This window comes from Sciurus vulgaris, assembly GCF_902686455.1.
Source record: "Sciurus vulgaris genome assembly, chromosome: 11".
Lineage (NCBI taxonomy): Eukaryota > Metazoa > Chordata > Mammalia > Rodentia > Sciuridae > Sciurus > Sciurus vulgaris.
This window is the reverse complement of record NC_136472.1, coordinates 26,039,204-26,164,022: the sequence shown is the minus strand read 5'-3', so window position 1 is coordinate 26,164,022 and position 124,819 is coordinate 26,039,204. Positions and strand designations below refer to the sequence as shown.

Below are 124,819 nucleotides of genomic sequence, written 5' to 3'. Positions count from 1 at the left end.
TTTTTCCCACCACACTGATGGGTCACATATGTCTGGATCCTTGAGTTGTATAGTTCCTGCATTTATTGGCTGTTGCCCAGGATTATAATTTTGGAACTAAGGAAAGCCATGTGACTTATATAGAGATCAAATCCATTCCTCAGACGCAGTAATGTCTTGTAATAAATTAGCCAACTTGGCAGTTGACTCCTTTTCTTTGATAGCTGCAGTACCTCTGTAGGAACTGTGCTGGTTGAAATAAAAATAATTTCTATTGAAAGGATAATAAATAGGGCAAGCTGTGGGAGTGTGGCTTCCATGTCTCCTTCCTGTGGAGTCAGGGCGTGTCACCCTCCCAGCACATCAATGTGTTCACCAAGTCAAAAGCTAGACTTTGGTGTCCAGAGTTTTTAACGGGACATTATTGCATATGCGTGATTGATTTCATTGGTTACAAGACTGGACTCAACCCCCAGCTCTCCTGTCTTCTCAGAGGCTGGCCTAGCCCAAAGTTGCAGCCCTTTAATCTTGTGGTTGGTCTTTAAGGGACCGGCCCCAATTTTCAAGCTAGTTAGGGGCTCACCAAGAGTCACCTTATTAGCATAACAGATTCCCATCATTCAGGAAATTCCAAAGGTTTTTTAAATTCTATGCCAGGAACCAGTGACAAAGACCAGATTTATTATACCACATTACTTGACCTTGTGTGTTTTATGGACATTCATTTAAACCATGAAGCCTGATATACTGAAAGAAATACCTATTTTTAGTCCATAAGTTATTTGAAGAATCAATTGACCTTTAGCTGGAACTCTGTGTACACATAAAAAGGGATTAATGAGTTACTTATATTAAGGTCTCTCCTTAATTTGATTTAAAAGGAATAATGTGTGTCTGTTTAGGTATTATGGGTATAATTGGAAAGAACTGTGAAGCTTAAAGGAAACTAGTTGGGTGTGGGAGTGCACACCTGTAATCCCACTGACTCAGGAGGCTAAGGCAAGAGATCAAGTTCAAGGCTAGACTCAGCAATTTAGTAATTTAGGGAGACCCTGCCTCAAAAAAAATTTTTTTTAAATGAAAAGGGCTGGGGATGTACCTCAGTGATTGAGTGCCTTTGAGTTTAATCTCTAGTACCACAAAGGAGGCATAAAAAAGAATAAATGATACATTGCAACATCCTATAACATAAACTATGTCCTCGTGATAAAAATGTTTCAGAGTGTGGTAAATCAGCTTAACTCTGTTCTCTAGAATGTGTTACTGATAGACTTGATCTTCCGTTTGCTGAGTATTAAAATATAAGTCCCATTTACTTTTCAAGTAGTGACAGGAATGTGGTATCTGCCATAGGCTGGGACCTAAGGAGGGACGGGCCAATAGCGGGATCAACCTGTAGCCAGTATTTTTTTTTTCCCCAGAGCTGGTGATTATAGCCAGGTTTTAAGATTTTGTTCTGTTTAAAGAGATTTAAAAGAGATTGTTAGTTTGGACTAAGCATAGTAGGCCCACAGGAAGACCAAATCAAAATGGAGTTATCCAACCTAATGTTCCAGTTACCAACCTGAAATGAAGTTGTTTATCTGACGTTAGGGGAAATCTAGAGAATGAGATAATAGCCAAAACCAGAAACAGACATTTTAGTTGGAATAAAGAGATTCACTTTTTTTTTTTCAATCATTAATTTTTTTGGTACCAGGGATGGAACATAGGGGCAATTTAATAGAGTTACATTCCAAGCCCACCCCCCTTTTTTTGAGACAGGTTCTCACTAAATTGCTTAGGGCTTCACCAAGTTGCTGAAGCTGGCCTCTTTTTTTCTGTGGTGGTGGGTGGTACCAGGGATACTTAACCACTGAGCCAAATCCCTAGCACTTTTTGAGACACTGTCTTGCTAAATTGCTGAACATGTTGTAAGGCCCCCAAAAAGGAAACCCCAACTCTGTCCCATGGATCTACGGCAACCCCAGTCAACCACAGGAGGCGTCACTTGATGCAAACCGCAAGAGGTGTTTATTCCAGCGCGCTAGGACCCAACTCGAGGAGTCCGAGTCCCTAGCAGAAAATCTTGTAGGTTTATAAAGGCAGAAACCACACATCGGGAGGGGTCACACATGAAAGGGAAAAGGGGGACAAAGCTGCCGGGAAATTTCAAAGGGGGTCTGGATTTGCTGATAACATACAACATGTTTCACAATGTTTTACAACAGGGCGTAGATTCTGGTCAATAGTTTCTGGTAATCCTACTGTTTGAGCACTATCTGGCTATCTAGCTCAATTTACCCTTTCATTCTCTGTTTGGGGCTGTTTCTTGGAACAGCTTTAAGGGCTTTGTTCCCATTACTGGGAGGGTGACCACAGACAGCTTAAAAAATGTCCATTCTTTCATTTCCCCATTTTCTTTTCTGGTAAGTTCTAATCATGGAACTTCTGTCTCTATATACTCTTCTCCAAAGCTATTTCCTTGGCAGAGGGACTGGTATTATTGCCTGAGCATTAGTACCTGTACAGCACTTATTCTTTCCCTGATGAAGGTGACTAGACGATTTCAGGCAGGCAAGAGCCCAGGGGGCACCAATTAGCAGCCCCTTGTTTGCAGTCCTTGACAAACAGTCCTTGATAAAGGCAGGTAAATTTGGTAATCAATGGCCTCCGGAAATCCTTGACATTCCATTCTTCCAGGGGCAGTCTCCAACTTGCAGAGGCAGATGACCTCATGGCTTCATTTCCTCGATTTGACCCGATCCCCTATTTCTACACTAACTACCTATTCCCAATTCTGGCTTCAGTCCCCACTTTAGCTTTAGGAACCCATAACTGCTTGTTAAGGAAATGAAAAGGGGCATCGGTCATTCTGGCTGCTTTGAAGCTGAATGGGGGCAGCGAGGGGCAAGCAGTTTGGGAGTTCCTTCTTTTTAAAAAATCGGGTCAATCGAGGGGTCCCAGGAAGAAGCCTGGTTGGGGAAGAGCAGGTTGTAAAGTCATCTGGGGGTGGGTGCTTCTATGATAGAAGAACAAAAAGACATGAGTACTGAAATGAGATTAGTACAAAGTAAATGTTGCAGCATCTGAAACATGCCACTGAGTATCATGAAAATGACAGAAGTTAATCTCTCACCAGGAGGTGGAAGAACTGAGAAATTGTTCCCATAACTAGGCCTAGCAAAGGCTGGAGAGGACAAGGCCTTTATTTGGGGACTTTAACATTGTCCAGGTTATCAGGAATGTAAACACAACATTTAACTCTTAATGTCATAGATGTCCCCAGAAAATATAGTTAAGCTACTTAATGTCATCTGATTTTATAAAATATCCCTTTATTGGTATAACCTGTGTTTAGTAGAGATCTCTATACTTCTGTTACTTAGGAATAGATAATCATACTAGCAAACATAGATTAAGTCTACCTGTGTAGCTTAGGAAGGTCTGCAGGCCTTAAACTGACTAAAAACTTCTGACTCTGGCAGTTTCTCTTGATAGTTATCAGGCACATTTGCTGAAGAATCTTTCTTTCATTTGTAGCTTCCAGCCTTTATTCTAGTGGGCTAATACAAGTGTACATCTTAAGTTACATTTAACTATTATTTCCTTTAAATGCCCAAGAATGGCTATGCTTTGGTTTTAACTGTTTTGCTGGGCATCTAAGATCAAGCTGGTCAAATTGACCTGGTTCCTGTCTTGTTAAAGAGTCAGCTGAGTTCCCACAGGGGTCACTCATACAGAACTTAAGAGCGGCTCCTTAGCTCCATCAGTGACTTTGATTAGGCAGAGTCTCTTGATGAGGTGACTTCCTTTAGCAAGGGATGTTTCCCTTTTTCCATGACCCTCCTCTGCAGCAGATGCACTGGGTGATTTTTCATCCTCTAGTCTCAACAGTCTCCTTGATCAGGAGGTTGTGTGACCCAGAGTTGCAACGCTCCTTAGAGAAGTTCTCTTATTCCCTGGGTTCAGGCTGACGTTGAGGGCAAGACCCAAATATGGACTTTTCTTGACCTCTGTATTTAACTCCAATTTCTAAGTTTGATCTTAATTATCCAGCAAGCCAGTCTCACCAGTCATAAAGTAAGAGTACTGGGCTTTAACTTTAATGTCCATAACTTTACAGTTATTTACCTTTTTATCTAACTGGAGTCTGCATTAGTACTGGAAGTTACCACTATCTATTCTATAGGTGATGGCTTATTATCACAAGTTACCTAGGTTGTGTGTTCTTGGAGCAGCTACTTCTGCAAAACATTAACAGGTAACAGTTTTACAAAATGAAATTAGCAAGAGTAAAAATATATTCAGCTTGTATAACAGCTATCTTGAATTTCGATTGAGAACTACATTCTATCCCCTATTTGAGATCACAGTACTTTTACAACAAGAACCAATCTCTTGACTATAACTTTAAATAAGCTGAAGTCTGACTTATTTTGGAGTCACTCTAACATGCAGTAAGGTGGGAGGCAGAGCCTTATCTCAGGTAAGGCAGGGCTCTTTACAGATCTTAAGTGTTCTAATTCTGATGTTGATCTTTGCTTCTTCTTTAAATATCATTAAGTAGTTTACATATACTGTTTCCTGAGTCTATATAAACTTTATAATTAACACAATTTAACATAGTATCTAAAACATGAATCAAAGAAAGGCTGAGAGAGCTTTTAACTTTCCTTTTGTGATTAAGTGGCAAAATGTTTTCATGTTTCACAATATTAACCTTTAAACAAATCAGACTCTAATGTTTAGAAATACATTTACATTTGAAATTCTTTATCCCAGTGTAAAAAGTAACAAATTTTACACATACCCTATTGATAGCAGGTCCTATAATAGAACATTAAATGATAGAAATAAATCCCCAATAAAATTTACTCTTTATAAGTTTAAGATTACCATTACAGACAAGTTTAATCTGAAGGATAGCAGAGCTTAATAAATTCCTTGCTTTAAAAACTTGTGGTCCTGAAAAATATGAACACATTTAATATACAATGAGTGACCATTTCACAAATACCTTGACACTTTTATCTTACCAAATTGAGTTTTTAAAGAGAAATGTAGACTCTGTAACAAAGTACGATACTCTATAATAGTTGTTTAACCATAATTGTATACACCCCAATTTTTAAGACTAATTGTTCTAAAGAATCAAACTTAATAGACACAAAGTTAAGAGTAAATTAGTGTTTCAAATCCTTGTCATTTTACCATGTCATTCTACCATATAGATTAAACTTTGGTTTATATCAGAACATTAGTATTTCACCTTAGGAAAAACCTTCAATAGTTTTAGCTGTCTCACATACATATAACCAACTTAGTTACACACAAACTTGTTGAAACTTGTCCTTTACTTACACAGACTTTCTTAGCACTTACTTAGACCCTCATGTATTTCATCACACAAGCACTTTCTTACCCAGAAACATTTCCTTTTTCCTTTTACTAAATATATTTCCATACCCAGAACCTTTTATTTTCTCTTTCCTATTCGTTGACCCCTTTTTGTTCACATTCTGAAACAACTCTTATGAAATTTCTGAATTTAGATAAATTACTCTATTTTAATAAGATTAAATATTCTGTTGTTTATAGTACTCTAATTGAAACACAGTTGAAACTTTTGGGACCCTTTGTATATAGAAGTGCACTTGTTAGGACATAACTCTTAGTAACCTTGTTTTTAGGTTAGTGATGACACAAAGCAAGTTTAAACCCTTTTATTTACCAACCTATGAAAACACCAATAATGTTTAAGTATGATACCCCATGGAATTTAAAGAGTTAAAAGTACTCGATGTTATTTAACAATTAGCATTTTAACTTTGTAAATTAATCAGATGTCTCTACAAACACATTAGAGTAATCCCATACATGTTAACTCTAATTCACTTATTCTGTAAAAACCAAGATATCAGACAAGTGTTCTGTACAGTATTTGCTGTCTCTTTCCTGTTGAAGAAAAGTCCTAGAAACAATTGATATTAGACACTTTATTAACATCAATATTTTATTAGCTTGACCACCTAGAGACTTGTGAGTTATTTTCAAAGACATTTTGCTTTTATTAGTTTACCCAATTTGAACCTTTTTAAATCACGTGAATCAAAAGTATCTGGATCCATTTTTAAATTTTAATTTTAGGAGCGCTCAGTTTCGATACAGACAAAACATGACATCAGACAGCACAACATACAAATAACACAAAATCAAGGCCTTCTAACTTTATAGGTGTATCTCCATTGCAACGTAACAGATGTTCAAAAACTCTAGTTGAATAAAAAATAGAACTGATAAAAAAATCATGAGCTCAAAAAACATATAATTAAAAAAAACCAAGAGTCCTGGAAAAAATCATACGGCCGTTAATTACTTTATTAAAGTACCATAAAATTTACTTTGCTGGAGTTTTAAAGACTCTTTTTACCTTTTCTTTCCCTGGGTTTGAGACCGGTCTCCTACTGAGCCTTTAGGCTTCTTTTATTTATATTTCAGTGTAAGCCTTGACTGAGATCTGGAAGGATCTAACAGGTTTTAACAGAAACTTTGTGTCTAAGGCATTTTAGCCATCTCATCCGGACAGGTTGGATGTTAAAATTATGAGACCTTATTTTTCATTACTTTTGAGACTGAAGCTACTTTGCTAAGTTACCCTTCAGGGCTGTCGGGAGGGGGAGTCCAGAGAAGGAACCTTTGGGGTCCACCCGAGAGTAGCCCGGGCCGAGAACCCCGCAGTTGTTCCAACCCTTCCTCCACCTCCGCCACAAACACACAACAGAACCAGATACAGACGGGCGCCAATCTCTGATCCACCAATTGAACCCCATCAGCGCCCTTACCGAGGGAGACTACCAGGCGTCCCTGGCTCCCCTCCACCCTTAGGGCATCCCCCAGGGCTGCAACCTGTGGCCCCCCAGGCACGTCTGCCGGCCACTGTTCAGCCACTCTCACGAGTCACCGAACGGCTGCCACCGAAACCGAAAGCGCGCTCACAGAACCAGACCAACTAACAAAACACAAGACAAAGACAGACAACTTCGGGGTACCCCTTCTTACCTCCAAGGTCGACTCCGTGGCTGAGGGGGGGCCGTCTTATCCCGGATGAGCCCCCAAATGTAAGGCATCCAAAAAGGAAACCCCAACTCTGTCCCATGGATGGACGGCAACCCCAATCAACCGCAGGAGGCGTCACTTGATGCAAACCGCAAGAGGTGTTTATTCCAGCGCGCTAGGACCCAACTCAAGGAGTCCGAGTCCCTAGCAGAAAATCTTGTAGGTTTATAAAGGCAGAAACCACACATCGGGAGGGGTCGCACATGAAAGGGAAAAGGGGGACAAAGCTGCCGGGAAATTTCAAAGGGGGTCTGGGTTTGCTGATAACATACATGTTTCACAATGTTTTACAACAGGGCGTAGATTCTGGTCAATAGTTTCTGGTAATCCTACTGTTTGAGCACTATCTGGCTATCTGGCTCAATTTACCCTTTCATTCTCTGTTTGGGGCTGTTTCTTGGAACAGCTTTAGGGGCTTTGTTCCCATTACTGGGAGGGTGACCACAGACAGCTTAAAAAAATGTCCATTCTTTCATTGTGATCCTCTTGCTTCAGTTTCCCAAGCCACTGGGATTACAGATGTACACCACCATACCCAGTGAGGTTCCCTCTTTTTTTGATGGCCTACAAGGAAAGTAACTGAAATGAGCAATTCATTTTTTTCCGAGAGAAAAAGAAAAAGATGGTTTATTGCTTTGCAAATTGCTTAGCAAAAAAATTGCTTAGCAAAGGAGAAACACAGGGACTCCCATTCCAAAAGCTGTGATTCTGCCCATCATAGGGAACAGGGGGTTTTTAAGAGGCGATACAGAAAAAGTGAGTTTAGGAGGAGAGATCAGGGAGAAGGTCAGGGAAAAGGTTAGGAAAAAGAAAAAAAAATGTAAGTTTCAAAGCAACAGGGGATATAGTCAAAGCATCAAGTGAACCCGTTACATTTCCCCACTGTCAATTTCTAGCTTCCATTTCTATGGAAAGTGGGTGACAACATCTCCAAGCTGCTTCCTGTTGAAAGGGGGTGATGCTGGGGAAGTAACCCAAAGTCAGGGTCTCACTAAGTTGCTAGGTCTTAAGTTGCTGAGACTGGATTTGAACTGCCAATCCTCCTGCCTCAGCCTGCTGGGATTACGGGCATGTGCCACTGTGCTTGGTCCTGAGGGAACATTTTTAATAACACTTTGTAATCAGAAAGTTGTCAGAGTTGTGGCTGGGCATCAGAAAATTGGAATGGAGGTTGCATGCACACTGTGCTCTGGAACAAATGGAGAAAGATGGCAGAAAAACAGAAAAGCTGGACTGGCTCAAGTGTGGGGTTTAGGCCTTAAACAAAAAACAAACAAACAAAAAATTAGGACAAGAAAAGTTGGTCCGGGTCTCATGAACTGCCTCCAAGGAGGCCATGCTTTGATCAGCAACCCACTAGACAGGTTTCTGGAGCAGCCAAGTCTCTCACTACTTGAAGCTCTCCAGAGATGCTACAACAGGGTCCAATGTTTTTCAGACCATGGGTTAACTATGTACATGTAGTCAAAAGTGTCCTACTGTGGTTGAAAGTCCCAAGTTTAGAAAGCTGGGAGTTTAAGGGCTCTCTCACTCCCTAATTGCACTAAATGCCTCAAATTAATCATGATAGAAGTAAAATGAAAAAAAGAAACATACCTTAATATCTACCAACAACCGTACCATGTAAAAACTCACAATTTAAGTATACAGTTGGGTGTGATGGTGCACATCTATAATCCCAGCAATTCAGGAGGCTAAGGCAGGAGGATCACAAGTTCAAGGTCAGCCTGGGCAATTCAGACCCTGTCTTAAAATAAAAAAATAGAAAAAGGACCGAGGATGTAGCTCAGTGGTAAAGTGCCCCTGTGTTCAATCCCCAGTACAAAAAGGGAAGGTGAGAAAGAAGAAAGGAAGCAAAGAAGGATTAAAAGCTTATGAGAAGTCAAGAAAAGTCTAAGGGGCATTTTATCTTGTAGTATACAGATCATTTCCTTGAAAGATAGATTGTAATATATAGGATAAAATCCAAGCTCTCTCTGCTTCCTGATGATGTGAGCTGCTTCCCTCTGCCATGCTCTTCTGCCATGATGTTCTGCCTCACCTTGCACTCGGAAGAATGAAGCCAACCTTCTATGGACTAAGACCTCTAAAACCGTGAGCCCTCAATTTGTTTTAGGAAAAACTGAGGTGCGAAATAGCCAACTGTTCGAGGTTTACATCTATAACTTGTGCAGATAAAAATACCATTGTCAGAGATCCAAGATGGCGGACTAGAGGGTGACTGCATCTCCCGTCACTCCAGAACCCAGGATTCAAGAAGGGGAGGTACTGAGAGACTCGGACCAACATAGAGCCGCGTGGTGAGTCTCTCCCACCGGGTGAAGCTCAGCCCAGGCGGCAGACCCAGACAGGGCAGCTTCTCGGAGCAGGGCAGGGCAGTGAGAGTCTTCCCCAAGCAGCCCTGCTCTCTCCAGTGGCAGGCTCGATCCACAGCCAGCTTCTAGGAGCAGGCCGCCCAGTGAGAGCTTTTCCACACAGAGCCAACCCCAAGCCGCGGACCCAGCAGCGGGCCCGGCCCCCAGGCGGCTTCTGGGACCAGGGCAGGGCAGCGAGAGACTTCCCCAAGCAGCCCTGCTATCTCCTGCGGCAGGTGGGGTCCACAGCCACCTTCTTGGAATAGGACCGCCCAGTGAGAGCTTTTCCGTACAGAGCCAACCCCAAGCCCTGAACCCAGCGGTGGGCCCCGGCCTGCAGGTGGCTTCTGGGACCAAGGCAGGTCAGGGAGAGGCTTTCCCCGAGCAGCCTGGCTCCCTCAGGAGGGGGCAGGCCCTATCTATAGCCAGCTTCTAGGAGCAGGACCGCCCAGTGAGAGGATTTCCACGCAGAACCAGTCCCCAGCCCTGGAACTGGTAGCGGGCTAGGGGCAGCTTTCTTTGGAAGCACTGCATTATCAAGTTCCTCCAAGACTTCAGGCTACTGAAGCCTGGGAGATGATATACTGGAAATCTACAGGGACACTATAAGCCAATAGAGGAAATCTGCAATATCTCAGAGTCCCACTGATATCTGACCAATATGAGAAAACAAGGGAAGAAAATGTCCCAAACAAACCTAGATACTATATCAATAAACCCCAATGACAGCACAGCAGAAGAAATGTCAGAAAGGGAGTTCAGAATGTACATAATTAAAATAATCAGGGAAGCAAACGAGGAGATGAAAGAGCAAATGCAGGCCTTGGAGGATGAGATGAAAGGGCAAATGCAGGCATTGAATGATCGCACAAATCAACAGTTAAAAGAGCAAATATGGGAAGCAAGAGAACATTTCAATAAAGAGTTAGAGATACTGAAAAAAAAAAAAAACAAAAAAAAAAACCAGAAATCCTTGAAATGACAGAAACAATAAACCAAGTTAAAAACTCCATAGAAAACATAACCAATAGGATAGAACACCTGGAAGACAGAACCTCAGACATTGAAGACAAAATATTTAATCTTGAAAACAAAGTTGACCAAACAGAGAAGATGGTAAGAAATCATGAACAGAATCTACAAGAATTATGGGATATCATGAAAAGGCCAAATTTAAGAATTATTGGGATTGAGGAAGGCTTAGAGAAACAAACCAAAGGAATGAACAATCTATTCAATGAAATAATATCAGAAAATTTCCCAAATCTGAAGAATGAAATGGAAAACCCAGTACAAGAGGCTTATAGGACTCCAAATATACAAAATTACAACAGACCCAAACCAAGGCACATTATTATGAAAATACCTAACATACAAAATAAAGACAGAATTTTAAAGGCTATGAGAGAAAAGAATCAAATTACATTCAGGGGGGAAACCAATAAGAATATCAGCAGATTTTTCAATCCAGACCCTAAAAGCTAGAAGGGCCTAGAACAACATTTACCAAGCCCTGAAAGAAAATGGATGCCAACCAAGAATCTTATACCCAGCAAACCTTACTTTCAGATTTGACGATGAAATAAAATCCTTCCATGATAAACAAAAGCTAAAAAATTTACAAAACATTCTCAGCAAAATATTCCATGAGGAAGAGATGAAAAACAACGATGCAAATCAGCAACGGGAGGAACTAGCCTAAAGGAATAGCCAAATAAAGGAGAAACCAAATCATGTCAAAAAACAAATATGAGTCAAATGACTGGGAATACAAATCATATCACAATAATAACCCTGAATGTTAATGGCCTGAACTCATCAATCAAAAGACACAGACTGGCAGATTGGATTAAAAAGAAAAATCCAACAATATGCTGCCTGCAAGAGACTCATCTCATAGAAAGAGATACCCACAGACTAAAGGTGAAAGGATGGGAAAAACATACCATGCACAGGAACACAGCAAAAAAGCTGGAGTATCCATCCTCATTTCAGATAATGTGGACTTCAAGCCAAAACTAGTCAGAAGGGATAAAGAAGGACATTACATACTGCTTAAGGGAAGCATAAATCAGCAAGACATAACAATCATAAATATCTATGCCCCGAACATTGGCTCATCCATGGACGTCAAACAAATCCTTCTCAATTCCAGAAAACAAATAGACCACAACACAATAATACTAGGCGATTTTAACACACCTCTCACCCCACTGGATAGATCTTCCAAATAAAAATTGAATAAAGAAACCACAGATCTCAATAACACAATCAACAATTTAGACTTAATGGACATATATAGAATATACCATCCAACAAAGAACGAATACACTTTCTTCTCAGCAGCACATGGATCCTTCTCTAAAATAGACCATATTTTATGCCACAAAGCTACTGTTAGCAAATACAAGAAGATAGAGATACTACCTTGTATTCTATCAGATCATAATGGATTGAAATTAGAAATAAATGACAGAATAAAAAACAGAAACTTCTCCAATACCTGGAGATTAAATAATACGTATTATATGATGAATGGATAACAGAAGACATCAGGAGGTAAATAAAAAAATTCCTAGAAGTAAATGAGAACAAAGACACATCATATCAAAATCTCCGGGACACTATGAAAATAGTATTTAGAGGAAGATTTATTTCATGTAGTGCATTCAACAAAAGAAGTAAAAATCAACAAATAAACGACTTAACACTACAGCTCAAAGCCCTAGAAAAAGAAGAGCAGACCAACACCAAAAGTAGTAGAAGACAGGAAATAGTTAAAATCAGAGCTGAAATCAACGAAATTGAAACAAAAGAAACAATCAGAAAAATTAACAAAATAAAGAGTTGGTTCTTTGAAAAAATAAAAAAAATTGATAAACCCTTAGGCACACTAACAAAAAGAGAGAAAACTCAAATTACTAAAATTCGGAATGAACAAGGAAATATCACTACAGACATGAGTGAAATACAAAACATAATTAGAAGCTATTTTGAAAATCTATTCTCCAACAAAACAGAAAACCTTGAAGACATTAACAAGTTTTTAAAGACATATGAATTACCTAAACTGAACGAGGAGGATATACACAACTTAAATAAATCAATGTCAAGCAATGAAATAGAAAAGGTCATCAAAAGCCTACCAACAAAGAAAAGTCCGGGACCAGATGGGTTCTCAGCCGAGTTCTACAAAACCTTTAAAGAAGAGCTCATTCCAATACTCCTCAAAGTATTCCATGAAATAGATGAAGAGGGAACCCTCCCAAACTCATTCTATGAAGCCAATATCACCCTGATCCCTAAACCAGACAGAGACACATCGAGGAAAGAAAATTTCAGAACAATAACCTTAATGAACATCGACGCAAAAATTCTCAACAAAATTTTAGCAAATCGCATACAAAAATTATTAAAAAGATAGTGCACCACGATCAAGTGGGTTTTATCCCAGGGATGCAAGGTTGGTTCAACATCAGGAAATCAATAAACGTAATTCACCACATTAATAGACTTAAAGTCAAGAATCACATGATTATTTCAATAGATGCAGAAAAAGCATTTGATAAAATACAGCACCCCTTCATGCTCAAAACACTAGAAAAAATAGGGATAGTGGGAACATTCCTTAACATTGTAAAGGTCATCTACGCTAAGCCCATGGCCAATATCATTCTAAATGGTGAAAAACTGAAAGCATTCCCCCTAAAAACTGGAACAAGGCAGGGATGCCCTCTTTCACCACTTCTATTCAACGTCATCCTTGAAACTCTAGCCAGAGCAATTAGACAAACCACAGAAATTAAAGAGATAAGAATAGGAAAAGAAGAACTCAAACTATCCCTGTTCGCTGATGACATGATTATATATTTAGAGGAACCTGGAAATAGCACCAGAAAACTTTTAGAACTCATAAGTGAATTCAGTAAAGTAGCAGGTTACAAGATCAATGCTCATAAATCCAATGCAGTTTTATACATACGTGATGAATCTTCAGAAAGAGAAGTTAGGAAAATTACCCCATTCACAATAGCCTCGAAAAAAGTAAAATCCTTGGGAATCAATCTAACAAAAGAGGTGAAAGACCTCTACAATGAGAACTACAGAACACTAAAGAAAGAAATTAAAGAAAACCTTAGAAGATGGAAAGATCTTCCATGTTCTTGGATAGGCAGAATTAATATTGTCAAAATGGTCATACTACCAAAAGTGCTATACAGATTCAATGCAATTCCAATTAAAATCCCTTATAGAAATAGAGCAAGCAATCATGAAATTCATCTGGAAGAATAAGAAACCCAGAATAGCTAAAGCAATCCTTAGCAGGAAGAATGAAGCAGGGGGTATCGCAATACCAGAACTTCAACTCTACTACAAAGCAATAGTAACAAAAACGGCATGGTACTGGCACCAAAATAGACAGGTAGATCAATGGTACAGAATAGAGGACATGGACACAAACCCAAATAAATACAATTTTCTCATACTAGATAAAGGTGCCAAAAATATGCAATGGAGAAAAGATAGCCTCTTCCTGCACAAAAATCAACTCACAATGGATCAAGGACCTCGGAATCAGACCAGAGACCCTGCAAATTATAGAAGAAAAAGTAGGTCCAAATCTTCACCTTGTTGGCTTAGGATCAGACTTCTTTAACAGGACTCCCATAAGCACAAGAAATAAAAGCAAGAATCAACAACTGGGATAGATTCAAAATAGACAAAAGTTGTAGGCATAAAAGCTTCTGAATCCAATATATTCCAGTCCAATTGATGAATGGATAAAGAAACTGTGGTATATATATATACAATGGAATATTACTCTGCCATAAATGAAAAATTATGGCATTTGCAGGGAAATGGATGAAATTGGAGAATATCATGCTAAGTGAGATAAGCCAATCTCAAAAAACCAAAGGAAGAATGATCTCACTGATAAGCGGATGATGACACATAATGGGGGGTGGGAGGGGTTAGTGTTAGGGTTAGGTTTAGGGTTAGGGAGGGTGGCAAGAATGGAGGAAGGAAGGACTGTATAGAGGGAAAAGAGGGGTGGGAGGGGTGGGGGTGAAGGGAAAAAAATAACAGAATGAATCAAACAACATTACCCTATGTAAATTTATGATTACACAAATGGTATGCCTTTACGCCATGTACAGAGAAACATGTATAAAAAAAAAAAAAACCAAAATTATTTTGTTATTTTTTTACTTTCACAAAAGCTGTAGGCATGAAAGCTTCTGAATCCAATATATTCCAGTCCAAAACATTATGAGACTCTACTATATGATCAAGCCTGGTTAATTATTATAAATCATAGAAATTAATAGAATTTACTTAAAAAATATATTGCTTTTTAGATGGTGGATTTCCATGTTTTTCTTAGCTAAATGTCTAGCCAACTTTAGCTTAGAACATGATTCAAAATACAATATTTTCTTTTTTTGCAGTATTGGGGATGGAACCAGGGACATAGCACTGAGCTACATTCTCAGCCCTCCCTCCCTTCCTTTTTCTTCTTTCTTTATTGCAGTCTAGGGATTGAATTCAGGGGCAGTTTACCACTGAGCTACGTTCTGTTCCAGCCCTCTTTATTTATTTTGATAGAGGGTCTTGCTGGACTCCAACTTGCAATCTTCCTGCCTCTGAGCCTCCCCAGTTGCTGGGATTGCAGTTGTGCACCACCATACCCGATTCAAAATAGCATACCTTTTTTTTAAAACAGATGGTCATAATTTTAGGCTTACCTAGGCAAATTATTTAATACTTTATTGAAGATCATACAAAAACTCCACAATAAATAATGAAAAGAGTACACAAAGTCATTAGCCTGTTTGCAATACAGAAAATACATGTCAGTTCTGGACCAAAATAATTCCATTAAAATACAAAAAGTGATAGGGAAGAATTAAAATATTTGCAGTGACTGCTTTTGGTGGTCAGTTAGACCATCAACCATCAGTTATTTCAGAAAGTGAGGGTAGGTTTCAATTTGCAGATAAAGAATGTCTTCGGTAGTTTAAAAAAATATAAACTCTAAAAAAGCTGTGAATCATATACAAAAGCAGCTGTTTGAGACCAAGGTTGAAAACGAGAAATTGTGTTAGCACCACCAGCAAGCACAGGTCCTCTGACTCTTCTGCCCTCCTATTTTGTGCAGGATGCAGATTTGAGTGTTGTACACATCATTTACAGTTATAAAAATCGGCCTTGAGTACAGGGTTCCTGGTAGAGTAGTCTTAAGCCCTAAGAGGCACCAAGTGGTTACAAAGGCTAGTAACAATCCTGATCACAAGTTCCGGCGGTATAATAAATCACGTGTTGCCTTATCAACTTTTTGCTGGTAGTCTTCTAATTTGTCAAGTATTTTCTGGGACAGCTGTAAGGGAAAAGAAGGAAATCATATTCTAAGTATGTAAATCATACCAGTTTTTTTTTTCCTTTTGTGGGGTTCAGGGATTGAAGTCAGGGGCACCCAACCACTGAGCTACACCCCCAGCCCTATTTTGTATTTTATTTAGAGACAAGGTCTCACTGAGTTGCTTAGTGCCTCACTTTTGCCAAGACTGGCTTTGAACTCGCGATCCTCCTGCCTCAGCCTTGAGAACCGCTGGGATTACAGGCGTGTGCCCGGCTCATACCAGTTTTCTAATAAGAGCATTACTAGTTCTTTTTTTTTTTTTTTTTTTTTTTTTTTAAAAACCACAGAGGCTGTATCTGATTTAATTAGTCATTAGTTCCCAAATGAGGTACAGGACTAGTCTTATTTATTTTTAGCACTGGGATTGAACACAGAGGCACTTTACCATGTCACATCCCCAGCCCTTTTTATTTTTTATTTTGAGACAGGGTCTTGATACTGTGCTAAGGCTGGCCTCAACTTGTGACCCTCCTGCCTCAGTTGCCCAAGTTGCTGGGATTTTAGGTGTGTGCTGGGCAAGAGTTAATATTTTAGATAGTTTTTTTTATTATTTTATTTATCCTAAATTTGTAGACCCAATTGATAGGAATGAGTTTTGGGTGGGACTATCTTCCTTTTTTACCTAACCCCTTTTTTGGGGGCTGATATTGGGGATTGAACCCAGGGTCATTCTACCACTAAGCTACATTTCCAGCCCTTCTTATTTTGAGAAAGGGTCTAAGTAGCTGAGGATGGCCTTGAACTTGACCCTTCTGCCTCAGTCTCCCTTGTAGTGATCCTCTCGTCTTGGCCTCCCCAGAAGAAAAAACTATAGGTATGCACCACTGTGCCTGGTTCAAGGAATAGTTTAAAATCATACTGTGAGCTCTTTCTACAGGTTTAAGAGACACGTGCTCTAAGTAGTAAATAAGCCATCACTACGACTCTCTTTAGGCAAAGAAAACTCTACCATTTCTTTTCTTTTAAGGCAAGCAATAGCTAATACACAAGTTTGGGAAAATGCTGCTGTATATGCCAAGTTTATGCAGGACAGTAATAATTTATATTGTATTTCAAGTATCTGTTTACCCTGTAGGATCTGTCCAGCTAAATTTAAAACTTAAAAATGGACTGCAAGCTGTTTGTCTCTGTGTAATTAATGCGCAAATAGTTTCTCATTAGTATTTTTGGGAAAAATTGCTTAGATCCTTGACCCTATTTATAAAGGGACTGGAACAGCATTGTTAACCGTGATAAATATTTGGCTGTTGCTTTCTCTCTAGTCCTTAGGAACTGAAGATCAAGCTGTTAAGTACAGCTTGCTAGTGCAGGAGCTTACAGAAGATGATTCATGAAAGAGTTTACATACTGCGATGTTGTGACTGTTGGCACTGTTCTCTCCCAGAGCCTGAAGAAGCTGATCAATAGAGGAGTATGGGAGCCACACCATTGGGGCTGTTGCAGAGAGTGGAAACTGTAAGGGAAATATTATTTGAAAAAAATCTGAAAAGCACACTGTTTCTTCTGAATGACAGTTTTCACAGGACTCTATAACATAAAATACTTAATTCATTTTACCAGGTAAGATCCTTCCTTTCTTTTCAACTGGAGATTTTGTCCTTTTCTCAGTTAAATCAAATATATTTAAAAACTTATGTCAACTCCAATCTTAAAGGAACCCTAAGGTCTATTAAGGATAAACACACTTTACTAAAACTCCAAATTGCTGAGGTTGGCTTTGAATTCATGATCCTCTTGCCTCAGCCTCCTGAGTCACTGGGATTACAGGTGTGTGCCACCATGCCCAGCTCCCCACCTCTTTTGATTTTTTATTTTGAGACAGGGTCTTGCTAAATTGTCCAGGCTGGCCTGAACTTGGGATCTCCTGCGTCAGTTTCCACAGTTGCTGGGATTACAGGTGTGCACAACTGTGCCAGGCTCCTCAGAGATCTAAGGAAAAAAGGATTAAAACAGTCTCTTATAAGGCTGTTTTAAGAATTAAATAAGAAAACCTTGTAGAGTTGGGTATGTTGATGCATGCCTGTAATTCCAGGCAGGACCAGCCTTAGCAATTTAGTGAGACCCTAAGCAACTTAGTGAGACCCTGACTCAAAATAAATTAAAAAAAGGTATGGGGATGTGGCTCAGTGGTTAAGCATCCTGGGTTCATTCCCCAGTACCAGAGAAAAGAAAACCCTGTAGAGATGGCATAATCCCTCCATACAAAATACCAAATATTAACTAAAGCCACATTCTTTTTTATTCCCCACTACTTCTGTGTTGTTGGAAATTGAACCCAGGGCTTTGTGCATGCTAGGCAAATACTCTGAGCTACACTCTTTTCTCTTTTACATTCTTTTGATGGACTAAAAGGAAATGTATCCCCATTTTATAAACAGGAAATTAGAAATATCTACAGTGCCAATATTTATTTAACTGAAAATAATAAAGGTTAGATACACTAATATACATTGAATATACTTTCACATCTTTATCTTACTTGGTGTAATAATACACAATTAAAAAGAAACATTTATATATACCTACCTCAATCCCAAAGTACTGATGTCCTTTTCCTAATACAGCATCTACATACTCAGAGACCAAATCCACAGCTTCTTCTAAAAGGTCATAGTTCAAGTATAGACGAAGCAACTCAGCAGCATCAACTTTCTGTAAAAGGCCAGTGATTATTTTCCCCCGAGAATTGGGAAATGAACTCAAAGGTACTTTACCACTGAGTTGCATCCACAAACCTTTTTATTTTTTATTTTCAGACAAGGTCTTGCTAAGTTGCCAAAGCTAGCCTCAAACTTGTGATCCTCTTGTCTCAGCCTCTTGAGTTGCTGGGATTACAGGCATATACCACCAGCCCAGCTAAAAAGTCAGTGATTAAGAATGTATACCAGTCAGGTGTGGTGGCGCATGCCTGTAATCTCAGGGGTTTGGGAGGCTGAGACAGCAGGATCATGAGTTCAAAGTTAGCCTCAGCAAAAGCAAGGTGCTAAGCAAGATCAGTGAGATCCTGTTTTGAAATAAGATACAAAATAGGGGCTGGTATGTAGCTCAGTGGTTGAGGGCACTGAGTTCAATCTCTGGTACCATAAAAACCAAAACAAAAAACAAAAACAAAAAACCCCCCAAGCCCCGCCCCGCCAAAAACCAAACCAAACCAAACCAAACCTAACCCCGTATACCTCCTTTCACTCTACCCAAGCACAGACCAAGGGATGCCAAGTGTCTGATTTCTGGCACTTTTTTTTTTTTGTCCTGCAGATTGAACCCAGGTGCTTTTACCACTGAGACACATTAGACAGGAAGACACAGCAAATTTGAGGCTAACCTCAGCAACTTAGCAGGACACTGTCTCAAAAAAAAAAAAATAAGAGGATATGTAGCTCTGTGGTAAAGTGCCCCTCTGAGAACAATTCCCAGGACTACAAGAAAAAATATACATATATATTAATGACAAATGCAAAAGAAGTTCAAAGAATCACTAGTTTTAAATTTGTATCTAATTTGTATTTAACACTGAGAGAAGAATGAATATAGTCGCAGTTTGGAAGAGAATTATGTTAAACGTTTTCTGTGTTCTGAATGGATCACAATCATACTTTTATCATCTTAGCTATGTTCTCTATTTTTTAACTTAAGATCAACTTTCCTTATTTTAACCTTTAGATTCTCTTTTAAAAAAATCTTTCAACCTTAGGTTCTCTTTCCTTATTCTACTTGAGGTGGTTCAGATACAGTAGTTCTCAAACTTAAGCTGCATCAAATTAGGAGCTTGGTACAATGTACATTCCTGGTTCCTTCTCCCAGATACTTCAATTCTTTAAGTTTGCTTCCTGTCTGGTGATGTGATTGTTGGCTCCCAAGTGTTCACACCATGCCACAATGTGACACTGCCCAAAAGGGCACTCATGGTAGGTAGCCAAATAGATGGCACTACCTATTCTTGGATTTTCAGCACCCTAAACTGTGAGCTAGACAAAATTCTATCTTTATAAAGTTAGCCTTCCTCAAGTTTTTCTTTTTTTTCTTTTGCAGTGCTGGGGATGGTGCTGCTAGGTAAGCACTCTACCATGGAAGTGCATCCCCAGCCCTAAGGTTATTATTATTATTATTATTTTTGTACTTGGGATTGAACCCAGGGGCACTTTACCACTGAGCTACATCCCCAGTTCTTTTTCTTTTGGGACAGGGTCTTGCTAAATTGCTGAGTCTGACTTTGAACTTGCAATCCTCCTGCCTCAGCCTCCTGAGCCACTGGGATTACAGGAGTGTGCCACTGCAGCTGGTAAGGTTATTTCTTTATGGTAATGAAAAACAGACTCAGACATGATCCTGAACTCAATTTTGACAACACCAATTTAAAGAAACACTGCTGTGGGGCTGGGGAGATAGCTCAGTCGGTAGAGTGCTTGCCTTGTAAGCACAAGGCCCGGGTTCGATCCCCAGCACCCAAAAAAAAAAAAAAAAAAAAAAAAAAAAAAACACTGCTGCATTTAAAATACTCCACATACTGACATGAATGTTTTGAGTAACAGACAGTAGAACCTATGTCCTGAATAGGTTCTCTAAACATGCTCATTATTCATTCAGCATATAAACAGGCATTTATCTAATTACTAATCTATGGAACTTTAAATACTATGTATGGTATGGCATTGTTCTTAATGATTTCAGCTATGATTGAGAAACTGCCCACAGTATATAATTCAGTATATTCCCATAAATTTTCATTCTTTTTCTTTTTAACTATCTTATGAAATTATTTAGAATGATAAAGAACAGATTCTTAATCTTGACAAGTTAAGACACTACATACCTTGTAACTGTTTATAAGCCAATTAGGCAGAGGCACTCCATGGGATAAGAGCTTATTGATTACACAGTGGTGATACAAGTTATTCTGGACTTTGTACCTGTCTAGGTAAGTAGACAATAGTCGCCATGCTTCATCTGTAGCACTTGAAAACAGCAAAAAGGACAAACAAGTTTCAGGTTTTTTTAAAAAATCGCAGGGCTGGGGATGTGGCTCAGTTGGTAGAGTGCCTGCCTCACAAGCAAAAGGCCCTGGGTTCAATCCCCAGCACAGGAAAAAAAAATAAATTAAAAAAAAAAAAAATTGCAGTCTGTCCCTCACTGGTGAAGAATTTCAGATTTTTTAATTTTTGGTACCCAGAATTAAATCCAGGTGCCCTCTACCAGTGCTATAACCCAACCCTTTTATTTTTTATTTTTATTTACATTCCCAGCCCTTTTCTGTTTTGCAACAGGGTTTTGCTAACTTCCTAAACTGGCCTGGCACTTACAATCCTCTTGCCTTAGCCTCTCAATTTGTTAAGATCAGAAGCATGCACCACTGTGCTGGGCTTTATTTATTTATTTAAATTTTTTTTTTTTTTTTTTTTTTTCCAGTGCTGGGGATTGAACTCAGGGCACTGTACTTTCAAGGCAAGCACTCTACCAACTGAGCTACATCCCCAGCCCCCAGACCGCATTCTGACTCATTATACACAAATGGGGTCTAAATTGCCCAGGCTGGCCTTGAACTTGTAATCATCCTGCCACAGCCTCCCGAGTCATTGGGATAACATGTACTACTGAGCCTGGCAAGAGTTTCAGATTCTTTTTTTTTTTTTTAATTTTGATGGACCCTTATTTTATTCATTTATTTATATGTGGTGCTGAGAATTGAACCCAGTGCCCCACACATGTAAGGCAAGTGCTCTACCACTGAGCCACAGTCCCAGCCCCAAGAGTTTCAGATTCTTAATAGTGATTTACAGTACTATTAACAGTATGTATCTTTAGAAAAATCTTAGAAGCTCACGGCTCAATCAGTAATATACCTAAAGGGTAACTAATATGATTAGGTTCAATATGACTTGGAATAGTACTAGAAACTAGATGACTTAGATTCAGTTTTTGTTTTTCTCCCAATAAACCACATATTAATTTGACTATGCAAATAATATAGTCAAATTATAATTTAATTTGTTTAAGGATATTAGCAGGGGGAGGGGTAAGGAAAAATGGCTTAGTTTCTTTTTTTTTTTTTTACTGGTTCCCAAACTTGAATGAACATTAGAATCATGTAGAAGTTCTGACTGAGAAGAATAGGGTGTTAGTTATCTCATAATCTGTTTTTTTTTTTTTTTTTCCTTTTGGATACCAAGGATTGAACTCAGGGGCACTCAATCACTGAGCCCCAGCTCCAGTCCTATTTTGTATTTCATTTAGAGGCAGGCACTGAGTTGCTTAGGACCTCACTGTGGCTAAGGTTATCTCTTAACTCCTGGTCCTCCTTCCTCAACCTTGGGAGCCACTGGGATTCAGACGTTGCCACCTTGCCTGGCTTCATAATCTGTTTTAATAAGCAATTCTGATGTGCTAATTTAGGGACTGAAAACTAATATCAGGAGAACTGTTGCTAAGGATCGAACAAGTTCATGTGTTGGGAACTCAACCCCCAATGTGATTTTATTGGGAGGTGGGGCCTAACAAGAGGCTTTGTCCTCATGAACGAAAAGGATTAATGTTCTTAATGTGGATGTGGGTTAGTTATTGTGAGTGTAGATTTGTTGGAAAGTTAAACTTGGCCCTCTCTTGTCCTTTCACCTTCTGCTGTGGGATGATGAAGGAAGGAGGCCCTGACCAGATGCTGGCACCTTGATGTTGAACTTCCTAGCCTCCAGAACTGCAAGCCAAATAAAATTCTAATGTTATATATGCCCAGTCTCAGATATTCTGTTAAAGCAGCAGAAGTTAAGACAACTTCCATATCTCCACCATTCTAAATTGTGAAGGTGCATAATACAAGTGTAAATGCATTTCAGAAAAGAAAGTTTACTGAGGGTTAGGATTATTTGAGCATTGTGAAGAAGAAACTGATATATATTCAGGTAGATAGTTACTGGGTGCACTGGGAAAGTAAACAGAGAGAAGATATGAAGAAGGTATGATAGATAATGGGGTTGCTAAAGATTAGCCAGAAACAAGTTAAAAGGGGACACAGTGATGACAATAATGCAGTGTTAGCTGAATGGAAGGAATGCGAAAAAAGGAACACCATGTTCTAAAGCCAAGTAAATATGGAATTTTGCCTTGAGGAGTACTTTTTCTTGTTTGAGATGGGTCCTTGCTATGTTGCCCAGGCTGGTCTCTAATTTGTGAGCTCAAATGATTCTCTGCCTCAGCCTTCCTAGTGGTTGGGACTACAGGTATGTGCTACCTTGCCTGGCTAAAAGTACCTTTTCTTTTCTTTTTTTTGTGGTACTAGGAATTGAACCCAGGGTCTTCTGCATGCTAGGCAAACACTGTACTGCTGAGCTATACCCCAGCTAAGAGTACCTTTTCTTGATGACATAATACATCCACCAAGTCTTTGAGAAAGGGGAGGTGGAGAAGGAATGTGGTTTGAACAATAAATATCATGATGTCACCCTAATTATAAACTCTCCAGCTTCTACAAAAACTTAGACAAAAGAGAAAGAAAAAATTGAAATGTTATATGTAGAACAACTTAATCAAAGAAAGAGAGCTACAGCTTTGAGATAAGTAAACCCAGCCAGAGCCGGAAGAACACTAGGGATGTACCTAGATTCCTTAGTAGTGATGACGGAGGACAGCTGATTGGCGGCCAGCCAGGCCCAGGCTTCTGCTTGTGCTGCCTCTCCTCCAAACTGTAACTTGATGCATCTGCAATGAAAATGGTTTCTCAATGGTAAACTAATTGCTGAAGTGAACCACTTTATCTTGTTACTAAAACTAGAGGAAAGAAGACAACTTTAGCTCTAGTATATCACTGAATTTATTACTGGAGTATTGGCTCTTCGTTCTCAAAGCCACATAATTGGATGACCCACAAGGGGCCGCTGATTAAGAGAATTTACTTGCAGGATAAAATTAATGATGAAAAATTCTGAATGTTTATGAATATTTCTAATTCACAAACCATTTGACTAATATGTATAAGGTGACTTAAGTAAGAAATTCTCTTTTATTTTTGGGATGCTATGGCTAGAACTCAGGTCCTTAAACAAGTTAGGCAAGCAATCCTATCATTGAGTTACACCTCAGCCCACAAATACTGTATTTTACTTTATAATCACCACATTGTATGCCTATTTTTTTTCCGCACAAAAATGGGGTGCAACCATTATGTGAAGCTTTTTTAATTGTTCTAGTATGCTTAAAATTCATTTATTACTAAACTGACTTTGTTACAAGATTAGGATGTACAGTATACTCATAAATGTACCTTAATGCTGTGGCAACAATTATGTGGTGAAATATGGTACTTTTTAATACTAAGGGTCAACAGATGTCCTAAAGGACTGAAGAGAACATATGCCTTATCTACAGTGGACACCATTACCTGACTCATGCTTGTCTGCTCTTCTGACTTTTTAAGAGATGCTATAAATCGAAATTGCTTTTTTAAAGTAAAATCAAAAGCTGCTAAAATTTTTTTTAAGTCACTGCAAAAACTCGTTGCATAGATTTAAAAAAAAAAAAAAAAACTCACTTGTTTTAAACATAAATGGCTTAAAGCACCAATCAAATTAACTAACAAAATGGCTTACAGGCTACTGGTTTGTGACCACTGCTTCACATTAAGCAATAAGACACTATCTTTGCATTAGAAAATCAAAACTGTTAAAAGATAATTTTTTTACATACTTGAAAGCAAGTCCCTCAAAGACTGGTGTTAAGGGAAGCTTAAAAGTCTGACAGAGTGATATGGCAGTGTCAAAGAGGCCAGCCTGAACCAAGAGAGTGACCATCTCCTCTGCTGATGAACTTCCTGTGGAAATGGAAAATGGCTAGTTAGTGCACCCAAGGGTATATGCTTTGCTTTGTTGATAAGTATCTCAGAGTTCACAATCCTTCACTCTGTACCCATCTAGCATACTGCCTAGCCCTAAAGTGTGCTATTGATCACTCACAAGTCAGAGGTTCTAAATTCTTACCCGCAACTGCAACTGCTGATGGATCATGCTGAGCCAGAGTGAGACGAATGCGAGCCAAGGAACACTCTTTCTCCAGATCTTCTAGTTCTAAGATTTCAATTTGCCGATTGGCTAGAAATCAAAGAAAATTACTTTCAATTCCCAAAGTACAAAGGAAGAGTCTATTAGATTAAGGTACTGTGTCATTTTCCCCTAAACATTAAGTAAACATTCAACTGGGACTCAGTAAAAACTAACTTAAAAAATTAAGCAACATCCCTGCTTTACATGTACTGCTGAGTCAAATCAAAGCACTCTAATCACTAGCTGTGGTGGATGAGTTATTTACATGTAACTCCATTTAAGTCTAAACTTAACTGTAAAATACTGCCACCTCTACTAATAAGAAAGGAACATGTCCAAGGTGAGAGAGGCAGAATTAAAACCAGGTGCATCCAAATTTAGAGCATAGGCTCTATATGAAAGACATCATGTCTCCCTGGTAATATCAAAGGAAACTGAGGAAAAAATGTTTGGTAGTAAGCTGATTTAAATACAACAGGCAACAAAAACACTCTCTTTTAAACATTTTCATTTCTCATAGCACCATACAGCATTTCCAAAGGGCTTCCAGATAACCTTTAGCAGATTAAAATGCTGAAAAACTAAAAAGAAGGATTTTACCAAATTTTAACATCAGTATTATAACATTTATAGTATATAACAATGTAAGCACATACAGTTGTGACTGTCTATTTGATGTACAACCACTGTAACATAAGGATCTTCATCTATAGGTCTACTGACAATATAATTACTGTTCAGCCAAGAGCAGCATGAGACTGACTCACTTGGGGCCGCTGTGCACTCTCCATCATGATTCCTTTTAGGGGATGCTCCAGGGCGATCATACTGATAAGACAAAACAAGGATTTAACTGGAAAATTGGTATTTTTATTTTGATATCATTAACTTTGATGTAGAGATTTCATGCTTAAATCCTTTCAATAGAAATTATTTTTATTTCAAACAGCACAGCTCCTTACAGAAGTACTGCAGCTATCAAAGAAATGGAGTCATCTGCCAAGTTGACTCACTTTACTACAATCATTACTGAATCTGAGGAATGGATTTGATCTCCATATAAGTCACATGGCTTTCCTTAGTTCCAAAGTTATAATCCCTACTGAAAATCCTGGGCAACAGCCAATAAATGCAGGAACTATACACAAGTTGCCAGGCATATGTGACCCATCAGTGTGCCGGAAAAAACTCAAAAAGTTTGTGTTCTTTAAAACAACTGCAGACTGAATTAACAAACATGTTTGAAATAAATTATTTCTTAAGCCCTTTTTGTGAGCCAGACACTGTCACTGTTTTAAGCAATGTACTTAAAGTTATCTCCTTTAATACCCACATAATCCTTTACAAGGTAGATACTATCAACCCTACTTTATGCAAGAGGTTAACCAAATAGCAAAAGATTAAAGAACTTGTCTGAAGTTAGTCAAAGTTAACTCCAAAGCCACTCTGTAACAATTCTTTCTATAAAAATTGTGAACTTGGGAATTAAAGGGACAGTACTCTATTATAGTTGAATTGCTGCAAAAAAGTTTACAAGTACCTCAGTAGAAATTTTATTTTATTTTTTTTCAGCAGAAATTTTAAATGAAATGAAGCAAAATAAGAATAGTTTTAAAAGGACAAAACCAAAGAGATTAAATGATTCCCAAATTTCAAAATGGAAAGTTTTCATACCACTGCACCAGATGCTGGCTGCACAATCCATGCATATTCTGGACGAATAAGCCGTAAACAATTAATAGCAGCCAGATAACAGTTGCCTTGCTTCTCAAGTCCCCGGAGAGTTCGAACCTCTCTGCCAAGACGCATTCCATATTCAAACATCACTGTGCCAGCTATGAGGCAATAATGAATTATACATAAGAATTTAGAAAATGTGTTTCTTTAGAGATACACACACAGACGGCCCAGGTGTGGTGGTATACACATGTGAGTGCATGCACACACACAGACACACACACAAAAGGTTAAGATAACAATTTTATGCTATGTGCATTTCAACACAATCTGAAACACATGGTAAATGTTACTGTTGATCTTTATTTTTTAAATTTTCACATTTTAAAGTTTTATTTTTAACTGATAATATTTATGGGGTACAATATGATGTTTTAATACATGCAAACATCATGGAATGCACACATCAGGCAAATTACCATATGTGTCACCTCAAGAATTTATCATTTCTTTGTGATGAATTTTTGGCTTTTAGATATATTCTTATACCAAATGTAGACTAGCTTTTTTGGGGGGGCAGGGCAGAACTAGAGACTGAACTCAGGATCTCACATATACTTACTAGGTAAGCATTGAACTATAATCCCATATCTTTTTTTTTTTTAAAGATGGAATTTTTAATAACTTATTTTATTTATTTTTATGTGGTGCTGAGGATCGAACCCAGTGCCTCACATGTGTTAGGCAAGTGTTCTACCACTAAGCCTCAACCCCAGCCCACATCCCATGTCTTTTCAAAAAAATTTAGTTTGTGATAGTCTTGTTAAGTTGCTCAGACTGGCCTCATACTTGGGATCTTCCTGCCTCAGCCTCCAAGTAGCTAGAATTATGGGTGTGTGCCACCACACCTGGAAGCAAAATAGCCTGGAGAGCAAGTCTCAGCCATACTGTTACTTATCCCTGCCCAGGATTTTGAGGCTAAGAATATCTTGTTATTCTGCTCAAGAACAATGACTCTTACTTTTAATTAGCTTTTTTTTTTAATTTTTAATTTTTTTGGTGCTGGGGATTAAACCCAAGGCCTTGCACTCTACCACCGAGCTACAATGCCAGGCCCCTCTTATTTTTATAAAACTTTAATTAGGCTGAATGAGATATCAAAAAAACACATTATTCTAAGATAGCATGGGACTCTAGAAACTCACAAATCATCTGTTTTCATAATTTAAAAAAAATACAAAAAATAAAAAATTGCACTTTTTAAATAAAAATTTTTTGCAACGAATATGTTTTGAGTGCCTGTAATACATAAGACACTGTGTTAGAAGTACAGTCTCATTTCAGAAGACCTGAACGTTAGTTCACCTTGCTAATTTGGTCTTAACAGGTTGATATGATGGATGTTACTATGAAATCAGATAATGAGAGATCTTTAATTATTATTTCTCTTCCTGAATGATCAAAGAATCTAAAGAATATGCAGTTGGGTGCAGTAGTACATGCTTATAATCCCAGTACTCAGGAGGCAGAGATGCAGGAGAATTTTAAGTTTGAGTTTGGTCTGGGCAGTTAGCAAGATCCTATCTCAAAAATAAAGAATAAAAAGGGCTGGAGATGTAGTGCAGGAATAAAGTACTGGTTTGAGTCCCAGTACCACTAAAAAAACAAAAACAAATAAACAAAACCAAATTAAATTAGTCACATTTCCTTAATTTGATGATTGTATCAAGGTTATATAAAAGAATACCTTTAGGAGAAATATCTGAAATATTTATGTCTCAAAGTGACAAGCAAAAAATAAGTAGAGAAAATGTGAGAAAGGTAGGAAGAGAGGGAAGATGTGGCAACATATTAATTGTTGAATTTAGGTGAAGGATATAGGTTGGTGATCACTATTCTGATATTGAGTTTTTCTGTAGACTTAACCTAACAAGTTGAGGGGTTGCAGTTATAGCTCAGTGTAGAGTATAAATTAAGTGTGTATGAGTCCCTGGATTCAATCCCCAGCCAAAAACAAAGTGAAACAAAAAACAAAAAACAAACAAAAAAACCCAAGAATTCACTAGGATAGCATTTAAAAAAGAGAAAAGAAAACAAGAATGTAGAATATCACTTAGTTAAAAAAAAAAAAAATTACTAGGACATCATTCAATAACCTCTAAATGTGAAATTTACAACTCTAAGGATTTTGCATAAGATTGAAGGGATGTGACAATACAATCATATAAAATGAGGAATATTATATTTAGATGACCTAAGAAGCAGAATTTTACTCCAACAACTGAAATAAAGAGAGGAAGCCACGGGTGAAATAACTCAGACATGCAAAACTAGTTACAAAACTTTAAGTGACCTTTAGTGGAAAAGCTATTTCCTTTATAACTGGAGAAAAAATGCATATGGAATGCTGTCTCACTGGAAATGATCTGAGAATGTTTAAAATGTTGTTAAGTATATATATACATCTTCAAAGCTAATAGGTAATTTCAAAAGGGTGAAGTGAATCTTGTACTTAAACACAACTAAAACTTAGTAAGTCCCACATACATTTTTGTAAAATATTATTAAAATAATAAGGTAGCCTCCAATACCAAGGGTCTGCTTCAGTTGCTCACCTTTGCGGTAATTGTGGCGATAGATATGAAAGGCATAGAGAAGTTCATAGTAATTATGAGTCATAAGGTCCACAGCTCTAGCACGTGATTCAATTATTGCCACAACCTAATGCAGGGAAAGCAATGAGGCATCAAAGTTAGTAGCAATCCTGACAACCACAAGAGTTGTTTGTAGACATCAGTGGATAAATAAAATTACCTCATTATGGAGATTCACATAGGGAAACTCCACAAGATCCTGTAGCTGTGAGCGTTCACAGAGAACTACCACCAATTGCCGTAAACAATCTAACTGCCTAGAAGGAAAAGAAAGGAATATAAACATGAACTGTTTTAGTGGCTAAACAGGGCTGATAAATTGCCTTGTCTAAGAAAGTCTGTAGGATTACCTGCTGGAGTCAGGAATTTGGGTTAAGGCCTCATATGCTTGGCTATTGTGACCCAAATCCAAATGATGTTTGAAAATGCATGTCCTTAAAGTAGCCTAAATATCAAATTTAGATCAAATATCAAAAAGGGCAATGATAATTAAAATACTACATCCAGAACAACCTTCAAGGAAAACAAACCAAATTACAGTTAGTTCTTACCTGACTTTTCCAGTCATCACCTGCTTCAGTTATTGCTGATGTAGCCAACTGAATAACCAGCTCAGGTAACCCAACAACATCTAAAAGACGTAAAACCTAAGGAGAAATACAAGAAATTTTCATTAAAATTAATATGGTACTTGTACTCCAAATTGAATTATGGTTCTAAAGTAACTAGAAATATTATTAGATAAGTAAAGATTAAGTAAAAAATGCTGACTAGGGGACTTAGTGGTAGAGCACTTGCCTAGCATGCTTGAGGCCCTGGGTTCCATCCCTAGAATGGGGGAAGGTGCTAATAAGATGGACAGGATTATTTGGTTAATAATTCAGATTTTTCTTTAGATTCTACTGTTATATACAGGTTTGTTATAAAACCTATTTGTTTTTCCAGATAATACCATTGGAATAATGGCTCTCTATTTACAGATACTTTTGATTGTTAGTGTTAGAACAGAGAAAGGTAAAGTTAAGAGAGATAATCTTAACATGTTCTCTACAGAATAAATGAAGACCTATTAATGAATAATAGAGGGATTAAATACTGGGCTTTTTATTTTTGTATCAGAGATTGAACTCAGGGGTGCTTTTTGCTACTGATCCACATCCTCAGTGTTTTTTTCTTTTTTTTTTTAATTTTTATTTTGAGACAGGGTCATGCTAAACTGCTTAGGGCCTCACTAAGTTGCTGAGGCTGGCCTTGAGCTTATGAACCTCCCAAGTCCCTGAGATTAGGGGTGTACACAACTACACCTGACTTGGGCCTTTTTTTTTTTTTTTTTTTTTTTTTTTAAAAGAGATGGGTGTCTCATTATGTCACTCAGGCTGGCCCTGAACTCCAGAGCTCAAGCAATCTTCTTGGATATACCTGTAATCCTAGAGAATCAGGAGGCTGAAGTTCAAGGCCAGTCTTATCAGTGAGGCCCTAAGCAGTTTAGCAAGACCCTGTCTCAAAATAAAAAATTTAAAAGAGCTAGGAATGTAGCTCAGTGGGTAAACCCAGGGGCACCTTATCACTGAGTTACATCCCTAGTCACTTTTTTTTTCTTTAAATGTTTTGTTTTTAGTTATAGGTGGACATAATACCTTTATTTTATTTTTATGTGGTGCTGAGGATCAAACCTAGGGCCTCATGCATGCTAGGTGAGTGCTCTAACACTAAGCCACAACTCCATCCCCCTTAGTCATTTTTATTTTTTATTTTGACACAGGGTTTTGCTAAATTGCTGAGGCTGGCCTTGAACTTGCAATCCTCCTGTTTCAGCCTCCTGAGTTGCTGGGATTATAGTCATGTGCTACCATGCGTGGTAGGTTTCCTAGGCAAATCCATTTTATTTTCACTTAGAAGTTCTGGGGACAATTAAGTTTTTCAGTATTTAAAAAAATATATCAAAATAATGTATTGTAGATGCATTTCTATACAGGTTATATAAGAGCCAAATAATAACATTGTACCTTATCATAATACTGCAGCCTTGGGGAAGTCACAATGTCCCCATCTTCTGAGTGGATCAAGCGATCTAAGAATTCCTCTTTGCCCACTTCAGATGCTGCCTGACAGAAACATTCCAGAGCCTGAAAAATTTAAAAAATACAAAGTGACCTACAATCAATAATACTAATTCTAGTGGTATAAATCAGGTTCATGTGCTATGTAGAGCCAAAAGAGAAACAAAAGTATTTAAGACCGTATACCACTACCCACATTTTCTGCCACATATAAATTGATGCATCATTTACTATTTCTTCAAATTTTCTCACTTTTTATTTGAATGCTATTAATGAAAACAGTAAACTTTAACAAGAAGATTGATGGATAATAAAGCAAACTGTAGCAGCACGTAAACAACTACAGAATTTGAGTGGTGGCTATGACTGTTCACCATGAAAGTCTTCAAACTTTTCTGCATGTTTAAAATCTACAAAATAGGATGTCAGGGGAAAAAATTAAAAACACAAGGCTGGGGATATATCTCAGTTGGTAGAGTGCTTGCCTCGCGTGCACAAAGCCCTGGGTTCAATCCCCAGCACCACAAAAGAAAAAAAAAAGTAAATGATCTGAGCTGGAGTTGTGACTCAGTGGCAGAGTGCTTGCCTAGCATGTGTGAGGCATTGGGTTCAATTCTCAGCACCACATAAATAAATAAAGGCATTGTGTCCATCTAGAACTACAAAAAAAATTTTTTTTAAAAAGTAAATGATTATCTTGACAAAAGGTGAAAAAGAAAAAAATGACAATGCAACTAATGAATAAATTTGATTTTGCTTTGGGGCAGAAAGGTCTTAATGTTTTGTCTTATTTTCCTAAGTCCTACTAAACCATAGAATATAAGAAGCTAACCAGACCTGACATTATGCCCTTCACTGGTACTACTACAGTGTTCTTTACCCTTTTCTAGATCACTCTGTGCCTCCCACCCCTAAAATCTAGCTGGAAACTAAAATATCCTCCTTGCACCAAAGTTTATTCACCACTCAAATGCAGTTTACCTTTTGTCCTTCCCCCGTAACTAGGTAACACCGGCCCAGCATAAATCGACAGGAACCAACATTGACTTGACACCAGGGATGTAGCAGTTGAATATAATCCTAAAAGGTATAAAAGATACTTTTTGATTAGAAAATAAACACTACTCGGAGATATTCTTTCCAGAGAAGACACTGTTTCATCGGTACACAAGTTTTATTTCTGGAAATAATCTGGAGACTAAAGCCTAACCCTGTTAATGCATTCTTATATCAGGCTGGACACCTTAAGAAAGCAAATAGGTGGGCATGGTGGTGTACAACCGTAACTCCACTGATTTAGGGCATCCTAAGTTTGAGGCCGGCCTGGGCAACTTAGTGAGGATTCTATCTCAAGATAAAATATAAAAAGGAACGGAGAAGTAGCTTAGTTGTTAAAGTGACCCTAGGCTCAATCTTCAGCACCATACACACACATAAAAGAAACCTAACAGAGCTGAGTGTGGTGGCACATGCCTGTCGTCCTAGCTACTTAGGAGGCTGAGACAGAAGGATTACTTGAGCCCAGGAAGTTTCAGAGCAACCTGGGAACAAAGCAAGTCTCTGTCTCAAACAAAAGAAAACAACAACAAAAAATCCCCCCCCCCCCCCAAAAAGCAAACAGGAGTCCAGTAATACCCATACATAAATATATACATGCTTCACATCTCAGCAATTTTCCAATTTTTGGTATTTACTGGTTCAATGACTACAGTCCAATAAAGGAATTCTATGAAGACAGAAGTATGATTGTTTTACAAAAAGAAAACCTAACAAAGAAAATTTAAGAAAACCAAACATACATGAGAAAAAATTATATTACCAATAATACTACCAAGAGAGAAGTAGAGAAAATCATTTGGGGGTAAGTCTTAGTACACTCAAATTTCATTTTTGTTGGGTGCAGTGGCACATGCCTATAATCCCAGCAATCTGGGAGGCTGAGGCAGGAGGATCCCAAGTTTGAGGCCAGACTTATCAACTTAGAGAGACCCTAAGAAACTTAGTAAGACCCTGCCTCAAAAAAATGAAAAGAACTGGTATGTAGCTCAGTCTTAGCCCTGAATTCAATTCCTAGTACCAAAAAAAAATTTTTTTTTGAATTTTTGCTGGGTATGTTGGTGCCCAGAACCTGCATTTCAGGAAGCTAAAGCAGGTGGATCCCAAGTTGAGGCCAGCTTTAGCAACTTAGCCAGATTCTGTCTCAAAATAAAAAATAAAGAGTGCTGGGGATATAGTTCAGTGGTAGAGCACCCCTAAGTTCAATCCCCTGTACTGCAAAAAAAAAAAAAAAGTCTAACTTTTGTAGTTCTTTTGTATCCAATTAAAATGCATATAACATTCACAAAGGAAAAAAAAATCCATCAATCCCATTCTTCACAAGAGTGATTAAACCTGAAATGTTAAATTGAACTCACCTGCAATTGTACATACTGACAATTCCCCATCAAACATTCTAAAAAGAGACAACCAGGATTGCTTGGCCATCTAGTCACTGGATAAGGAGGTTTTTTTTTTACTTTTCTAGTAAAACAACTATATATTTGGTATCAAAAGTCATAAAAGTTCATGAAATAGTGTAATTTTTTAAAAAAACAAAACCTAGGGGGTGTAATTTAGTTGTATGGTGCTTGCTTAGGATATATAAGGCCATGGATTTGATCCCTAGCACCATAATACAAAAAAAAGGAATGAAGGAATTTTTTTCCTACATTACCATATACTTAACATTAGAAAAACATGAAGAAAAGGTTATAAATAGCCATGCAAAGAAGATATCTTAGGGCTGGGGATGTAGCTCAGTTGGTAGAATGCTTGCCTTCCAAGCACAAGGCCCTGGGTTCAATCCCCAGCATCTCAAAAAAAAAAAAAAAAAAAAAAAAAAAAAAAAAAAAAAAAAAAAAATAAAATAAAATAAAAAAAGATATCTTGATCAGGTCAATGACAGACCACATATGAGGGTGGTCCCATAAGATTTTTATCATCTAGAGTCATATGTAGCTTTCTGAGTTTTTCTAAGTACAAACTATGATATTTATACAATGATGAAATTATGTAATAATAATGCCTTTCTCAGGACATACCCACTGTGAAGCAATACATGACTGTATAATATAAGTCTTGTCACCAGCTTAGAACTCAATTTATTATATGGTAAGGAATGCACTGTGGTTTATCCCTGAATGATCAGCCCCAATTCCAGTTGGTATACAGCAGACACATACCATTGGTACCTGTGGACACTCAGCACCTAAGATTGTACCTGGCAAATGTAGTCACTCAATAAATATTTGCCCAAATCAATGTCTTAAAAGGGATCTAGGTATGAAATGCATGTGCACTAATAAAATCTAGCTCAACTCCTGAGCAAAAACATACAATAAAAATTGGCATATCTCAAAATAAATATTATCATCTTGTGCTACCAGGGTAAGTACTCAACCTCATTAAAATTATCATTCCAGGGAGGGGGATGTAGCTCAGTAGTAGTGCCTGGCTAGCATGCAAAAGGCCTTGCGGCGCTGGGGTTATGACTCACTGGTACAGCACTTGCCTAGCAGTGTGAGGCACTGGGTTTGATCCTCAGCACCACATAAAAATAAACAAAATACAGGCATGTTGTCCTTCTACAACTACCAAAAAAAAAAAAAAAAAAGGGCCTTGGGTTCAATCACCAGTACTGTGACCCCTACTTCTGCCCCCCAATAAAACAAAACAAAAAAACTTGATGCTGGGCTGGGGATGTAGTTCAGTGGTAGAGCTCTTCCTTAGCGTAAGGCCCTGAGTTCAATCCCCAGCACTGCAAAAACTCCCAACATCAAAAAACTTCATTACACAGTCAGAAAAAGAGCCTTAACTAGATAGAAGAAAACCTTGAGCTTTTAAAGAAAAGGATACAAAAGCTGCAATAAATAATTGGTAATTGTAGTAATCATTTCAGACCAATTCAATCCAGTTTGGCTCAGAGGTGCCTTTGGTTGAGAGAAGAGATGAGATATAATCTGCTTTCTTGCAACTTCTTGGAAGAATAACTCCACAATTGTCTGAGGGCTAGATACTTGAAAAGAAAATGTTACAATCATAAACTTGTAATGGTAATATAAACTTACAATTAAGATAAGTCTATGAATTCATTTTATATTGGTAACACAGAATGTTTATCATTTCAAAACAAAACGCATCATGGGTGTCATCAGTAGCAATATAAACAAAAATAATTCGTAAACTGAGGTATTCAACAAATGCAATGACAATGCCACTTAAATCAACATCGTAAATTTTCATAGATCTCACCACCCAGAACTGCCTTCCCCCTAGGACCTACATATAATAAATAAAATCAGTCCCAAGATTTTGAGTTTTATTCCAAAACAGTACAAAATAAATTCTCTAGAATAACAGCTTTCAAGCCTGAGAGGACTCCTTTTAAGTATCTGTTAACTAAGACAAGAATATAAAAGTTACCATGAACTTAATAAATTTTTAAATGATTTTGTTCACTTAATCACTGGAGCATCAGGGCTGGGGATGTAGCTCAGTTGGTAGAGTGCTTGCCTCGCAAGCACAAGGCCATGGGTTCAATTCCCAGTACCCCACCCCCCCAAAAAAATAATAAAAAAATTAAAAAATCACTGGAGCATCAAAATGCAATGGAGAAGCAGCAAAACATATTATAATATTTGTCATGGAATGGTAATAAGCAGTTCATAAACTGGCACCAGTCCACTGACCACATTTTTAATTGGGCTGTCTTATAAGATATATAGAATTAACAACTAGATAAGAGAAAAAAATGCAGGGGTAAAAAGCATGCATGAAAGTGTATGTGTGTGTGTGTGTGTGTGTGTGTGTATATGTATGTATATGTGTTTACACACATACGCACATACACACACACACACACACACACACACAAATAAATAAATTAATTAATGGCTAATGCCAAGTGACAGACCCTCAGGACAAGAGATCTTAAATTACCTTACTAAAATTTTTTCTTATTTTTATCATGTCTATCTATGTACAACAGTTAATTTATAACTGGTCTGGGATCATAGCTTCATAGACTCTGCCACAGCTTCTCATGCCCTCGAGTGAAAGCAAACAGCATGGCCAACATTTCCACAGCAAAGATGGCAAAAGAGCACTTTAATACATATGCAATAAACCTCTAAATCAAGATCAAATGTGTGCACAGTCCTTACCAAACTTGTTTGTCATTAAAGTACCAGAGTCAGTTAGTTCCAGTACTGACAAGTGTTGGAGATTAGATTCCCTGTGAGAAAAGAAAAAAAGGACAGCTTAATAAATTCTCCCATGCTAAACATTATGCCCACAAGTTATCCTAAAAGGAACACTGTGAATTGCACATAAAAGCGCCTTTGAAAGCACATAGAAAAAGTCAAAAAACCAAAGAATTTAGATTACTGTCTATCATAGTATTCAACGATGAGCCACAGCAAGCAGGATGGTTCATCTTACCAAAAAACTGAATCTTGGGCTGGGGATGTAGCTCTGTGGTAGAGTGCTTGCTTGGCATGCCCAGGGCCCTGGGTTCAATACCCCATACCACAGCATTGAGTGTGGAGAGGTCCAAAACAAAAGTGAATCCTGTAATTTTTAGATTTTTTTTTTCTGCTTTGGTTACAAAGAAGTTCAGCCTACTTCTAATAATCAGCACAGTTTCCATGTATGATCTAACTTTCTCTCTAGCTTCATTTCATTACTTTGCCTTCAACATGATTTATCTGTATGTTACACACACACACACATATAATACACATATATATAATAATGATGTACATTTATTATTTTAATCTTTTAAGTTGCTTTCAACCTTTAGAAAATGAAGCATCTCAAAATCCTCTGAGTTGGGCATGGTGGTGCATGCCTACAATCCCAGCTAACCAAGAATATTTGGGAGGCAAGGCAGGAGGATTGCAAGTCTGAGGCCAGTCTGGACAACTTAGTGAAAGCCTGTCTCAAAACAAAAGTAAAAGGGCTGGCTGGAGATGTGCCTCAGTGGTAGAACATTCCTGGGTGCAATTCCCAATACTGCAAAACTAAAAGTGAAAATTATCTTCAAGGCAAATTACTTTGCAACATGTTAAAAAAAAAAAAAGTTAGCAATTGTTTGGTTGGGGATGTAGATCAGTTGTAGAGTATTTGCATAGCATGCACTAGGCTTTGGATTTGATCCCCACCACCACCAAAGAAAAACAACAAAATAAACAAAACAATAAAAAACAGGAAAAATAATTAAACTCACAATTTATTTTAAAAATAATTAGAAAAATGAAACTCACAGTGTGTCAACTGGAACATCAGTTGCCAAGCACTGACTTCCCCACTTAATGAGATAGTAAGATAAGAGCAGGGGAGCGGTTCGATGCAGCAGGTCTTGTTGAGCTTGAAAGAGCTGGCCAGCTCCCAAAATCACCTAAACATAATGGGTGAGATGGTAACAACACAATTAGTAATGGTAACTCTCAAGTTTCAGGTGAAGTAAAATAAAATAGCAAACATATAGCTACAAAAGGCACAAAATTTTACCTATTACCTTTTGGGATAATAACTGGAAAAACATCTTCCCAGATATAAACAGCCCCCAAATAACAATAAAAAACCAGATTTCCAAGTTATGGGAGCTGACGATGAAAAGAAACTTTGATTAAATCTCTGGGCTCAGAATTGCAGGGAATAGGGAAATCTCAATCTTCTCATGTGATGCTGGTGTTGGGTGAAAACAGGTCTCATCAGTACAGGCAGATTTGGAAAAATTGCTAAAAACCTAAAACTGTGCATAGACTCTGACCAATCAATTCTAGTTCTTAGAATTCAATCTAGAGATAAAACCAAAGATGTACAGAAAGTTATAGCTATCAGGGGAAAACTGGCAGTAGCTGTAAAGAGGAATGGTTGAGTACATTAAAATTGCACTAGGTATATACTGAAAATAATGTTGTAGAGGAATACTTCATAATGTGGGAAAACATTGATGAGACTTACAAAATGGAAGAATGAAAACAATCAGATCACAATAAATATTAAGCTGCGTATTCTAATTGCACAAATAAAACCAAAAAACTATTTGCATAGAAAAAAGGAGTATATATAAAAATGTAAATAGTAATTATTACTGGGTAGAAGACACAGATGAACTTTTATTTTTAGTTACATGTATTTTATAGGAAAAGGCTACTATTTTTTCTTGCTTTAAATTGTTTCTTTTTTAATTATTGGTTTTTAGTTATATATAACATTATGATTCTTTTTTTTTTTGGTACTGGGGATTGAACTCAGGGGCTCTCATCCAGTGAGTCACATCCCCAGTATTTCATTTAGAGATAGGGTCTCAATGAGTTGCTTGGCACCTCATTTTTGCTGATGCTGGCTTTGAACTCGTGATCTTCCTGCTTCAGCCTCCTAAGCTGCTGGGATTACAGGCATGTGACACCATGCCCAGCTGCATTCTGACACAATCATAAAGGCATGGAACATAATTTGTTCTATTTCAGTTCCTAGTACTTTCCCTCTCCTCCTCCCTTCCTCTGGTTCCTTTCCTTCTACCTCTACTGATCTGTTACTTATAGTTCTTTTTTTAAACTACTGTCTTAAGGATGTACATGATGGTGAGATGCATTGGACATATTCATATATGTACATAAGAAAGTTAGGTTAGATTCATTCCATCTTTCCCTATCCTATTCTTTCTCCCTTACCTTTATTCCTCTTTATCTACTTCACAGATGGTTCTTCTATTTATTTTTATTCTCTCCACCCCCTGCTTATTTTGGATCAGCTTTCTATATATCAGAGAAAACATTTCATCTTTGACTTTTTGGGATTGGCTTATTTCACTTAGCAAGATAGTTGCCAGTTCCATTCATTTACCCGCAAATGCCATAATTTCATTCTTCTTTATGGCTGAGTAATAGTCCATGATGTATATATACCACTTTTTTCTTTTAATCCATTAATCTGCTGAAGGGTACGTAAGTTGGCTCCAGAGCTGTGAATTGTGCTGCTCTGAACATTGATGTGGCTTGTTACTGTAGTATAATTTTAAATCTTTTGGATATATACTGAGGAAAGGGATAGTTGAAGGCTATTATTTAAAACAAAACACACACAAACACATAAAACCCCTGAAGAAATGTGAGTATTTAGCTGGGCACAGTGGTACACGCCTGTTATCCTAGTGGCTTGGGAGGCTGAGACAGGAGGATTGAGAGTTCAAAGGCAGCCTCAGAAATGGTGAGGCACTAAGCATCTCAGTGAGACCCTGTCTCTAAATAAAATACAAAATAGGGCTGGGGACATGGCTCAGTGGTCAAGTGCCCCTGAGTTCAATCCCTGGCACCACCCCTCCAAAAAAAGGAAAGAAATGAGAGTATTTACACAGATCAAAAAGAACTTAATAAGGGCTCAACCAAGTGACAGACTCTCAGAACAGGATCCTTTTTCTCCTTGGTGTTCTTAAATTATCTTTCTAAAAGTTTGTTCTTATTTTTGGGGGGAGGGATACTGGGGATTGAACTTAGGGGTACTCAACCACTGAGCCACATCCCCAGTCCTTTTTGTATTTTATTTAGAGACAGGGTCTCACTGAGTTGCTTCGTGCCTCACTGTTGCTGAGACTGGGATTATAGGCATGCGCCACTATACCCGGCTAAAAGTTTGTCCTTACTTTTGCCTGAAATTTTATTATTAGCAGTGTATCTGAGTTAATGAATTCTGATTTAAAAGTACAGTTTCTTCTGGGACCCCTATGTAGGCCTTTTGGCTCTTTATACATTACATGGATAGATAGGTTTTTAGTAAGATTGCTTCTTTGCCAGGCTCAAATGAGATTACTGACTCAGAAACAAATGGAATGTGAGGTCCTGGGTTGGCTCCTCAGCATTGGGGTGGGTGGTGGGGACAAATATAATTTACTGTGGGCAGAAAGGTAATTTTTAGCATGGAACATCCAGTAGGTGGAGCAATCAGGATTTGTGATGGCACTGAAGTCTGGTGGTCTGAGAAGAGTAGGATGGAAAAGGAGGCACAGAATGGAGTTGGGAGGACCACAGAGGCAAACTTTATAATCTTGAAATTGTATTAGGGCTGGGGTTGTGGCTCAGTGGTAGAGTGCTTGCCTAGCATATGTGAGGCACTGGGTTTGATTCTCAGCACCACATAAAAATAAATACATAAAATAAAGGTCTATCAACATCTAAAACAATATTTAAAAAAACAATTGTGTTTAGAGTAAGCCCTGGCCCACAGAAAGAGAAAAGTTCTTCCTCTTCTTCTCTCCTCCACACTAAAGGGTATTCTGTTATCACGTCCAGGGTAATATTTACAATACCAACTTTTAGGACAGCGAACCTGAGAAAATTTTGCATTACTATATATTCAAAGGTTAATAATAAAGTATGTTTCATATATATTCCTATTCTACAACCTTAGATTATGATGTTTATTCATACTTAAGTCAACGAGTATTTACAGAGCACCTAGGAAGGTCAAGCACGGGGGTTAAAGCAGTGAAGAAAGACAAGTCTCTGCTCTTCAAGCTCAACGGCCTGCTGTGTGATTGCAAGTCTCTCTCAGGTTTTAGATTTTGTAAGTATTCCCTCAAATAGTACTTACTGCATCTCCTAGCCTCATCAGTAGCTGCTGTAAGATCAAGAGGTCTCGGCAGATCAGGAAGCGAGTACTAGCAATTCTACACACGCTTCTGCACACAATACACCCTGCTGCACTACTACCATAGAGCTGGGAAAGGTTCATTCGAACACTCAAAGGCTGGGCTGTAATAATAAGAAAAATGGAATTAAATGTATCACTGTTTCTTCTAAATCAAGAGACACATTTGTTGTTTTGTCAGTTACCTGGATTGAATCCTTTTTCCATTTCCCCTTCTGTTTCATAATCCATTTCCCGTATAATAAGTCCAATGGCATGGACTGGGTTCCTAATCTCTTGAAGTTTACCACAGATATCTTCCATCACATTTTCTCTATAAGGACAATTAGAAAATTCCTATTACTACCCGAGAAGACATAAGACCTACACTCTGTAAGTGTTGTAAACTAAATGCTCTATGAAAAAGGAAAACCAGCCCCATAATAAAGGAGTGGAGATCATCATTCTGGCATACAATACACTTCCACCCCATGTAATAAGTTTCTCTTCACCTTTCTGCAAAACACAGACAAAATGAACATGAGGAAAATACTTTCATTTTTAAGAATATGTAGCTCACTTAACAGGTGTATCATATTTAATGAGTCTGTTTCTAGGCCTGAAGTCATACGCTAGATTTTCTATTTACAGAAGCTGAAACAGGGGGCTGCAGTTATGGCTCAGTGGTAGAGCGCTTGCCTAGCATGTGTGAGGGACATTCATAAAAATGAATAAATAAAATAAAGGTATTGTGTCTATCTACAAAAAAAAGAAGAAGCTGGAACAGGGGCTGTGGATATAAGTCAGTGGTAGAGCACTTGCCTAGCATGCTCAAGGTCTTGGGTCAAACCCCAGCACTGCAAGGGGAAAAAAAGCTGAAATACCTGTTTAGAATCAAGGATAATCACTAACTTCAAGCCACTACTTTGTAGACACTTGAACATACATCAAAAACCTCACGATGGCACTAAAAATTGCTGAATTTCCATTAGGAAATGCACTTTACCCTAAATTCTCCTTACACATCATTAGTGATCAAATCTTCCAAAATCTGTTCTGCAGCCTTTTCTGGAGACTGTAGGTTGTAACAACTCATTTCCATCATAACTGACATATCCATAGTTACACATTCTCCAATCAGTCGGAGGCATTTTATAAGACATATGACATCCCGAGCAATATCCACATCTATGAAGAAGAGAAAGTTAATATTCATGTCTTAAGCCAAAGAACTATCAACTAATATGTTAAAATCAGTATTAGCATTAGATGCCAAGGTATCTGCGGTTCAGAGATGCCTTGACTCCTTCAGTTTAAATCTACTATGAGGTAAACTGACCAAGACAAGTCACGATAGCAATCAATTTTTGCATGCATTGAAATAAAGGATATTCATGTATGAATGGATTAAATATAGACAATTATTATTACCATCAGATATGGTTGTCTCATCCTCTGTCAAAAGGTTCTCATCAGGCAGGAGATATAGATGATCCACTAAGGAGGATGGCACAAGAAAAGACAGGTACCCCTAGAAATACAAATCTTTCAGTTACATTTGTTTCAGTGAATTTTGAATGTACAAAATAAGTGATAGTCCATAATGTATCATGTGGAGCAACAAATCATGTACATGGTACATATATATCATTTTATCTGTCAATTTACAAAAGTTGAAAGGGGTTTGGTTCAGTGGTAAAGTGCTTCTCTAGCACACACAAGGCACTGAGTTTGATTTCCAGCACTGCAACAAGAAGAAAAATTGAGATATGAAACGTGATTATTATCATGAGGAAACATCAGACAAACTCAGGTTGAGGAACACTAAAACAACAACAGGTATAGTCTTCAAAAAATGTCAATGGAGGGCTGGGGTAGAGTGCTTGCCTAGCATGTGTAAGGTACTGGGTTTGATTCTCAGCACAACATGTAAATAAATAAATAAAATAAAGGTCCATCAATAATGAAAAAACATTTTTTAAAAATGTCAATGGAATAAAAGACGAAGACTGATAAGAGTTTGAGATTAAGCTAAAGAAACAACTAAATACATGTAAGAACTTGGACTGGATCTTGGTTCAGAAAAAACAATTATGGGCACAATTGGCAAAAGTTGAATATAAACTGTATAACACTGTATTAATATCAAGCTGCCTGAGTTTTAAACTGTGTCATAGTTATTTTAAAAGAATATCCTTGTTCTTAGAAACACACCGATATATTTAAGGATAAAGAGATATGATGTTTGCAACTCTCAAGTGGTTCAGGAAGGGAAAAAATATAAAATGAAGAGCAAATGGCAGCAGATGTAGCTCAGTGGTAGCATACATGCTTAGCATGATGAATCTAGGTGAAGGATATACAGAAATTCTTTGTGTTATTCATGTAATTCTTACCTTAAGTTTGAAATTACTTCATTGTAAATAAATAAGGGACTGGGAGAGGAAAGTTAAAGTACTAGGGATTGAAATGAAGCAAACTAATTACCTGCAAGCATGAATGTCAAAATGAACCCCAATATTATGTATAACTGTATAAGGCACTAATAAAAACATTAGAAAAATAAATAAATAAAATAGAAAAAGCAAACAAAACACACAAAGTATAGTTAATGAAGCAGAAGACTATTAAATACAAATGAAATATAATTTAAGGGAAAAAATTATAAACACAAAATCCTAAAAATTAATTAGGTACACTAACAAATATTCTGAAGACCCACTGAACTGTCTAGAAGAGTTCTTCTGTATGCTTCAGCTCCCTTACTTTTTTCAGCAGGCACACCATATTTGTGTGGGGATTCAAATGTAGGGCAAGAGGATGGGAGAGAGCTTCTTGGTACTGAAGACAGCAGGCATAGAATTTGCACCAGAATTCCTGTTGTAAATTTCGAAATGCCTCCCGGGAGAATTCATACTCTGTTACACTTCCTTGGAGCTGGCAAAGCAGAAACAAAATAAAATGCTTAGTACCATTTGGGATCTTTTTGCACACAAAAAACCATAATTGTCCAATATGATTTTACTAGCTATAGCCACAGGAATATTCTTTTTATTTTTTTCATATTTAATCTCAAATGAATGGAATGATTCAGTGTCCTTTCAAAGGAAAATGTGTTTACTGCTGGGATCACATAAGATGATCCAGTGGGGTGCAAGAAGAAAAGGTTGGAACTTCAATTTATATTTACTTATGTATTTATTTTATTAAAAATTTTTTGATATAAATTTTATTTCAAAGGACACACACAAAACACATATACAGCCAGGCGTGGTGGTGCATGCTTATAATCTCAGCGACTCAGGAGGCTGAGACAGGAGGATCGAGAGTTCAAAGCTAGCCTCAGCAATGGTGAGGTGCTAAGCAACTCAGTGAGACCCTGTCTCTAAATAAAATACAAAATAGGACTGGGGAAGTGGTTCAGTGGTAAAGTGATAAAGTGCCTCTGAGTTCAATCCCCAGTACCAAAAACAAAAACAAAAACAAAAACAAAACAAAAAAACCAAAAAAAAAACCCCAAGTATACACTCTCAGCACTTGTGGATAAAATCCACAACTTTCCAAATTTATAGAAGAAATCAATGGTTTCCTTATACACTGAAACTGGACTGGCATGGTCACAGTTTGTAGTTGAGTTAAAAAACAAAATGAAACAAATATACAGATATAGATATATGAAATATATATTTCATGAATCACCACATATAATTTTTAGTTATTATTCCTCTAAAGAATAATATTCTAAAAATATTTCCTTTTAAGCCATTAAGATATGTGAATCGTTTCCCCCATCTTGATTTCCCTTTTTTAATATATACATATACATTTTATTTTAAGTAAACTATATTTTTTATTTTATTTATTTGTTTGTTTGTTCTATTTAGTTATACCTGACAGCAGAAGGCATTTTGATTCATTGCACACAATGGAGTACCACTTTTAATTTCTCTAGTTGCACGTGATGAAACACACCATTTGTGTAATCATACATGTACACAGGGTAATGATATCCGTCTCATTCCGCCATCTTTCCCATCCCCCAAAGGAATACTATTTACCCATTAAATGCCAGAACTATACAACTGCATATCTAATTCTCTAATTAAAAGGTTTAGCCATTTATACTTTCTACTAACAAAATCAAGTGAACTTCTGACAAGTCCTCAGTACCCTTCTGCTTTACATAAAAAGAAAGAAATTATTTATATTTACCGGAAATCTCACCTCACTTTCAACAGCTAATGTAATTTCTTTTTTTAGTTCACTCCACGAAAGATCCAAATTCCTCTCGGTTCCTCGGCAGAAAATCTAAAATTATGAGACATTTTAAGAGTGTTAAACCCCAAACTGGATGAAAAATATTCCAGCATAAAGACATTGAAGCAATGAACAATGTAATAGAGAAAAGGTGTGTCCACAATATTCTTTACTTATAACACCATGCAAATAATTTCTGAAAGATATCATAACAATTGTAAAATAGTTTCCAGAATAAACTATAAATATCCATGAATCTGCTGGGCAAAGTGTCACAGTGACACAAGAGGTTGAGGTAGGAGGATCGCAAGTTTGAGGCCAGCTTCGGCAACTTAGCAAGGCTCCTGTCTCAAAACAAAAAATAAAAAGGGCTGGGGATGTGGCTCAGTGGTTAAGCATCCCTGGGTTTAATCCCCAGCGCTAAACTGGCACAAGGTAAGCTAGAATAGTAATGTGGGTAGGTAACTCTATAGGAATGATTCAATAAATAGACTTAAAGATGAACTTTAATAGCTCATTCTAAGAGATAACAAGAGAAGTGGCATACACTTAAATGATTGAGAATAAAGAAGAAATGCTAATGAAAGAAAAAATACCTTAGGAGAAAGTAACTCTCATCCTCAAGTTTTATCAGAGAGATAAAAGACAACTTGCAATGAATATACCTATCAAAAAAAAAAAAAATCAAGGGCCTAGAAATCACATCACCTGAGCTAAAGTTAATAAACTGTGTTTAATCTGGAGAAAAACAACATGGCAAGGTTTTTTTCTTGGTACCCAGGGGTGCTTTGCCATTGAGCTACATCCCTGGTCCTTTTTATTTTTTATTTTGAGGCAGGATCTCATTATGTTGCTGAGGACCTTTCTAGGTGGCTGAGGCTGGCCTTGAAGCAATCCTCCTGCTTCAGCCTTCTGAGTCACTGGAATTACAGATGTATGTGCACTCATTCTACAAAATTTCAAAATAATCCACTAAAAGGATGGAGAACAAATTCAATCCAATTTGGAAGAACTTTTAGAAGATAGTTTAGGAATAATAACTCACATAAAAGCTAGTAAGAAACTTGTCAAGGGAGGGATACAATTAGAAGCTGAATAACTGTCAGATAAGTCTCAGGGAATTTATACTTTGTATAGGCTAGAGTAGGAGATTCTAAGGTATCTTTCAATCCTATGAGCAATTATTCTTTTTTAAATCCATAAAGTTAAATGTCAATCGAAGGAAGCTACATAACTTTAGCAGCTTTTAAACCATGTGAGATTGAAGTTAAGATTTTTTGAGTCTTCTTGAACTGAACCAAGGCAGACCTTCCCCGTAGGAACAAAAGGGTAACAATAGAGTATAATTAAAACTAACCAAAAACCACTTAGAATTTCTTTCAAATACAGATATTACCTGCAGTGTAGGAGGTACATTTTTACAATAATGTAGGCCCAAGTATCTCTTTAGACCTCTGGCATGATTCACTAGTTTTTCGGAAAGAGCTTCCTACTCTCACCTCTCTGCCAGAAGTTTTATTTAATGGAGAGAACATTAAAAAAAAAAAAGAAAATTACAAAAGTACTTACAAACAAAAATACGTTGAGTTTTTAATATAGGCAAAGCAAAAAAGAATATTATTATACAGTATAGTAATAAAATCAGAAAGTCTTAAGTAAACATTAAATATTTTCTTGCCAACCTGTAAAGCTTTACATAAAGCCGCATTTATGAATCGTCCTGGCGTAAATAGACTCCGCAAATACATTTCCTGTTAGAACATTTAAAGAAAAATTAGTATCATGGGGCTGGGGATGTGGGTCAGTGGTAGAGTGCTTGCCTAGTGCATGTGAGGCACTGGGGTTGATCCTCAGCACCACATTAAAAAATAAAATAAACAAAATTTAAAAAACTTTTTAAAAATTAATATCATTCTGAAAAAGATAGAATTTCTAAAATGTTGGCGAATCCAACACATTTACAGCAAAGTTTGAATTTCTAGTGTATGAAATGGACATTCTGCCCTTCTTCATGACGGGCACTAAAACATTTTTGGGTCACATCTGATGTATTATACTGAAAATGGTGTGCTCTTGTGTAGTTCTTCACTGGGTTTCATTGGAAAACGAGGCTTGTCAAGTGCCAATCTTAAGAGGCAAATCCAATTTATAGGCAATATGCATTGATAAGAGAACAATTAAAGTAGGCTGATTTCTGTAACATTTATAAAAGTAGATGGTTCACATATAAAAGTAAACCATAATAATAGGCATAATATATAAATAAAACAAAACAAACTGCAAAAAGCTCACAAAAGTGGGGCAATGAAGTAGAGAATAAAATGGAAAAATTTTATGTTCCCTGATAATTTGACCCAGTCTCATAAACCAGATTTACTCATAAGGGGCAAATTTGATTGACCTTCATTTGTTTCTTTCCTTCTACTGTGCTTTAGGTGGATGATAAAATGACCAAAATGAAGGAGAAAAATGAAGATAATAAATAAAAATCAGCATGTGATTTTGAATTTCAGACAAAAGCCAAATGCCAGTAGTTAACTGGAATAATTAATAACTATTACCAATAAGCTCTTGGAATTAAAAATTCCAAGTTAAGTTATTTAAAGTGGGGGTCTTCACTCCTATGTAATAGTCATTGTTTCACACCCAGAGTCCATAATCTTTAATACCATTTTAACACTAAGGCATCAACTGAAAGTTTTTTCTTTAATTTATCCTGAGGGTATCTCTGAAAAATGAGGAGACTATTGTGCTCCTTATTGTATTATCTTCTAAAATTATTATCTTCATTGTATATACCTCTATCAGAATTTATCTTATTTCTAAATAAATGATAAATGTTTAAGGAGGTGGAAGTGCTAATTACCCTAATGCTAATTACACATATGTACATGTATCATTATCACACTGTATCCCACAAATATGCAGAATTAGTGTCAATTAAAAATACTCCAAATTAAAAGAAAAATTATCTTCTTATCTTATTTCTAGGTTATGTGCATATAAAATGACTATGTAGTAGAATCTAGTATTTGTGCCCATACAGAATCCTTTCCCCTCATCTTATTAACAAATCTCTTTATCTTTCTTTGGGGAACCATTCTTCCCCGTCCATACTCAACTGACCTCACTGGTCCTCCAATGGCAATGGCAAAGCCCAGAATGGACTTGTGTCCCATGCTATCCCAGAACATCCTATTGCTTCTGATCATAGTAACTACATCAGGAAGTAGCACATGACTCGAGCCAGACTAGAGTTTCACCTCGAGGATATAGTATGTAGAACTGAGATGCTCCTCTTTCCTCTGGGGCTGCTAAGTTCAGAGAATGCAAGCCCACTCAGGAGAGGGAGCACACCTGAGAATAAACCCAACCAGGGGGAAGCACAAAAAGAAGGGAGACCAAGCCCTGAAGGCACTGAAACCAGGTGATCCTCAACTTTCAGCTGCACAAATCAATTCACTCTTTTTAGCTTTAGTTGGTTGAAGTCACTTGCAGTTGAAAGAGCTCTAACACAATTGGTTTTTCTTAAAATAATAAGGGTAAATCATTCCCTGACATAACACTTTAGAGTTACTTACTCTGGGGTCTTGATCATCTCTGATAACAATCTCCTCCTCTGGCAGAGGCTGCATAAAAACTGGATTCCACTGACCTGCAACATTACTACAGAGAAAAAAAGTCCAAGTTTACACAAAAATAAACTTATGCTGTTGGCAACACCTGGGCAAGGAAGGCCTCATAAATGAATGCCTGCAATCAACCACTCTGCTTGATCAATTCTTTTAAAGATAAATGTTTTGCTTCAAAGATAAACATAAAAAGAGGGGGAGGAGGAGGAGGAATTGTTAGTAGAATCTGGGTTTTGAAAATGTGTTCTTAATAACTTTTAATAGGCACCTTCCTGAAATTAAAATACTAAACACAAATAATAGCCAACATCTGTTCTGTGTTTACTCTTTGCTAGATATTATGCCAGATGCAGTTCTAGATATTACTCATGTGTGCCTTAGGATCGCCTCTTTTTTTTTTTGATACTAGGGATAGAAGCCAAGGGCATTTTACCACTGAGCTAGTCCCCAGCCCTTTTTTATTTTGAGACAAAGTCTCACTAAGTTGCTGAGGCTGGCCTCAAACTGGGATTCAGATGTGCAATGCCTTATCACAGCTACTAAGTTGCACAACCAAGGTTCCAACTCTGTTCTGACTCCACAGCCTGTGTTTTTTTTTTTTTTTTTACTACTTTGAATGCCATCTATAAGGACTAGTCTCATATTTTTGAGGTGTGAGTGAGGGGTAAAACTGGGGGCAACCATTCCTAGCATTCTACTCCAATGTTTAGTATTGAAGGACCTGGAGGGTTCAATATGTTCAGTGGTCTTCAAACTGTGTTCCAAGGAATCCCCTAAGAGTGTTTCAGGGGTTACAAAATGTTTGCTTAAAATTGTTTTCTAAAATGTATTTATAACCTCCATTTGATTTATAAAATTTTAAACTGATATCACATACATTAGAAATATTAAATGCCAAATATAGAACATCAAACATTAAAAATATTAGTTGCCAAATATATTTTACATTAGAGATTATGAATACTAAGTTGTATTATAACCTTATATTAAAAAAATACTAGTTTTGCTTTATATATCATAATTCATTTTTTTCTGAGAAAAAAAGAATTTCTTATTTAAAAAAGTTTAGGAAGCACTCTACTTGTTCAATCTATTTCTCATCTCATGATGAGGAAATTGAGAACATGAAGAACAATAAAGAAGTACTGGCCATAGCAAGGTCAGCTGGTATATAGTGTCTTTTCTAAGTTGTGGGTCTTGCTTTGAAGTAAAGAAAACTTCCAGATGAGTTGGGCATGGCGTACGCCTATAATCCCAGCCACTCAGGAGGCTGAGGCAGGAGGATTGCAAGTTAGTAGGAAGATTGCAAGTTCAAAGCCAGCTTCAGCAACTTAGTGAGGCTTTGTGTAACTTAGAGACCCTGTCTCCAGATAAAAAATAAAAAGGCCTGGGGATGTGGTTCAATGGTTAAGCACTCTTGGGTTCAATCCCCAGTAACCCCCACCAAAAAAGAAAACTTCCAGATGAGAAGTATTTTGGGAATGTGCTCTCTCCCAAAAAATATGATATTTTCTTTAGCTTAGTCCAACCCTAAGTATTCCTATTTTGTCCTAAAGCCAAAAGATAACAAAAACAAAATACAAAAGAAAGTACTTCAGAAAATAAGAACAATAGGTAAACCCAGGTCAGAATCCTTCAAATGTAAACTTGGTTCTAAATAGCTCTCATCTTAGCAAGAAAGTATCTGAGATGAGGGAGGATGACAGACTTAAGGAACTCATACTGTTCAAAATTGATGTATTTCACAATTGTTTGGTTCTCTACATCATGCCACAGAGCCCAGATATCCGTGGAGGTTAAGGCAAAGTCAATCAGTGTCTCCTAGAAAGAAATAGGGAGAAAAAGGAAATAGGTCATAAGAAAGAAAAGGCAGTCATTCATTATAACTTAAATTGGTACTGTTAAGAGAGATAAATGCATAAAACCAAAACATGGTACCCACTACATGAACTTGATAAATCCAAATCAAACTTTGTTAAATTTTCCATTTTAAGACTACAATCCCATTGACACACAGTAGGGTCAGCCAATACTTATTTGTTTTTTGTTTATTAGTTTTTTGGTTGCTTTTTTTTTTTTTTTTTTTTTTTGTACCAGGGACTGAACTCAAGGTCTTGTCAAGCTGCTTAGGGTCTTGCTAAATTGCTGAGGCTGAGCTTGAACTTGCAATCCTCTTGCCTCAGCCTCCTGAGTCGCTGGGATTACAGGTGTGCGCCACCATGCCCTGCATTTCTTTCTTTCTTTCTTTTTTTTTTTTTTTTTTTTTTTTAAGATGGTCTTGAACTCCTAGGCTCAAGTGATCCTGCAGTCTCAGCTTCTCAAGCAGCTGAGACTGCAGGCCTACACCACCTTGCCTGGCTATAGTTCATACTTCTTCAGTATACTTACAAGATATGAAAAAGATGAATCAACCTACCTGAGAAGTGAATAGTGAGGAAATGTGATCTAAACTATAGCGGTTATTCTCAGTGCTCACCAACTGGAAAATGCAGAACTGGAAAATACAAGTTGATTAAAAAAAAAAAAAATCAATATGCTACTTTCCTAAGTGATGGTTATCAGTGTTCAAAAACCACTTATAAAAAAACTGTGGTTAAAATACATGTAACATAAAATTTACCATCTTTTAAAAAAATTTTTAGTTGTAGGTGGACACAGTACCATTTATTTATTTATTCATTTATTTGGTGCTGAGACTTGAATCCATTGCCTCACAAGCTGGGCAAGTGCTCTACCACTGAGCTACAACCCCAGTACAAATTTACCATTTTAATCTTTTTTAAAATTTATTTTTTATTGGTTCTTTTTAGTTATAAAACAGAATTTACTTTGACATAGTTATAAAAGCATGCAATTTAATTTTCTAATTCGGTTCCCAGTACTTCCACTTTCCTTCCCTCTACTGATCTTTCCACTACTTTTTTTTCCAATATTTTTTTTGGCTGTAGATGGGCACATACCTCTATTTATTTATTTATTTATTTTGGTGGCGGAACTAGGGGTCAAACCCAGGGCTTTGTGAATGCAAGGCAGATGCTTTGTCACTGAGCTATATCCCAGCCCTATTTATTTATAAATATTTTATAAATGTGGTGCTAAGGAGCAAACCCAGTGCCACACACGTGCTAGGCAAGCACTCTACCTTTTTCTGCTATTTACTTATAGTTTGTTTTTTTATTTCCAATTAGTGTCTTGTGGATGTACATTAATAGCAAGATTCACTGTGGAATATTCATGTTTTTCTCTATCCTATCCCTCCTCCCTTTTCTTCATTCCCCTTTGTCTATTCCATGGTCAACCTGTTTTTTTTTGTTTGTTTGTTTTTTTGTGTTGTAGGGATTAAACCTGTAATTTCACACACGCTAGGCGAGTGTTCTACCACCGAACCATATCCTTAGCCCACCTCTTAACCATTTTTAAATATAAAGTTTAGTAGTGTCAGTATATTCTGGAACTCTTATCTTGAAGAAATGAAACTTTATACTCATTAAACAACAACACCCCCATCCCCTTCATTCCCGGGCCCCCAGAAACCATTCCACTTTTTGACTGTATGAATACAACAACTTTAGCTATCTCACGATCATGTAGTATTTGTCTTTAGTGTCCTCAATGTTGTAGCAAATGGGAGATTTTCCTTACTTTCAAGAGCTGTATTTTTCCACTGTCTGTATAAACCACATTTTGTTTATCCATTCATCCACTGATAGACATTTGGGTTGACTTTGGTTTTGGTTATTGTGAATAATTCTGCTGTCTATGTTGTCCTTGAGACCCTGTTTTCAATTCTTCTGTTTATAATTCTATGTTTTTTTTTTTTTGGACATGTCAGTTTTTCACAATGGCTGCAGCATTTTAAATTACCACCAGTCTCACAGAGGGTTTCAGTTTCTCTGTGTCCTTGCCAACTCCCCCTCAAAAAGAAAAGTAAACAGCAAATTTGCCTTTTGAGAAAAAAATAGGAAGTGTATAAAATATGAAAAATATATGCAGGGGCTACAGGCACAGTTCAGTGGTAGAAAGCATGTTTAGCATGCAAGAGGCCCTGGGTTCTATCCTTAGCACCAAGCAACAACAACAAAAACACAAATAACCCAAACAAAAAGCCCTAAATTATTAGCATTCATTAGTTCATCAATTGTAGTGTCACAATAAAGACAGATTATGTTTCATGAAAACTTTTTTCTGCTATACGTCTTATTATAAATATGTATATTAGGTAGCAGTGCAAAACCCTTTTTCCTTTCCCTTTTTTTTTTTTTTGGTGGTACTGGAGCTTGAACCCAGATGTACTCTACCACTGAGCAACATTCTCAGCTCCTTTTATCTTGAGATAGGGTCTCATTAAGTTGCCCAGGCTGGCCTCAGAGTTATAGTCCTCCTGCCTCGGCCTCCAAAATATTTCTTTTTATAGATTTTAGCCATACACATACAAAAAGTTGGAAAGAGCTGGCTTAGTACAGTGCTTCTCAAACTGGTTAAGAACTGTGGGAAAGGATAAGTTGTTTGTTTTTAATTTCTGACATTTTATAAACACATTAACTTCAAGTGTGGGTATCTGTGGAAATATCTAACCACTATAAATTTCTAAATGCAGGGTGAGGTGGTGCACCCTGTAATTCCAGCTACTCAAGAAGCTGAGACAGGAGGCCCAAAAGTTCAAGGTCAGCCTCAGCAACTTTGTAAGACACTGTCTCAAAAAATAAAAAGAGCTGGGGATACAGTTCAGTGAGATCAAGTGCCCCTGGGTTCAATCCCCAGTACTGAAAACAAACACCCAGTTTCTAAATACTTATTCTCACTTTCTATATTTATTTCACTGCAAATAGGTAACAAAGAATTTGTGGTCCAGAACTGTCCCATGAACCACACCACAGGTCCAAGGGCTCCTATTTGAGATGTTTACTACTATCTTAGAAGACACAATGCTAGAAGAACTTAATTAATACTTATTTATCAGAATCAGGATTCAAAGAATCGTAAGAAAAACAACCAGAAACAAATGAAATGAATGTGAATGGATGTAAAATAACAGAGATTTAAAATAATAAAAAATAAAATGCAAAGGATACAAATAAGAAGGAAACAAACCAACCACCGAATGCCAGCTTTTGTGAAAAGGGAAAAGAAAAAAGTTACAGCCAGGAGTGATGGCACACACCAGAAATTCCAGCAACTTGGGAGGCTGAGGCAGGAGGATCCGAAGTTTGAAGCCAGCCTCACTTATTTTGAGACCTCATCTCAAAGTAAAAAAATAGAACAGGCTGGGATGTGACTCAGTGGTAAGGTACCTCTGGGTTCACCTCTAGTACCCACCACCAAAATCACAAATTTACTATAATCTGAGTAAGTTATGTTACATGGCTGCCAAAAAAGCTACTCTGATTTTAGGCTTCATTACTTTAAAGACTGTACCACTCAAAGCAAAAGAGGCAATGGCTCAGCTCAATGTGATAAACTCCTGGGATACTACATTCAAATCTGGGTTTGACCCCATTAGAGCAGTGGTTCTCAAAATATGGTCCACAGCTTCCTAGTGGTCCCTGAGACCACTTCAGGGGGTTGATGAGGTTAACCCCTTTAAGTAAGGGGCAGTCATTACTTGCCTTTTCACTGTGTCAGTATTTGCACTGAGGATGCAAAAGCAATGATGGGTAAATTTATTGGTTTCTTTCCATTTTCTGTTTCACAGTACTGGGGATGGAATCCAGGGCCCTGGGCACACCAGGCAAGTGTTCTACCACTGGGCTACACTCCCAGCCAAAATTACTGATTTCTTAACCTGAATCAAAGTTGTGGTACTAAACTGAACACCCTGGCATTATAAAAACACTATGAGCTAGGAATGACAAAGGGCATTTGTAAAAAATTCAGTTAACATAAGAAGTTTTACATCTTAGGAATTAAAATCAGTACTACGACAAACACGTCAGCTCTTACCACTTTTTTCAACATTGTACTGGAAGATTTAGCCAAAAAAAAAAAAAAAGAAAGAAAGAAATAAAACAGAAAGACAAGACAAAAAACAGAAAAACAAAAACAATGACAAAAGAAAAGAAATAAAAGGTATCCATACTAGAAAGGAAGTAGTAAAACTTTATTTGCAAGTGACATTATCTAGTATATAGAAAATCCCACCATAAGTCTATCAGAATAAATAAATGAGTTCAGTAAGGTTGCAAGATACAGGGGCTGGGGTTGTGGCTCAGTGGTAGAGCTCTTGCCTAGCATGTGTGAGGCACTGGGTTTGATTCTCAGTTACACATAAAAACAAATAAAATAAAAGTACTGTATCCATCTAAAACTGAAAAAAAAGTTGCAGGATACAATATCACTATACAAAAACGTTACATTTCTAAAAACTTCCAAAGAACAACCTAACAATGAAATTAAGGAAAAAATTTCATTTAAAACAGCATCCAAAAGAACCAAATACTCGATAAAAAGATGTATAAAACTTACATTCTGAAAATTATAGAACATAAAAGAAACTAAAGATGATCTAGACAAATGGAAAAACATCCTATGCTCGTAAGATCAGAATATAGTAATTGCCAGAATGGCAAAATCTTAAATATCACCTACACAGCCAACATAATCCCTATCAGAATTTTGGCTGACTTCTTTGTAAAAATTGACAAGGTAATTCTAAAACTCATGTGGAATTAAAGGGAACTCGTAAACAGCCAAAACAACCTTGAAAAAGAACAAAGGAGAACTTTCTGATGCCAAAACTGTCCACAAAGTAGCGATAGTAATCAAGACAGGAGGTATTGGCATAGGACAAGCAGATCAATGGACTAGAATCAAGACCTGTGTCACAGGTCAAGCAATTTGACAACATTGCCAAGATCATTTGATGGGGAAAGAATGACCATCTTTCCAATGAATGGTGATGAGAAAACTGGACATCCACATGCAAAACAATGAATGCAATTGGATCCTTACCTCACACACACAAAAAAACAAACCCACAGACACATACATATGTATATGTATGTATAAAACTCAAATGGATCGAAATCCTAAATGTAAAAGCTAAAACTATAAAACTCTAAGAGGAAAAAGGGGTAAATTTTTATGACCGTAGGTTTGGCAAAAGACTCTTAAAGTATGACACTAAGAGCACAAGCAATAACAAAAAACACTTTGGACCTTGCCAAAATTAAAAACTTGTGCTTCAAAGAATACCATCAAGAAAGTAAAAAGAGGAGCTGGGGGTGTAGCATTTATTGCAGTGGTAGGGCACTTGCTTAGCATGTGCAAGGCCCTGGGTTTAATCCCAAACCCAAAATCAACATCTCTACTTAGTAAATGGGCAAAGCTGTGAATAGACGGGTCTTCAATTAAGATATAAACACAATGAGATGATGCTTCACACCCACCAGGATGGCTGGAATAAAAAAGTCTGATAATAGTTAAGTGTTGATGAGGATGTAAAGAAATCAGAACCCTCATACACTGCTGGTGAGAATGTAATACGGTGCAGCCACTTTGGAAAACACTGGTTACTCCTCAGAAAATTAAACATAAGATCCCAGCAATTGACCCAGGTATGGTGGCACACACCTGGAATACTAGCCTCTTAGGAGGCTGAGGCAGGATTACCAAGTTGGAGGCAAGCCTTGTCAACTTAGTAATAGCATGTTTCAAAATAAAATATAAAAAGGGCTGGGATGTGGCTTATTGGTCAAGTACCCCTGGGTTCAATACCCAGTACTGGGAAAAAAATAATCCAGCAATTCCACTATGAGGTATATAAATCCAAAAGAAGTGAAAATATACATCTATATAAACACTTATTCAAAAATTTTTATAGGAGTATTATTCATAATAGCCAAAAGGCAGAAATAACACAAAAGTCCACAAAACTCTGTGTGTGCTTATATATATTTATATATGTATATTTTAGTACTAGAGATTAAACCCAGGGATGCTCTACTACTGAGCTATATCAGTAGCCTTTTGCTCTGTTGCTGAGGTTGGCCTTGAACTTGCCATCTTCCTGTCTCAGACTCCCAAATTGCTGAGATTACAGACATGTATTACTGGGTCTGGCAAGTTGTGTACTTTAATGGGTAAGTTGTATAGTATAGAAATTATATCTTGATAAAGCTATGTAAAGAAATGAATAAAGTGAGCCCATCACTTCAAGGAAAACAGTATTTGTTGCCAACGATAGATTTCAAGTTTTAGGATGAAAATTATAAATTCAGAAAATTATAACTTCATGTTTCACTACAATAAGCTTGAGAGCTTCCCAATATTTAAAAGATTCTTCTGAGAGATCCACAGTGATAATAATTGTACAGGAAAGGCTTAACAAAGTAGGTCTGAAGTTGATCTCCTTAGAAAGATTTGCTTGCAAAGTTAGCCTCCTGGTTAGTGTCTTGAAATTTGCATTTCAAGTGTTCTCACAGTTCTCAAACTGGTAAGGATGGAATTCTGAGCCTAGACTGCACAACGTCTGTTTTCCTTCCAGGAGCCTGGAATTTTAGTATATGATAGGCATACCTACATGACCAGCCCCCAATAAGAATATTGGGCACTGAGCCTCAGCAAACTTCCCTGACAATGCTTTGCATGTTATGACTATTAGATGCTGGGGGACTAAAGTGCATCCTGTGAGACTCCACTTGGGAGGACTCTTAGAAGCTAGTGCCTCTTCCCTTTGCTGATTTTGCCCTGCATCCTTTCACCGTAATAAGTCCAAGCCACGAGTACAAATATATACTGAGCACTGTGAGTCCTTCTGGAGTATAACTGAGCCTAGAGGTAGCCTTGAGAATCACCTTTAAATAATACAGTAACTTAAATACACTATTTATAAAATGTGGCAATATTAGAAGAGTAATATTAACTCAGTTAAGACACACCAACTAACCAATGAATGGTATTTACAAAATTATGCAGAAGTTAGTTTCATTCATGGTAAAAAACAAATAGATTTAAAAATGAAAAGTTCATTTTAAGTTTCAGATTCACACTGCAACTAATCTTTCAAAATCTATCACTTTAGAGAGTATCCAAGACAGGCACAATGGCACATGTCTGTAACCCTGCAGGTTGGGAGACCGAGGCAGGAGGATTGTGAGTTCAAAGTAAGTCTTGGCAACTAAGGTAGGCCCTAAGCAACTTAGCAAGATACTGTCTCTAATTAAAAAAATGAAAGGGGCTGGGAATGTGGCTCAAAGTTAAGTGCCATGAGTTCAATTCCTGGTCCAAAAATAAAGAATAGTATCCACAATGATATGAAAAAGACATTAAGCTACTCTTTGCTTTTCCAAATATGCATCTGTTCGAGGTCAGGTTTTCTTCAAATACTTCAGCCAAAATAAAACACTGCAATAGTTTGAAGTCAGGAACAGATAAGAGAATGCAGCGGCCTTCTATTAAATCAGATATCAAAGAGATTTGCAAAATTGTACAATGCTACTCTTTTTTTTTTTTTTTTTTTTTACAATGCTACTCTTTTAGAAATTTTTTTTTCTTTTTTGGTTGGTAAAATATGGTTATTTTAAAATGTTATTTATATTAACATGAAATTGTTTACTTTTTTTTTTTTTTTTTTGGTGGCATTGCATATTGAAACCTAAGGTGCTCTATCAGTGAATCACATCTCCAGCCCTTTTTAAAATTTTGAGACAGAGTCTCTCTAAGTTGCCTAGGCTAGCCTCAAAACTTGTAAGCCTCCTCCTGTCTCATTCCCCATGTAGCTGGGATAGGAACATGCCATTGCTCCTAGCTACTGTTGTTATTTTTAAACAAATATGTGCATGTTTTAAATTTTTCTTTTTAATTTCTAACAAAGGCATATATTCAAAGATATAAAGCCACATAAGTAAAAACTTGTTATTCTCAGTAATTTTTAAGAGTATAATTGGGTCCTGAGAACAAAAAAGTTTAGAACCACTACTTTACAACGACAAGCTAACTGGAATGGAACAAGACAGTGACCAAGACAATGTTACATGAGAAACAAGTGAAGGAACTAAGAACAGGGTCAGCGCTCCCACCACCCCTAATCTATACACAAAGAATATACTTAGGGGAGACAGGAGAAGTGTGCTCTTTTTCTTTTTGCAGTACTTGGGATTGAACCCAGGGGCATTCTACCATTGAGCTATAGTCGCTTTTACTCTTTATTATTGTTTTTTTTTTTTTTTTTGGCGGTGGAGATCGAACCCAGGGCCTTGTGCATGCAAGGTAAGCACTCTACCGACTGAGCTATCTCCCCAGCCCTATTGTTGTTTTTTATTTGAGGCAGGGCACTGCAAAGTTTGTCAGGCTGGCCTTGAACTCATGATGCTCCTGCCTCAGCCTCCTGAATCACTAGGGTAACAGGCACACACACACCACCAGTCTAAAATTTGAAAGGCTGTCTTCTGTGAGAGAACAGATTAATGATGTACAATTCAGATAAACACATCAACAGCATGATACTTTTGGGCTTTAATATCAGAAACCAATAATAAGAATGAGTATATCCTCTTTCCTTTTATTTTGTTCTCAACAATCCAGACTTAAAACCATTAGGTGCCCAGAGAAAGGTATCCTTGCTGTCCCAGGGGTGAGATGGAAAAGTGGGGTTTGGCAGGGGGAGTCAGCCTAAAGAAGCTGAAGGGGACATCTATGCAGGCATGTCCCAGCACAGGGAGTGAGGTCACCAGCAGGTGAAGGGCAGACATGCAGAGGGTGATATGGCCTGGTATGATGAATCAAGAGCCTAAGGAAGGCTTAGAGATGTAGCTCATCAATAGAGCACTTGTCTAGCATGCATGCAGTCCTGGGTTTGATCTCCAACATCAAACACAAAAAAAGCAAACAAAACCGAAAAACAAAAAAACCATACACCTAAGGAGGTAAGAGCATCTACATCTGGGACTGGCATGGCTTGGGCTGTAGCAGTAAGAGCAGGGTGGGATGGTTTCTACCATACCGTATCTTGGGAAAGTCTGGTACAGGATGGAAACTTGGGGAGAGTAGTGAGGGTGTCCTCTGCACAGGAGTATCAAAGGGTCAGGGCCCAAACAGGACTGAGAAGACACTGAGGCAGGGCAGTGACCTAGCATGGGGAATCAAAGCTCCAGCAGTGAGGAAGACATACCCTATCTCACTGGAATGTTATTAGGATTAAATGGATAGTGCACACACACACTGTGTGAGCCCAGAGTAAGCTCAGTCCATGTATTAGCTTTTATTAATGTCTGAATATACAGGACCTGGCACAGTGCCAAACACACAATACCCAACAAATAGCTGCTTATTATATCATCACACTATTGTAATACATCCTGCATACAACAGATAGCATCTGGCTGATGAGCAAAATTATTTCTAAAAGTTAATTTTCCCATCACCACTTGATAATACCAACCTTCCTTTTTAATAATTTCATTTTTTTCCATCCAGACTTCCAAATTTGCTCTTTCTTGTTTAGTTTCGGTAAACTATTCCTTTAAATTCTACTTCATTTCATCCTGACCCTTCCTTCAAGATCTTTTAAGTCGCACAATGACCCCAAACCACCATTACCTCAACTTAACACTTGAAACATCTAGGTTGGTGCAGAGAACTTAAAAAGACACAATGAGCCTACAGCTATTTCGCACATCAGTACTTGTAGAATAACTTGATACATATCTTATTTGTTCCATACCTGTCCTCGTTTTGGAGCATGCATGTATATTCCTAGGTAGAGTCCCATGGAAGGGGAATAAGCAAGTCGTAATTTGTGCCCAGTCCCAGCAGTGAGCCGAAGGTCTTTGTTCACAGGGACATACTCCAACATGTCAGCTATCATCAGACACATTTGGTCCTGCCCAAGATAAAGAGTTAATAGGTGATAGTCAAAGAACAGACAGGCTACAAAAACATATTCTATAAAAATTTTTTTTGGTATTGCTGATCTAACCCAGGGTAGTGTATATGAGGGCTTTACCACTGAGCTATACCCCCAGCATTTTTTACTTTGAGAGAGAGTTTCACTAACTGCCCAGGCTGGCTTTGAATTTGCAATCCTCCTTCCCTCCAAGCACCTGGGATTATAAGTGTACACCACTGGGCTGAGATGTAGGTTTTTGTTTTTAATGGGTTAAGATAAAATGTACCTCTTCAGCCTGATAGATAAAATTAGTAGCTGTTTGTCTTATTTTGGTAAATCTTGAAAATCATTTTATCAATAGGCATTTAAAAAATACTTTTGTTGCTCTTTCAACTTTTTTGTAGAGTTCATAATTTTCAAAATCAAAAAAGACAAAAAAGGGGTAAATGTGCATAAAACAAAGCTAAATGAACTGTTTGAATCTGGAAATGACCATAATTTGAATTCTCTCATAGTTAACAATTCTATTTTAACTAATAGTAATTATAAATGTACTATTTACCTTATAAGACCACATTCGTAGTTTGTGATCCTGACACAGGGCAAAGACAAAGGCATCATGCTCCACACAATGAACAGCAAGACTGAGTGCACGGTCTGAAGGCCCCTGATCACCCCTAAAAATATGAGGCCAAATTTTAGAATTTTACTGTTGTAAATAATCTGATCATTAGAATCTGCAATTCAAGAGATATAATAAAATTATAAATGCATGCTCTCAGCAGGAGTAAGAGTTTATCAGCTGAAATAATACAACTACATTTCTATTTGGCTTATACTAATCACTGTAGATTTTAAAAGGGTCTACATAACAATTGAAAACTATTTCCTTTTATATCGTTTCAGTGTAACCATCAAAAACTTTATACTTCAGTAATTTACACGAAATTGGTTTTGGTTAAATCAGGGCAGAGCACCAAACTGAATATTGTGAGAATATAAACAGTCTGTTTCTGCTGCCAAGGTCCAATTAGACAAAAACAGACTTGCGTCTGATTTTCTTCAGATAGAATGTGATGGTTCATAGACTCTTCTCTCCAGTGCAGTGGTGCCTTGGAATAAGACTACAAGCACTGGGAGGTGCTGACCAGTGCAAAAAGATCATATTCTCAGGCCCTTTGACTTACCCGCCGGACATCACTTACCTGATGGCTGTTGGCATCCAGCCTGTGAGCAATCGCTGCATTACTGAACTCTGTTTCAGTTCCACAACTGACACTATACCTGCAATGATAGCCAATGTACCTTTTGATTATACTTAAAGAAACCCAAAGGCATGAATTATGTAACCAAACAAGGCTTTATAACAGGAGATGGGTTTCTACATCTCTGTACTAATAAAGTTTTATGATGTCACCCTAAAATATAATGAATCATTATTGCATTAAAAAAAGATTTTAATTCCTAAATATTTTTGTTAAATTTTGCTTACATACCCCATTGCTGTCACTCTAACCTCATCTTTAGAAATGAGCAAACAACTATACTCATGGAATTTATATTTCACTGAGGAAGAGAGAAACAGAAAGTTAGTTAAGAACAATGGTAATAGTAGAGAAAAATAAAATATAAAAAAAGAATATAGAGACTGCTGGTCTGTGTCTGGGGAGCAGAGTTTGAATTTTAGAGAGTGGTGAGGGCAGGCCTCACTGAGGTAACACTGAATAAAAACCTAAAAGAGCTGAGGGAATGATCAAGCTGGTAGCTGGCTGTTCCAGGCAAACGCCCTGAGTATGCCTGAGTGTTTCAAGGAGTTGCAAGAAGTCATATGGCTGGTGGAAAGATGAAGGCAAAGCATGAAAAGACAAGGTCAGAGTGGCAGCAGCAGGGCACTATAATTTAATCTGAGGACTCTGAGTTTATTCAGAGTGGAGATAAGGAAGCACCGTCATTGGACAGCTTTGAGCAGTGCAGTGACATGTATCAACTAATGTTTCAAATGTATCAGTCTGCCTGAGGAACTCCTAAAGAGGGGTAATGATATCTGATAAGACATTTAGGAAGCTAATGCAATACTCCAGGCAAGGGATAGTGATAACTTGGGTATCAGCAGACAAATTTAGTTTCATTAATTACAAATCCTCAATCTGAGGGTGGGCAACTAGTTAACTCATCTCTACTAGAGGACTCAGAATAGGCTGTCTTATATTTATCTGTTTCTATAATCCAATATGCTTTATAGTTCCTCACCCACTGTCTAAAACCCCTTGTATAAAAGTAAAGCATCAGGGGGGCTGGGGAGATAGCTCAGTCGGTAGAGTCCTTGCCTTGTAAGCACAAGGCCCTGGGTTCGATCCCCAGCACTCCCCCCAAAAAAAACAAAACAAAACAGGTAAAGCATCAGGAACTCATTAGGCAAAAAATGATGAACAACCAATGCAGGGGCAGTACAGAAGCAGTTCTTGTGTTAATGATGGGGTTGAACTTCTGAAGGTCTGTTTTTTGCTCTCTTGGATACTGAAAATTGAACCCACTGTACCCAAAATGTAGCTATACTACGAAGTTACATCACCAGCCCCTTTTAAAAATTTTTTCAGATACGATCTTGCTAAGTTGTAGAGCTGGCCTCAAACTTGTGATCCTCCTGCCTCAGTCTCCTGAGTCACTGGGATTATAGATGTGCATCATCATGCCTAGCCAAAGGTCTGTTTTCATGACAATATCTCTTTTTTCTTTCTTTTGTAGTACTGAGGATTGAACCCAGGGACTCATGTATGCAAGCTCTCTACCACTGAGCTTTCCCAGCCCCATTTTTTTTCTTTCTTTTCTCTCTCTCTCTCCCTTTCTTTTTCTTTCTTTGTGGTGCTGGGGACTGAACCCAGGTCCTCATGCATGCCAGGCAGACACTCTACATTGATTATATTCCCAGCCCCCCAATATTTCTTGATTAAAGTTAAATCCATGCTCAATTCCCGTTCTTACCAGGTATGTCATAAGGAGGTAGTTTAAGAACAAAGATGCCCCCAGAAGCAGATGGGAGAGCAAACAGTGCCTCCCCATCACTGCTGAGCCAGGCTGCTGACGTGGTAGAATTAGGGCATAGTCCAGGTACTGCTGGAATTAACTGATAGTTGCAAGGATCCCTGAAATCAACTTTTCCAATGTCAGTGAATACTGACTGCATCTGACTTTCAATTACCAACTCCTGTAACAAAAAAAAAAAGTCTTTTAAAATCAAAATAACTTTGAATTTTGCTTAGTTCCTCTCAATTACTTAAAAAAAAAAGCTTTTAAAATAAAAAAATTAAGATTCAAATGAAAGCTTTTTGTGTGTGTGTGTGCACCAGAGATGTTTAACCACTGAGCAACATCCCCATTTCATTTTTCTTTTTTTAGTTTTGAGACATAGTTTCGCTAAGTTGCTTAAGGACTAAATAAATTGCTGAGGCTGGCTTTGAACCTGCCTCAGCCTCCTGAGCCACTGGGATTACAGGTGTGCCCACCACGCCCGTGGTGAAAAGCTATTCTTTTTAAAGAACACTATTTTGTCAACTTAAAATGTGTGTCTTATCATTTAAAAGAGTAACTACCAAAGTATACTTTTTGAGGGCTAACAAGAAATCCAAATTTCCTTCAATTACAAAAAATATTGTTCCAGGATTAAATTTGTGAGAGCTAGAGTAATTCGGGAAATAAAAGACACTACGTTTAACCAACTTACACTCCTATACATCCGAGAAGGGTGTGGTAAAAGTAACCTGTGCACTGTTTGATTGGTTAATATTAAGATTATCACATGATTCTGGGTCTCAGAGACATAAACCCCTCCGGGTAAGATGCTGCAATTCTGGAATTTTAAGCGAACTGCATTATTCAACAGATTTAGGTCCAGTGACTCCTCCACCAGCTCCAACGTATCTGCAGAGATCTTCCTGTGGGGGCAAAAAAAAAAAAAGACATTATTAAAAAAAGTGTATGCTTTTCTTTCTCAATAACTGCTGCACTGAAATGTGTGTGTGCACGTATGTGTGTATTTCAAGTGAATGCTTCAAATTCAAAAATTTTGGATAAACAAATTCAGACCACTTGCCAGGCATGGTGGTGCACACCTTGGCAGGAAGACTGCCAAGTTTGAGGTCGACCTCAGCAACTTAGGCCCTAAGCAACTTAGTGAGACCCTGTCCTAAAAGAAAAAAATTTTAAAAAGGGCTGGGGATATGTCTCAGGGGTAAAATGTTTTTGGGTTCATCCTTAGTACCAAAAGAAAAAATAAAAATTCAGACCACTCTTATATTGCAAATCACCATATTAAATAAAATACAGCATAAGCTGGGGCAGTGGCACATGTCTATAATCCAAGCAACCCAGGAGGCTGAGGCAGGAGGATTTCAAGTTCAAAGCCAGCCTTGATAATGCAGCAAGGCCTGCGATAACTTAACGAAACCCCATCTCAAAATAAAAAATAAGAAGGGCATAGGATGTGGCCAGTGGTAAAGTGTCCTTGGGTTCAATCCCTGCCACAAACAAAACAAAACAAAACAAAACAACAAAACAGCAAAACAAAATTCAAACCTCATTATAATTTTGTTAAATGAAGTCTTCCAAACTATTTAGGACAATATTCAATCTAACTAAACTCTACTATGATGAAAACTAATACCCAACATACCCATTACTTATAGTGGAATGTGGCTTCCACATACAGTACTGCACCAAACAAAACTGAGTGCATATATGTGGGTATTTTCCTCTTCTACTACTCCTTAATATGCAACAGCACAACAAAAATAGCAAATTTTTATTTATTTATTTATTTTGGTACTGGGAATTGAATCCAGAGGTACCCTTTTTTCTTCTTCTTTTTTTAAATATTGAGACAGGGTCTCACTAAGTTGCTTAGGGTCTTGCTAGGTTACTGAGGTTGGCTGAAACTTGTGATCCTTCTGCCTCAGCTTCTCAAGTTGCTGGGATTACAGATGTGTACCACAGCACTTGGCTAATAATTATTAAAGAAAGAGTTTAAAAACACAAGAATAACTGCATGTTGAACATATCAAAGTTAGTTTTTCTTTCTGACTTACTTCTCAAAAGGAGTTTCCTTTGTAATAAACAATAGTAAGCTCTGTGGTGCCGAGATATCTGCCATGTGCAGTTGGACATCACAGACACAAAAAAGTGCCTGGAACAGAGCCAGCATTCAATAAACTTTTTTTTTTCTTGATAAAATGCATGTACACTTGAAGAAAAAAAGTTTTATTCAAACTAAAGTTGCAGCAAAGAAGACCAACTATTTTGCCTAAAGGACTTATTTGGTTTCAAATTCAGATTAAAAATTACAACCCTCTCTTGCCCGTGCCTAGCTTTGTACCTATCATAGCAGCTGTCTAAAGAAGAAATTTCTTTCCCTAACTTCCATGTATATGTCATCTTTAGACATCATTAATACATATTTACTGGTATATGTCCTTCATTCAGCATGTGTTATGTTGATTTGGATCTTGAATGTCTTCCAAAGACCCATGTGTTGAAGGCCTGGTCCTGAGAGAGCCACTATTGGGAGGTAGTAGAACCTCTATGAGGTGGGGATCCAGTGGGTGGTCTTCCGCCACTGGGAGCAAGCCCTTGGAGGGGAGAGTGTGACCCTGACCGCTTCTCTTTCTTTTTTGCTTCCTGACCATGGTGAGCAGTTTTGCTTCATCACAGGTTCCTGGTGTGATGTGCTGCCTTGCTATGGGCAAAAAAGCAACAGAGCTAACTGATCCTGGACTGGAATCTCTAAAACTGTGTGCCAAATTAAACCTTTTCTAAGTTGATAATCTCAGGTCCTTACAGTGATGGAAAACTGACCAACACTTGTGATTTGTCAAATCTTATTGCTTTCTTCTTCCTGACATTGCTCCTTTCCTTCCATTTCTACAAACTGGTCACCCTTGTGGGACTACAACTGTGGGACTACTCTCTCTATCCATGGGCTCTGCATCTTCAGATTAAATCAATATATATATATATATTTTTTTTTTTTTGGGGGGGGGACCTGCATCTGTACTGAGTATGCACAGACCTTCTTCCCTAAACAATGCAGCATAACAATTATTTATATAGCATTTCCATTTTATTAGGTATCATGAGTGACCCAGAGATGATCTACAGAGGTTATACATAGATTATATGCAAATATTATGCCATTTTATGTAAGCGATGGAAGCATCTGCAGATTGTGGCATCCACAGAGTTCCTAAAACCAACCCCTCAAATACAGATGGGCAAATGTCTTGCAGCTTTATCCTGCTGCCCTCTACTCAGCAGCACCAGTGACTGTTAAAGGCTTCTCTACCTCTTGTTATGGCCACATTTACCTCAGAATAATGATATGGACCCTTTCTTGCAGCAAAAATGTCTCCACTGTCCTACAGTTATCATTTGGTGTCTCTGCTTCCCTTATAGTAATACTACTTGAAAGAGCTATTCTACACCCACTCCACTCAAGCTTCTGCCCTATTATTGGAGCAGTTCTGACAAGGTCAATAATCTCCACAACGCAAATGGCAATTTTCATTTCTCACCTTATGAATTATATAGCATCTGACAAGTTTTTACTCTCCTTCTTCTTGAAATATTTCCCTTAGCTTCTGGGACTTCACTCTCTCTTTTTTTATTTTTATTTTTGGTACTGGAGATTGAAAACAGGGGTGCTCTACCACTGAGCTACACCCCCAGCCTTTTAACTTTGAGACAGGTCTCACTAAGTTGCTGAGGTTGGCCTCAAACTTTAGATCCTCCTTCCTCAGCCTACTTCACTCTGACTCTCACCTCAGCGATACTCTCTTTCACTGGTTCCTGACTGTCCTGTTAGAATGCAACAGGGTTCAGTCCTGAGACCTTTTCTATGAAAGTATTCTCAACTGGGATTGATTCTACCGCATTCCCAAGGACTTAGCACTATCTAGAAATAATGGTTGTTAACAACTGGGGAGGTAGGAAGGGTGTGGGGGGTTGGACATGTTATTGGTTTGTAGTAGACAGAGGCCAGGATGATGCTCAACACTCTACACCCCACAACAATGACTTATCTGGCCTCAAATGCCAATAGTTCAGAAGCTTAGAAACCCTGATTTATTTATTATCTAGGGGAGCACACTCATTATAAAGCTTTAAGTGCAATGATTTCCAAATCTGAATCTTTAGTCCAACCACTCTAAGGAACTCCTGACTATTGCCTCAACGCTTTCTCTTGGATATCTACTAGGTATTTCAAACTAAACCTGTCCAAAAGAGGATTCCCAGGCCCACAAAACAAAAATAAAAATTCACTTGTTGCATTTTACCCATACTCTTTCAACTCAATTAGAGGTATCTCTAAAACATCCAGGTGCTCTAGCCAGAAATCTGGAGTATACTCTGTATCTGATACAATAATGAATTCTAACAAATTCACCTTGACAACATATCCACAATCAGAACCTTGCTTGCAGACTACCATCACCTCCATGGTCTGAGCGACCATCAATTTTTATCTGGATTGTGTCTCCCCACTCCCACCTTTTCCCCTTTCCTATTCTCTTTTGAGCACAGTGACTGCAACAATACTTTAAAAATACAACTTAGATCATGACATTCATCCATTTAAAACACTCCAGTGGCTTCCTCCTATCTCAAAGAAAAAATCAAAGTCTTGATCTGGTCTTGGCTACATCTTTCTTATTACTAACCCTTTGTTCATTAAGGTGTAGATTCTTGGTCTCATTCTTTTTTTCAAAACACAGGGTCTTTCTAAGTTGCTTAGGACCTTGCTAAATTGCTGGGATGGCTTTGAACTTGCAATTCTCCTGCCTCAGCCTCCCAAGTTGCTGGGATTACAGGTGCGCACTTCCACACCTGGATAGACTGATCATTTTTAAGTGATATTTTGATCTTGTTAGTAAGTCTTTAAAAATTCAAAAATTCTTAAAAATGGCCTGAGATGGGGCTGGGGCTGCAGCTCAGTGGCAAAGTGCTTGCCTAGGACATGTGAGGCACTGGTTTTGATCCTTAGCGGCACCACACACACACACACAAAAATGGCTTGGGAGTTCCTTGCAGTCTGAGTCCTGCCTATCTTTTCAGCCTCGGCATCTCTCACATCACTTTATTTTACCTCTGCACTTATGCCACATAGTCTTTTGGTTAGTTCCTCAAACCTGCCAAGTTCTTTCCACGTTATGGCTTTTGCATATAGTGATCGCACTTGCTGGACTGCTCTCTTTCCCATGCCCTGGAAGTGCCTGGTTAAACTTTCATCCTTCAAATCTCAGCTTAAATGTAACTTTCTACAAACTTCCCTGCACTGCCAGTAATGTTCAGTGTTCCAATTGGCCTCTCATAGCTTCTAAACTTTTCCTCTAGAGCAAATGTGAAAAATCTATGTTTACATATCTATGTTGCAGTCACTAGTTTAATGTCATTTTTCTTTGAAGAAACTGCTGCACACAAGGTGAGTCCACACCCATTCTTCCACAGGTACATCTTGCATGATGAAAATAGTAGTTGTTTTTGTTCATCATTTCATCCCAGTACCTAGTAAAATGGCTCACATGTAAAAGCTCAACCGCATCAGTAGAATGAAGCTGTAAAGACTATAAAAACATAATGGGCTCCTGATTATAAAATTGGTCTTCAGGGTTTTAATCCCTTAAGCTACATTCTCTCTGCTTTTACTACTGCCAGGTGGGTGCCCCTCTTAAAACTTTGTGTGTCAAATTTCCCCAATTCTGACATGAACTGAAAGCAGTCTCTTTTCCTAAGTGTCGATTACTATTCGGTAGGAATGACGCTTCGGGAACTGTCGCAATTTTCATATGCCAGACAACTCTACCTTCCAGTGGGGTTTGGAGAACAAGCACTTACCAATGAATGAATCTGTTTCTGGTGACAGAGAACAACTTGCCGCTTTCCACATAGAAGAAGCCCCCTGCGCTCTCACTGTATTTAACCGTTCCGGCCACGGGATTTGCAGTCCCTGCAAAATGAACGTGGTCAGCCTGCACACGTGGTACTAAGGATGACAGGTACTGAGGACGCCGAGGAAACAGTGTGTGACCGACTGACAATCCATATAAAGGGAAGGAGGAAAGGAGGAAGAAGTTAGACACCAAGGAAAGCTCTGAGTCAGAGGCTGTGGGCATGTGGACCGAGGAGAATGGACCGGGAGGATGAACCCAGGGACCCCTAGGAGGAGGCCGAGGGGAGGGATCGGGTCGTACCCTCCCCGGCCACTTCCATACCAACAACGCAGATTGCGAATTCCCGAAAGCGCCTCGGCCTTTCGCGTTCGGTTCCGCTTAGCTCCACGAAGCTCCGTTCCAGGGATCCCGCCGCCGCCATCTTCCCGCCGCCGCCGCGAGGCCCGACGGGACACGGGCGGGCCGTGCAGCCGCCGTCACTTCCGGGGGCGTGGCTAGCGGAGCGGCCGACAGGTGCGGCGACCTGAGGGGGGAAAAAGGAGGGTTCTGCGATTTATTGCGGGCCTTCCACCCGGAGCGTGACCGTGGACAAAGGAGGGAGCCGCCTCTTCCTGCGGGAACTTCCGAGCGCCGGGCTGGGAGGCGTGCAGAGGGCAGCGCCCCTTTCCCGGCGGCCTCGGGGCAGGGCGGGTCAGGGTTTGTTTCCATTTTAAAAAGCGACGCGGGCGGGCGGCTGGGCTGAGCCAACCCGAGGGACCAAGTCCCGGGAGGCCAGGCCGTGAGATTCCTCTGCCAAGAGCCCGAGTTTGCGCTCGCCTCTCCGCCGTTAAGTGTCTGCTTGCAAATCTTCCCCCAGTGTCTTTTTCTTCACCCTTCAGCGACACGTGTGATGGAAGGTGGAAGGGGAGAGGGACTTTTTTTCTGTTGGCTTTTTTCTAGAGAAAGGTGTGTGCTTGTGTAGTGAAACAACGCGCGCAGTAGCATGGATGCTGCAGCCTGCTGAGGTTACCTAAATGCTACTCACTTGCACACGTGAAAAGGAATTTGCCTTTCGTTTTCCCTCTCGAGCTGATTCTTGGCTTTCAGATGTTGTAAGGGTCCTGAGTGGACCTTTAGAAATTCTTGTAGTAGGTGCTTGATATTGAGGGAAATACTGATTTCCAGTGGTAAAACGTTTCCCCCCCCCTTCCTTAATGATAGCCGATTTTAAGCACTTGTGTAACCTTATTAGCAGTGACTGCAACCAGTTGCTGCCATTCTCAGGTTCATTCATCCTATTCTGACCATCATCCCCCATCCTTCCACCTCATTCGCTTAGGTCACCAATGCATTTCCTTCATTCCGCAATCCATTGTTCTACCACCTTCTCACTCTCTCACACTTCCTTGGTGTTTCCTTCTAGTCCTACTTAAATCACTCCCTTACTTAACTCTCATCTCATTCTAGTAAAAACTACAATTTCGATTCAATCCAAATCTGTAGTGGAACATGGCTGGAGTAAAGTATACACTCTACTAACATGCCGCGTATTCCCTCAGGACTGAATCTTTTTTTTTTTTTTTTTGTACCAGGGATTGAACTGAGGGGCACACATGTAAGCCACATCCCCAGCCCTACTTTTTAAAAACTTTTATTTATTTATTTATTTTCATTAACTTTTTTTGACAGTGATAAAATTTTTTTTAAAAAATTCTTTTCAGGGCTGGGGAGATAGCTCAGTCGGTAGAGTGCTTGCCTTGCATGCACAAGGCCCTGGGTTCGATCCCCAGCACCACAAAAAAAAAAAAAAAATTATTTTCATACCTGTATATAAGGTAATAATGTCTATCTCACAATCTACCATCCTTCCCCTCCCAACCCACCTCACACCTCCCCCTCACTGCCCTCACTCCCCTCTGTATAATCCAAAGTTCCTTCATTTTTCTATACCCACCCCACACTATGGATCATCATCTGCTTATCAGAGAAAACATTCGGACTTTGGTTTTTTTTTTTGGATTGGCTTGTTTCACATAGCGTTACTTTCCAGTTCCATCCATTTACCTGCAAATGTCATAATTTCATTCTTTTTTAAGGCTGAGTAATATTCCATTGTGTATATATACCACATTTTCTTTATCCATTCATCTGTTGAAGGACATCTAGGTTAGTTACATAGTTTAGCTATTGGGAATTGAGCTGCTATAAATGTTGATGTGGCTACATCACTGTAGTATGCTGATTTTCAAGTCCTTTGGGTATAAGTCAAGTAGTGGGATAGCTGGGTTAAATGGTGGGTCATTCCAAGTTTTCTGAGGAATCTCCATACTGCTTTCCAAAGTGGTTTCACTAATCTGCAGTCAATAATCAATAATGTCTGAGTACCTTTTTCCCCACATTCTTGCCAACACTTATTATTGCTTGTATTCTTGATAATTGCCATTCTGACTGGAGTAAAATGAAATCTTAGAGCAATTTTGATTTGCATTTCTCTAATTGCAAGAATTGATGAACATTTTTTCATATGTTTGTTGATCAATTGCATTTCTTCTGTGAAGTATCTATTTCCCTAACCCATTTATTGATTGGGTTATTTGTTTTTTCGGTGTTAAGTTTTTTGAGTTCTTTATATATCTTGGAGATTAGTGCTCTATCTGAGTTGTGTGTGGTAAAGATTTTCTCCCACTCTGTAGACTCTCTTCAAATTATCATTTGTTTCCTTTCCCAGCCCTATTTTGTATTTATTATTTAGAGACAGGGTCTCACTGAGTTACTTAGCACCTTGCTTTTGCTGAGGTTGTCTTTGAACTTGGCAGTCCTTCTGCCTCAGCCGAGCTGCAGGCGTGCGCCACCTCACTGGTCTGCAGGACTATGGGTCTCGGTTGAGTCCTGAATGCTGCCCAGCAAACACATTATATTTTCCTTGTCCATTTATTGCCTTAAATGAGTATTTCATAACTCCTCTAACTGCCAACACTTCCTCTCTAATCCTTACTCTCAGCTTGCTTCTTCACTTAGAAAATTAAAGCAATCAAAAGAAAACCATCTCCCAAGTACCAACATTGATTCCCATACACTTTCCCTTCCCTTCCTGTTGCTATACATGAATTGACCCTGAGCTTATGAAGAGAGAGTATATAAACATGCCATTATTTCTCCACTTCAAACAAGCCCTCAATTGACCTCCATTCTCTTCTGAAACCCATATTTCTGCTCCTCATTCCTCAAGAAGATTTAAGAGCATTCTGTTTAATTTCTTTTCTCTCATTCTCACTTAAACCTGCTTTTATCAGGTTTTGACTCCTTGTGCCCTACTGCAACTGATACTTTCAAGATTACCATTGATATCATGTTTCTATATTTGATACTGAATTCTCTTGGTGTGGTTGTGTGTGTGTGTGTGTGTGTTGCATTTGCGCACTGTGGATTGCACCTAGGGCTTCTTGCGTGCTAAGCAAGCACTTTATCATTGAGTTACATCCCCAACCCCCTTTAAATTTTTTTTTTTTTTTAACAGTAGAAAGTAAGCTTTATTAAAGAAAAGTAAAAGCAGGCTTCTCCCAGGTGGAAGAAGGGGACCCAAAGGTGGGAATCCATTGGATTGAGCAAATCTTATCCTTTTTATAGGTTTTATTCTCCTGTTCTTTCCCCCTTATCTCTTTCCTTCCTGCCTATGTGATTAGGCCCAGTTTTGCATAGAGAAGCAGATGGGCAGGGGGAGGGCCAAGGTGATTCAGGCAGGTAAGGGCCCAGGGGGCATTAATTAGTATCACCTTGCCTGTAGTCTTTGGCAAGGGCAGGTGAATTTGGTAATCAAGAGGCTCTGCAGGTCCTTGACATTCCATTCTCCCAGGGCAGTCTCCAACTTCCAGAGGCAGATGGCTTTCATGGCCCCATTTCCTCTATCTGACCTGGTCCCCTATTTCTACACTAACTGCCTGTCCCCAATTCTGGCTTCATTCCCCCCTCTAGTTTTAGGAACTTCTTACTGCTGTAAGGAAAGGGGGCGATGACCACTCTGGCTGCTTCAAGCTGGAAGGAGGCAGCATGGGGCAAGCAGCTTGGAGTTCCCTTTTAGAAACTGGGTCGGTCCACGGTAAAAGTCTGGTTGAGAAGTAATAGACTGGAGCGGCATTTGAGAAATGGGCGGTCTCGGTGTAGATCTCGGTGGGACCTCCAAATCTGATACTGCTGTTTACCAGTGACGAGTCCTGCTTCCTCAGGTGTTGAAGTATAATGTCAGAGAAGCATGCCGCAGCAAGCATAGAGTAGAAAGTGAGCTTTATTAAAGAAAAGTAAAAGCAGGCTTCTCCCGGGTGGAAGAAGGGGACCCTAAGGTGGGAATTCCTAATTTTTTGTTTTAAGACAGGGTCTCCCTCAGTTGCCCAGGCTGACTTTGAACTTTTGATCCTCCTGCTCCTCCAGAGTAGCTGGGATTACATGCACCACCAGGTCCAGCTCTGGAAACACTTTCTTCAAGTGGCTTCCGTACTCTCTTGACTTTTATCTGTTTCACTGTTTATTTTTAGATTTCTTTCCAAGTTGCTTCTTTTTTCCCCTATCCTTGATGTTGGAGTGTCCTAGAGCTCAGTTCTTGTTCTTTTCTGTCTACATAGTCCCCTGGGGACTTCATCTAGTCTTCTGGTTTTAAATGACAGATTGCCATATGCAGATGATTCCCAAATGTATGTTTCCAGTTCAAACCTTTCCTCTGAATTCCATGTTTATATATCCAACTGCCTATTCTGTATGTTAGATTTAACAGACTGAAGTCCTGGAATATCCAAAGCTAGAGTCCTAATGTCTTTCCCAACACTTATTCCTGATTTATTCCTCCTATCTCAGTTACTAGCATCTTTCCAATTGCTCAAGCCAAAATCCTTAGGGTCATCTTTGAGTCTAATTTTCTTTGAGTCTTATTTTTTTCTCTTATCTAATATCCAGTCATTCAGGAAATTGTATTGACTCTGCCTGAGAAATACAGCGAAAGTCCAGTTAGGCATTGTGGCACATGCCTGCAGTCTTTGCTATGTGGGAAGTTGAGGCCAGCCTGGGCAACTTAGAGAGACCGTGTCTCAAAAAATGAAAAGGTTTGGGATGTAACTCAGTGGCAGAGGGCTCCTGAGTTCAATTCCTAGTATCCAAAAATAAACAATGAAAAAAACTTAAAATCCAGCCATCTTTCACCTTCTTATCCACAATCACCCTGGACTCATCCTATCATCTCACCTGGATTTTTTTTAAAAAAATATTTTTTAGTTGTTAATGGATATTTATTTATTTATATGCAGTCCTGAGAATTGAAGTCAGTGTCTCACACATGCTAGGCAAGCGCTCTACCACTGAGCCAATAGCATCCTAATTTCCCTCCCTGCTTTCTATTCCTCATCTCCCACTTTTCTGCTATACTGCACCCTCCAAGAATCATGCCTGACTCATTGGAGGCATTCAGCAAATACGTGGTTTACGAAGAATGAGTGAGGGAGTAGTCCAGGCAAGATTTGATGAGGTCCTGAGTGGAATGGAGAAGGGAGTAGGTTTGAAGGAATATTTTGTAGGTAAAATCAGAAGGATCTGATGAGGGTGAGAGTGATAGCACCAAGACTAGGATGACTCCTGTCTTCCTGTCTCTTTCTTGACAACTGGTTCTGTTAACTTGGTGGGGAGAAGAGTGGAAGAAGAGTAGCAGATCCTTGTAGGAACAATCAGTATTTAGGGTAAAGATACTAATGTTGCTGGTTGTAGTGGGACATGCCTGTAATCCCAGCAATTTAGGAGGCTGAGGCAGGAGGATTGCAAGTTTGAAGCCAGCCTCAGCAACTTAGCAAGGCCCTAAGCAGTTTATCAAGACTGTCTCAAAAAAAAAAAAAAAAAAAAAAAAAGAACTGGGGATGTGACTCAGTGGTAAAGCACTGGGGTTCAATCCCTCGTATAAAAAAATACTAATGTTGCTGAATTGAGAACACTGTGTTAATTGACAAACAACCATTTAAAACATTTTTTCCTGAATCAGAAATTTAACCTCATATAATTTCACCATTTGTCTTTACCAAATAAAATTCTATATACTGAATATGAGAGTGGTATTAACTGCTTCTAGGAGATTCCAGGGAGAGACCTGGATTCTGTGTGGACAGAATCTTACATGAAGGCAAGGATGCTTGGGGAGGCTCCAGCTGTTCCAGCCCTGAACACTGAGCAGAGATGTGTAACCACCTCTGATCCCTGTCCCAATTCAAGATTCATGAGCAAAAAAACCACTGAGTTGTTTGGTAGTTAGATAGCAATGGATTCCAGGAACATTCTTTCCCTTTCCTTCTTAGAGCCTTCCACATTTCATTCTCAGATGACAACTCTCACTGACTCTACTTTAACTCTCCCTGCCTCTCTGCAAGTACACTATGAGGTACATGTCCCTAAACATCACTAATACTGTTGTGTTTCTTTTTAAAACCTTTGAGGGCTCCTTGTTGTCCTGACTTTCAAGACCTTCTTCCAGTTCAACTAATCATATAGTATTTAAAGCCTAGAACCTTGTCCTGCCAAGTCAGAAAAAGATATATGAGGATAGAAGAATAGTCAAAGATATGTGAAATCGCTGGCATTTAAGATGGAGAAAGGTGACCATGAGCCAAGGAATGTGGCCAACCTTTAGAAGCTAGAAAGGACAGAAACAGATTCTCCCTTAGGGCCCTGCTAAGACCTTGACTTTTGCTCTTGGCTTACCTGATGATGTGCCCTGCTTTTGATGGTGTGTCGGTTGGAAGTATCAGGGTCTACCCCCATGGTAGTTCCCTCCAAAAACCCAGGGGTGTTCTACCACTGAGCTATATCCCTAGCCATTTCTATTTTGAAACAGGGTCTTACAAAATTGCTGAGGCTGACCTCGAACTGTGATCCTCCTGTCTCAGGTTTCCAAGTAGCTGGGAATTATAGGTGTGTGCCACCACTCTGGTTAGTCCCCTTGCTTTGGTCTAGGACAACTCTGAAGGACCGCCTAACCTCCAGAGTGCTGGGAGGTTGTGTGGGATTGGCTTAGGCCCCTGTTGTTTCTCTCTGTCCAGTCTTGTCTCTCTCAGTTCCATAGAAATGCTGCTCCTGAGAGTACTCCCTAGTAGGCCTCCCACATGCAAACCTCTGCCTCAGAGTCTATTTCCTGGGCAATCAAATATGCATACATATATACCCCTTGCCTATGGATAGGCAGCTGGGAATCTGCACAGAAAAAAAAAAAAAAACAAAAAACAAAAACACAGAACTCCCCAGGACAGAGCATGTCCCTGAGTCAAAACTGACTTTTGGGTACGTACAACCTGTGTCCTTTGGGCCAGTTATATTATAACATTTTCTTAGATGTATGTCTAGCCAATGCTTTCCACACAGAGTATTTTCTCAATTCTGAAATGTGCCATAAAGTTTTTCATTTTAAATGTCTGGAGGTGTCGCTCAGTGGGTGGTAGAGGTCTTGCCTAGTGGTATGGAGGCACTGGGTTCAATCCCTGGAACCCCCCAAACAATAAAGAATAAAGTTTTTCATATATTTTAAATAAGAATGTGCTATGAAATCAATGTCCATTTTTTTTTTATTGTAAACAAATGGGATACATGTTGTTTCTTTGTTTGTACATGGCGTAAAGGCATACCATTTGTGTAATCATAAATTTACATAGAGTAATGTTGTTTGATTCATTCTGTTATTTTTTCCCTTCCCCCACCCCTCCCACCCCTCTTTACCCTCTATACAGTACTTCCTTCCTCCATACTTGCCCCCCTCCCTAACCCTAACTCTAACCCTAACACTAACCCTTCCCTCCCCCCCATTATGTGTCATCCTCCACTTATTAGCGATATCATTCGTCCTTTGGCTTTTTGAGATTGGCTTATCTCACTTAGCATGATATTCTCCAATTTCATCCATTTGCCTGCAAATGCCATAATTTTATCATTCTTTATGGCTGAGTAATATTCCATTGTATATATATATACCACAGTTTCTTTATCCACTCATCAATTGAAGGGCATCTAGGTTGGTTCCACAGTCTGGCTATTGTGAATTGAGCAGCTATGAACATTGATGTGGCTGTGTCTCTGTAGTATGCTGATTTTAAGTCCTTTGGGTATAGGCCAAGGAGTGGGATAGCTGGGTCAAATGGCGGGTCCATTCCAAGTTTTCTAAGGAATCTCCACACTGCTTTCCAGAGTGGCTGCACTAATTTGCAGCCCCACCAGCAATGTATGAGTGTACCTTTCTCCCCACATCCTCGCCAACACCTGTTGTTGCTCGTATTCTTGATAATCGCCATTCTAATTGGGGTGAGATGGAATCTTAGGGTGGTTTTGATTTGCATTTCTCTTATTACTAGAGATGTTGAACATTTTTCCATATGTTTGTTGATTGCTTGTAGATCTTCTTCTGTGAAGTGTCTATTCATTTCCTTAGCCCATTTGTCGACTGGATTATTTGAATTCTTGGAGTAGAGTTTTTTGAGTTCTTTATAGATTCTGGAGATTAGTGCTCTATCTGAAGTATGATTGGCAAAGATATTCTCCCATTCTGTAGGCTCTTTCTTCGCATTGCTGATAGTTTCCTTTGCTGAGAGAAAGCTTTTTAGTTTGAATCTATCCCAGTGGTTGATTCTAGCTTTTATTTCTTGTGCTATGGGAGTCCTGTTAAGGAAGTCTGATCCTAGACCAACAAGGTGAAGATTTGGACCTACTTTTTCTTCTATAATCTGCAGGGTCTCTGGTCTGATTCCGAGGTCCTTAATCCATTTTGAGTTTAGTTTCGTGCATGGTGAGAGATATGGGTTTAGTTTCATTCTGTTGCATATGGATTTCCAATTCTCCCAGCACCATTTGTTGAAGAGGCTATCTTTTCTCCATTGCATATTTTTGGCACCTTTGTCTAGTATGAGAAAATTGTATTTATTTGGGTTTGTGTCCGTGTCCTCTATTCTATACCATTGATCTACCTTTCTACTTTGGTACCAATACCATGCCGTTTTTGTTACTATTGCTTTGTAGTAGAGTTGAAGATCTGATATTGCAATACCCCCTGTTTGACTCTTCCTGCTAAGTATTGCTTTAGCTATTCTGGGTTTCTTATTCTTCCAGATGAATTTCATAATTGCTTGCTCTATTTCTGTAAGGTACACAATTGGGATTTTAATTGGAATTGCATTGAATTTGTATAGCACTTTAGGTAGTATGGCCATTTTGACAATATTAATTCTTCCTATCCAAGAACATGGAAGATCTTCCCATCTTCTAAGGTGTTCTTTAATTTCTTTCTTTAGTGTTGTATAGTTCTCATTGTAGAGGTCTTTCACCTCTTTTGTGAGATTGATTCCCAAGTATTTTATTTTTTTCGAGGCTATTGTGAATGGGGTAGTTTTCCTAATTTCTCTTTCTGAAGATTCATCACTTATGTATAAAAATGCGTTGGATTTATGAGCATTGATCTTGTAACCTGCTACTTTACTGAATTCACTTATGAGTTCTAAGAGTTTTCTGGTGGAATTTCCAGGTTCCTCTAAATATATAATCATGTCATCAGCGAACAGGGATAGTTTGAGTTCTTCTTTCCCAATTCGTATCCCTTTAATCTCTTTGGTTTGTCTAATTGCTCTGGCCAGAGTCTCAAGAACGATGTTGAATAGAAGTGGTGAAAGAGGGCATCCCTGCCTTGTTCCAGTTTTTAGGGGGAATGCTTTCAGTTTTTCACCATTTAGAATGATATTAGCCATGGGCTTAGCATAAATGGCCTTTGCAATGTTAAGGAATGTTCCCACTATCCCTATTTTTTCTAGTGTTTTGAGCATGAAGGGGTGCTGTATTTTATCAAATGCTTTTTCTGCATCTATTGAAATAATCATGTGATTCTTGACTTTAAGTCTATTAATGTGGTGAATTACGTTTATTGATTTCCTGATGTTGAACCAACCTTGCATCCCTGGGATGAAACCAACTTGATCATGGTGCACTATCTTTTTAATATGTTTTTGTATGCGATTTGCTAAAATTTTGTTGAGAATTTTTGCATCGATGTTCATTAAGGATATTGGTCTGAAATTTTCTTTCCTTGATGAGTCTCTGTCTGGTTTAGGTATCAGGGTGATATTGGCTTCATAGAATGAGTTTGGGAGGGTTCCCTCCTCTTCTATTTTATGGAATACTTTGAGAAGTATTGGAATGAGCTCTTCTTTAAAGGTTTTGTAGAACTTGGCTGAGAACCCATCTGGTCCCGGACTTTTCTTTGTTGGTAGGCTTTTGATGACTTCTTCTATTTCAGTACTTGAAATTGGTCTATTTAAATTGTTTATGTCCTCCTGGTTCAGTTTAGGCAATTCATATGTCTCTAGAAACCTGTTGATGCCTTCAAAATTTTCTATTTTGTTGGAGTATAGATTTTCAAAATAGCTTCTAATTATGTTTTGTATTTCAATCCTGTCTGTTGTGATATTTCCTTGTTCATTCCGAATTTTAGTGATTTGGGTTTTCTCTCGTCTTCTCTTTGTTAGTGTGGCTAAAGGTTTATCAATTTTGTTTATTTTTTCGAAGAACCAACTATTTATTTTGTCAATTTTTTGTATTGTTTCTTTTGTTTCAATTTCATTGATTTCAGCTCTGAGTTTAACTATTTCCTGTCTTCTACTACTTTTGGTGCTGTTCTGTTCTTCTTTTTCTAGGGCTTTGAGCTATAGTGTTAGGTTGTTTATTTGTTGAGTTTTACTTCTTTTATTAAATGCGCTCCATGAAATAAATTTCCCTCTAAGTACTGCTTTCATAGTGTCCCAGAGATTTTGATATGATGTTTCTTTGTTCTCATTTACCTCTAAGAATTTTTTAATTTCCTTCCTAATATCTTCTGTTATCCATTCATCATATAATAGCATATTGTTTAATCTCCAGATGTTGGAATAGTTTCTGTGTTTTACTCTTTCATTTATTTCTAACTTCAATCCATTATGATCTGATAGAATACATGGTAGTGTCTCTATCTTCTTGTATTTGCTAACATTAGCTTTGTGGCATAATATTTTAGAGAAGGATCCATGTGCTGCTGAGAAGAAAGTGTATTTGCTCTTGGTTGGATGGTATATTCTATAAATGTCCGTTAAGTCTAAATTATTGATTCTGTTATTGAGATCTATGGTTTCTTTGTTCAATTTTTGTCTGAAAGATCTGTCCAGTGGTGAGAGAGGCGTGTTAAAATCACCTAGTATTATTGTGTTATGGTCTATTTGGTTTTTGAAATTGAGAAGGATTTGTTTGACATACATGGATGAGCCACTGTTTGGGACATAGATGTTTATGATTGTTATGTCTTGATGATTTATGCTTCCCTTAAGCAGTATGAAATGACCTTCTTTATCCCTTCTGACTAACTTTGGCTTGAAGTCCACATTATCTGAAATGAGGATGGATACTCCAGCTTTTTTGCTGAGTCCATGTGCATGGTATGTTTTCCCCCATCCTTTCACCTTTAGTCTATGGGTATCTTTTTCTATGAGGTGAGTCTCTTGCAGGCAACATATTGTTGGATCTTTCTTTTTAATCCAATCTGCCAGTCTATGTCTTTTGATTGATGAATTCAGGCCATTAACATTCAGGGTTATTATAGAGATATGATTTGGTTTCCCGGTCATTTGGTTCATTTTTTAAATTTTATTTATTTATTTGTTTGACACAACTTGTTTCCTCCTTTATTTGACAATTCCTTTAGGATAATTCCTCCCTTTGCTGATTTGCTTCTTTGTTTTTCATCTCTTCCTCATGGAATATTTTGCTGAGAATGTTCTGTAATGCTGGCTTTCTTTTTGTAAATTCTTTTAGCTTTTGTTTATCATGGAAGGATTTTATTTCATCATCAAATTTGAAGGTAAGTTTTGCTGGGTATAAGATTCTTGGTTGGCATCCATTTTCTTTCAGGGCTTGAAAAATGTTGTTCCAGGCCCTTCTAGCTTTTAGGGTCTGGATTGAAAAATCTGCTGATATCCATATTGGTTTCCCCCTGAATGTAATTTGGTTCTTTTCTCTCACAGCCTTTAAAATTCTGTCTTTATTTTGTATGTTCGGTATTTTCATTATAATGTGCCTTGGTGTGGGTCTGTTGTAATTTTGTGTATTTGGAGTCCTATAAGCCTCTTGAACTTGATTTTCCATTTCATTCTTCAGATTTGGGAAGTTTTCTGATATTATTTCATTGAATAGGTTGTTCATTCCTTTGGCTTGTTTCTCTAGGCCTTCCTCAATCCCAATAATTCTTAAATTTGGCCTTTTCATGATATCCCATAGTTCTTGTAGATTCTGTTCATGATTTCTTACCATCTTCTCTGTTTGTTCAACTTTGTTTTCAAGGTTAAATATTTTGTCTTCAATGTCTGAGGTTCTGTCTTCCAGGTGTTCTATCGTATTGGATATGCTTTCTATGGAGTTCTTAATTTGGTTTATTGTTTCCTTCATGTCAAGGATTTCTGTTTGTTTTTTTTCAATATCTCTAACTCTTTATTGAAATGATCTTTTGCTTCCTGTATTTGCTCTTTTAACTGTCGATTGGTGCGATCAGTCAATGCTTGCATTTGCTCTTTCATCTCATCATTCAGTGCGTGCATTTGCTCTTTCATCTCATCGTTTGCTTCTCTGATCATTTTAATTATGTACATTCTGAACTCCTTTTCTGTCATTTCTTCTGCCATGCTGTCACTGGGTTTTATTGATGTAACATCTAGATTTGTTTGCAGCATTTTCTTTCCTTGTTTTCTCATATTGTTCAGGTATCAGAGGACCGCTGAGATATTGCAGATTTCCTCTATTGACTTACAATGTCCCTGAAGATTTCTATATATATCCCCCCTTAGCCTTCAGTAGGCTGAAGTCTTGGAGGAAGTTGATAATGCGGTGCTCCACAAGGAAGCTGCCTCTCTAGGAGTGGTGGCCTTCAGGTGGGGTATAATCCCTGCTAGTGGGCAGAGGTGCCTCCATTTGTTGACCAATGGTCATCCAAAGGGGACCTAGGCTGTGGGCTGAGGCAAGGCCTGTTTGGGCCTGAGTCTCTGGTTTTACCATCCTTATGAGGAAACCTCACCCAGCAGGGAAGACTCACCCGGTGGGGAGGTCTCGCTGGTCAGTTCCCTCCTAGAGGTTCCCCTCAATTTACAGCTACCGCCTGGGCTGGGCTGCCTTCCTCTGCAAAGTTTCCAGGGGCCCGGCCCTACCTCCTGGGCCTGGGAGCCTCACCCTTTGCAGATGACTGTCCTTAGGCTGCCCTTCCTCAGAGAATCTGCCCGCAGGCCTGGAACCTTCGCTCCGCCCAAGCCTGTCTCTGTGCGGCTCTTCCACCCAGAAGCCTCCTAGATCCTGGGACCCTGCTCTGCACCTAATCGCCTGGCTATGCGGCCCATCCTCTGAGCAGCCACCTGGGGCCCTGTACAATCGCTCTGAATCCCAGAGACCCACCACACGCCTCTTCCTCCAGACAGCCGCCCAGTATTCCAGTGCGGTCAGTAGGAGTCCAAGAAACTCGCTGCGTGCCTCCACCTCCACCAACCACCCGTAGCCCTGGGCAATCAATCACTCCGAGTCGAAGTGACCCTCCCCGTTCCTCCTCCTTCTCCAGATAACCCCCGGGGTGTTCAGGAGCGGTCGCTCTGAGTGGCTCTGAGTTCACGTGACCCGCAGCACAGGTCCTCTGAGCAACCGCCCGGAGCTCTGGTGCAGCCACTCAAGACCAAGCGTCCCACCACGCTTCTCCTCCAGGCAGCCCCCCTGTGTTCAGGAGCTGTCACTTTAAGTCCAAACAACTCACCACTCGCCCTCTCCTCTGAGCAGCCGCCTGGAGCGCTAATGCAGTCACTGCGAGTCCAAAGGACCCGCCGCGCTCCTCCTCCTCCTCCTCCTACTCCTCTGGGCAGGCCCCGGGGTTCAGAAGTGGTCTGAGTCCAAACAGCTCGCCACGCCGCCCCTCCTCTGGCAATGGCCTGTAGCTCTGGTGTAGTCACCCCGAATCCAAGCGGCTGCGCTCCTCTTCCTCCTCCTCGTCCTCAGGGCAGGCCCCGGTGTTCAGAAGCGTCGTTCTGAGTCCAAACAGCTCGTCACGCAGCTTCTCCTCTGGCAACCGCCTGTAGCTCTGGTGCAGTCACTCTGAATCCAAGTGGCCACGTTCCTCCTCCTCCTCCTCAGGGCAGGCCCCGGTGTCCTGAGTCCACACAGCTCTCCTCGCCACTCTTCCCCTGGGCAGCCGCCGGAGCCCCAGTGGTTGCTCCGAGTCCCAGCACTGTGCCCAGCGGCCTCCTTTACGGCGCTCCCGCTGTCCGAGTTCACTGCTCCAGCGGGGGGAGGGGCGTCTCGCCTGCAGTTCTACTTCACAAAGTTTCCTGTGTTCCGGGACCACCGTCCCACCCGGGATGCCTCCCCAGGGGGTGAGAGTCACCCGGCTGCTTTGAGTTGGTCCCAAGCGTCTCAATATCTCCTCTTTTGAGTCCTGAGTCCTGGAGCAACATGAAATGCAGCCACCCTCTAGGCCGCCATCTTGAAACCTCAATGTCCATGTTTAATGTAGTCACCTTTTGTTAAAGAAGTGGTTGTGAAATTGATGGAACATCTTTTAATTTCTTAGTAATCTAGGATTTTTTTTATTTTGGTGAGCTCTTTTAGGTTTGTTTTACAGTCTCATTTTCCTTCTCTCCAACACCCATCAGAGTTCTGGAACTTAATGGATAAATGTTTGAGAAATGTCTAAATAATTGAATATAATCATGTATGCCTTCTTAGAAAACTCAAATACCCCGAACTATTATTAACAGGCTGTTGGGATGACTGTAACATAAATTGATTCACATTGCCATCTAGTGGGTAGGTGGTGAATCATTTACAAACAATACAGAATGTTACCAAGATTATTGTTCGTGCAGCAAATTTTATTTACAGATACTTTCTTAAGAAAAAGTTATTTGTAATTATCTGAAACTGTATTCTAATAATTTTTTGGTCTTCTGGATCACCACTAATGGATAAGTATAAGTGAACAATACTGTAACTGATTTTTTTTTTTTTTTTTTTGGGTACCGGAGATTGAACTCAACCACTGAGCCACATCCTCAGCCCCTATTTTGTATTTTATTTTATTTAGAGACAGTGTCTCACTGAGTTGCTTAGCACCTCACGGTGCTGAGGCTGGCTTGAGTCTCCTGCCTCAGCCTCCCAAACTGCTGGGATTATAGGCATGTTCCACTGTAACTGAACTTTAAGGCAGATTTTTCTGAATTACTTAATAGCTACTCCTTAAAAGAAGAAAATGGTGGTTTAAATAACTATGGAGATGATGTTGGATAAAGTTAAACATATTTCTTTTCTGAGGAACTTTAAAGACATGTTAATAGGATGTTCTTCCTTTTTTTTTTCTTTCTTTTTTTTTAATCAGGGATTGAACTCAGGGGCACTTAACCACTGAGCCACATCTCTAGCTCTTTTTTTATTTTTTAAATTTTGAGACAGGATCTCACTGAGTTTTTTAAGGCCTTGTTAAATTGCTATTTAAAGTACTAAATAAAATTTTTTTGTACATTTGGTATAAAAATTTCATTTTAGGGTCGGGCATGGGTTCATGCCTGTAATCCCAGCAGCTTGGGAGGTTGGGGAAGGAGGATCACAGGCTTGAAGCCAACCTCAGCAACTTACTGAAGCAGTAAGTAACTTAGTGAGACCCTGTCTCAAAATAAAAAATAAAAAGGACTGGAGATCTAATTCAGTGGTAGAACTCTCCTGGGTTCAACCTCCAGTACTGCCAAAAGAAAAAAAAATGTTTTTTGGAAAGGTAACTCCTGCCTCAGTATAAAAGTCTTTATCATTGGTGGGTTTGGGAGAACTTTGTTTTAATAGGCTTCATGATAAGGTTGATAAAAGATGAAGAAGCCAGGATGACATTATAGGAACTTAACAATTGCCCTGACATGGTGTCTAGCATTTTCAAAATATCCCCAAGAAACCCATAGAGCAGGGCCTTGCAAGAGAAACTTCTTTTAAAAGCTAGGTTGTAAATTAAGTGAAGCATATCAGTGACTTCTCACTTCCCTTTTTAGTATTTTTTCCCCTAGGGTTTTGTGTGTGTGTGTGAACTGGGGATTGAAAACAAGGTTGCTCTATCACTGAGCTATATATCCAGCCCCTTACGTTATTAATTTTGAGACAGAGTCTCACTAAGTTAGTGGACTGGCCTTGTACTTGAGATCCTCTTGCCTCAGCCTTCTGAGCAGCTGGGATTTTAGGTGTAGGTCACCATTTTTTTCACCTTTCATGTAATATTTTCCATAAATTTCTACATGTTATGATTCATGACATGATTAAAAGTTACTTGCTATCTTTGAAAGAGCTTCTACATAATTTAATTCACAAAATCAGAAGAAAGTCCTTGAGTCGTATGTCTTGAGTTTTGCTTCTAAAAATATAAACAGCATACCTATCAAACCTAGATCTTGTATCATTAGAAATTATCAGACATTAATTCACACAGAGAAGCTGATGACATATAAAAACTTAATAAACCATCCTTCCCAGAGGTATGGCTATGTCATACACAGTCATATATATATATATATAAATTTTTTATTTAATTTTTACAGACTGCATTTTGATTTATATTTTTTTATTTTTTAAGTGGTGCTGAAGATCAAACTCAGTGCCTCATCCGTGCTAGGTGAGTGCCCTACTACTGAGTCACAACCCCAGCCCCCCACATAGCATCTTAAGCAATATAGCATTGCTTCTCTTACCCATCTTGCTCATCAGTTGCCCGAGTCCTTTCCTACTGAGTGTCATTCAACATTGAATCATTTCAACAGTGATTCAGGTAGCTGCTATCATTTAACTGGAACCAGCATGTGATACATATAATCCATTTATCATCTAACTCAAAGGAGTCAAAAGAACTCTGTGGATGGAATCAGAGGCATCAACAAGGAAACAGATGCGTGGGTCACCTCACTAGATGCAATTGAGATGCTTCAGTAAAATAGGATTAATATTAAATTTCAAGACCAAGATCAAAGCAATCCTAAGAAGGTTTTATTTGTTCTTTTGTGTAAAAGCGCACAATCAAGGAGCTAGAGATTCTTATTTAGGTCCAGACTCTCAGAGGTTACATTTACTTCAAATGCTCCCTTCTCACTCTGATCTATCTTAAAACTTTTTAGGGTTGTCACTTCTTTTGTTATTTCACCATCATGGGCAGTGCCAATCAACTTGCTGTGTCTGTGTTGTCCTTTGCAAAACAATGATGGCAATAAATATCAGATATTTGTGATCTGTTTAAGTCTTTTCACTTTTCGTCTGTTCTGGAAAGTTCTTTAAACTCAGTGCCTCATCCGTGCTAGGTGAGTGCCCTACTACTGAGGGCATTCTCTACTTCCACTCCTTTAAAGAATAAAAAGGTTCAGATCATAAAAATAGGATGAACAGGAGGGGAGGGAAAGTGAAGACACTAGGGAATGAGATTGATCAAATTCTGTTGTATGCATGCACGAATGTAGCATAATGAATCCCACCATTATGGATAATTATAATGCACCAATAAAAACAAACAGATTTTTAAAAATAGAGATTTTAGAAGTATTACTCCTTCTTCATTTTGCCTGCCAAGTTTCATTTGGTGCAGGTGCTGAACGATGTTTACAGACAAATAAGTCACTTCCATACCAGGAGCAGGGACGCTCATTGACCTGAGCAGGGTTTAGGGCTTTGATCAGAGGCTCCAGAGGTCAGAGGCCAATGCTCTCCTAAATCCTAGACTTTAGTTTTGTCTCAGCTTGCCTTTGTCATGCCCAAATCCTGCAAGAATGTCTGGGAGCTAAATTAGTCGAAATGTATGATAGCAATTTTGGGCCTGGCAAAGCTTCTGTAGGCAATCACAGGTCCGCACCCAATGATTGTTTACATTTCTCTGGCATCCTCCAGGATCCTGCTTACGCACCAGATTCTCTAGGGTAACAGCTTGTGGAGCCAAGTCAGTAACCGTAATGTTCCTTGTCTGCCTTCTTGGGCTGACGCTGGCCCAACAATGCCAGGCTGGGGAACTATTTGTTTCTGAATTCCAGCCAAGAAGTCTAACAATCCTCTCCCTTCCTTTCCATTGCCCTCTTCTTCCCTACCAATGCCAAGTCTGGGATTTTCCTTGTCTAGAGACCATACAAGCAAGGAAATGAACTTTCTTGGGATAAGACAGACCTCTTAACAGAAAATGCGCCCTTTGTTCTCATTCAAATGCTTTTTCCTTAAATGACATTGCTGTCTAAAGCTTCCGCAGATATATCTGCTCTAGCTACTAATTTCTCCCAAGTCCTCCGTCAGAAGTGAGCACAGGAATGCTAAATTTTCTGATTGGCAAGTGATAGTTCAGAAAGAAAACTGACTTGCCCCAGCATTTAGTCAAGCAATTCTTGGTTGTGTCTGAGTTCATTCTTTAAATGCATTTAAAAATCCTTTCAATTTCTGTCAACCATGTCCCAAACACAGGAAGTAAACCCTGGCATCTACCTCCAGAAAAGAAAAAGACACAAATCTGGTTGTTGATCACTGATTCCACTATGAGCTAGGAAATTTTACTTCAACTGGTCACACCCAGAGACATTTCAGCAGAGATTACAGTTAGTGGGAATATAAGTTCTACTTCCCTCTGTTCATTAGCTGTGTGACCCTGGCCAAGTCACTTCATTTCTCTGGGCTTCAGTTTCCTCAACTGTAGAACAAGGCATCTAGGCCCCACACTCTCCTAGGTTTCCTTCCATCTTCAGGAGTCTACAACAAAGAAAATGCCGAGATAATGACAGGTGGAAATATCTTTTAAGAGTCAGCAGAACATGGGCTGGAGTTGTAGTTCAGTCATAGAGTGCATGCCTAGCAGGTGTGGGGCACTGGGTTTGATCCTCAGCACCACATAAAAATAAAAGCTTGTGTCCACATACAACTAAAAATATATATATATAAACACCTAGAACACTAAGGAATAATCTCTGGTGGATAAAGATGTGTACATGGAGTGACTCAGCCACTTCACTCTCAGGATTCTTTCTAAGGAAAGAATCAGGCTAGCTTCAAGACACAAGAATGACTATCATGGTGTTTTTAAAAAAGCTCTGAATTTTAGAATAAATTTAGGTTTGTGCAGTTGCAAAGGTAGTACAGAGTTCCCATATACTCCACCTATGGCCTTTCTAATATCCCCCAAGGTTAAGCAGCCTATTATCAGCATAAATTTGTTACAATTTGTTAAGTCAATATTGACACACCAATATTAACTAAAGTCCATATTTTGTTCTTATTTCCTCACTTTTAAACCTACTGTCCTTTTTCTATTCCAGGATTCTATCCAGGATGTGAGTTTACATTTAGCTGTCGTGTCTCCTTAGCTTCTGCAAGTCTGTGAGAGGTTCTTGAGGTTGCCTGTATTTGATGAGCTTGACAGTTTTGAGAAGTACTGGATGGGGATTTTGTAGACTGTCTCTCAATTTGGATTTGTCTGTTTTTTTTGTTTTTGTTTTTTTAAATTTTATTTATATTTTTTGTGGTAGTGGGGATTGAACCAAGGTGTTTGCAATGTTAAGTAAGCACTCTACAACTGAGCTATCTACCCAACCCTGATTTTTAAAATTTTGAGTCAGGGTCTTGCTAAATTGCCCAGACTAGTCTTGAACTTGCCGTCTCAGCCTCCTGAGAAACTGGGATTATGCTGAGGTATGCTCCACTGTGCCTAGCTGGTGTTTTGTTTTGTTTTATGGGGCCGGGGATGGAATCCAGGACCTCACACCTGCTTGGCAAGAGCTCTACCACTGAGCTACACCCCAATTCTTGTCTAAGGTTTTTTTTTTTTTTTTTTTTTTTATTGTAAACAAATGGGATACATGTTGTTTTGTCTAAGGTTTTAAAATCATGATTAGACTGGGGTTATGGAAGGAAGATCACAGAGGTAAAATGCCACCTTATTACATCATATCAGGGGTACAGACTGTCTACATGACATTTCATGGATGATGTTAAGCTTATCACAAAGCTGAGGCAGTGTTTGCCAGATTGCACTATGCTCTTTCTCCTCCCTCCCTCCCTCCCTTCCTCTCTTCTTTCCTTCCTTCATTCCTTCCTTTCTTCCCTCCTTCTTTCCTTCCTCTTCCTCTCTCTCTCTCTCTCTCTCTCTTTCTTTTGGTTCTGGAGATTTAACTCAGAGGTGCTTTACCACTGAGCCACATCACCAGCCCTTTTTGTTTTTTATTTTGAGACAGTGTCTTACTAAATTGCTGAGGCTGGCTTTGAACTTGTGATCCTGCTGCCTCAGCCTCCCAAGCTGCTGGGATTATAGGTGTGTGCCACTGTGCCCGGCCACTATACTATTTCTTAATAGTAAAAGTTCACAAATAAACTAGAGGACTGTAAACTCCATGAGATCAGACACTTTGCCTCTTTCACTTACCACTTTTTACCCAGTGCCAAGCACAGTTCTGACACATAAGTGGTCAATAAATAGAATGTGTTGAATGAAAAGGAGTCAGTTACATAAATTGATTTATACAATATAATGAAATACTAGTAGTTGTTATATTTGGTGATATGAAAATAGTGTTAATAATACATTTTTCAGTGAACAAAATAGATTAGGAAATCATTTCTATACATCCATGTGTGTGTGAGTGTGTGTGTGTGTGTGTGTGTGTGTATGTATGTATGCGTGTGCAGTACTGGACCTGAACCTAGGGGCCCTCTACCATTGAACTACATCCCCAGCCTTTTTTATTTTGAGACAGGATCTTGTTAAGTTGATGAGGCTAGCCTTAAACTTGTGATCCTCCTGCCTCAACCTCCAGAATAGTTGGGATTATAGGTCTGCCCCACCACACTGGGCTACACATCCCATTTTCTAAGATGTGGGTGCAGAAAAAGAACTAGAAAAAATATTGTTACAATGTTAACCCCAGACATTGGTTGTTGTTGGGGAGAAGGATTGGAGGGGATTTTTATTTTCTTCTTTGTTCAGTGTCTTATTTATTTATTTAGTGGTGTTGGGGCTCGAACCCAAGGTTTGCATATGCAAAGCATGTGCTCTACCACTGCTCTGTTAGGGCTTTAAATTTCTTTTTTTTTTTTAACAATAAAAAGGAATTACTTTTGAAATCAGGAAAAAATGCAATAAAAATGAAGAAAAGTTTGAACCTTCCAAAAGATTCTCAAGTAAGAAAAGCAGATGTTCCGATACCACGCTCAGCAACAGCATTATTTAGCCATGTATTAGTATCTGTGAAGGAACCGAAATCAGTGGAGTGGTACAGAGAGTGTTGTCCTCAAAATTCTGCAGTTTCTAGGAAACGAGGCACCATCTGTTTTTGATTTAGAGCATTAGAGTTGCAAGATCATGAGCTGTATCTTTGTTAACTCTCATAACAAATTGTTTAAATTTAAAAAAAAAGTAAAAGAGCAAAACCAAATGCACAGGATGCCAGAGTGAATGGCAGTATTGTATCCTTGGGCTCTCCTCCCTGGGGCTTTGCGTTTTAAAAACACATGTTGTGGGTTTTCTATGATTATCTTTCCACTTCCTGTGCTGTATCTCCCTTACTGTAAATATCCTTTTGTATAGTCATGCTTTTCTTTCCTTGTGTCTTGCTTGTGTGTCTTTCTTGATATTCACTTTCTCCAACCTTCCATGGCATATTTTTCCGAATACTAATTTATGAGTTCAATAGTATTTTCATTCATTCTCCAGTGAGATTTTTAGAATCCTTGGTTTCAAATCCTACTTCTTTTATGAGCTGTGTGATCTGGGGAAAATTCCACAACTTCTCTTGAGTGCCTCCTCTGAAAATGAGGACACTTTTATGTACCCAGTGGGAGTATCGTGAGCTTTAAGTGAGATTTAGTGTAAATATGTAAAGGATCTATCCCAGTGCTTTGCACGGACAACACACTTAACTTTCCGTATCTTTACTTCCTTCTTTCCTACTATGTATCCTCTAATATTGTGTCTCATGTTGTCTTTTCTAAAACACTGACACACACAAAAGGATCAAATCTAAACAGCAGGCATTCAGGATCTCCTTCAAATGGGCCCCAACCAGTCTTTGTGGTCTTGCTACCTTCCAGCACATTCCATATATACATTACTCTCCAGCCACATCAAATTACTAGTTCTTGTCTAAAAAACACATTACTGTTTCTTCCCTCCAAGCCTTTACAAAGGCTATTTTCTCTGTCTGGAAGTCTTTTCCTGCTCCTACCTGACTAACGTCTTTGCAAAGCCTACCCAGACCCAACTTGAGGCCCCAGGCACCCCTCTGACCATAGTAATTTGTTCAGGCTTTTATGAATGTAGTTCCTATTCTAGAGTCTGTACCATTCCCTCATGGATTCAACAAACCAATATCCGATCACTGCAATGTGCGGGCACTGGGAACAGTCTCTGGTTAAACTGTGAGATCTGCACAGGCAAGGATCCTGTCTTATTTTTATCTCCAGTGATTAGCACAGGGGAAAAGTGACCAGTGGATATTTGCTTGTTGAATATTGGATAAAACAAAAGCATCTTTTTCAGTGATAGGATTGAAAATCATAACGATACCAAACACTTCCTCATTTGCCCTTTAAAGGCAAAGATAAAGGACATTTTCTTTTACATGCAACATATTGTTGTGCTTAGTAACAATTCCAAGGGACTCAGAAATCTTCCTTTGCTTTGAATGTTCTCCATCTGGAAGAGTTTAGCTAATTAAACCAAAGGCTGCAGATGAGTTGGCCTCGGTTTTTTCCTCCAATGGAGGAAACCCCTCCCCCAACCCCCAGAGGACTCATTAGATAAATATCAAGGGTCAGTGCTATTTTTAGTAGCATATAGTTTTGAAAGTCTTTAACTTTTTTTTAATTTCTAAATTTGGTAACACTTTTGAAAATCTTTTTATTCATTTTTTTTTAATTTAAATTTTCTAGTGAGATTTTGTGAAAAGATAAGGCTGAGCCGTTTCAGGGCCTGGCTGACCTCGGGCAGCGTGGGCTTCTTTTTCCTAGAATCTGGGAGGAGGAGATTCAGAATCGACTCTCTTCTCCCTCCCTCCTCCTCCTGGTTACAAATCACTTGAGATATATAAGTTAGTGGAACTTTGCTTGAGTGAGATGGTTTTGATCTTCTGCTACATTCTTTTGCCTTTGTGAGGAACCTTATCAAAATGGCTAGCGACGTTCCCAGCAAGACAGATCCACACTCCATCAAATCCCATGTATTCGTTGGGAATCTCAGCACTCTGGTGTCAGAAGTCTGATGTGGAAGCAATCTTCTTGAAGTTTGGCAAAATTGTGGGTTGCGCTGTCCATCAGAACACCCTTCTCCACCCCTTCTACTCAGATCCTCTTTTGACTTGGACTATGACTTTGAACATGATTATTAAGACAGGATGCACAGACACCCAGCACACCTTCCTCCTCCTCCTCCTATTGCTAGGGCTGTAGTGCCCTCTAAATGCCAGCGTGTATCAGGAAACACCTCCTGAAGGGGCAAACGTGGCTTCAGTTTTTAGAGTGGACAGTGGGGATCTTCTTCCAAGTCTGGAAAGCTGAAAGGAGATGACCTTCCGGCCATGAAGAAGGAGCCGATCCAAATAAAACAAAAAGTCGATTCTCTTCTGGAAAGCCTGGAAAAGATTGAAAAGGAGCAGAGCAAACAAGCAGACGTGAAGAACAATAAATCAGAAGAGGAGCAGAGCAGCATCTCGCTGAAGAAAGATGAGACTCGTGTGAAGGCGGAGTCTGAGGGGGTGCAGATGACTCTGCTGAGGGGGACCCCCTGATGATGAGGATAATGAAGACGGGGCATGACCACCTGGAGTTGATCAAGGATGATGAAAAAGAGGCAGAGGAAGGAGAGGTGACTCTTAAGCACAGAGTGGGGTTTAGAAATCTTAACCCATCATTTCTTTACTGAGGTGCTTGTCTATGATCAAAATTTCACCAGATCCTCTCTCCGAGTGTCTTCAGCCCTCACTCGCTCTTCTCCCTGTCTTCCATGTTCATTAATCCATATTGCCCTGCTACCAGTCCCGTTTTCACTTCCTTTGATGCTAGTAGCTTTGTTAAGTCTTACCCTGTAATTTTTGCTTTTAATTTTGATACCTCTTTATGACAACGATAAAAAGGATGTATGATTTTCATCAACTGTCTCCAAAATAATCTCTTGTTATGCAGGGAGTACATGATTTCAGTGACTGCTTCCCTAACTGCAAAGTCAATCTCATTTAGTTGTAGCACCTGAGAGCAGCTTTGTCTTAGAGGGATGTGTTTTATGCCCCACATAATGTCCTGTGTGGGGCTGTTCAACACAAATGGAACCATGTATTTTTGTGAATGAGAATTGGCAAGCTAAATGCATCCTCTAGAATAATAGTCTTTATTTGTTTTCTCAAGTTGATACTGTGGGTTACTTTTGTGAACAGCCTGGTGTTTAGGACCTTTTTTTCTCAAAATAAACAAGTCCTTATTAAAAAACCAGGAATTTGGAGAAAAAAGTCTTCTTTCTAGTGAACTTAAGCCTACACAGAAGCATTTAACTCAAGTCTAGATGATGTTGAATTATCATACTGTAGACTGAATTAGTAATTAATCTGAAAAAGAGAAGTTATAAAAAGTGATTCTTTTTTTTTTTTTTGGTAATGTGGGTACCTATTGACGATATTCTATGCAGATTAAAAATTAAAAGATGGGTCAGAGGGGCTGGGGTTGTGACTCAGTGGTACAGCGCTCGCCTAGTATGTGGGAGGCACTGAGTTTGATTCTCAGCACTGCACTTAAATAAATAAATAAATAAATAAATAAATAAATAAAGGTCCATCGACAACTAAAAACTATTTTTAAAAAGATGATTCAGAGAAAGTATTATTTTCCGTCCTTTTGAGGGATTATCAGTTTTCATTATTAACACTTGTCAACATTTCTGAGCTTTTGGTCCCATTCTTACCCTCTTCTCTTCTGCTCCTGGCAGCTGGAAAACAAAGAGAGAGAGAGAGAGAGAGAGAGAGAGAGAGAGAGAGAGAGAGAGAGGGAGAGAAAGAGAGAGGCACCAGGGACAAGATAGAGTCCCCTAGAGGCATGCCCCCCAGTGATCTACTTCCTCCAATAGTGTCCTGCTCGCTTGGTGTCTTCTCCTTCTACTTACTACTCTATTAGAATTCTTAGTCTGCTGATGAGGTTAGAGCCTTCATGGTGGGTTGGGGTTGTGGCTCAGTGGTAGAGCACTTGCCTAGCACGTGTGAGGCACTGGGTTTGATCCTCAGCACATTTAAAAAGTAAATAAATAATAAAGACATGTTTTAAAACAAAGAGTCCTCATGGTCCTGTGATTTCCCCAAAGCCCCACCTCTAGACATTGCTGCATGGGGGATGAAGTGTTCAACACACGAGCTTTTGGGGGACATTCCAGATCCAAACCATGACATTCTGCTAAATTGAATTTATTTTCTCTAGTTGGAAACCGTATGTCTACTTCCTGGGTTATATCATGAGATTTAAACTGATGGGTCCCGATTGGACAGAGTTCATTCAGGTTTTAGTGAAAAAGATGTTCGATAGTGAGCAGAGGAAATCTAATGTCCACTGCTGCCATCCTTGCTAAGCCTTGTCATCATGCACAACCAACTTGAATGAATTTCACTCAAAATCCACGGGGGTTAGGTTGGAGGGAGGGAGGGAGGACTAGGCCAGGAGTACAGAGGAGTTTTAGAACAATGAAACGATTCTATATGATACCCTAGTGGTGGATGCATGTCATTCATTACAGTCACCAAAACCCAAAGAATGAACAACCCCAAGAGGACCCTAATGTGAACTATGGGGTTTGAGTGATAATGACGTATCATTGTAGATTCATCAATGGTAACAAAGGAATCACTCTGATGAAGCATATTGATTTTGGTGTAGGTTATGAGGGTTAGGGACAAGGGGACATATGGGACATCTGTCATCTTTTGCTCAATTTTGTTGTGAACCTAAAACTGCTCTAAAAATAAAGTCTATTGAAAAATAAAAGAAGCTAAAAATGAGTAAGACTGTCAGTGTAGGGCCAAAGAATCTGTGGAAGTTTGTTTGGTTCTATTCTAGTGAGACCCTCTCCGAATGCTCCATTAGGTCCTCCCCCAGGTATTTTTCTTATCCTTTCCTGGGGTGGTCTCCAGTCTTTTCTCAGGACACTGTCTTCTTCCTTTCCCATTCTCCATTCAGGGGGACTAAAGGACCAATCAAGAACAAGGGTTGTGAGGTGACCATGGAATTCAGATCTCTGAATTCAATAAAAACAAATGGAGCTGGGTGAACGTTGCACCCCTATAATCGCAGTGTCTTGGGAAGCTGAGGCAGGAGGATTGCAGGTTCAAGGCCAGCCTCAGCAATTTAGGGAGACCCTAAGCAACTTAGGGAGACTCTGTTTCAAAAAGTAAAAATTAAAAATGCTGGGAATGTAGTTCAATGATATAGCGCCCCTGGGTTCAATCCCCAGTACCAACAAAACAAAACAAAACAAACAAAAAACAAATTGGATCCTTGCATGGTGGAGCAAGTCTGCAGTCCTAGCTACTCAGGAGGGCTGAAAGCTTGAGGCCAGTCTCAGAAATTTAGTGAGGAACTCTAAATAAAATATAAAAAAGGGCTGGGGATGTAGCTTAGTGTAGGGCACCCCTGGGTTTAAACCCCGATGCTGACAATAACAATAACAAAAACAACAAACAAAACACCAAATCAGTACTTTGGTCATCATAGCTGAGGTGATTGATTCAGTCACATCCTTGGTTCTGGAGTGGCGTTTGACACTTTGCAGTGCCTCAAAGCTCAGAGAGCTGTTGGCGGGCGCTCTCCTCACCTCTCTTCTCAGCCTTCCGCTCCTGCTTTATTGATGGTGGTGCATGCACAGTGTCCAGCTTCTGCTCTTTTGTGCTTTGGCATGAGAAGGAAAAGTCCATCAAAACCTTCACTGTGCAGCGAGAAAGAGGCTCTTAGGACATTGCTCACTGAACTCGTCCAGGACCCAGAGCAGATGCTGCAGTTTTGCAAGAGGCATGTGACACTCATAAGTTTATCTCTATGGACTCTGCATTTTGCAAATCATAAGATTTCTCTCTGTTGATGGCCAGGAGGTTTTGAGCCAATGTCTTTCTTTTTTTCTTTCTTTGGTACCAGGTATTGAACCCAGGGGTGCTTAACCACTGAGCAACATCCTCAGCCCTTTTGTATTTATTTAGTGACAGGGTTTTGCTGAGTTAGGGTTACGGTCTCGCTAAGTGGCTGAGGCTGGCTTTGAACTCCTGATCTTCCTGCCTTAGCCTGCTGAGCTGTGTGTAATCCCAGTCTTAAGCCTTTTGTACTGTCTTTAGCAAAGCCTGCTTGACTTGCATCTTATTTCTACACCCTACCTCAAATTTGCTGTATGTCTCTTCTTTCCAATTTATTTTCTCTGGCTATAGCGTTTGCATTTTTATAAGTGGACATACATTCTTCTTGTGAGAAGACAGAGAATTCATAAATAACATTTGTGGATAGGAAAATCCAAAGAAAAGTGAGTTTTCTAAGGTAGCAGACAATTCCATTGATAAGACCTTGGCCTGTTGCAGATTACCCACAGTTAGTTGTTAGAAATATCACGCCCTTTTGAACACTGTGGCAATGGTACAGATAAATATAGCCACGGGTGTGGCATTGCATGAAGTCCAGGAATCATTAAATGAATGGTAAAGCAAGAGTTTAGGAAATCTTTTTCAAGATGTTTAATAAAGAAGGTTAGATTTTCCTACAGGAGAAAAACTCAAGTGACCCAAATGAAGTGATTCATAGGGGACAAAAACAGAGAGTGGTGATAGAAGGCTAAGAAGGCATCCCAGGGAAAAAACTGGCAGTGCCCAGCAGAAACTACGAAAGAATAAATAAGCATTTATTGAAAGACGAGTCCCTACCCTGTCTGAACCAGGGTCACAAGCTCCCAGCGAAGTGACTAGAATCTCTGCTGATGAATTGAAGGAAACTTGCAATAAGGAAAAATACACCCATCTGAAAAGAAATCCAGTTCACAAGGTCAGCCCAACCCAAAACAACATCAGTGGACAGGAATTTGGTTTGCTGAACAATACCAATCTTAGCTCCACAGCAGCCAGCTCGTTACTTTCCAAAGTGCACACAGTTCACACCTATTTTTATACATTCTACAGAGAATCTTTAAAAAAAAAAATCCTGGACAGTCAGGAAATCTCAAAAAACTTGAGTTTGTTTCTTTGTATAGCTGCATGACATGTCCTCTTACTATTGGTGATTGCCAACTTCACTAAACTGCCTGGTGGTGGGGTAGCAAAATTCCAACTACCTTGCACATTGAAACTCTCGTAGTGGAGGGAGGCAAAGTCACATCATGTTATTTTATATTTAAATGCCCTTACAAAGACAAATACATACCACCAATTTCTTTTTCATTTTTTCCTTTGGTGGTACTGGGGATCAAACCCAGGGCCTTGTGCTTGCAAGGTAAGCACTCTACCAACTGAGCTATCTCCCCAGCCCCCAATTTCTTAAAGATATGAGGTTCATAATGATTATAACAGATCACACTTGCAGAGTGATTACTATGCACTAGGCACTGTGCTAAGATTTGACACACATTGACTCATTTAATTTGATCCTCACAACAATCCCCTTGGAGAAGATCACATGAACTGGGTGTGGAGGCATATGCCTGTAATCCTGGCGACTTAGGAGGCTGAGGCAGGAGGATCACAAATTCTAGGTCAGTCTGGGCAATTTAGTGAGACCCCTGTCTCAAAATAAAAATAAAAGCACAGACTGGGGTTGTAGTTCAGTGATAGAGCACTTCCCTAGCATGTGCAAGGCACTGAATTCAATTCTCAGCACCACATATAAATAAATGAATAAAATAAAGGTCCATTAACAACTAAAAAAAATTTTAAAAATAAAAAATAAAAGGGCCAGTGATGAGGCTCGGTGGTACAGCACCCCTGGGTTTAATCCCCAGTACCAAAAAAAAAAAAAAAATTCACAATAAGGTAGTCACATATATGATATATATTTATAAAAAATTATCATACACTAGGTCAGAATTTTCCCTGCATCTAAATATTATTAGCCCATTCAAATTCTTTGGATAAAGAGGTACTGGTCTACCATTCATTGAATTCTTTCTCTGTGCCCAGCTCTGTGTCCTCACTTGGTACACATGTCCACCACAATGCTGAACCCTTACAACAATCCTTTGAGGAAGTTTCTGTTATTGACTCCATTTTACATTTGTGGAAACGAACTTAGAAAGGTCTAGCAGAGTCCTTTGCTGGCGGATGCACAGCCAGCAAGTGGCAGAGTTGGAATTTGAACCCAAAACTTGTTGAGCACTAGAATCTGCATTTTTAACCACAATTCCATACTATCACCCCACTTGACTTCAGGGCTTGAGGGGCTGGGTGTCCCAAGTGCCTTCAGCTTTAAGCATTTAGAGTGTGTTGAAATGTCCAGGTTTTGAGCTCCTCTAACTGATCTTACATTGTGGAGCTGGGGGACAGTTGCCGTATTTTCATGGGACTAGAGTAACTTTTGAGTACTTTCCGATAAGAGACGCATGCTGGTTCCATCAGAAGAGCCATGCAACTGGTGGCTATGCGCTCTGTATCGGAGCCAGGGCACAGCAGAGCCTGGGCTGCTGACGTTGAGGAACAGAGTTGCTTCACCATTGAAGAAATGAACTCTTGTCATGTTTAAGCCACTCTGTTGGGTTTTTGATAACTGCCGATGGATCTAACCAATATTTCCTCTAAAAACCAAAGTACCTTCTACTCACCCAGTCAGGGAGGGAGAGATGATGGCGTAGGAGTATGGGCATGGCCAAACTCATGTCACCCTACCGCTGGACAGATGAGATAGCAGCAGTTTATTAGATGCACATGCTCAGCCAGAAGGATGGTATTCCACATGGTGTCACATGGGGGCTGCCCTCAGGAAAAGAGTGAAATACCAGGGGCTACAGAAGGCCAGTTCTGTAGCACCAAGAGGGTGAGGTGCCCATTGGTTCCTTAGGGAAGATGTGATTGGCTTGTTTGAATAATTCCATTGGGGCTGGGGATGTAGCTCAGTGGCAGAGTACTTACCTAGCATGCAGGAGGTGGGGGTTCAAGCCCCAGCACCACAAAACAACAAAAATAGCCAAGCTGAACAGTTCCATGGGCAGGGGTATTGATAATGTGTTACTTTGAAACCTGTTACTCAGGAATAAGCAGGAATTGCATTGGTTCATTTGATAATGAAGATCTGGCCAGGGGACCTTCTCTGGGGGAACAGGGTGAGAAGGAAACTTTATAGTCAGACCATTCAAGGTCCCCCAATTTTATTAGACTTTAAGGCAGCACAAAATATTAAATTTAGGCCCTACGTTGTACTGGTGAAACCCATCTGGGATCAGAACCAGGCTACGTAGCACCTCTTATTTTATTTTTTATTTTTGGTACTAGGAATTAAACCCAGGGGTGGTTAACCACCGAGCTGCATTCACAGCCCTTCCTATATTTTATGTTGAGATAGTGTCTCGCCAAGTTGCTCAGGACCTTCATAAATTGCTGAGGCTGGCTTTGAACTCAGGATTCTCCTGCCTCAGCCTCCCGAGACACAGGCGTTCGCCAACACGCCCAGCATGTGGCACCTCTTAAAGCAATAAAATGGTACCCAGGGCTTGCGGGGTGGGTCAGATGACTGAAAGTTTTAAGTTGAAAGAATGTGTTAATTAATGAAATATGTGATCAGAAAAGAAATGGGGCATTTCCTGCTGAATCAAGCACTGACCCAGAACACACAACCAACATACTTGTAGGGTCCTGGTCCCACTGACCCTTGCAGAGATGGATGCATCTGCTTATCAGGGCCCAGATGCCACTAAGTTTTAAATCCTTGCTCTCCTGAGCAAGCACCTTCTCATTCATTCATTCCTGCGTCCAACAGATTCAATCAATATTTAATATTCAATATTTAATCAATATTTAATCTGTATTCCCTGGGGCCTTACTGGGCTCTAGGCACTATGCCGATGCACTGGGTGTGGTGTGCTGGGGAGAAAAAGGACTGGACTGTCCTCAATCTCATGGGACCCCTAGTCTAGACAGTGAGACAGAGAAAATGCAATTACAGACACAGACTTAACAATACTAAGTAAGACAACAGAAAACATTTTTTGAGGAAAATAACAAGACTTCCACCATTTGGTTGCTTTCTATTTCTCCAGGGTCATATCATGCCACCATCTCCTCCATCCCAAAGTTTTAGCTCCCTTGGCCCCTTGTTGGTATTTTTTTCTTTCCTTTGCTCTTCTATTCTTCTCTCTCTCTGTTTTTTCTTTCTTTCCTTTCTTTTTTTGGGGGGTGAGGTGGTGGGGAGAGGGTCTTCCTAAGTTGCCGAGGCCGGCCTCAAACTTGTGATCCTCCTGCCTCAGCCTCCCAAATAGCTGGATTACAGGATGTACCACGCCCATCTTGTTTGTTTCTTATACACATTTATCATCATTCATTATTTTGGAGAATTCTAACTACTTTTTTGGTATTCTTGTTTTTTAACAACCATCCTCCTTACAGTGTAAACGCCATGAGGGCAGCCACTGTATCTGTTTATACTCCTTCATTCACCATCACTAGCAAGCACACTCACTGACTCTTGTGGGTGCTCAAAAGCTATTTATTCACTCAGGAGGCTGAAGCAGGTTACCAAGTTCAAAGCCAGCCTCAGCAGCTTAGGCCCTAGGTAACTTAGTGAGACCCTGTTTCAAAATAAAATATAAGGGCTGGAGATGTGGCTCAGTGGTAAAACCCCCCTGGATTCAATCCCCAGTGCCCCCTTGCCCCTACAAAATTACAAAATCCTCCCCCTCACAGAGAATGTATTCCAGCAGATGGGAGATGATTTATAAACAAACCAAAAAATATGTAGTATGTTAGATGGTCTAAGAGTTACAGAAAAAATAAACAGTTTCATAGGGATTGAATGGGCCAAGGATAGGAGTTTTGCTATTTTTTTAATGAGGTTTTCTGATAAGGTTACATTTGAGCGGAGAATGAAAGATAGTGAGAGAGTAAGCAATGTTGTTATCTAGATTTTTTTGTAAAGCATTCTTTCTTTAACCTTTATTTTATTTATTAATTCTTATGTGGTGCTGAGGATCGAACCCAGTGCCTCTCACATGCAAGGAAAGTGCTCTACCACCGAGCCACAAACCTAGGCCCTGTTAGCTAGGTTTTTAAGCAGAGTTTTAAGCAGATCATAGTAAGTGCAAAGGCTCTGAGGCAGACTAACTGGTCATCAGATTGGAACAGATGGAAGAGTGAATGTGTGGCAGAGAAGAAAGAAGACTTGAGGAGAAATTTGTCTGCATTTAGGAATGGAGTTCCTTTTTTTTTTTTTTTGGTGAGACTGGGGAACTGGGGATTGAACACAGGGGTGCTCTACCACTGAGCTACTCCCCAGCCCTTTTCATTTTTTAAATTTTGAGACAAGGTCTTACAAAGCTGCCCAGGCTGGTCTTGAACTTGTAATCCTCCTGCCTTAGCTTCCTGAGTCACTGGGATCATAGGTGTGTGCCACTGTATCCTGCTATCAAATTATTATTATTCCTCCTCCTCCTCCTCTTCCTCTTCCACTTCTTTCTTTTGTACTAAGGGGCACTTAACTACTGAGCCACATCTCCAGTCCTTGTTTGTATTTTTTTTTTTTTTTTTTTTTGAGACAGGGTCTCACTGAGTTGCTTAGGACCTCACTAAGTTGCTGAGGCTGGCTTTGAACTTGCAATCATCCTGCCACAGTCTCCAGAGCAGCTGGGATTACAGGCGTGAGCCACCATGCCCGCCTCAGCTATCAAATGTTTGCTATGCTCTGACATCAGGTGAGGTGCCAGGGTTAGAGCAGAGAACGAACAGAAGTGGCTCCTGCTGTCACAGAGCTGACAGTTCAGCAGAGGGGAGAGGTGCTCCACAAAAGATTTTTCGATTCCGATTATGGTGAGTGCTAAAACAGACCAGTGGAGGGTGATGTCAGTGTATTACTGCAAGATGGCGCCTGAAGAGAGGAAGGGGAAGAGATGTCACCAGAAGAGGCGGCTTGGAAGAGGTGGGACTCAAAATGGATTGCAATTTGGCCCACCCTGTGGTTCCACCTTCCGGGGTCAAATGTCCTACTGACATGGTAATTCCTTCTCTTTCTCTGTCTTTAGATACAGGCAACTGAATCAAGGGTGCTTTACCACTGAGCTACTTCCTCAGCTCTTTTTATTTCTTATTTTGAGCCTGGGTCTCACTAAATTGCCCAGACTGCCCTTGAGCTTGCAATCCTCCTGCCTCAGCCTCTGGAGTAGCTGGGATTACTTGAAGATACCACCGCACCCAGCAAATCCCTCTCATTCAGTGTCACCTCCATCACCTGGTTTCCTGAACCGGAAAATGCAAGTGACAATCAATTATGTATTTCCCACTTCCAACAGTCAGATGCTCAAATAGGAACTTAGCCTCTACCACCAAAGTGTTCCCAAATAATTTCAGAAATCCACTCCCACCCAAAAAGAAGGACCTCACATACATTCTCAAACCAGCCTCTTATTCTTCCTCTTCATTTCTAATTTCCATTTGGCTAGGGGCCCTGCCCTTGAAGCCAGCTGATGGAGACTCACGGTGGCCAAAGGTGAAGGAACTCAATGGGACAATACTGAAATGTATCCAAGGCTATTTCTCCAAGCCTCCAAAACCACTCTCTTAGGGTGAGGTGCAGGGATGGCTGTGGGCAGAGCTGGGGAAGATGAAGTACACTCTCTCTGTACTTGTGCAAATTACTTAACCTTCTTGTATATCCATCCTCCCATCTGTAATATGAGGATAATAAAATAATCTACTTCAGATTAACTGAAAAAATTCCTGTAGTAAAGCACTGAGCACAGTGAGTAGCACATAATAGGTGCTCAGTAAATGCCACCTCATCTCGTTACTATGATCATGTATATTGGAAAGTTTGGCTATATTGAGTCACAGCTCAAATGGCCAAAGCCTATTGTTCAATGAATTGGTATTCTAGTGCCAACTTAAAAACCTGGTTTTATCCACCAGGTTTATGAGCTTAGCTAATGCATGTCTGTCTCCAAAGTCTAAAACTGCCTTGGGGCACTGACAAGATTAGGAGTCTGAATTGCCTGGGTGAGGACAAAGTGACCTGGGGTCTATGCACCAGGGTAGTGTGGCTTTGGGGAATCAGCTTGCTGCCCTCCCTGGATTTGTCCAAGCTCTCTGTTATCTTTCCACTGGAGACTCCCTGTGCTGCGATGTGAATCTTGCTTTTCATGTTCCCGCTGGGGAAGAAAGTTTCTAAGCACAGTTGCACCTATTGTCCTCCCACTTCTAAATGTTTCTAGAGCTTGAGCGCCTTTGCATTATTCCTTGTGAGAGTCAGTGCGCCTCCTGTTCTCTCTCTTAGCCAGGCAATGCGGTATGGCACGCCAGAAAGTTCCTAGTGGAATCTCTGTCAAAATGCAAGGGACAGGGGCTGGGGAGATAACTCAGTCGGTAGCGTGCTTGCCTTGTATACATAAGGCCCTGGGTTCGATCCCCAGCACCCACCCCCCCAAAAATGCAAGGAACAAGGGCAGAAGCAATGATCTTGCACTAGGCTGGCATGAACTGGGACCCCAGACTGCCATGCATATTTTTTAAAAATTCTACAATAACAGAGATAACATACACAATGGACTTTCTAACTTCCACTTTCCCCTTATCTTTTTTCCCTGTGTGAGCCTAAGACATCATGTTCTTTCATACAATCCCTTAAAAAAAAAAAAATCCCTTTGGCCATTTCGGTTCCCTGCTGTCCCTGGAGAAGAACAGACTCTATCTGATATTTCAGCTGGAAGGCAGGGTGGCAGATTCTTTCCAAAGGGGTGGTGACTTCCTCCCTACTTTCGGAACACACCCCTTCCCAAAAGTACTCCCTCCTGGGCAAGCAGCACAAAGGGAGCAGCGGGCGCCGGGCGTCGGCACATGCCCACATCCCTTCCTTTTCCTTCTACGCCCAGTGGCCTGGGAATGGCACAGGGCTTGGGGAATCCATGCCACCCATCTGTGGGGGGCCTGGTTGGAGTGGCCTTGCTCTCATCTCTTGCCCTCTGGGTTCATCTTCCCAAACCAACTGCCAGCAGTGATTTTCCTGAAACCGAAATCTAATGGTTACTGCATCCTATCGGCGAAAGAACTAGGGTCTGCGCCTGGTTAGCCACAAAAGAATCATCTTAATAAGAGGCAGCGTGTAGAGTGTGGGATGGAACCTGGAAGTCTTTATGTTAGTACAGATTCTTTAGATTGCAAGTGACAGGGACTCATCTTAAGTTAGCTTAGGGTGGAAAAAAAAAAAAAAAAAAACCACATTAATTCCTCTCATGAGGAAGTTCAGGGTCCAGAACTGTCTCAATTATTTCTGTGGGATTTGAATTTATGGAGGTGTTTGAGGGATGACGTGGAGAGGTCAGTGCCCTCAAAAGGAGAATTTATTACTTACATTTCCAGAAAGAAGTGGGTGCGCCATGCCAGGCAGGGCCACATGGAGAGTCACCAGCTCTGGTCAGGAAGCAGAGAGGAGGGAGGGGAAGGCATGGGCCACAGTCTTTTTTCTTTTGATAATTTCTAAATTTCGAGACAGGGTCTCACTAAGTTGCTTAGGGCCTTACTAAGTGGCTGAGGCTAGCCTCAAATTTACTATCCTTCTGCCTCAGCCTCCCAGGTCTCCAGGATTACAGGTGTACACCATCAGGCTAGTCCACACCAGGTCTGTTTTGTTGCAGAGACAAGGCATTGTGGGTAAGCAGTTTAGGATTGGCTGATGTAAGTAATTCCACTGGGCTTTGGGGCACAGGTGCCTGTTACCAGGGTTAATTTAGGGCAGGGGATGTACTGGTTTGATGTGTGAGAGTTGGCTGAAGAAGATGATTTCAGAGTATGGGTGCTGGATTGCAGGGGAGATGTAAACAACCGTGACTAATGAATGATAAATGAACACAGACAGAATCTAAGAAAATACAGCCAGCCTCCTCTGTAGGAATGGCTCTAGGAATGTTGTGTCAACAATGAGGCCACTGGCACAGGAGGCTGTGGAACACTTGAAATGCAGCTCATGCAAATTGAAATGTGATGTAAGTAAAAAACACTCCTCAGATTTCAAAGACTTAGTACAAAGAAGGAAAAAAAATCTCATCAGTGATCTTTTATATTGAATACATGTTGACACAATATTTTGGATGTATTAGATTAACTGAAATATAGCATGAAAATTAATTTCATCTGTTTCTTTTTACTTGGACAGTAGAAAACTTAAAATTGCATCTGTGGCTTCCATTTGTGGCTCATGCTGTGTTTTTGTTGGACAGCACTGTTCAGGATCAGATGATGTTATCGCTGTCTCTGTCTCTCCTCTCATTTGGCTCTGCCCCTTTTGCGTGTTTGCAGTTCATTCTCGCCTGCTACAGACTGCCCTCCTTTGTCAATCCAGGGAGGATGGCTGCTGGTAGCACCAGACTTCCTGTTTCTTCTTCCAGCTTCCCAATGCCAACCAAATGGGATGTTCTTTCTTCCATCATTCATATATCAGCCGGTATAACACACCCATTGGCCCTCTGATGTCACATTCCAACAATTTTGGACAAATCCCTGTTGCCAAGAAAATAAGTTCCGATGGCTATTCATGAATGTCCTGTCCATTTGACTGGTATGGAATGTCCACAAGGACTGGGAAAGGTACAGTACCCATGTGATGAAATAAACTTATGGTTATATAACTATGTTGTATTTCTTCTTATATATATATATATATTTATATATATAATTTAAAACATTTTTGCATTGCTGGGGATTGACTGAATCCAGGGTCTCATACATGCTAGGTAAATCTTCTACCACTGAACTACATCCACAGCCTGCCTCCGCTTTTTTTTTTTTTGGTACTGGGTATTGAACCCAGAGGCACTTTATTACTGAGGCACATCTCCAGCTCTTTTTATTTTTTTAAGACAAGGTCTCACTAAGTTGCTTAGGACCTTGCTCAGTTGCTGAAGCTGGCTTCAAACGTGTAGTCCTCCTGCCTCAGCCTCTCGAGCTGCTGGGATGAAAGGTGTGCACCACTACCTAACCTTTTTATGAGACAGGGTCTTGCTATGCTGCCGAAGCTTATCTTGAACTCAGGATCCTCCTGTCTCAGTCTCCTGAGTTGCTTGCATAATCCCAATTACAGTCATATACCCAGTACCTGTTGTGTCCAGCTTCTTTCACTTGGCATGTATTCAAGGTTCTTCTGTGTGGTAGCACATATCAGTACTTTGTTTCTTTTTAATGACTGAGTAATATTGCATAGATCTGAGTCCATTGTATAGATGTGGCCCATTTTGTTGATCCATTTATCATTCGATGGATGTTTGGGTTTTCCCCACTTTTTGGGTCTTGTGAATAGTCTTGCTGTGACTATTCATGTACACATTTTTGTCTGATCAGCTATTTTTAGTTCTTCTGGGCACATCCCTAAGAGTAGAACTGTGGGGTCATATAGTAGTTCTATGTTTATCTTAGGGAGGGTCTACCAAACTGTTTTCCCAGGCAGCTGCACTCTCTTATATTCCTGCCAGCAATGCATGAGGGATCCAGTTTTGCCACATCCTTGCCAACACTTGTTATTTTCCATTTTTTTAAATTAGTCATCTTTGCGGGTGTGAAGTGTCGTTATAAAGTGCTTTTGATGGAAGTGCACTGTGACGTATTCTTGCCCAAACTGAGCAGACTGAACAGAGATCCCTCATGATCTTGTGGAAAGGTTAAGACTGTTAGGCCCTACTACCTTGATTAGAGCACTGACAGCTTTTTCTTCTCTCTCTGTCAGTTCTACTGACTATGGGCTCATTAAGGACAGGTTCTGTCTTCTGTTCTTTGAATCTGTACCTATAAAATAATGCAGGAAAATGGGTGTTCAATAGCCATTGGTGGAAGATGAGCTTGTTTACTGCAAACAATGGTTAAAGGATAAGTGTTCGTTATCATATCTATGTGTGTGCGTGTGTGGTTTTTTTTTTTTTTTTTTTTTGTTACTGGGGATGGAACCCAGGGCCTCATACATGCGAGGCAAGCACTCTACCACTGAGCTACAGCTCTAAAATATATATTGGTTTTCTATTGCTAACTAATAACTAGTGACCACAGATCCACAAACTCAGAACACATGGATCATTTCATGTTCCTCCAAGGCAGGAGTCTGGGCATGGCTTTGCCACATTCTCTGTTCAGGTGTCACCAACCTTCAATCAAGTTGCTTGTTGGGCTGCATTTGAATCTGGAGGCTCCACCAGGATAGAGTTAATTTCCAAGCTCATTCGGGTTGTTTCTAATTTGTTTCTGTACTGTTGGATGACCGAGGGCTCTTTCCTTGCTGGCTGTCAGCTGGGGGCCACCCACAATTCCTTGCCATGTGGCCATGTGACCTTCTCTATAGGTCCCCTCACTACATGGAATCTTCTACTTCTCCTTCTCCTCCTCCTTCTCTCTATCCCTCTCCCTCTTCTCCTTCTTTTTGGTATAAGGGATTGAATCCCGGGGCACTTAGCTTCGGAGTCACATCCTTAGACTTTTTTTTTTTTAATTTTTAAAAAATATTTTTTTAGTTGTAGACAGACACAATATCTTTATTTTACTTATTTATTTTTATGTGGTGCTGAGGATCGAACCCAGTGCCTCACCTGTGCCAGGCAGGTGCTCTACCGCTGAGCCAGACCTTTTTTTTAATTTTTTTTTTTTTTTTTTGCAGTGCTGGGGATCAAACTCAGGGACTTGTGCTTATAATGAAAACACTCTACTGACTGAGCTATCTCCCCAGCCCCTTATTTTTAATTTTAAGACAGGGTCTCACTAAGTTGCTAAGTTGCTTAGGGCCTCACTAACTGGCTGAGGCTGGCTTTGAACTTGTGATCCTCCTGTCTCAGTCTCCCGAGTTGCTGGGATCACAGGGGTGCCCCACCACACCTGGCTGGCTTACTTCTTTTGATCCAGCACTGGAGAGAAACCCTCTTTGGCATGTGCTGGCAGAATGGAACTTCATGTATATTATCACAACTCTAAGCATTGCCACATTCTGTTGGTCACAAGCTAGTCATAAATCTTGCCCATACCCATGCAGGGCATGACTGCAAGTGACGCTGTGGTACCTGCTGTCCTCATTTAGCTATGATTTGTTGAGTTTGCTGTGTACCAGACACTGAAGCTAGGCCCTCTTCATTAATTACTTCATTTACTTTTCAGATAATCCTATGAGATACATACCCCAGGGCTGCACTGAAGCTCTGAGAAGTTAGTGTTTGACTTGCTCAAGGTCCCACAGCCAGTACAGGACAAATCTGGAATCCAAACCCAAATCCATTTGACCTCTACCTTTCAAATCTCTCCTTTGACATAGTTTGTCCCAGAAAACCCTTAAACAATTGTTCCCTTTTTCCTCTTTCTCAAAGGTAATAACTGATGTAGGAAGCACACACTCTTTGTTTCTGGCATAGTCAGGATGGTTCTTCCTGCTAAGCAGAAACGAGCGTTTCTAGAAATCGTTAGGTTGCAGAATTAGGGCAAGCTGCTGAAGCAGGAGACAAAGTCTGACCTAGATTTTTTATCAACACCTTTAGAAATAACTGTAATGATTCCTCATAGTTATATAGTGGATTGTCAGTTATTGTCTTATTTTAATTTCAGTGTCCCTGTGAGTCCGCCATAGCAGATTTTATGTTTTTATATTATGTATAATAATTTTATATTATGCAGAAATATACAAAGTTTTTAAAAACTTTTTATTTTCTACTGGGGATTGAGCCAGGGGTGTTTTACCACTCAGCTGCATCCCCAACCCTTTTTATTCCTTATTTTGAGACAGGGTCTCCCTAGGTTGCTTATAGCTTCACTAAGTTGCTGAGGCTGACTTTGAACCTGTGATCCTTCTGCCTCAACCTTCTGAGCTGCTGGGATTACAGACATGTACCACCATGCATGGCTCCCACACATGATTTTAAGTGGATGCTTAATATTCAACTTAATGGACATAACCTGTTTTACTACAATGTTTTCCTAATTTTGACTATTTAGTTTGTTCCTTGCTTTTCACTATTATTAAAAGTATCACAATGGTCACCTCTGGTCAAAATTGTTCCCACAGATACATATATACAAACGTTTGGGAGACAGTCCCAGGAAAGTGCTGGCTGACAACAGTCGCAAGGCTCTTGGTGGGTACAGAGATGGGATCACAACTCTGTTTTACAGACACAGAAACAGCCTCAGAGTGAGATTTGCTCAGGTTCGCATAGCTCATACGTGCACAGCTGAGACTTGGATTCAAGTCTGGTGTCCTCTCATTGCAACCTGCTACTTAGAGTGGGGTCCATGGATCAGGAGCATTGGTGAAGGTGAGAAATGCATATTCCCAGCCCCCACCCAAAACCGAGATACCTCTGTGAGAAGTGCTGTTTATAAGACTTCCTCCTCCCAAGCCTGTGAAGGGCTTTGAAATGAGACAGAATGCCACCATTGTTGGTATTACCAGTTTTTCCCCAGTTTTGAACCACATTTAACATTTCCTTGGTTAAGGTCTGTGTGCAACGTGCCTGTCTCATGGAGGGATTTGTAATCTCACTGTAAAATATCAGACTCTTTTACTTCCATATTATCCAGGAATATGGCCAAACCCTCCTGGCTCAAAATTGTACAACTAGCATTTTGGAATAATTTCCAGTACAAAAGTATCCCCATGAAAAAATATGCATTACATGAGCAGTTCTGACCCAGGTTCCACCATTAACGAGCTGGGTGACCTTGGAGCGCCACTGAACCATTTTTTATTGGGTATTGAGAAACAAAACATTTTGTAAACCATAAAGCAATGGACATGTTTATGAGGAACCTATACTTAGACATCATCTTCCTTGTGAGAGAAATGAAGGTATTTAGATGAGATGATCTTTGGGGCAAAGGTTCAGAGGACCCATCTCTTCTGAGGAGCCCATTTGGGACTGGATTCCACCTGTGCTCTCCAGGGATGTAAGAATAGAGGTAGGGATCAAATCACAATGGGTAGAATGAGAGTTCAGATTCTCAAAGGGTCTTCAAAGTCCCTTTTATGTCTAAAAACTTCTGATCTCATACCATCCTAACATGAAAAAGAATTGCAGAATTCTATCATCTGTAGGTCATTCTTTGCAACTTTCAGGAAAGAGAGTGGCTATTCTATTCTTAAAGATCTAGATTGATAAAGGAATAGATTTTAAACGTTTTCACCACCAAAAACGAAGCATGTGAGGGGATGGATTTGTTAATTAGCCTGGTTTAATCATTTCACACTGTATACATGTATCAAAGCATCACATTATGCCCTGTAAATAGATACAATTATTATTTGCCATTTTAAAATAAAATATCAAAGATTTGGATTTATTTCAAATTACATTTCTGGGATCAAAGTGTTTCTTTTGTATGTGATTTGATTAACTTAATTTGCCTTAAGTCCGAAGAGTGAATAAGAGAAGAGGCTCAGGTGATCCTGGTCAGATGTAATTGCTAAAGTCACTGATCTCTGGCCCATTTTCCTTTTTTTTTTCATGCATTGCCTTTCTTAGAGGAAGGAAGTAAAAAGCTTTACACATATAGTTGCTCTGTTTTGTAACCACATTTTTAAAATTTAAAGTTGACGATCACTAAACAGCCCTGACTCAGCATTTAGAAAAAACAATAATTAAAGGAATTTATATGCCATGTGCAGCAAATTTGTTAAAATGGTTAACTGTGGTCATTTACCCTATCACAGTAATGTCTTCAGAATAAGAAAACAGTTGTTTTTGAGAATAAAATTCAAAGTTTTTTATACTTCAATATATATATAATATACACAAATTCACATAGATGCACATTTTATTACATACATATTATATATTCTTATATCTGTTTTAGGTATTGTTTACATATAATAATATTTAACTGTTTAAAGCATACAGTTTGATGAAATCTAGTAACTGGCATAATTTAGATTTGGTTGGTATTCCATCTGTGAATTCCACATCCATGGACTGAAAATATTTGGGGAAAATATATGCATCTGTAGTGAACACGTGCAGACTTTTCTTGTCGTTATTCCTTAAACAACACTGTGAAACAGCTGTTTACATAGCATTTGCCTTGTACTAGGTAGTATAAGTAATCTAGAGATGATTTAAAGTGTATAGGAGGATGTGCATGGGTTATATGCAAATACCATGCCATTTTACAGACGGGACATCTGTAGATTTTAGGATCCTCATCGATCCTGGAACCAATGCCTCACAATACCAAGGAACGACCACATAGAATGTATGTAGCATGTTTGGTGCTTCCTCTCCTCTCCAAGTGAGCTGCCCGCCCCCCAAATCTGTCTTCTTGTGTTGATGTTGCTGCGTCTTCAGGTCATTGTTCTTTATGTTATGTCCAGGGTTTATGGTTGATTTCTTCATGGGAGCCATGTCGTTTGGTAGGATTTTTTTTTAAATTTATTTTTATTGTAAACAAACGGGATACATGTTGTTTCTGTTTGTACTTGGAGTAACAGCATACCATTTGCATAATTATAATTTACATATGGTAATGATGTTTGATTCATTCTGTTATTTTTTCCTTTCCCCCCACCCCTCCCACCCCTCTTTTCCCTCTATACAGTTCCTCCTTCCTCCATTCTTGCCCCCCTCCCACCCCCCATTATGTGTCATCATCCACTTATCTGTGAGATCATTCATCCTTTGGTTTTTCGAGATGGCTTATCTTACTTAGCATGATATTCTCCAATTTCATCCAGTTGCCTGCAAATGCCATAATTTTATCATTCTTTATGGCTGAGTAATATTCCATTGTATATATATTTACCACAGTTTCTTTATCCATTCATCAATTGAAGCACATCTAGGTTGGTTCCACGATCTGGCAATTGTGAATTGAGCAGCTATGAACATTGATGTGGCTGTATCTCTGCAGAATGCTGATTTTAAGTCCTTTGGGTATAGGCCAAGGAGTGGGATAGCTGGGTCAAATGGTGGGTCCATTCCAAGTTTTCTGAGGAATTTCCATACTGCTTTCCAGAGTGGCTGCACTAATTTGCAGCCCCACCAGCAACGTATGAGTGTACCTTTTTCCCCACATCCTCTCCAACACCTATTGTTGCTTGTATTCTTGATAATTGCCATTCTAATTGGGGTGAGATGGAATCTTAGTGTAGTTTTGATTTGCATTTCTGTTATTACTAAAGATGGTGAACATTTTTCCATATGTTTGTTGATTGCTTGTTGATCTTCTGTGAAGCATCTGTTCATATCCTTAGCCCATTTGTTGATTGGGTTATTTGTATTCTTGGTGTAGAGTTTTTTGAGTTCTTTATATATTCTGGAATTAATTAATTAATGCTCTATCTGAAGTATGAGTGGCAAAGATATTCTCCCACTCTGTAGGCTCTGATAGGATCTTTCTTGGTCTTACCTGGTAATAAAATTGTCTGTTGTTTATCTTTTTAAATGTTTTTTATTTTTATTTTTTACGGTCTGCATTTTGACTCATTGTACACAAATGGGGTACAACTTTTCATTTCTATGGTTGTACATGATGTAGATTCATACTGTTCATGTAATCATACATGTACATAGGGTAAGGATGTCTGTCTCATTCCACTACTTTCCTTCCCCCGCCTCTCCTGCCCCATTTCCCTCTACATAACCCAAAGTTCCTCCATTCTTCTCTTACCACCCCACGCCAACCCCTGCTTATGTATCATTATCCACTTATCAGAGAAAACATTTGGCTTTTGGTTTTTGGGATTGACTTATTTCACTTAGCATGATATTCTCCAACTCCATCCATTTACCAGCAAATGCCATAATTTTATTCTTCTTTACGGCTAAGCAAAGATTTTGTTTTCTTTTATTTTGGTACTAGGGATTGAAACCAGGGGTGCTTTACCACTGAGCCATATCCCCCACCCTTTTTAATTCATTTTTATTTTTATTTTGAGGCAAGATCTCATTAAGTTGCTTAGGACCTTGCTAAATTGCTGAGGCTGGCTTTGAACTTGCGATCCTCCTGCCTCAGCCTCCTGAGCTGCTAAGATTACAGGTGTGCACCACAGTACCAGGCTTCTTTTGTTTTAATATATTACACAGTCTATTTTCTTATATTGTCAGATCAAATATTTTTTCTTTTGCCTTAAAATATTTATTCCTTTAATAGGAATTGGCCGTGTCACGTGGATCTTTTTGATACTGAGATATAATATTTTGAAAATGCCCAGGTTCTAAGAAAAAAAAAAAAAAGAGGAAATTGTTTTACTATTTTCAACCACAGAATATTTGAACAGGGTCTCTTACTTAACAGCCTTTGCTTAGGCACTGGTGGGGAAATTAGCCACATACTTATTTCAAGCATATGATGTGTCAGGCACGTGTAGAGATCCCAGCTGAAACACGTGGTTCCTGCCAGCAAGGAGCTGAGGGTGGGATGGTTCCACTAGGTGCCAGAATGCGGGTAAGCAAAGGATACTTTGGGGGGGGGGGGTATATTTTGGAGCTATCAAGGGCAGATATGTAATTCTTCCTAAGGCGTTAGACAAAGCTCCCTAGAAGAGATCTTCCTTAGGTTAAGGAGGAGATAGCCAGGAGGACAAGGGAGAGAAGAGCGTTCCAGGCAGAGGGATCAGCAAGTGTGAAGGTACACAGGCAACTGAGAACAGGGCAAAGAATTCAGCATGATGGATCACAAGAGGTATGTGGAAGGTAGGCGAGATGCAGGCACACGCAGCAGGATACAATGCACTTGTAGAAGTAAATTATAAGTGGAGCCAAAGCTTCGTTGTACAACAATTTCCGAAAGAAGTGTTCGCTTGCAGAAACTTTAAAAATAATAATACCCGTCTGGAGTCTGGAGGAGATGCCATATCAAGAATACATTGGCATCACCCCAATCTAGAGCTTAGATTTCTCTTCTTGCTGGGCTTACTCTTCCTGACCCCTTATAGCAACACTGCTTCATCTTTTTCTGAAAGAAAATAATGTCTCAGCACTGGTAGCTTTTGATTTGGTGCCCATTTGATCTGGCTGACTTAGGAAACAGATGCATCCTCTTGGTCTCAACACAAATTGTTGGAGTTTCTTTCTTTTGGTTTCACCAAAGCCAGATCTCTGTCTCAATCAGCACAGAGGAAAACAGTAATTACTGAAGTATTAGTTTTATTATTATTTCCTGATATGGACTGCTGCATTCCTTGCTTGAATCTGGTTTTCTCCACAAGCCAGAGTTAGAAAATTTAAAAACAAACCCTTCTTGAATAAAGACTATATTAATGAATTTTAACCTTGTTTACATTGGAGACCTCCCTGAGATTTTAATGAAAAGGATAAATACTCTCCTTAGAAAAATTCGTATCTTCTCACACCCACAAAATATAACACAATTTTAAGAGGTTCACAGACTTCTTAAAGCTCCTGAGGACTCTCAAGAAATTTATATACTCTGGATAAGAAGCTCTGAACTGGACGTGGTGGCACACACCTGCAGTCCCTGCTATTTGGGAGGCTGAGGCAGGAGGATCTCAAGTTCAAGAACAGCCTGGGCAACTTCATAAGACCTGTCTAAAACTAAAAAATAAAAAGAGCTGGGGATGTGGCTCAGTGGTAAAGTGCCCCTGAGTTCAATGCCCAGTATCACCAAGAAAAAAAAAAAAAAAAAAAAAAAAAAAAAAAAAAAAAAAAAGAGGGAGAGAGAGAGAGAGAGAGAGAGATGAAAAACTTACAGTGAGAGAGAGTTCTGGTCTCCAGTATGGCATGAAAGGAGGTGAGATGTCGCCACTCTCCCTTCAATGAGGAAAAAGTCAAACAGATTGGAAAATCAACAACTCTCCTGAGAAACGAGTTCACAGGGCAAACTCCTGTCCCCCAACTTGGAGGGAAGGTCAGGTGAATACAGAGACTCAAGTCCAGAGCATAAGCATCCATGGGAACCAGTGCAGAGCAGTACAGTGCTCAGGCACAGTGTGGACAAGTTTGAGAGTTAAAAATCCCAGGGAGACCAGCCACAGTGGCAGCTGTCACAGCTTTGTGACTTTCTTTTTTGCAGTGCTGGGGATTGAACCCAGAGTCTTGTGCATGCAAGGCAAGTACTCTACCGACTGAGCTATCTCCCCAGCCCCACCTTTGTGACTTTTACCTCCAGGAGTTCCTTCAGATCCTCACCTTGAATGTCATCCTTCTGGCTTGGGGCAGGCGTGGGGTGGGGACAAGACTATTTTGAAACACACCAGACCATTCTGTTCTTCCCAATGAGGTTTGTCCTCAGGAGAACTATTCTACTAGAGCTTAACCTGCTAGGTTTTATTAAAACCAGCGGGGCTGGGGTTGTGGCTCAGTGGTAGAGCGCTTACCTAGTACATGGGAGGCCCTGGGTTTGATCCTCAGCACCACATAAAAATAAATAAATGAAATAAAGTATTGTGTCCATCTGTAACTAAGAAAAATTTCTAAAAACAAAAACAAAACAAAAACAAAAACAAAAAAACAAACAAACAAACTAAAAACCCCCCCAGCCTTTCGGGGAGGGAAATACCAAGTTCAGACCCCTTTAGCCATCCCGTCCCACCAAAGGGGGAACAGGATGGGGAAGCACAGGTGAAGTGCACAGTCCATGGGTGTAGGTTCACCAAAAGATTGAGATCTAACCCTAAACCCACAGAACACTTTTCCTTCCTTAGCCTGTAAATACCACATCGCCAAAGGCCTTTTTATTGCAGCTCCTCTTACTGAATACGCCATGTCCACCTTTCAACAAATAATACAAGGCATACTGAAAAGAAAAAAAAAAGTTTGAAGAGACTGAACAAGCCTCAAAATCAGAATCTGATGTGGCAGCAGGAATGTCAGAATGATCAGACTTATCTAGGATTAGGATGCCAGGAACAGTGGGACCACCAGAACAATGTAACTGGGCAGGTGGTGCATGTCTGTGATCCCAGATACTTAGCGGCTGAGGCAGGAGGATGGCAAATTTGAGGCCAATCTGGGCAATTTAGTGAGACCCTGTTTCAAAATAAAATTAAAAGGAATGGGGAAGGACCTGGGGGTGTGTCTCAGTGGGAGAGCACTTGCTTAGCATGCACGAGGCCCTGGGTTCAAGCCCCAGTACCACCACCAAAAAAAAAAAAGGTAGATAACATGTGCATCATGGGAATATCAGAGGAGAAGAAAGTGAGAAAGAAACAGGAGAAATACTTGAAACAACAGTGACAAAAATTTCCCCAAATTAGTGTCAAACACCAAACCCCAGATCTTGGCAGCCAGAGAAATCCAGTAGAATAAATGCTAATGAACAAAACAGAACAACACAAAACATCCCCCCTCACATAGGCATATGCTATGGTTTAGATCTGGCAGGTCCCATCCCCTAAAAACTCATTTGTGGGGCTGGGGATATAGCTCAATTGGTAGAGTGCTTGCCTCACAAGCACAGGCTCTGGGTTCAATCCCCAGCACCGCAAAAAAATCATCCAACCAAATAAATGAACAAAAAACTCATTTGTTGAAGGTTTGGTACTCAAAGCATCAATGTCCAGAGGTGAGTGTTTGGCAAATGATTGAATCATGAGGTCTCTGATCTCATCACTGGATTCATCCATTGATGAATGGAGGCTGAGGGTAGAACCCTTGCCCTGAGTGCACAAGCCCTGGTTTCAATCTCCAGCACACACACAAAAAAAGAAAAAATAAAAGCAGAATGGACTACTGGGAGGTAGTGGAAACTATAGGCAGGTGGGGCAAGATTAGAGGAAGTGTCACTGGGGGTACGCCCTTGGGGACAAAATCAAGTCCCTGATCCCTTCCTCTCTCTCTTTTTTTTCTTCTTCCTGATTTATATACAGGATACAAGATTAATATGTGATAGTCACTCATATTCTTATATACCAGCAATGAACAAGTGGAATTTGAAATTAAAAACACATTACCAAATGGGTACAGTGGCTTGCACCTGTAATCCCAGTGACTTGGGAGGCTGAGGCAGGAGGCTTACAAGTTTGAGGCCAGCCTAGGCAACTTAGAGAGACCCTGTCTTAAACATTTTTTTAAACAGGGATGAGGGTGTCACTCAGTGATAGTCTTCCTCGGTTCAATTCCCAGTACCACAAAAACAAACAAAAAGCCAACCAAAACAAAAAAGACACTACCATTTACATTAGCACCCCAAAATGAAGTCTTTAGGCATAAATCTAAACAAAATATACACAAGATCTGTATGAGAAGAACTACAAAACTCCAAAGAAAGAAATCAAAGAACTAAATACATGGAGAGACATCCACGTTCTTGGATAGAAGACTCTTTGAACCGTGCCTGTGCGGATGCACTCATGCCTTGCTGAACACCCCTCATCTGCCAACAGAGTAACCCAGCGCTGAATTCCCCAAACACACTGCCAAGGTCATAACCAAGGAAGTCGGGAAATGTCCTTTGGTGGGTGTGGCAGCAGACTGGTTTGCTCTGAGGGTTCGCATCAGGATTCCTGCCCTCAGGCCACTTTCCCAGCCAGGCTGCCTCCTTCTCTCCCTCAATCTTGGTAGCAGCTGCGCCAGCAAATGGAGAGTGCTCACACACCGCTGTGACCTGCCTCTTGGATGTGTCGGTCATCTCAGACCTCAGGGGCCTTTTGCCTTTCTAAAGCAGAACTGAAAATTCACCTGGGAAGTCAGCTCTAGTGACCACAGAACTTTCACTTCCTTTTCGTGGGAGGGAGAAAGCTCTGAATGTCGGTATTTCACCAAGAGAAAGGGGGCACTGGGAGAACAAAGGTTGAGGGGAAGCTCTGTTCACAACTGTGCCTCCCAACCCAGCAGATCATCAGCATCCCCTAGGGGACTGCTTACCATACAGACCTCTCCCTTCCACCTGCCACCTCCTCTGGGGGAGGCAAGGAGGGCAGGGGTCTATGTTTTCTCAAGTGCTCTCCTAATTATTCAGATGACCCTGGAGGCTTAGGACCAATGTGACAGACAAAAGGCCACTTGCCCCTTTCTGGCCCAGGGCATGGGCCAAGCCAGTCACATGCCTTCCTATGTTTTATTACATTTCCCTCTTTCTGCTCCCTGCCGTAACATTTGAACATACCTTTATTATGTCACTTGTAAGACATCATGTGCAATTCCATATTTCTTTCCTTGACAGATAGATGAGCTCCTCAGTGGCAGGGTTCATGTCTTATTCATCTTTGTGTTCCCTGTACCCATGGCTGTCACATAGAGTTGAGCAGGTTGCTTACTGTACAATGGAGCCCAGCTTGAGGGGTGAGGCTGTAAAAGGGGTTGAAATCTCACCTGACTCACCAAGTCATGGCCCCTGATTTTGGCCTAAGTATCTAGAATTGTAATTGATCAAAGGTGCTACATTTGATGGTACTGTTTCTATCTGCCCCTGGCATCATAATAGTGATACAGAGCTGAGCATTTATTCAAGAAAAGCACAGAGTTCAGTGTTCTTGGCAGAGGGTAGGTGATCAAATAGTGTTTGCTAAGTTGAATAGAAAACTTTTTTCCTCATCTCTTTCAGAATTTTTTCATTCTTCAAGACCCAATTCAGATATTATCTGTTCTAGTGAAGTCTCCTCAAGCCCCAATTTATTGCTTCCTCCTTGGAGAAACAGAAGCACCGGGTTTATATCTTGGGAATGGCAGTTTTGTGTTCTGGTATATAAATCAGCCTCCCCCACTGCACAATAGCAGGATCATCTGATTCAACTCTTTCAATCCTGAATATCCAGTCAACCTAATGAAAGTTTATTGAATGAATGAACTCCCCAATCCTAAGGCTCTGGCTTTCATCAGATCATGTAAACATGTATTAACTGTGATCTCTATCACTTGAAATGGTAGCTTAATTTCAAAAATCAGTGTTAATTCAATTTATTTTATATATATATGTGTGTGTGTGTGTGTGCATGTGTTTGCACATGCATACATGTATGTATATGTGTATATATCGTACATCTATATGTTTACATCATATTTATTTATTAACACCAGCTTTACACCTGGCACCATGCCAATTTAAATAGATGACTGGCAGACACTCCTGCTGATGTTTGAAAGTATGCTATACTGGGTTACAGCTGGGTGTGGTAGAATCTGCATGTTGGTTCCATTGATGGGCTGATGGTTCTTGGGTTGCCCCATGTCTGAAACTTTAAACCCTATCTGGGCTAATCTTTTTTCCTTTTTTCTAGGAAGGAGATGCGGGAGACTGACAACCCCCACAATGGTGGGAGATGGCCCCATTTACCTAGGTGCATCTGAAGGGTACAAACAATGTAGGACAGGGTTGTAGGAAGTAAGACACCAGCTATGGTCTACCTTGGGGAAGCTGTTGGGAAAGGTCAGTGCCCACTTAACTGATTAAATTGATCTGACTGAGGCATCAGGATTTTGGGAAGTCAGAAGTTTGGGCCTCTTCTGTTTTTTGAAGCTCATGATAATGAAAATATCAAGTTCTAAAGCTGTGTTATACAAGTTATGGTATATTTAAAATTTTAGATTTTAAAAATTAATATTTTTAAGGGTATAGGGTATAACTCAGTGGTTAGAGTACTTGCCTAGCATATGTGAGCCGTGGGTTCAATCCCTAGTACCCTTGAAAACAAAATTAAATTAAAAAATAAAGAATAAAAATTGATATTTTTATCACTGACTTAAAAATGTAAATGTATAATGTTGCTAAATTCTGAATATTAGTATCCTTTCAAATTTTATGTTGGAATCTAATACATAATGTGATAATACCTAGCTCAGTGGTAGGGTGCTTGCCTAGCATGCATGGGGCCTTGGTTCAATCCCCCAGCACTGGGTGAGGTGGCACACACCTGTAATCCCAGCTACTCAGGAGTCTGAGGTGGAAGGATTTCAGGTTCAAGGCCATCCTGGGCAACTTAGTGAGACCTCATCTGAACATAAAAAGGCCTGGGGATGAATAACATAAAAAAGCTCAGTGGTAGAACATCCCTGGATTCAATTCCCAGCATCCCAAAAATAAAAGAACAAATTGAAAAAGAAGTAGGGCCCTTTGGAAGGTGACTAATGGAATGAGTGCCCTTATAAAAGAGTTGAAGGGAGCTTTCTCCCCTTTGCCCTGTGAGGATACCACAAAAAGATGCCCTCTTTGAAGCAGAGAGCCTTCGCTGGACACCTAAACAGTTGGCACCTTGATCTTGAACTTCCCAGCCTCTGGAATTGTTAAGTAATAAATTCTGTTGCTTACAAACTACCCAGTCTAAGGTATTTTGTTTTACCAGTCCAAATGGACTAAGACAAATGCTATTCACAATTATTGCAGAAGCTCTAAAGCATTATTATTTGACTCTAAAGTGGATTCTAAGTTACATGAGCCTGTATTAAGGTTGATCCCACCAGGGTTAGCATGGTGACCCAAGGTATAAGTCCATTTGTAGATAATGCCAAGTCTGAACCTGAGGTCTTTTTCAATTTGAGACCTGGATTGCATGGCTCTTATCTCCTCCCACTAACCATACTAGGCTTCTCTGGCATCAGAGAGAGAACTTAGGACCTCCTGTAGGACCTATTTGTTGAATGAATGGGAGCCGAGGGTGCCAGGCATAAAGGATCTCACTGATGGAATGTAATTTCTGGGAGGGCATCCAGAGGGGTATACTGGGCAGAAAAGCCCAGGCAGTATGGTTGGAAGTCCTGACCATCTGCATGTACAAACTGTGGGGCTTGCCTGGGCTTCCGCTGGAATGGAAAAGTAGGAGAACTTGTTTCAAATTCAGGCAGAGTTGGAAAACACAGTATTGTTCTTAGAGAGTCATTTTGACTTTTGGACCAAATGGGTTCTTGGGCAGCCTCCTCTGGAGTTAAATGTTACATACAGTGAATGGAATGTGCTATGGCCATAGGATGGGATCAACAAAGGCAGTTTTCTGGCAAATCAAGCTCTTGTTTATGCACATTCTTTCCTCTTTTGGATATGAAGTCATATGCTCTTCTTGGGGTCCTCTCTAAGTCATACCGGAAGAGGTGGAGACACAGGACAATCTTTGAGGTCAAGCAGATGGAGAAAAGCTCAAGGCAAGGCAGAATTAATGCAAGTATAATCTTTGATAACTCCAGATTGAACCCTGATCCTTGTCTCAGACTGACCCATAACCCTGGCCAAAGATGGCAATCAAAGGAAAGGCAAGTGAAGTTCACATTGTGAACCAAGGGTCAACACACTTTTTACATAAAAAGCCAAAAATATTATTTTAGGCTTTGTAGGCTATACAGTCTCTATCACAACTTAACTTGACTATTGTATGAAAACAACCAGAGGCAATAAGTAGATGAACTTGTGTAGCTGTGTTCCTATAAAATTTTGTCAAAATAGATGACAGCTGGGTGCCGCGGTGCACAACTGCAATCCTGGCTATTTGGCAAGGAGGATCACAAGTGTGAGGCCAGTTTGGGCAGCTTACTGAGATCCTGTCTCAAAATAAAAAATTTTAAAAAAGAGCTGGGCGGACTAGAGGGAGGCTGTGTTCCTTGTCTTCCATAACTCGGGCTTCAAGCAGAGGATATCTGTTTATCCATGAGGCAGTTTTTGCTGCTTATTGATCCCCTACTGTTTACCCTATTTGTCTACTGTGATCACCTGCAGTCTGCCAGCATATCAACACCTTTTTGAGTGCAGATTGCTCACTGTCAGGCGCCTATCATCCACCATTTGCCTGCCTCTTGACTGTCCATTGCCTGCCTTTCACCTACCCATCACCCACCACCCAAGGTTCACCTGCCAATAGTCTGTCAGCAGCCAGCAGACCAACGACAGACTGCCAATAGATCACCAACTGCCTGCTGTTGCCTGGAAGTCCACTGTCCCAGTACCTGCAGGTTTGGTTACATGTGGCTGCCGCCATTTTGAGACAACAGCCAGGACCTGTAGGACCCCTGGCTGGACTGACTGTGCCCTGTCTCCAGGATCCCTCAAGTAGACTGACCACACCCCACCTCCAGGACCTCCAGCCGACCATGCCCACACCCCTGAGCTGCAGCACCCCATTTACCAACACATTTGCAAGCCAGAGCAGCCATCTTGGATTATCCTGGAAGTGGTAGCTCCCATCTTTAGGTGGGGCAAATATCCTGAGATGCCTGCTGGAGACTGGAAGCTCATTGTCAGGTACCTCTCAAACATCAGGCTACTGAAGACTGGGAGGTCTGAATACAATATGACTGTTGTAGTATAGATTTTATTTTCTCTTTTTTGAAAATTTTTAAGTTTTTATTTCTTTACTTTTCTTGCTCTATTTTCCTTTTGTTTACCTGTCTCCTCAGAGTCTCTTTCTCCCTTTTCTTATGCTAACAACCAACTTCTTTTGATTACACTTTCACTCTTTCTACAATCTAGAACTTCTATATACTCTTTTCATATCCCATTAACAGCTACATCCTACACCCCTCCCCATCATCTCTGTCCTCCATTAGAAACTGTAGACCTTATTGCAAATCTGTTTGTTATACTATAGATAATAATTGAACTCATTCTGTTTATTATGACAATATTGTTAAAGTCTTAATAGGGGCTATTTGGTTTAGGGTTACATGTTGTCTGTACTGGGCATTGTTAATATTGATCTCCCCCGTAAAGAAAAGGTTTTGGAAGCCTATAGGGTCACTATAAGCCTATAGAGGGGAAACTCCAATACCCCAGATCTGCACTACTAGAGGGGAAGATACATGAACAACATCAAAAAACAAGGGAAGAAAAACGATTCAAACAAACCTAGATTCGATATTAATAGAATCCAGTGACAGCAAGGTAGAAGAAATGTCAGAAAAGGAGTTCAGAATATACATAATTAAAATGAAGCAAAGGATGAGATAAGAGAGCAAATGCAGGCACTGAATGATCACTCCAATAAGCATTTGAAGGAGCAACTTCAGGAAGCAAAAGATCATTTCAACAAAGAGATAGAGATTCTTGAAAAAACCCAAATAGAAATCCTTGAAATGAAGGAAACAATAAACCAAATAAAAAACTCAATGGAAAGCACCACCAACAGATTAGACCACTTGGAAGACAGAACTTCAGATGATGAAGATAAAATACTTAAATCTTGAAAATAAAGTTGCTCAAGCAGAGAAGATGGTAAGAAATCATGAACAGAACCTCCAAAAACTATGGAACATCATGAAAAGACCAAATTTAAGAATTATCGGGATTGAGGAAGGCACAGAGATATAAACCAAAGGAATGAACAACCTATTCAATGAAATAATATCAGAAAATTTTCCAAGCCTGAAGAATGAAATGGAAAATCAAATACAAGAGGCTTACAGAACACCAAATGCACAAAATCACAACAGATTATAATGAAAAATGTCTAACATACAAAATAAAGATAGGATTTTGAAGACTATGAGAGAAAAGCATCAGATTACATATAGGGGAAAACCAATATGGATATCAGCAGCTTTCTCAGTCCAGACTCTAAAAGCTAGAAGGGCTTGGAAAAATATATTTCAAGCTCTGAAAGAACATGGTTGCCAACCAAGAATTCTATACCCTACAAAACTAACCCTCAGATATGAAGATGAAATAAAATCCTTCCATGATAAACAAAAGTTAAAAGAATTTACAAATAGAAAGCCTGTACTACAGAATATGCTCAACAAAATATTCCGTGAGGAAGAAATGAAAAACAACAATGTAGGGCAGCAAAGGGAGGAAGTACCTTAAAGGAAAAACCAATCAAAGGAGAAACCAAGTCAAGTTAAAAACCAAAAATAAGCCCAAATGACTGGGAATACAAATCATATCTCAATAATAACCCTGAATGTTAATGGCCTAAACTCATCAATCAAAAAACATAGACTAGCAGATTGGATTAAAAAGAAAGACCCAACAATATGCTGCCTTTAAGAGACTCACCTCATAGATAAGGACATCCACAGACTAAAGATGAAAGGATGGGAAAAAACCTACCATGTTCACAGACTCAGTGATAAAGTGGACTTCAAGTCAGAAGGGATAAGAAGGACATTTCATACTGCTTAAGAGAACCACAAATCAGGAAGACATAATGATCACAAATAGTTATGCCCCGAACAATGGTGCATCCATGTACATCAAACAAATCCTTCTCAA

The 124,819-nt window shown here is 39.5% G+C and overlaps 1 protein-coding gene and 1 pseudogene across 5 annotated transcripts; one reads left to right on the top strand and one right to left on the bottom strand.

Moving 5' to 3' along the window:
- Positions 1 to 15,185: 15,185 nt before the first annotated feature.
- On the bottom strand, positions 15,186 to 70,056 carry NUP160 (nucleoporin 160). Of its 4 annotated transcripts, none has more exons than XM_079105017.1 (36): positions 69,909 to 70,056; positions 69,532 to 69,643; positions 64,370 to 64,580; positions 63,631 to 63,853; positions 61,854 to 61,932; positions 61,211 to 61,325; positions 60,484 to 60,642; positions 51,241 to 51,318; positions 50,548 to 50,645; positions 48,774 to 48,858; positions 46,875 to 46,943; positions 45,148 to 45,243; positions 43,702 to 43,872; positions 42,367 to 42,466; positions 41,958 to 42,123; positions 41,142 to 41,269; positions 40,900 to 41,060; positions 37,569 to 37,702; positions 36,468 to 36,538; positions 35,161 to 35,320; positions 33,681 to 33,750; positions 32,248 to 32,346; positions 31,213 to 31,332; positions 29,758 to 29,853; positions 29,557 to 29,651; positions 29,367 to 29,463; positions 29,168 to 29,273; positions 26,550 to 26,710; positions 25,643 to 25,703; positions 24,813 to 24,923; positions 24,523 to 24,646; positions 23,437 to 23,538; positions 20,663 to 20,804; positions 18,379 to 18,504; positions 17,201 to 17,305; positions 15,186 to 15,810 (listed from the first exon to the last, which is right to left on the bottom strand). In XM_079105017.1, the coding sequence occupies exons 1-36, from the start codon at positions 70,006 to 70,008 to the stop codon at positions 15,721 to 15,723; spliced, it is 4,221 nt and encodes a 1,406-aa protein (XP_078961143.1). In that variant the 5' UTR covers positions 70,009 to 70,056; the 3' UTR covers positions 15,186 to 15,720. The 4 variants fall into 4 exon arrangements, with proteins under 4 accessions (XP_078961143.1, XP_078961146.1, XP_078961144.1 ...); XM_079105020.1 differs by having other exon boundaries at positions 45,160 to 45,243; positions 69,909 to 70,055; XM_079105018.1 differs by lacking the exons at positions 42,367 to 42,466; positions 43,702 to 43,872; positions 45,148 to 45,243; ... (9 more) ...; positions 69,532 to 69,643; positions 69,909 to 70,056 and having other exon boundaries at positions 41,942 to 42,096.
- A 22,705-nt stretch (positions 70,057 to 92,761) lies between these two features.
- LOC306639805 (heterogeneous nuclear ribonucleoproteins C1/C2-like) lies at positions 92,762 to 93,513 on the top strand (annotated as a pseudogene). The gene has a single exon. The product of its transcript is annotated as a heterogeneous nuclear ribonucleoproteins C1/C2-like (transcript).
- The last annotated feature ends 31,306 nt before the right edge of the window (positions 93,514 to 124,819 follow it).

Excerpts from the sequence above, each read along its gene's own strand:
- NUP160 (XM_079105017.1), bottom strand. The coding sequence starts at position 70,008 with ATGGCGGCGGCGGGATCCCTGGAACGGAGCTTCGTGGAGCTAAGCGGA. Across the intron at positions 46,944-48,773 it reads GAGATGATCAAGACCCCAGA|GAAATGTATTTGCGGAGTCT; the intron begins GTAAGTAACTCT and ends ATGTTCTAACAG. Across the intron at positions 33,751-35,160 it reads AATTATTTATTGCAGCTTTT|ATGGCCAAGCAATCCTGGTT; the intron begins GTATCCTTTTCT and ends TCCAGTGACTAG.